Genomic DNA, 144179 nt, shown 5'->3' with positions numbered 1-144179 from the left:
CTACATCTTGTGAACATCTAATAACAAGCAGCAGATTTGCCTATTCATAGAGATGCCTTTGATAAATTCCCTCAAAGAAAATAAAAAAGTCAGGATTCAACATTTTACACCTTTCACAGGAAAGAATGAAATAGGCTTTCTACATTGCACATAAACACTGATTCTATTGATTGCACTATTGCTGAGTGCATCATTCAGGTTTCAAGTTCTGCCAAGCTTTAACACATTCTTAAGATTCTCAGACTACTCACAGGCTGGAAATAAGACACTGCATATTCAGCTATTCAATGTAGAAACCTAAAATATTTTTACTGATGCTTAAGAAAAGTCCATTTTGACAGATGGGGGGGAAAAGTATATATAAGACTTGTTTCAAATTCTCAAATGTAAAAACAAGAATACTGAGGATAGATTTTGTCAATTTTATTTCATATTTCCTTAGAAAAATTCCCTTTCAGATCTGGAAGGGCATGCTTAGGAAAGAAGCCAAGGTACAAGCGCTGAGAGATAAATAAGATAATGATACTTAATTCCCTGTGTTCCATATAGTATTTGTTATTATTCCTCAGTGATGCTAAGTAACAGGACAAGAGATAATGGGCAGAAACTAATGAACAGGAAGTTGCACCTGAACACGAGGAAAAACTTTGTTATTATGAGGTTGATCGAGCACTGGAAGAGTGTTGCATTGTTCACAGGGGTCTTAGGATGAGGGAAGAGACGAGAAAGTTGACTCCATGTTCAGGATGCTTGGTTTATTATTTTATTATATATATTATGTTAAAAACTATACTAAAAGAATAGAAGAAAGGATTTCATCAGAAGGCTCAGCTAAGAATAGAGAAGGAATGAATAACAAAGGCGTGTCTCTGACCAAGACAGTCTGGACACGTGGACTTTGATTGGCTATTAATTAGAAACAACCAGATGAGACCAATCACAAATCCACCTGTTGCATTCCACAGCAGCAGAAAAGAATTGTTTGCATTTTGTTCTTGAGGTCTCTCACCAACTCAGGAGGAAAAAATCCTGAGGAAAGGATTTTTCATAGAACATGTCGGTGACAGAAGAGGTTGCCCTGAGAGGTTGTAGAGTCTCTCTTAGTGGAGATATTCAAGAAGTCTCTGGACACAATCCTGGTCCACGTGTGCTAGGATGACCTTGCCTGAGCAGGGAAGTTGGACCAGATGACCAACTGTGGTCCTTCTCTTCATAGAATACGAAACTGTTACAGTTTAATTATATTCTTTTCTCTATTTTAAGATATAGAAGATAGTATTTAAGTTTTAGAGATACTCAATTCAGTTTTGCTAAACGTGCTGGTGAATTAGAAAAGGTAAATATCCATTTATTAAAGACTTTGACTTCAGCCATGAAAGTTATGTATATGAACATGATATAATGTAATGCATGTCCATAAATCACAATGCACCTTATTTTCTATCTGAATGCTTTAGTGAACTCCAGGGTGAGCATTGATATAAAAGTGCAAACCAATTTAAATGATTTTTTTTTTTGTCATCACTGTTAATATTTATAATATCATTGTTTTCTTGGTCAGACAAATAATTCCCTAAAATATGATGCAAAACTAAATATGTAACATTTCTAGGACTATATTTGCCTTTTCTGTGTAAAGGTCATCCACTCCAAAATTTTGAACACTTCTCTGAGAATTTACCAGATCTACTTTAAATTTATGTCTCTCTATGATCTATTTAAGACAACAGGAATTGATCTTTTTCATAGAATTCAAACCTTCACTGATATTAGTGAATGAAATGCTATTCTCAAAGACTGATGAAATGGAAAAGCTCATAACTAAACACCTAGAGGTTTTTCTTCCTCAGGAAACGCCTAAATGTTTTTCTTCCTCTGAACAGCATGCCCACATCTAATCTACTTCTTGGAGTGGTTGTAATAATTTCTGAATGTTGCATAAGCATTGCTTGGTAGAGTTAGCCTGGGTCAAGAACTTCTTAGACATTTAAAATACAGGCAATTGTTGAATTCACCTGTGTAAAAATACCGGAGTCCCAGCACAATAGAATTAAATTTCTCTGAGCTTTTCAGTAAAACACAGAAAAAATAATTACTGTATTTAAAAATAAAAGGATCTTCATGAAAATTTACAGTTGCCGTAGGGGCTGTAGCTTCAGAAATTAAATATTTGCATGGAGACCTAATTCTCATTGCAAGTAGTTTTTGTTCCCTAAAACAAAACTAATAATAGTGAAGTCTGAAAGTGACTTCTATAGAGGGAGTAACCTATATACATTACTAGGATACATTTAATCCACCAGTACACCCTTCAGCCACTGACTGAAGTTCCCAGCATGACAACTGATTTTTGTTTGTTTGTGACTTTTTTTCAAGTTCAGAATGTTGTTAAAGGGCAAGAATTAAATGCTCTCTCTTCATGTCAGTCTTTGTCCTGTCTCTTGTTATCCCATGCCTGTATTTGGAGCCTCCTAGGTGTCCACTCCTCTAGGCTCTCTTGGGCCATCTTACATCATCCTGGTGTGGTCAAAAATACCTAAGTCTAAACAAAATAACTACTTGAGGCTACTATAAAATTAAACTTGTCCTATAAAAAGGTAAGTCAAAGAAATTATCTGGGGAAGAAAATAATTCTGCGGTAGTTAACCTAGTTAAAAAAAAAAGCTGAGGCTCAAAGTCACACAAACCTCAGTTCTGAGGAACAACAGGTTAATATAAAATCTGAGACCTGCCTCCAGCAATAGCCACAGTATATGATGGGACTGAAAATTACATAATTTTTCTCACAACCCGTATTCTGTACTTTGTTCTTGATACTGAAGTCTTGCAAAATATAGGCAAATTAAATGTGCTGTTATTATTATACACAAGACCAGCTCCCCAGTGCAAGAGACACACAGTGAAAGACCTTTGACTAACACAAAGCATCGTGCAGCAACCTCAGAAAATTTTAAACTTCTGACCCTAAATTTTCATTGAAGGTCAAAAGATGGAGGGTCTTTCAGTAGCATTATGCTAAGTAACATTGTCCTGCAAGTCTTAGACAGACCAAACTGGGAAAAACTTTGAAAGGAGAAATGCAATAGTACAATGCTGAGTTTACCAGGAATTTTGAATGTTGCTTTTCCTGCAGTAATATTCACTGCTGGACTATGTCCTGCGTCATCTTGAGCCATTGATGATGTTTGCCTGCACACACTCAATTCTTCCCTATTATGGGCTTTATTGTCAAAGAAGAATTATGTATTTTGATTAAATTCTTGTTATTTGGAGCTTGATAAGAATTATTAATTTGTTTTGAGTAGTGTATTTTGTACATTTTCGTACCTTTTCACAACAAGTTCTTAAAAGCAATGTGTTTATAGACTGCATGGCTGTCAGTGTTCAACTTCTTCTGTTTTTAAAATGGATATCATAGTTTCTTCTGGATAATGTATAAACATTAAATTTCAGAAGAAAATCCATATGGAGGAAAATTATTTAAATTTCTTTACCTTTTATTATCATTAGTGGCAGTTCAGTAATGTTAGTCAAGAGACTATGCACTGTACAATGCTTACTTACAATACACAGAACAGTCTAAATGATGATTTTAAGTTGAAAATGTGCTTACTGCACAATGAGGACCAAAATGTAATTAGTTTTTGCACAAATAATATCTCTCCCTATGCTTCTGTGAAGTATTTATTGCAATTTGTCATTGAATTAGCCCCTCCGAGTTTTGCCTATGTGCATTGAAAAAACAGATACTCTAAAAGTTTTTTTTGTTGGGGTTTCAAATTCTGGCAAACAGGCCTATCAAAAAGATTTAGCTTTAGCCTGTGAGATTCCTGTCATCCAATATTTAAACTCACAGTATACAAATATATCTATTGAACAATGCAGGCAATAGAAAATGCTCCAGGCACAAAGAGCAAGAGAAGCTGATAAAACAGAGCTAATACTCAGAATTGAGCTCTGTATTATGTCATCAATTTGACGAGGATATATTATTTTTCCATTATATGTCCAGAAAAATTTAGAGGACCTAAATAGAAACTATAAACCAATTTAACTCTTTAAAACAGATTTTATTTCTCTAGCTTGCAGAGAGAAAGCCCAGGGAAATATTACCCTGAATTGCTTACTGATGAAGACAGGGTTTAACATGTGAATACCACAATAGTAGTGAAGCAGAAAAATAATGCACACAGAGTCTCGGTGTATTTCCTAGTACAGGAAATTATGTGTCCTGTTTAGCAGAGAAGGCTCTAAATGACACAGGAGAAACTCATCCTCTCTCATGCTTCATTGAAAGTACTCACTGATTTTTTTACTTCTTGGAGTCATATTCATAATCTTTCTGATTTAAGGCAGTTTAGGTTTTCCTCAAAAGTTCACTGGCAAAAAAAAAACAAAAAACCCAAAACTAAAACAAATAAAAAAACCATAACCAAAACAAAACAAACAAACAGGAAAAAGCCCCAAACAAATGTAACATGCCAGTCATCTTAAAAGTACAACCACCTGCCAAATAGAGTAGAAATTACCTAACAAAGAGGTCAGATGATAATATGTTTCAATATATTTGCAAATATTTCTATTAAATGTACTTAATGCAGAGAAACCTACAAATGTAAGATTGCGAATACATCTAAACCACATCCAGTGACTGCTGTCATTGAACCTGAAACATGGTTAAGAGTAGTGAGAATAAGATTAACAGGATTTTGATTAACAGAATAATTTTCAATCTTAATTAGTCATCATGCATATCTAATGAAAAAAAACCTATTTTTACATAATCAGGAATATTCAGCACAAGATTAACAACTGCCCATCAAGAAAATTGATTGAAGTTTGGTAGAGTTTCTGGGCTGCCTAAATGTCTTTCCAGGATCTTAACCCTGCCCAGTTATGATGGATTTAGATTTTGATGTAAAGAGAAACACAAATGCTTCTTCTTGTGCAGTGAAGGGTAGACTAGCAATTAACCCAAATGAGTAATAGGGAATAAATAAAAAAGTAAGAGCAGTGTAAAATATGTGAAGTTCTCTATTTCTTCCTTGGAGACAAAGAAAATAACTAAACTTGCTTGTATTTGATTTTGAGTCTGTCTCACCAAATTCTGCTCAGATGTCTACACTTTGTCCTCAGAAGGTTAGAATATGTTTCCTTCAAGAGTTCTTGCCTTGACTGAAGAATCATTATATTAATGGGAATTCCTATGTTGTGTGTCCTGATCTGGAGCTGACTTCCCTCATTCTAGGAATTTAGCTGACTGCCACAATAACAAGTAGAAAGAGCTGCTGTGGAGTGCTGGAAGAAGCCTCAGCAGATGTTCCCTTCCACCACCTTTGCTTGGGACTTGCTGCAAGATCTCCTGTAAGCTGCACTGCACTCGCTCTGGCATTTCAGATGCTTTTATACCACTCTAATCCTATTCTGAAGGCTAGATTTACTTTTAAATATGGAGGTTTTCTTCTTACTTGGTCTTACTGAGTGATTGCTGATCATACATATTGTCTCAGAACCATTTTCCTTGCTCGGGCACTGTGGACTGTGTCCATGTTGGTGAGGTCACTGTCCTGTTGGTTGTGAGGGGGTTCTTTGTGTCTGGCTCACCTTGCTTTGCAAATCAGTCCCTTTCTATTGCTCTGAGAGAGACAGTTCATGTGGGAGACAGGAAAAAAGGCATCAGCTTAAAACAGCACCTAAAAAAGCAGAGCTGAACACCCATTTAGGTTTGTTCTGCCTTTTTGCAAGCAATTTTAATCATCAAGCTGACCCTGAGTCCAGCAAGGTAATCTTGTTGAAAGGGAAAGTGCACTTCTGGACCTGGCAGTATGTTACCTAATCTTTTTACAGGAGACAGTAGCAAACAAATACTTTGTTTGCCAGGATTATTTTAAAGTTTCTTTCTTTTTCTTTTTCTTTTTCTTTTTTTTTTTTTTTTTAATATCTTCAGCTTTCATTGCAGTTACAAAGGGCATGTTTTTTGCTGTCTGATTTTTAAATTTCTTTTTCTTCATGGAGACTGGCAAAATGTTTTTTCTGTTCTCCTAGTCAAGATCAAATTAAAGCTATCAAGGTGCCATCCTTGGTAAATATTTTTTGATTTGTTATTTTTGTTTGTTGGGTTTGGGTTTTAGGTTTTACTCCCAAAATGAGAAAAGCAGAAAAGCAAGAAATAAAATTCCTGTAATAGCCCTATCATCTCTTTATTTCCTTCTTCTCCCTCTCCAGCTCTCCAAGGCCCATACTCTGCAGGCAGAGCTGTCCCATCTCTTTCGGCCTCTCATGCAGCCCTTTAATAATTTTTATGGTCCCTTACCAGACACACTCCAGTGTGTCCCTGTTTCATACTGTGAAGTCCAGGAATGGACCCGGAACTCTAGGTGTGACCTTATCAGTAAAGTGGAACGGTCACCTCCCCTTTACCAGCTGACAGTACTCCTGTAGTACAGTCCCAAATGCTGTTGACCTTCTTGCTACTGGAAGCATCACTGGAATGTGTTAAATTTGTAGTCTGCCTAGGTCTTGATCCTTTTTCTTCAAGGCTGATTTCGAGCCTATTGTCCTCCAGCAGGTACTGCTGCAGGGTCTGAATTGCCCATCTGAATGGCAGCACAGCCATGGTGCATGAACAGCTCCCTAAAGTTTTGAGTCATGCACAGACTTGATCATCACCCAAGTAATGAATAAAAATCTTTAACATATTGTCCCCTTTATTAGTCCCTAAGCCACACTGTCTGTTCCAACCTAATCCCTACAAGCTTTGACAATGTCTTTGTATTTATCCTAACTCATGTCCATCTCGTGTATGCTCTATTTTTACATTTGTGTTTTGTTGAGACCCCCTTGTTTGTACATATAGTCATATCATTTACATGATTGTGAAGGTAAAATCTTGCCCTGACAATTGTGTCTTGTGTTTATTTTTTGTGTCTCTTCTGATGGAGATGGTACTTATAGGAAAGGGGCATTTGACAGTGCTGAAATGCATTTTATCCTAGGGTGAAGCAGTTGATCGCTGGGCAAGAGGCAATGTAGTTATTATGAATTCATTGAGAAGGATATAGTGCAAACCATGAATTTACTATTTTGCCTGGAGTTTGGAGATAAAAAGTCAGTGCCTTAACATTAAGAAAGGCTTAGCAAGCTTCAGGGGGAATGAGGAAAAGAGTGCTTGAGGTTCACTTGCAATAACATCTTTTCTAAATTGTGATTCTGCAGAACTGCATAGGAAAGGGCAGTTAAGTCACTCTGACTGATAACCTGGTCTGTTAGGGAGGGAAAGGATGCATCTTTATCAGATATATGCTCAATCTCACAGAATAGTCCCTTTTCTTTATTGCTAATGGCAACTGAATGATTTCCCTTTTTCTTGTCTTACTGTAGGAGACAAAAAACACATTTCTTGCCCTTCTCCCAGCTTTCTACTTAGATTTCAAGATGATACACAAAATGTCTCCTATGTGAGGTCCATGACAGTACATTTCTGTTTTGAAAGGGACATATTTCTTCACAGTATTTTAATAAAATATGAAGCATTACTGAAAGAAAGTAAACAAGATACTTCAAAACTAACTTGTTTCTTCTTTTAGCTAAAGCAGTGATACTCTGCAATGACTTGTATGGTTTAATGCAGATACAGTTGTGAGGTACAGGCATTGGCAGTAGGTCTGCGCTGTGAAAGAATTATCAGTCACAGTATGCCTGATGGCTGCACTGTATTGTTCTCTGATTGTGTCCTGGAGTTCCTTGGACCATTTCTATCAAATGTTTCCCTATGTTGTATCAGGTCATATAATACTGAACATCAACATTAGAGAACACTGTCTCCGTTTAGAAACAAATTTAGGAAAAGACATTCTGGAAGGAATTGTCTCCTCTAAAAGGGTTCTACAATCCCTTTCCACCAATAGGAAATGAATACTAATGGTAAAAGGTTAAAAAAAACACCAACAGTTTATTAACAGAACACCTACAAGGCAAGGGGAGAAAAAGTAATTAAATGCTAGATATAAAACTGTCAGATATTAAACCTTATCCCCAGGCACACTGGAACAAAACCCCAGAATTCCAGGGAAAAAAAACTGGCTCATGCCATGTGGTGGAAGATGGCACCAGTGTCTATCTCAGGGGAAAAAAGCCCGAGGAGTTTCATGCAGCAGTTCGAGCAACAGATGAAAATCTGGTGAGTCTCTGACATCAACTTCCTTTCCACAGCAGATGAAGCAGCTGGACTAGAACCTCTGGGTGTGCTTTTACTCCCTGATTTGGCTTTCTCGAGATTTAGGGGCGGAACAGAGTGGTCCCTCTCCTGCTGATCCTGACCGACTCCTCTCCTGCAGGCCCTGTTTTCTCTGGTCTTGGACAAACAATCTGTCACCTCAAAAAATAGCAGAAGAATTGCTGTTGGAAAGGAAAAAAAAAAAAAAAAAAAAAAAAACAGGTAAGGAAAAAACTTCTTGCCAGGGCTAACAAAACCAAGGAAAACCCAGACCACAACACAACCCTGAAGCTCTGAGTGAGATTTTGGGAAAGCCGCCAAAGAGCTTAATCTCTCCTCTCCCCCAGCCACACCTAAAAGATACAGCAAGCATTTTTGGGCATAAAGCAGAGGATCAGGTAAATAACTAAATATCATAAATAACCCCAAAACAAACACCTAGACAAAGTTGACATCCACAAGTTCATAGGCCTTGAGGGGATGCAAACACGACTGCAGAGAAAGCTGGTGGACATCACAGATGAGTGACAGTGGTCTTGCAATGTCATCAGCCAGCTTCTTCAGCACTTATAGCTGCACCCCATCAGGGCACATGGACTTATATACGTGAAATTTGCCTACATTTTCGGGTTTGGGTGAGAAAGATGTATGAATATCACCATTTTTATATTTAAGTAATTCTGACATCTTGCTTTGGGTTTTTTGGGGTTTTTTTGTTTGTTTTTTTTTTTTTTTTTAATGGATATACTTCAGATAAAGAAATTCTACCTGCAGCTCCTTTTTGTCTAAGTATTGGATGTAATATGCACATGTTCTAACTTTCAAAATTACTGCCAGAATGCTGAGAATTATTGGAAAAATGACAATATTTTAATCTCTTAAGGAAAATACCTTTTTACTTGAGCACCTGTGAAGACCAGGGTGGAAAACTTCAATATTGTAAAATCTACACCACTGTTTCTCTTGGGTGTATCTCTTGAAAGAGAGCTGCATCTTTCAAGATGATTTCTCAAATTATTTCCACTATTTAAATGTATTGAAAAAAAGGTTTTTAGAGAAAGAATTGTGTTGCTGTTTACCATAAATGAAGAGGAACCAAGAGTATTTATTCTATTATTCACAAATTATGGAAGTATTTCTCTATACATTTGACAAAAATAGCATCACAGTACAATTAAAAATCTTTCACTGGCTTTCATGCTCTAGTATTCATACAACTATTTTTATGCCAGTGTCATTAGATCAGCATTTTCTCAGCTCAGTTTAGGCTAGTCAAAACTTGTCTTCCTTATTGTTCTTTACTACAATAATTGCTTTCCCCTTTGGGTCATTTAATTTAGAGTCATGTCATATTGCTGACGACATAAAGCATGCATATAACAACATTCCAAGTGCTGTTTCTTTATTTATTTATTACATTGCATTCATGAACATTGCTCTGCCCTACCATTGTGTTTTAATTACCACACAGTGTATTTTAAAAAATAAATGGGAGGCTTTTTTGCAGGTTCTCTCCGTACGTTGCCACTGCTGTCTGTATTTTGCAAACATATGCAAACACTTCATATGAAAAAAATTACATTCTCCAGTCTACAGTTTAAAACAATCCTATTTCTGAAATCAAAGGAAGCAACAAAAGTATAAAGTGCCAAAATATATCAGAAGAGATGAGAAAAAACTGTGATTTAATTTTTGCTTAGAAAAATCCAAATACTTTATCTCTGAACACTGCCTTTCTAGAATTATTGAAAATATCAAAACTTGTTAGAAATAAAGATTAGATTTTTTTTTTAAAATCTAAAATAACACATAAGGAAGATACAAGCTCTTTACTGGAAAAAGAGACTAAGTGAGGAAGAGGGAGGGAGAGAGCAGTTAATTTAAGAAAAAGAAAAGAATTTTCTGCCTTCAATTTATACAATGAATGGGAAAAATAATCAGAAAGAAAGTAAAAGTTTCTGCTATTGAGATGATGAGAATTTTGTATAGTATTATACTAATGATAGTTTACAATAATTTGATTATGGTTGGGCAGATGTTGCTTCTAGTGCCATGTGAAAGAACCACATGTTGTTCAGGTTGGGAAGGATAGAAATAATAACATACTTGTAAGGATATTTGAAGTATTTCTGTGACAGCATATCTTTGAAATTACTAAGTATTTCCTGTATTCTCAGGAAAAAAAAAAATTCTGTAGAGAGTTCATTTTAAAATTGGATTAGAATTGAAGCCCTAAAGTTGAGCCCTGTTAAATGTTTGCTAAGTTCTTTACACATAAGACAATTATATTGCTCCAGTTTTCAGAGGAGACAGAGATGAGACAGTAGCAACGCACAAACTGAACTGCAGAATTCTATTCTTGTAAAAAAAATATTAATGCATTTTAATGTCTTTCTCTGGTAAATGGCACAAAAGTAGTGAATCTATCCTTTTTTTTCTGAAAAACATGTGACATGGAAATATTGACTCTTGAAAAAATGTGTCTACATAAGTGGTATGAGGAAAGAAAGAAAGGTGGAAAAGAACAGCAGAGAAAGATACTCTGACAATTGAAAACAATTTTGCAGACTCTCCTTAAGGTGTGGTTAGGATAGCAAGAGTTACTAAGGTTTATTTAAGTTTCTTGAGGAGTCAGTGGATGAGCACAGTTCACATGTTTTTATCAGGCAATTTTTTGCACTACCTACTACAGGAAGAGGCAGCAGCAGAGAAGAGACCTTGAGGATATCAAGAATTCACTCTGAAAAGAATAGACATAGAAGGTAGAGTGCTGCTGACATTCCTCATTGGGGTAAGTTGTCAAAGGACCAAGCACTGTAGAAATTGTACATATCCTCAAAGGTAACAGTACTATCAGAATCAACTGGAGAGTTAGAAGTATTCACAGGTGTCATGGTTTCAGCCTGGTGAAATGCCAGTGCTTCCATGAGAATACCTCTTTTCCTGGTATCTGCTGTGAGATGTGATCAGAGACAGAGCAGAGCAGGCTCCAACTTATGATTGAAAGGAAAAAAACTTTATTAACTTAAAACTACAGGGAAAAACACACAGAACACAGGATGCAAACCTTCCAAATTTCCTCCTTCTCCCCCCACCAAATTTCCTAATTCCATTACTACCCTTTAGATAATCAATTCTCAATTCTCAAGAAGTGAGGAGTCCCTCTTGCACCACAGACTTCCCCAGAAAACAGTCGAAACTTCTCGTGTTTCCATGTCACGTGTGGCACCGCCCGGAGAACATTTTGCCATCGTGACCTCTTCCTTCCATTTCCAGTGCTCTCACCACTGCACATGGACCAGAGCTGCTTCTGGGGCTTTTCCCTTTAAGGATGCTTTGTCCAGTTCCAAAAAAGAGCACAGTCCCTCTCTTTTTGGGACACCTGTCCTCCCCATGTTTCACCCCCTGGGGCTGAGGGGTCTCTTGAACAGAGATCATCTTCCTCTTCTTCTTCTTCTTCGAAGACGGAGGGCACCACCACCACCCTCCTCACCCGTGGTCTCTGTTCACACACCTTCACATCACCGCACTCTCCTGGCTCTGAGCCATTGCCTTCCCCTAGATGCAGTCTCTGTGTCACAGGAACTCAAGGGTTCTGCCATGGCTATCTAAGAAAAGTCCAGCCAAAAGCCACTCCATCATCTCCTCCCACCTAGAATTCTTCTCAACTTCTCTCAATCTCACCAACTCCAGGAAGAATCAGCATTTGCAAGGTTTCCATCATCTCAAGAAGGGTTAAAAGTCCCAGGCTCTGCCGGTTTGGTTCATGAACTCCCACGGCTGGCTGCCCTGCTGGGCACCTCCCCCCCCTTCTCCTTCACTCCAGCCGCGCTATCACAGGCACAGGCTGCTCTCTCTCTCTCCCTCTGGGGAGGGGGGGGAATGTGGGATGGCTGCCCGAAGCCCTCGCAGTGCAATGCTCCTCCACCCTTCGGCCCAGGCCTGGCCTACCTCCCTCTGGCCACATGGCTCCCCTCCCCACCTTCCCAGCTTGGAGCTGGACAGGGGAGGTCTCCTCTCGTCCAAGACTGGAACCCAAAAGGAACTTCCCCTGGGAGTTCACAGCTTTTAACCCTCTGTGTTCTCAGAGGCGTATCCATGCCCTCAGTGGACAAACCAGGTGCCAATATTAAAATCTGGACACCGATTGGCGTGACCACACCATCCCAAAAAAACTCATTTCCTCTCAAACCACGACAACAGGTTTTTAAGAAAAAGAACATGAATGGTTTTTGTTGTGGTGGTTGATGTTTAAGAAAAACTTCAGCATGTTGAAGTTTTCCTAATGGCTTCTCTGAGAGAATGATGAACACTAGAGCAATGCTGATGTACTCCAGCCTGAAAAGGAAGAGGCACTTGATATTTGAAAAGAGCATTCTTCTGTATCAAGGAGAATAAAGAAATCACCCTTCATTCTTCCAAGAAAAAAAAAAAAACCTAAAAAATGAATAAAGGAAAAAAAGCACAAATTTTCAGTTCAAAGTGAATGTTTGTAAGAATGACCATATAAGCACATTTACTATTTTGTTGCTATATGGTAACTTTGTGTTTCTGGTGATTCTGGATCCTATGCTAAATTCAAATTCTCCCTCAGAAACATATATAGAATCAAATAACTCCCCAGAAAATGTCAGATAGATGGGTCCAGAATTCTCAGTCTCCTAACAGGGTGGGTATATTTAATTTATCTATTCTGGAGCATATTAGGCTTTCATTTCCTGAACTATCACATCTTCATTAAAATGAGTTTTTTTTTTGTCCAGCTTTTCCTGACCATCAGATTAAATACTAACTGTTAGAAACAAAACACACTTTCATGATTGATCTCCTTGGTATCCTCTCATACACCACCACTCCAGGTAACTGAATTGTGGAAATTGTGGACTGCACAAATTCAGGAGTCATTACTTCATCAAGTTTATTCAGTAAGCAAAAAGAAACTCAGTTATAGAAGTGGGTTTGTTACAGATTGTGCAGCAAAGCCCATTCAATAAAAATCTGACTTAGAAATTTGATTAACACTATGCAACCTGTTCTGAGGGTAGTATTAAATGTAGGCTTATGTGAACTATGCATTATAAATTGCTTTAATGTGGCAGTGGAACTGACCATCTCGCTCTGAATTACAGCTGTTGTTGAACCTTTTTACTTTTAAATTAATTCTCTTAGCGACTCTGAACACAGGAAACATCTTTCACTTCATACTCTCTTGTAGAACTTGCTTCAGGAGCTTAGCAAAATAGAGGGATTTTCAAAGCCTTTTAAATAGATTGGGTAGTTTCTAGATACAGTGTATCCTTTTCCTGTCTCACTTCAGTTGGATTAGACTTCTCACAGTATGCCTTCTCACAGTTCTGTGATGGGACAGTACTGACACAAGAATGTATGGATAAATATTTTGATGTTGATTGATAGAACAGGGGATCTGAAGAGAGAAGCAGTAACCTATTTTCATAAACAGACCCTGGAACAGTTTCTCACGTTCTTTGTTCAAGTGTTGCAGGAAAGGTATATGAAGTAGAAAATGGGTGCAATACAAGTTTTACGTATTCATAACATATTTGTCCTTGAAAGGAGCCAGGCAGAGGTTCTGCAGTATAATGCTGGCTGAACCCCAGGGTACAGCTGCTGCACTGCAGAGAGGAGTGCAGCAACAGCAGAGCCTGTAAAAATAAACACATGTGAAGCCTAAACTGATGAGTGCTCTAAAGATGACAGCAAATTTTATGTGGCAGATATAACCTTTGCCTTGAAGCTGTTCAAAAGAAGAATGTCTAGCAACATCACATGCCTTTGCAAGTTATTTGGAAAGCCAGAGATGGAAATACAGCAATTTAGATAAATTCTTTTCTAGCTCAAATGAATGGTGGTAAAATGCATAATTAGTACATTCTCCTGAGACAAAACATGCTCAGAACCCATTGAGACAACTAAAAGCTCTTTTCCTGTCAAATGAAAAACATTGACTTTGATTACAAGTGTTATTTTCATATTTGTATACTAAGTCATTAGTATTATTTAGCATTTTTTACTATTTGCTTTTGTCTGGATTCCCAAACACAGCAATAAAAGAATGGCCCTGGAACCCCTTTTTTTCAATAAATCCACTGAGTGTGTGTAGTCTCTTCATCTGTTGTGTGATAAAAATTTCTGATAGAACAGTGGAAAGACATATGTATTAAAAATGACAGCAATTAAACAGACACACTTTTTTTTTTTTTTCTAAATAATTATTAATTCCTTGTTTATGTTACTTTGTATTATTGGTGCAGATTTAGTTTGCCATTTATCAGAGTTTTTTACAATACCAGAATAGAAAAGTTGAAAATTAAAATTTCTGTATGTCAATAGTACTTTAATTTTTTTTACTACTTACCTGTCTAGCTGTCTGGATTTCAGATTGCTACATCCCACAAATCAGAGTAGTATGCACTTTAAAGAAAATGTCTTTGAAACAGCAAATAATTTGTACATCAGTAGGCATTCTAAAAGACTAAGTTACTCATACTAATAGATTTTAAAGGGAGTTTTATGCAATTGTTTTTAGGTATTTTATTGAACTGTGAAACAATTTTAAAATTAGCCATAATTCTTCATTTTAATCAGAAAAAGTGGTAGCAATTTGGCATCTCTATGCCTGATATACCCAGATAACTTAAAGATTTTTAGGAATAATAGAAAAGGTATTTAGTTGCATGGATTTAACTCCTGATTATTCTTTTCATCTTCTCGACAGAAGTGAGTTTAAATATTGTTGATCATCTACTTGCCAATAATGGAAAAAGACATGGCTTTAAGAGGAAAAGGCTCAAAAAAAATTTTTACACTTATAGTGAGGAACTTGTGAGTGGTCTATTACAAAATGTGGATCAAAGCAGGAGCATGTAAAATTCAAATAGTCTTTTAGGCTATAACTTGAAAAATCTGAGTTTAGTATCTTCTGTAGTGGTGCAAATATAAGTAGATTATTTACATTTATTAGACTTTCAGTTCAGACTAGAATCCTTCAAGACTCTTATTATCTTTCTCAATGTAAACTTTTTCTGCTTACCAGTGAGCATATGTTGGAATGTTGGAATGATAGCATAAATTCAATGTGAATTTCTCTGTGTTTCTCTGTTTCTGGTAATTGAATGAACATTTTGTGAATTTTAATGAACATCAGAATATCAACACTATAACCAGAGTGATTAATAAAAACAACTTTTAAGTAGATTTTAGAGACATCACAAAACCTGAGTACCTCCAAATTTATGACTATAAAATATAGGAGGTTTTATTTGGAAAAAAATAGTAACAAATATAAAACTTTTTTTAAAAAAACCTACTCATTATCAGACAAGATGAGCATCATAGGATTGGAAATGAGTCAGGTTTTCAACTGAGAGAAAAAAATACCAACCATAACCCATTTTCCCGTTACAATCTGAAACTCTAAAGTAGGTTTTACACAGAGGAAGACACCCTAAAGAGTTAAAAATATGCTTTCAGATTGGAGGGCTATATTTTAAAATTTCAGGCAGTGATTTTTGGTCAATAGCCTTTTCTACCAAAATTGCAATGGATTAAATTACTGTCTAAATTTAAAAGGATAGATGAGCAAGGCCATCTTATTCATTTGTGGAAAATGTTTCTAAGACATCAATTTCACCAACAATAGATAAAAAATCTGGTCATGTAGTGTAGCATCATGCTCTGTGTTCAAGTTCACAGAGTTATTTCATTGTAGATGAATTAGAATTTTTGTTGTTGTTATCAACCATCATAATGAAAAAAATACTTGAACACATGATTATTGAGAAACTCAGGCTCTCTGCTTGCCAATAAACTAAGAAATTTTTGTCCCCATGTCAAAGGCAGCCAGCAGTGCACTGAGCAGCCTCTAGAGTAGTATTTGCCAGGATGGTACAGCAACCACTTCCCTGGGAAGCATGTTCCAGTTCCCTGTCATTCTCTGGGTGAAAAACCTTTTCCTGATATCTGACCTAAACCTCCCCTGATACAACTTCAGGTCCTTCCCTTGGTAACCACAGAGACAAGATTTGTACCTGCCTTTCCTCTTCCCCTCACAAGGAAGTTGTAAGTGCAATGAGGTCTGCCCTCAGTCTCCTCCTCTCCAGGCTGAACAGAACAAGTGATCTCAGTTGCTCCTCATTCAGCTTCTCCTCAAGGCTACTCACCTTTCTCATTGTTTTCCTTTGGACACTCTCTAATACTTTAATGTCATTTTCATATTGTGCAACCCAAAACTGCCCCCAACACTGGAGCTGAGGCTGCCCCAGCTCAGAGCAGAGCAGGACAATCCCCTCCCTTGCCCGGCTTGTGATGCTGTGCCTGATGCCCCCAGGGCAGTGTTGGCCCTCCTGGCTGCCAGGGCTCTGCTGACCCATGTTCAACTTGCCATTGACCAGGATCCTCGGGTCCCTTTCTGCAGCACTGATTTCCCCAGCCTCTCATTTCCCAGTCTGTACGTACATCCAGAGTTGCAGCATCCCAGGTTCAGAATCCAGCACACCAGGATGTTTTTATTCAACTTCCTATAGTTGATGATTGCTCAGCCCTCCAGTTTGCCCAGGTCTCTCTGCACAATCTCTCCACCCTCAAGGGAGTTATTAGAAATTTAGTATCATCAGCAAATTTAGTATAAAACTAGTATAATTACTTATTATATAAATACCTGTTTTCTCTTTTAGTTTCTGTTCCTCTTGAACTGCAGTTATCCTGTTCTTAGTACAGCAGAATAGTGACTAAAGCGTATTTACAAGTTCCATTAAATGATGCTCACACTTTCTCATGGTTTGTTTTGGAGGATAAGTATCTCCAAGTGTTCTTTGTTTTCAGCTCCTTTTTTTATGCCTGCTATTTTGAAGTCATGTTTCTGTTGGGGGATTAAAATACTTTTTTTTTAGTTGCACACCTCATTAAATTTATTTCCTTCTTCTCTCCACAGATCTCTTTCTCTCTACCTACCGTTCAGTTTCTCATGGGTGAAAGCCAATTACCTTACACTGAATACTGGCAAGATAAAAACTGTTTTCATACCCTCTTATTCTTTGTCTTTGTACTGACTTTTGAGTTCAAGAACACATGGTCTTTTTTCATGTTTTAATAGTGTCAGCTGAAGTCCTAACAGCATCAAAATCTATGTCAAATCCCTCTACAATTTAAAAGATGGCAAGATTTCTCCAATATATTGCAGAAGTATATGCCTTGTGAAATGCCACTGCATTATCCTTTATCGTCCTGAGCATTACTCATGATTTCATCTGTTCCCAAAGAGTACTGCAATCTCCTAAATTCTAATCCTGAGTAAAATTCTTATAGTAGGAGATACAGCGTGCTATTGGATTTTAAATGCTTGTTTATGGCATTTGATGACCTTATTTCAGATCAAAATAAATTATTCAAAACAATAATGGTTTGCACAATACTTTAGACATATTCCTGGTTTTATTGGGACTTATCAGATTATTTGTATCCTACAACATTCAGCTGATATCAATGTTTCCAGCAGCAAGAAAATATAGGGGAAAAATTTCAATGACACCACACGTTATTGTTATAAAAATTTGTGGGAGAACCTTCAGGTTTGCAGTGCTGCAGAAGAGTGGCTCTACAGTTGTCCTTGAGTCACTAAAGGGAGGGGCATTCAGCCTCAAAATCTATTAAATTCCTTTATCTTTCTTTACATGGAAACGTTATACATGCTTTTTTTTAAAAGTTTAAAAATCAAAAAAATTGATTCTGCAGTTACTCTTGGGTACTCACTAGTGACTGCAGCCTGATAAAATACATGTTAAATGTCACCTATTAAAATGAAAAGCTGTGTGTTTTTCTTTGGTACAGTGTCTAAATAAAAAAATAAGAAGTTTACATTCAGCTCTGCTTTATGAGGTAACTGTTTTATGTTCTGTGATGATATGTTGAAACATCATGAACACAGAAAACTTAATTAAATACCAAAGTAAAATTAAAAGCAAAAGAAACACTGAGAAAATTTTAAATAAAAGGGAAATTGATTCTAAATAATATCAAGTGATACAAATTTTCTCACAGGTATGTACAGAGCAAGGAGGGATTTGTCTTCTTTCTTTTTTTTTTTTTTCACTTGCCCTCTAAGGGGAGTCAAGAACAAAGGACAAAAACTGAAAGTAGTTGACATCACTTTTCTGCTCTGTACCTTTTGATATTTAAGCTTAATATTTTTAATTGCAGGTGTAATTACAGGCTCTCCTTGCTGCTCATGTAAAAATACGTATTTCCTGTAGATCTAAGTAAAGATGCACATAAGCATTAAATAACCAGCATGTCTCTCAAACCAAATATTAAATATTAGGACTATGTGTAATACATGTTTGCTGCATCTAGTTCCCATCAGACTGTATTTTTGCAGGTGTCACTGCAACAACTGATTATCTACTAGATGGGAAATCATTAATGTCTCATTTTCTAATTCGTTTCCTGATTTGGATAATTTTTTGCATTTTCATCTACCTCCTGCTTATCTTCCTTGTACTCAGAATGTTAATTTCTGTTTTAAATCAACTTCCATTGAAGTCAGCACATTCCTGAGTAAATATAATTCTTTTATCAATTGTGTTCCCTCTAGAATCAATTCTGATTTTTCTGAAATGTTAAGACAGTAAATTTCTTCATCTATGTATTTTCTAATGCAATTTTCTTTGAAGACTTTTACTTCAATATATAGGCCGGGTCATTGCTATCCAAAAACAAGAGAAAATTTTATCTGTATCTACTGACACATCTTTTTCCATTTAGATTTTCAAAGTTCTTCAAGAGAATCTAAACTAGAATGATGTTTTAATTATTATTTTGTGCTTTTTTTCTTTGCTAACATAATACTAATTTCTTTTGACTAAGCCAAAAGTCATAATTCAAACTCCTTTTGTAATGAAGACAGGAAATATGCCTTTATTAACTTTTATTGGTACAAAACTTTTTTTCATTAAATTTCTAAAATACATTCTTAGTTCAATTTAGGATCCCTAAAGCACATGAACATGTCTTTCTTAATGGTATCAGTCAGCAAAATTATATTTATGGAAATCTTGGATTTTGATAAACAGAAATAACTATTGGTGCATATTTCATATTCTAGGCTTGATTCTTATTTCTTGTTTTTCTTTTTCTCACAGTTAATAACGACGTCTTAAATTAAGCCTCATGCAAGGCTTAATTTCAGATGTGTCTGGATGTTTTTCCCTGTTTTCTTTTTGGTGCTTATTTAAAATGCTCATCACACTGCAGAGAAGTTGCAAAAGGAAATGTTTGTTCCTCAAAGCTTTATGTTTTACTAAAAAGAAAAATTAATCTGCTTTTTTTTTCAGCATTCTGATAATGGCATTATGGAAGGAAAACCATGCAAAACCAGATTTTAAGATTAATCCCTATAGATCCACAGTGTTAAAACACCATACCCCATTGTCTTACTCTCTAAAATTAAATGGCAGGCTCTCAGCAAATTCAGATCTGTGTTTTGCCATTTTTGACAATCTAGCATATAACATACCCTTCCAAAATAAGGTTTGCATATACATAAATCTTGTATTTGTTGTCAGCCTCCAATAGATATTTCTCCTCAAATTTACCTTCATCATTTTTGGAATACTGTTAATTTTGTAGTCTTTGAGATGATCAATGTACTGTGTTATTTGAGAAATAATTTCAGTGCCTGTAACTATTTGTACATATGTCAAGTAGGTTTTCATTTCCCAGGTATTTCAGTTTCTATAAATGATAGATGGACACTCACACATGTCCTTCTTAGGACAGACAGCTGTCATTTCCAAAATCTCTTAATGCTACTTTCTCACAGTCTTTGTTTTCATTTTGTGCATTGCGGCTTTGGTCTGGAGTGCCTTGAATTATTTCACAGGGCAAATATAGGCTAACTGGAATAGCTGCAAAGAGTTTGCATTTATAGATTTTGCTTGTGTCTCCTGATAAAAATGCAATCAATATTTTTTTTTTTAACAGAAATTCTTTGTTTTCTTTGTTTTTTTGTAGTAACACAGTATGTCCTTGATTCCTTGTTGCCTTCATGTCTTCCTCCTCAGTGTGCATATAATAAAAACAAAGCAGTCATAGTAATTTTAAAGAGAGTAATATATATATTTAGGATAGATCAAACATGCTTTAAAATAATAACAAGAAAATTGAAATACTAATATATTTTTCCTTTTTCAGATTTTCCAGAATACATTTCAGCTTTACATGAGAAATTTAATCTGTCATAAAACCTTCCCCAAAAGTTTTCTGGACTCAGAAATTTTTTTTCATTTTTTTGGTCAACATGGATATTCATGAAGTCCAAGTCAAATCCTTGAGAAAGTCTTGAAACAACAGCAGTGGGTGAAGATAAATTCTGAGGTTTTTTCATGGTAAAGGAGAGAAAAAAATAGAAAGAGCAACAAAACTAGTAGAAGGGTAAATGCAGAAGATTGTTCTTCATATGTGAAATCAGACATAGGCCTGAACTCTCTGCTTGCATCCAGACTGGAATTATACAAAACAGTGTTGAAAGTTAGCTCTGCTCTAGTACATGAGTTTCTAGTTTTATCATGCTTTTTTCTTAGGTAAGTTATCTTGAGATTTTTAGCATTCAAATAATTTGAACAACAGAAAATATTTAGAAAGTATTTCACTGAATAGATACATTTTCTCTAGTTTAATAAAGATTTTTTTTAAAGAGAACTGCTTACAAGATATCTAAATCCACATCCTCTGGTTGAATTTTTTAGAGAAAAAAAATAGCATGACACATAATTCAGCTTTGAACACTCCCTGCAGATAGTGCCTAATGCTAAAGACGTTTAGCAGAGGAAGACAGTTTCAGGCTTCGTTCCTGAACCCACAGAACTGTCAAAGCCAATCTTGTACATAATAGGATTGCCCTGCAGTATTTTGAGGCACTACTACTTTCTTCTGGTAACTTGACATTGATTTTTAAGGCGCACACTATTATTTTATTACTTAAAGCAGTGGCAGTAATGGGCTACAAACCAAGGCTGTGCTAGTTTAAGAACAAGATTCATTAATGAGTTTGTACTAGTCTCTAATCCTTTTAGATATTTATACTGCTCCCATTTCATTACACTTCCATTTATTTACAGTATTAATGAAATAATTCTCAAAATCTACACAATGTTAAGAAATAAGTTACAGTGATGTGGAGCAAAAGAGGACACAAGATGCAAAGAAATTAAGACTTCCAAAAGCTTTCTTGAGTAAACAAACAGCCAAATCTTTACTTTTTTGGGTTTTTTTGTTTTTTGTTTTTGGTTTTTTTTGGTGGTTTTAGTTTGTTTTGGTAGGGGATTTTTGCTGTTTTTTGTTTTGCTCTGGTTTGGTTTTTTTTTTTTTTGTGTTGGTGGATTTTGTTTTTTCCTTTTCTTTTTTTTCTCTTCAAAGAATCAAAGCTGTCTAGGGACCTAAATGTACTTCAGATCTGATTAGCAGCTTCATGTTCTTCATAACCACAAGACAATTAACACCACTGACTTGAATGCTCACTGCAGACTCACAGTGCATATTTGCTTGGTGTTAATAAGCCTGGTGGTGGAGTCTTTAAAAATTATTCCCTTGACTGCTAAGAAGTAAAGAAATATTTTTCAAACCTGGCTGAGAAATAAAGAAGTGAACAAGAGTTTAGACCTTAAACATCCTCAATTAACACTGAACATTTGTAATCATGCATTATAAATTTATATATAAAAGTAGGTCTGCCATGAAGTACAGAACAATATCTAGATCAGACAGTATTCAAAGCTGGGGAAAATATATCTAAACATGCCTGACCTGAAAGGTACCCATATCATAGGAATTAGTGTAAAAAGGAGGCTAAAGGCATTGATTCTATGATTTTGAGGGCAGAAGAGATGAGCCATTAAAAAAGACAAAAAAAAACCCCAAAACATGACAGGCAGCAATGCTTTCTATTCTGTTTACTGTTACTAAAACCCAAAAGTAACCACCAGTAGCAGCTAGTGATTAGTGGTGATTAGGCAGAGCAGGTAGTGGAGCAGAAGTGGCTGTTCCTCCTGTGGAGTGGAGAGATTTTGCTTCTGGGCAAGATTCTGGACAGGCCACAAAAATATTTAAATATTTTTTAAACAATTCTAAGTAAATTTTGTTGTTGTACATTATGGAATGAGTAATTACATATTGGTCTGCATATATCCATTTTTATCTTTTTCTTTTTTTCAGTGAAGTTCTGATTTAATCATGCCTGGAAAGACCAGTCTTTGTGATTTATGAGTTGAATTAGTAATATTCTAGGTAGCATTACTGTATGCAATGGTGTATTGTAAAGTTTTTCTCATGACTGTGCTACACCTTTTTTGTTAGCTGTCCTGACCAGCTTTGTTCCTAGAACTTAAAGCCTACAGACAGCACAAGCATGTCAAGGTTGATATGGAGCCTTTCCTTAAATTTACCTGCAACCATTGATTTCTCACAGCAAGTGGTCAACACTTAGTATGTCTGCAACACAAAGGAATTCCTGTTGTTCCATCCAGTAAAGTCACTTCTATGGGGCCACAACTCACGTCATCTATGGAAAAGCATGCAGCATAAGGTACAAGTAAAATCAGTTAGAGATGTGCACACACCTACAGGGTTATGATCTTATTGGCATCCCAGTGACATGGTAGGGTGGCTCCTGTTACTGGAATGGTTGAATGGAAGAATACCAGCTTTTCAGGAAGGACAGGCAGGGAAGCTGAGGAAGTAGTATAGCCCTCTCTGTCAATGAATGCATGGAACTTTGCATGGACTTAGTCAAGGAGCAGCCTAGATCTTATGGGTCAGGATTAAAGCAAGAGCAGGGACAGGTGACATTATGGTGGGGAAGCACTACAGGCTCCCTATCAGGATGGCTAAGTGGATGAGGCCTTCTATAGAGTAACAAGAGCAGCCTTGTGTTCACATGGTCCTTCTAGTCCACATGGGGGACTTGCACTACCCAAATTATCTGTTGGAGGTGCAATACTGCAGGGCTTAAGCAATCCACGGTGTTCCTGGAATGAGTTGAGGGTAAATTCCTTCTCCAGATGATAAAGAAAACAATTAGGAGAGGTGCTGGAACACAAGGAGAGACTGCAAACACAAGGTGGAGAATGCAAAGCTCAAGGGCAGCTCAAGGGCTGCAGTGACCATGGAATGGCACTAATATCCTTAGGGAAACAAGGAGGGCTCACAGTAAGCTCATTATGGTGGACTTAGAGACTGTGGCCTCTTCAGGACTCTGCTCGCCAGACAACCATGGGATAGAACCCTGGAGGGAAGATGTGCACACTAAAGGCGTTTAATGTTCAAGGACCACCTCCTCCAAGCTCATGATGAAGAAGTCAAGCAAAGCCACCAGGAGGCCTGCATGGATACGTAAGGAACTCCTTGACAAACTCTCAAGAGGAAAGCCTACAGGGGTGGAAGCAAGGACAGATAGGCTGGCAGGAATATGAGCAGCCAGGATCTAGTTAGGAAAGCTGAAGCCCTGCTAGAATTAAATCTTTTCAGGGACATCAAGTACAACATGAAATACAACTACAGATACATTTGTGACAATAAGAAGACCAGAGAAACATGACCCCTCTCCTGATGAAAGCAGAAAACTTGATTACCTGCGATGTGAAGAAGTCTGAAGTAATCAAGAGCTTTTTTGTCTCCGTCTTCCTTGGCAAGTGCTCCAGCCATGCCATCCAAGCCCCAAAAGGCAAAGGCAAGGACTGAGAGAATGAAGAAGAACCTGCTCTAGGAGATAAGTTTCAGGACCCTCTAAGGAAACAGAAGGTGCACAAGTCCATGGAACCTCATGAGATGCAGCCACAGGACCTGAGGGAACTAGTGGAGAAACTGGCTAAGCTGCTACTCATCATATTTGAGAAGATGTGGCAGTTGAGTGAGGTGCCCACCTTGTGGAAAAGGAAAACATAAACCCAGTTTTTAAAATGGGAAAGGAGCAAGACCCATGGAACTACAGGCCTGTAAGTCTCATCTCTTTTCCTAGCAGGACAATGGAGCAGATCCTCCCACAAATTATGCTCAGACATACTTAAAATAACCAAGTGTATCCTGGGCTGTTCAAAAGAAGTGTCACCAGGAGGTCGAGCGAGGTGATTCTCCCCCTCTACTATTCTCTCATGAGATCCCACCTGGAATACGGCATTGAGGTCTGGTGGTCCCAGCAAAGGGAGGATGTGGACTTTTTTGAGTATATGCAGAGGAGGACCACAAAGATGATCAAAGGGCTGAAGAACCTCTCTTATAAGGAGAGGCTGAGAGAATTGGGGTTTTTCATCCTGGAGAAGAGAAGGCTTCAAGGAGACCTTGTAGCAGCTTTCAATTTCCTGAAGGGGGCCTACAAGAAAGCTGGAGACAGAGTATTTACAAAAGCATGTGGTCTATGACAAGGGGAAATGGCTTTAAACTGAAAGAGGGTCAGTTTATATTAGGTATTAGGAAGAAATTCTTCACTGTGAGGGTGATGAGGCACTGGAAGGAGTTGCCAGTGAAACTGTGGATGACCTACGATGGAAGTTTTCAAGGCCAGGTTGGACGGCCTCTGAACAACCTGGTGTAGTGAAAGGTGTCCCTGTCCATGCCAGAGGTGCTGGAAGTATATAATTTTTAAAGTCCCTTCCAATTCATACCATTCTGTGATTCTATCAAATTTTGATTTGACCTAGGGACAGAGAAGGAATTAATTGACAGCAAATTTAACTGGTTTTGCAACCATAATTTCTGCCCTAGATAATACTGCTTTTCTGCCTGTAATTCATGGAGAAGCAAGCTCTTTCAAATGGCAATCTTGTGTGTCAGCAGCTATAAAGGGAGAAAGCTGCCACACATGTGCAACAAATTGTTTCATTTTCAATTAGCTTTGATCAAAAACTCTGAGATACACTTTTTTTAGTTCACAAGTATAAAGTTTCCATCTGCTTGATAAGAATTTGGAGAAAATGACAGGCATCGGAAAAATCACTATCTAATAAGTGTTTCATCATCATCCCAGTTACTTAATGCACAACAGATTAATTTTAATTCTACCAGTCTTGCAATCAGCAGTTGTTTGTTTTCAGTTTTACAGAAATCTGCGGCTGAATGCAGAGTCATAAGTTAAAGAGTTTCCAGGGGAATAATATTTTGGCTTCATCACATTTTCCTTAACAGTCTGCTAGCAAATGTTAATTTATATTTGCTACTTCTTTATGGCCAACTCCAATCTAAGTTGACATCTGAAGTGCTGGACTTCTTTTGTTTTGTTTTGTTTCCCCCCCTCCATCATCCCAAATTCCATTTCCTATAATGTCAACCCATTGTGGTATTAAGTATAAGGGTTGTAACCTGAAGCTTGAAGTGGCAGTGGCATTGTTAGAAGTACAATACTTAACATCTGAAATGCAGTCTGTTGTGACTGAACATGAGCAACCTGCATGAAAAAGATACCATATCTTAAAACTATGCCTATTCTGGGTCACATGCTTAAATTCTAGTTAAGAAATATAGGAGTCATGTATGCAAGATTAACAGAGTGGTAGATTTTACTGGACAGCTAGGAATACTCCTATGAAGTTTCTTTAAAAAAAAAAAAAATCAAATTATGATATTTCTCAGAAAGCAATGTTATGCAACACTTCCTGGAGATTTTGCCACAGACAGAAAAGTGATTCTCAATTTGCTGAACTATGTGGACATACATTTGCAGGCAATTAATTTTCAGAGGTAACATAGTATATCTCAAGCATATCTCAGCACAAACTGGCAGTGTGAAAACATTTATCACTTAATTTTTTCTAAAAAATCTAAAATACACTATACACTTCCGGTGATTTTTCAGAAACAAATACCAGTGCAGGCATCCTTTGTTTTCTTGCTTTATGTTTTTAGGTCTTGTGGTTCTGTTTGAGGATGATTGACATAACAACTAATGCACAATGAGGTATATATAATCTTTTACATTACAACTATTCCTCATGTCAGTTCTCAGCACTTCCAGTTCAAACACCACACTTATCTGCTGGTCTTCATGGATTTGGGTGTCATAGGTCTTGACAAAACAAAATCCATCATTATATAAAAAGAAAAGTATGGACAGAATGATACAGCTAATAATTTAAGCGTATTGAACCTAAGTATTCTATCAGCCATAGTGGAGCTTTACCAGCATGCACCAATTGCTGGTTTATACAAACATAAATAGTACTCATTTGTGGATATTTTTATTATTATTATTATTATTTTGGATTTGCTAGGAAATAGAAGAAAAAGTGTAGGAAAAAAGACATTGCACTCATAGGCAGAGGAAAGTAAAAAAAGATAACTATCAGGAGCAAGGCCTGTATTAATATTTATCAACAAGATCTAAGCTGGAGGCTTATTTCTTGAACTTGATCTACAATGGATCACTTTCTTGAAAATAGTTACTTACATGGCCTTAAATCTTGTTATAATGCATGCCACATCTTGCTAGTAACATAACAGCTAAACCCATAGAATAATACAAAGCCTTCTGAAGTCATAATGTTTGGCTGTACAGTGAAGCTAAAATACCACAGGAGAAAGATATTAAAGGAAAACTTAATGCAGGCTGGCAAGCACATTCCTCAGCCCTTGAAGGATTTTGGTATTGGCCTTTCAGAATCTTTCCAAGGGCCTTGCCTGCATTATGTACAAAAAAATTCCACTAAACCCAAATAATCTCTGTAGATTACTACTAATTTAGTAATAAAAAAGAGACAAGAGATTTCTTCCTATATTATCTTTACTATGTTTCAGGTAATTACGTCAGGTTTGGTCATGTTAATTGCTTTGGGAGTTAACTATTTAATCATGGAATCAAAGAATGGTTTGGTTTGCAAGTGACCTTAAAGCCATCCATTTGCAACCACCTTGCCATGGACAGGAATATTTTTCACTAGATCGGGTTGCTCAAAGCTCCATCCAGCCTGGCCTCGGACACTTGGGGATGAGGCATCCGCAGCTTCTCTGGGACGACATGTTCCTGTGCCTCACTACCCTTACAGTAAAGAATTCCTTCCTAATAACCAATCTAAACCTACCATCTTTCAGTTTAAAGACATTACCACTTGTTCTAGAACTACACAACCTTTCAAATAGTTCCTCTCTATCTTTCTTGTAGGCCCCATTCAGGAACTGAAGGGCTGCTATAATGTCTCCCTAGAGCATTCTCTTCTTCAGGTTAAAATATCACAACTCTCTCAGCTTTTCCTCATAGGAAAGGTGCTCTAGCACTCTGATCATCTCCATGGCCCTCCTCCAGCAGGCTCCTGCACTTATGTTGAAGGCACCAGTCCTGGATACAGCACTCCATCTGGGGCCCTATTAGAGCAGAACGGCAGAATCACCTCCCCCACCTTTTGGTCACACTTCTTTGTGTGATGCAGTTCTGGATTCAATTAGCTTTCTGAGATGCTGCTCATGTCCATGGCAAGTTAATATTAATTACATTATGCTTAGTAGGTTTCTAGTTCATGGGCTCAAGAGATCAATGAATTCCCTACAATTTACTGACATTATCTCTGTCCTCTCTTCCAAAAACACGAATTATTTTCCTAAAATTCTGATCAGTATATATTTTTCTGGAATACTTCTCTTTAAAGACTTTTCTAATGATCCTAGGAGCTCAGAAAAGCATGTTTTCCTCATGAATAGAAGTTGCAAAATCCAGCTTTTATACACATATATTTAATGGTTTTATGCCTTAATTGCAGCTACTCCCAAAAGTAGCAGTGACTCCAGTACTTAGGATGTCAGTGTCATGATTCTACTAAGGCTCTGAGCACCAATTATCAATTATTGAAATATTTTTAAAAATTAACAGATAATTTTCATAATTATTCTAGAAACTTCAGCAGGTAGTTAATTTTACTGTCATAATCTATTTGTGATAATCCAAGAGATCATCTTACACTTCTAAGAATCAAAAGCACTAGACCAGCCTCCAGCTTGCTTACAATAAGTCAGACTCCGGCCGTATTCACAGAATTCGATTCCCCAAGGGAATCAGACCTGGCTCACCGACTTGGAATTAATAGTGCCGCAGTTCCCTGGTGCTCTTCTGTACAATTTGTGTAAAACTTTTTGTTAATACATAGTTTTTAAACCAGTGATAATGCTAGTTACAGTTTGATGGATTAGGCTTTGAGGACACATTCATTAAATGACTGCTAAGCGCTAATTAAAGTCTAACTAAGGTTTTTTCCCATAACACTAGGGATTTGATGATTTTTTTCCACCTCTCTTGTATATGAATAATTTTTAAAGCAAATAGGTTTATACCACTGGTGTTTGAAGAGTAGCTTACTGAATACTAATTGCTAATTCTGGTACATAGCTAAAATATTTCTTAAAAACTCCAGCAGCAGAGAATATTTCTGAACATCTGGCTTCCTCTCCACTGGCAAATAATTTACTACTAAGACCCTGAGCTTCCCCCAGTAGAAGAAACTACAAGTTGAATGTCTTCTCAAATGTTGGATATTTCAAAGATATTTGTAACAAATTGCTTTCAGAAAGAATATTTACTTTAACCAGCTTAAGGGAAAATTGCAGATGTTCAATTCCACCTTTTCTTAATCTATATGAATGAAAACCTTGCTAGGAAAGGAAAAATTATTTTTTATTTTGTATCTATTTTGCTATAAATATTTGGCTATAAAAGTAGCATGATGACAAAATATACTTTAAAGGATAAAGAATTAATGGAGTATTTCCCTCCTTCATAGCATACACAAGTATAGGCAGAAAAAGAAATGCTAATTATTTTTTGTAGTGGCACAAAATATCCCAAATCAAGTTAAATTCTCCCCGTTTCAGATGTTTATAACTGGGGCAAAAGACAGTCTGGCAAGAAATAGATTTTCATTGTAATTATGCAAGAGAGAGTTTTTCATAGATCTCAGAATGAAGAAAGACATTCTATTCTGAAAAATTGCATAAGTGACTTTATACATTTTTAACCCTGTATAGAGGCATTCTGCAGACAAGAATTTCAGTTGAACATATGAGGTCAGAAGCATTTCGCTATCTTTAGATTGATGAAGACATAGCTTAAATGATTTGTCTAAGTTCACACAGTAACAAATCAATGAATGAGCACAGAACTCTTGAACATTTCATCGCTTAAATATTTTTTTTCTAAATATGTAACTTTTGCCTAACTGTATACTGTTGATGTAAGTTCTGAAATCAAATTCGTTTTGGTGCAAATCAACCAGACATTTATTTTCTTTATTTCCTTCAGCATCTTAGAAATATGTGCAATGCCTTGGACAATGTCCACACAAAAATGAAAGTCTTGGTTTCTTGGTCACAAGCTTCATGAACATGAAATACAAAACTTTTTAGAAGAATGTTTTAAATGTATTATTTTACACCTTTGGGAACAGTTCCTTGTGCAGTATAGGAAGATGTTCGCTGTTGCTAAGATTGATTCTTACTCCTCTTATATGATAATGATTCATCAATGCTTGATGGATTAGAGGGGAGTTAGGTGAATTAATGTAGGGTTCTTTGTGGGGTGATCCTTTATTTCCAGGTTTTTCTTCAGTCGGCTCAATGGCTTCCTAAATTCCACCCAAACCCATAGAAGCTTTGCTGGTGGCTAGGAGGAATGTTAGCCAAGCCTGGCCATCTGCTGCCCTCATAAGACTGTGCCTGCAGAAGACTGTGATTCTATTGAAAATTTTCAGATCTTCTGAGACTTTCATCTTTTTACCAGATATTTGGCCAAGTGCATTTGACTGAACTTGAGACATCTGACTCCCTTAACTGCCAGACCCTGGGACTCCTAGAAATTTCTTTGCTTGGAATAGATAAATTTCAAAGCAGGGGATGATGTATTTTTTCTCTCCTTTCAGGGATACCACATGAGCCAGCATTTTCTTAACAGGAATGACCATTTATGACATATGCAGCTGAGAAACAATACCTAAATATATTTTGTTTACTAAGTGGATGATTTCTTATTTAGAAGTGAAAGAATTGGGTTAATTTATCTTCTGAAAGACAGTGTGCAAAATGTTGTCATTTCAAAGTTCAATTGAAATCTGCACAGTACAAAAGGTGGCAGACAATGAAGCAATACTACACGTTCTTCTTTTGCCTCCAGAAAAGAAATGCACTTTCTGTTTTGAGGTTTGAACTACATGGTAGAGTTAATATGGACAGCATCAATTTCATGCTTGTTCCTTTTTGATTTTGGTGAAGATATTTCTAGTATCATTATGAAAAGCTATTTGTTGAACCAAAATGTTGTGGGTTTTTTGTTTGTTTGGTGGGTTTTTTTTTTTTTTAGTGTTTTTTTTTTTTTTTGGTAGTTGTTCCTGTGTGGATGATTCCAAGAACGACATTCCAGGACTCTGTGTTAGCTCATAGTAGTAACACAAGTTTTGAGGGAACCTACCTGCTTGTGGAAGAGGAATGGGCCCTTGGACTTCCCCAGAATGATTCTGACCAGTACGGGTTACCGAAGGGGTCTGCAGATCTCAGGATAAGTCCAGTTTTTAGAGGTTAAAAATCCTGTGGGATTTTTTGTGGAAAAAATAATGTATTTGTGGTACTGTAGAGACAGAAACCTTCAGAATATCTGGCTAGTACCATCTAAGATGTGCAATCTACTTCTAAATACACTAATTTGGGTGGAAGAAGCAGTACAGCTAAAATGGTTCCTAAATTAAATTTGTTCTTTCAAGAAAAAAGAGAAGAAGGTACATTCCAAGTACAAGAGAGGAAGGTTGCCTGTCTCTCTGATAGTTCTCATCATGAGACTCCTCTGCTGTGATAGATTAACCCCTTAAATACAGGTTTTGCCTCTGATCTTTTCCTGCTGCATTTGTGCAATATTATTTTGAGATTGTAAGGAATAATTTGGAGCCTTGTCCCTGGATTTTATTCCTCTTTGATAGCAGTACAAAAACATCTTATTTGAGACAGAGAGACTTTGTCCTAGAGCTGGTGAGCCTATGAATTTTCCCTTAGTTTCACAGTGCTCGATTTGATATGAGATTAATAAAAACACCTTACGTGTAAGACAAGGAATATTAATTTTTGTTTACTCCAAATCAGTTCCATTTACTCAAGTCTCCTGCATTCCATTGCCTTCATTTTCTTGAACCTTCATGGCTTACCAAAACAAGCATAAATAAAATAACATGAATATTGTTGTATATTATTGTCTGGTAAAGTAATGGTGGTAATCAGGTCTAATATTTGACCCTATTATTATTTTAAGTATTTCTTCCCATATTTTTATCTGAGTTTATGGAGATTTAAACTCATGAAACTTTAAAAATTACATAGCTCTCAGTCTTATTAAGGGTCAACAAGTGGGTTTTGCCTTTTAAACTCATGGCCCAATTATAACTTAAAAACATTACTTTGTTGCTCTGTTTTTGTTTCTTTTTTCCCTTCTGAAAATCAATATTTTATTTTATATTTATGTTTCAATTAGGATATTATTATTTTATCTGGTGAATGATTGGTGATGTATTATTTGCTGATACACTTAATCAGTAACTCTGTTTTATTTATTCAAGATCCTGGTTTTAGCATTTAGAAATTTAATTTCCTTTTTTTCTAATCCCTGCATCTTATTTCCATGAGGGTTTTGAAATACTATATTATTTCCAATTATATCACCAACTTGAGTATTAGATACACTGAAAGGACACATTTCTTCACCTTCATTAGCTCTGAGAAACATTTTTAGAGAATGGTCCTGCTTAATGTGGATTCAGACGCTTCTGTTACTGTCTTCCACAGTATCAAATTTTTCCCTTGATCCCTTCCATCGACAATCTGATAATGAAATTTTCTGTAACATGCAGAAATCTAGGTGGATCATCTTCCATTCTTTTGGGTCTTTTTTTCCATTTTTGCTTTCAGCTTGGATTTCCTAATGTTATCAGGTATGTCTCCTTATACCTGTTGAGATACAGGTCTCAAAGTGTTTCCAGTGACTCATTTATATAATCATATAGCTGCTAGCAAATTTTGAGAACCACAGAGATCTTCAACAACTTTTCAGAAGTTAGAAGGTGTGGATAATCATGTAGATTCTGCAAGTACAGTGTCCAATAACAATATTTTTGGTGGAATTGGGCTGCAGGCTTGATGTAGAAGACATTCTGATTAGAATATAAATTTATTTTTCCCTAAAGATATATCAGTATAAGTAATACAATTGTTTTTTGACATTTGCATTGTTCTTTTTTTTTTTTAGTTTTGTTTTCATTTGGTCTTATTTTTTGTTGAATCAGTCCAAGTAGAATGAGAATTCTTCAAGCTGTTTGACAGCATCGCTCTGGCAAACATATTTCTGTAATCCCGTTAACTGATTTTTGTTTTATTTAGGGGTGAATAAAATTTTTTTAGCAGTTTACTTAGTCACTAGAATGGTTGGTATTTCTCAAATTTTCAAAGCTAATAGATGGATTTATCGGCGTATGATTCAATCCTGATTCCTTGGCAGGCCTGAGAACAGTAGATACCATGAATTTTCATAAAACATTTAAATTTAAATCTGATGTCCAATTACGTTACATGCTTTCTGCTAATGAAAAGGTTTCCATTTACAGCGTCCCAAGTTCTTGAAAATTAGAAGCTTAAATGTTGTAAGATTTCTAGTTTAATAGATAACCTGCCTATTTTTTAATTTGAAAGAATCATCATTCCATAGATTTGCATAATATTTCTTTGTATTATCATTCTTTAGTTACATAATCATCACATATATAAGTTTCCTAAATAGGTCTGTAGAAAAAAAAATGCTGTGTCATATGGGGTTTGCAAAATTCTTTGGGGTTTTTGGTGCCATTTTCCTGTAAAGTAAATTTTTCCTATTCATTATCATGAAATTCTGGTTTGATTGTGTTGGATACCTTGAGTTCCTAGGAATTCCCTACAAAAACATGGGTTCAATAGTGTTCATGCAAGATTAAACACAGTATGTTTTACACAGTCCAGTTCTGTTCATATAGAAGCCACGACATTGCTGAAGAAATGTCTTGATCATCAGAAAAATGCACCAAAATTGTATTCTTCCCAAATTTTGCCATTTTATTCCAGTTCTTTTCATCCCCTGTACTAAAACTCTACACTTTTCTATGGGATATTCTGAGGTTATGCTTCTGTTGATCACAGGTCTTCTGTTCTAAGAAGCTTCTAGTTTGAGCTAGATATTTGAGTTCAAATTTACAACTTTAAATATCATCAGAAAGCAGCATGTTAGTTTAAGCTGTTGCTATAGCTAATATAATTTTTGCTTACAAATGTGTAAATTCACTTCTTTTATCTGATATAAAATGACAGTATTTGTCTTTTATTCCTGAATAATGGTCAAAACAGATAATAAAATAACTGAATATTTAGGTAATATATATGTAATTTCCTGAATTTTTTTACACAGTATTTTGGGAATTTTTTTCTTCTATTAAAAAAAAATCAAAACAACAACAAAAAAAAAAAAAAAAAAAAAACAAAAAAAACAAAAAAAAAAACCCAAACAAACTCAACCCAAAAAACCAACCAAACAAGCAAAAAACCCCTGGGTATGATGGACACGTATGGGGAAAACAAGTGTTACTGAAAAAAAATGAATGACCCAGTCAAAGTTGATTTCAATTAAATCAATGAAGGAGCTGAGTATTTCCCATTTTGTAATGGGAAACACGTGTTCTGAAACACCTACAGCCTAGATATAATGAGTAGGTGTGTGAATTGACACATTCAGGTCGCCAGGACAACCACCAAGCCACAGCTGAAATGCAGAGAGCAGATTTATTTCATTACCTTGCTAGCAACACTGGGCATCAGAGACCCATGGGGTCACAGGCTCCACCAGCTTTAGTTCATCTTAAGGGCTGGGGCAGGGAAATCCACTGCCTGCCCCCAAAGGCATCTGCAGTTAAACATAAGGCTGTGCTCTTGTGATCCCTCTCTCCCAACAGAAGGCTCACACGTCTGTGAGAGTGTTGTCTCTACAGAAGAATTCTACCTCTCAAAATAGCCCGAGGATGAGCAACATTGGGCGCAATACATAGAATTTTCCCACACCAATATTATTAGCATTGCCAGCTGCAAGGTCACTATGAGCTAAAACGATTCCCCCCTCCACAACAAATCTTCTGGTTTTAACCCTTTCCTCCCAACAGCAGAGAAAGAGAGAAAACTGTAGGTTAAAAGTGGTGCTGAAGTGTGGAGGGATCACAGAGGGACAGATGTAATGAAGAAGACTAATGGACCCAGAAAGTAAGAACCACCCGTCATAACTGGGTGAGAGTCTGTAGAAGCAGGCTTTGTTTTTTGAATCAGGGGACATAGGGAAGCCAAAGGGAAAGCCAAAGGGAAAACTGCACCTATGCTTTTCTGCCTTTCCTTTTCCTGCAGAAATACAAGTCAGAGCTCTTAATGGAAGGGTTTAAGGGCACATAAACCTACACAGGGCATATGCTTCCTAATAGCATACAATCTTCTAAACCTTTGGCTTTACTTAAGCTCTGTTGAGTATGAAATTGAAGACCTAAACTGACAACAATGACAAAATATAAGGGATGATGGACTATCAAGCCTAAACAAAGTGAGTGCTCTCTGACACCATTATAAAGAGAAAAAAATCTTTTGTAGGTCTTTGTGTCTTCCAGTGTCCAGGGACTGCAGGGCATCCATAGGTCAAAGCAGCAGGCCGCTGCTTTTCAAAGCACTTTACGTTGAAACCTGTTTTATCTGCACTAGAAAGGGAAGCTGAAGACAACTGACAGGGGTAGTGCTTCCACAGAGAGTACATGTCCACTATAAAATGCACCACTGGTTTAAAATGAAAGCCTATATTGTTCTATATCAATAAATTGATATGTTTATCAGGGACTCCATTCATCACAGATGGGGCAAAAATGATAAAGTGTCTGTCAAACTGTTACAACTCAGGGCTTGAACAAAAGCAAACACAAAAGGTAATGGCAGAAGAGGTGTGAAAATAGAAACTCAGAAAAGAAGCATTAAAGTGACTTAGACAATAGGAAAAAAGACCCAGTTTCTATGACTGTTGGAAGGGTAAAATAAAAAGTGTATACCAATTAATGATTAAAGCATGTGAAATCAGAATACTGTAAGAAAACAACAGGAGTAATTTCTCTGACCACTGATGCCCTGCTTTGTTTTGATAATAGTTTGTACAAGAAAGTAAGTGCGAAGGGTATAGAGCTGATGTAGGCTGAGGGAGAAGATATATTCCTGTCTTTAAAATATTGATCAAACTCATAAATTCAGCTGCTTTACATTCACTGTAAATCTGCTAGTTTTCATAAGTTTTAAGGAAGTTTCATTTAATTTTAATAGACAAAGTTATATACACGCATGAAAAATAATTACATAATTATAATTTAGTAAAAGAGAAAAGTGAAAGTTAATTAAAAAGATTTCCAAAATATGTGTTTTGACAAAAAAGAGAAATAATTATCTTCTTTATAGAAAGAAAAAGAGCTTAAAATGTGGAACAGTGTAGTACATAGAACACATACTAAGAATCTGAAATATCCAGGAATTTTGATACAAGGAATATTACTTGCCTCCATGCACACACATTTTAACCATCAGAACAATGACTGTGATGGAAAAAAGGCCTCACTTGTTCTCTGTTTCAGCAGAAAACAAGCTGCAAGTTTACAGATAAATGAAGTATAACCTATGACATTCTTAAAAATTTACTTTGACTAGAAAGGAGTAATTAGCTGATACAGTCCATACATCAAAGAATGAAAATATGCATTTTACTTTAATAGAGCTTTATGTTTAAAAAAAAAAATAGCAAGAATGTTAGACTCATGTCTAAAAGCAATAAAGCATTCTGTCATGTGTTCTCTCTATTACTCAGGCAAAATAAAAAGAAGAAAATTGTAAGCAATTCATTCATGCCTCTGGGGAAATGAAAGAAACTAACTTAAATAGGGGTTTTAAATGAGTTTATGTCCTGCCTGACCTTTGCAAAAAACTCTTAATAATACCAACAGAGATGATTATCAAATAAATTAGATTTGTCCAAACACAGGTGCACAGTTTTGAGTTCCATGTAATTATAAATATAAGATTCATTGTTACTAGTCACTGGTAGTAGTAATGCTTAGACTGAATCAAATCCTCTACCTTAGGCAAATGTGCACCTTATCAAGAGAGCATTCTTGCCTTGAACTGTTTACAGGCAAAGACCTACATCCCAGAAACACTTATTGGGGAGATTAGCTGCATGTGTCTGTGTGGTCCTCTTGTTCTTCTCATATTGCACGTGATGCCACTGCAATCAGACATACTTAGATTTATAAGATATGGGTTCACATAGGCAAGACAGAAAAAGAACAAGGAGAAAAAGGTATTCTTTTCCTTATGCAAAGAAGTAGCTGAGAAACCACTCAAGGCATTAGGTTATGGTTTGGCTGTAATCATATTTCCAGTAAATTCTTGGAAATAGTAACTGGAAGCCAAATTAAACTAGTGCATGTAATAGCCTGCATCTGTTTTGTGTTTTCAGGTTTCCTTTTTAAGCCTGAAGCAAAAAAAAAAAAAATAGCTCCGTCGTGTCTGTTACAGAAAGGGGACCAAGCACCTGGATTCCAAGGATCTCAGAAAACTTCTAGGTATGATAATTCAAATATATCCTCTAGTAGCTGAGGAAGGAATATGAGTCACAGCCTCACCAAATGTCTCTCTGTATTTTGTGCTCTGGTGTTTAGACCCTGGGAATTCAGAAATTGGATTTAATTACTGAATTCTGCAAACAGTAAAATACACACAGTACAATAATTATGTTTTTCAATTTTTTGGTGTTGGTTTGCAGAGTTTTGTAGTTTTCTGCTGTTTGGTTGCTATTTTTTTTCTTTCTTTCTTTCTTTTTTTTTTTTTCGTCTTCACAAATGCTGCACAAAAAGTACCAATTTAATAAACTCTGGAGGTTAGAGGAATGTTAGGGATCCAGTTCAGCTAGTGGAAGTCAAATGCTGAAAGCTTTGGAAAAGAATGGAATTTTTACCTAAGACAAACTTTATTCTTAGATAGGATTAAATATACTTTCTTTCCTATTACAGACAAAAGGGAAATAGGATGAAATTAAAAAAAAAAAGTAATCTTTATGTCTGTTTTAATTGTCTCTAGTAAAAGTAGAAGACAGACTGAGCTGTATTTTGGAGGGAATTTGGCCTTGAAAATGTCCTCCTCTGAAAACATCCTTTAGAGTAGGAGCTGTGCTTCTGGTGGGCTCAGGTTTCTGGAAATTGCTTCATAGGAACTGTGGGTGCAATGACGTTAACACAGCTTTGAAGGAAATCAAACAGAAATCAAACCTCTAAGCAGAAGTGCACTGAGGTCCAGATTCCACTCCAGCTGCAGTGCCCTTCTATTGACTTGCTCCAGACTTTTAGAAGCACTAAACCAGTAGAAGACTGCTGGAAAAACCCCCAGGTGGAAATTAGGCCATCTGAGTCTGCACCACAGTCTGCAGATGACTGCGTCACAGCTGATGATTTATTCACTGTCAAAGCCCAGCAGCAAAGAGACAAAAAGCAAGAGCTTACTGACAAAGGAGAAAGTGAACTGAGAGAGTACTAAAGATGAAATATTTTCTTTTGTCATATGTGTGCAAGGCATATCACTTGCTGGGGAAGTATTATTGGGGACCTTATTTCAGGGCATTATGTACATAATGAACTTTAATCCTTTCCATCATCACAAATTTATATTTGGCCCTTTTATCTCCATCTGATCAAGTGCTCACTCAGTGAGTAGAAGAAATAAAGAGAAATATTTTTGTGGGGTTTTTTGGGTGCTTGATATTTCTGTGGTGCACTCACTATGAGATCTGAGGAACTCCAGGGAAAGAAGTTGTGACAAATTTAATGCTAAGGACTAAAACATGCACTTGTGACTAATTCATATCATTTGCCTATAACCAAACCTGAATATTATCTTTACCTTTTCAATTTCCTTCCTTCCTTTCTCAAGTCTTTGAAAAAAATGTGAGTCAATTTCGAAATATTCTAAAACAGAAGTGTAAAATCATAGCTCACAGAATTAAGGGTTTGGAAAATGCTTCCAGAAGTCATTTGTTGTGATTAAAGTTGCACCAACACATAGAGGTTTCCTCAGTGTCAGCTGAGCTTTTTTTACCTTTATTTTTCCCCAATATAGCACTTCATGTATTTCTGTCTGTCAGAGAGTTTATGGTCACAGTATACAACAAGAAATGCTAACTGGATATTAATATCAGGAAAACAGAGACAGACAGACTAACTCAAATGGAATACAAACCTGTGCATCATCAATATACAAAGAATTATTACAATTCATATCTGTGTTTCTGAGGCTTGAACAGGGTCTCTGTCCTTTCTGAGATTAAATGTGGGAGGGTAAGAATGGAATACAATAAAGTTTAAACAATAAAACTTGCTAGATTAAACTAGTAATTTTCTTGTAATTACAGGATTATTCTTTCTACTTTAGTGCTTTAAACTAAGAAAATATTTATAATGTACTGGGGAAAGGGTTGTGGGGAAACAATTTTGTTTTATTCATATCACTGACTTGTAGATTCTTAAAAATCTTTAGTGTTGTGGAATATTAATATCAGTTACCTACTTCTTCAGGTGAATTGAAAGCTTCCACATGAGGATGTGTTTGAATGCAGCAATACCATGGCTTTTGCTGACTGCCTGATATGCACATGGAAAAAGAACAGTTTCAAAAGTAAAATATTCTTAGAGAACATCTGCCTTTTGAATGGAAGGTAGCAAGGCTTGTCACCACTAAAATACTGGACATCTTGTTATCCACGTATTTCAGTTCCAGCATCAAGGAGGATATAACAGAGAAGGTATTCCCTTTGCTACGGAGGAGTAGCAGGTAATATGTATAAGGGTATTAGAAAAGAGCTGAATGAATAAGCTGAATAGACTATCTTCAGGCTGTTCCCTTAAATGTAAATTATGACAACTTTCAAGTTTCTTGTGATCCTAGTGAGCAATCATAGCAGCAGGGAAATAATAAGATACTGTACAAGTTTTATGTCCCCTACCTCTCACAGTAGAATAAGCAGTATTTCCCAATCTGCCATAGTCCATGGGCAATCATATTGGAAAAGTATCCCATCGGGTGCAAAACAGTATTTTGGTCACCAGTTGCCTTTGATTTCCTTCTTGTTACTCTTCTTTGGCTCTTGAAACTAGCTTGTTGTATATAGTCTTGGAGACAGGGATCACTTTGGTCTGGAACCTCCTCTTCTTCTCTACCGTTTCAGCTAGATTTGTTGAGATTGGTATTTGTTTTCAGCTAGGTCTGCTGGGGGGCTAATATGAAGTAGTGGTACAGTGCTAAATTGAAGCCTACAGCCAAACAGCAGAGACAAAAAGAAATACCAGATAATAAACTGCCTCTAAATTCTTAAAAAATAATAAAAAACCAAACAAAAACAACAACAACAACAAAAAAAGACTAACAAAAAAAAAACCAAACCAAACAAGCAAAAAAAAAAAAAAAAAAACCAAAAACTATGGAAAAATAAATATATTTGACAAGAAATTAAGGTTTGTTCTCAGCTTCCATAGAAATTTGTCCTTGTTCCCTGCTTGGTGTCACTTCTTTATGCTGATCTCTGAAAAAAAACTGCAAGGGACTACATACTGATTATTTATCTATACATTGGTATATTCTCTATATGCAAATTCTATACAGATAGAAACAGGCTGTTACACAAATATTTATCAATAATTTACAAACCCACTTTAAGGAAAACCTTGAATGGTTGCATGTAATCCTCTGGAGGTAAAATATTTTTTTTAGAAGACTTTTCATCTGGAAAAACAAAATTAACTGTTCACCAACCTACAGTAATAATTTAGATCTCTCAAACACCACAAATTGTTATGGGATCTAATTAAGCTACCATTACCCTACAGAAATCTTCTAAGGATGTCATGGTTTGACCCTGGTTGGATGTCATGTGCCCACCAAAGCCACTCACTCCCCTTTTAAGTTTCACAGGGGAGTGAAAATACAATGAAAAGCTCAGTGGCTGAGATAAAGACAAGGAGAGATCACTCAGCAATTACTGTCATGGGCAAAACAAACGCGAGGAAATTAATTTAGTTTATTACCAAGCAAATCAAAGCAGAACGATAAGGAGTAAAATCAAATATTAAAACAATTTCCTCCCATCTTTCTCTTCTTCCTGGGCACAGCTTCACATTGACTTCTCTACCATTATCCCCCTAGTGGCACATGTGCCTGGGAAACTGAGGTTGTGGTCAGTTCATTACATGCTGTCTCATCCACTCCCCCTTCCTCATACTCTCCCCAAGCTCCAGCACGAGGTCCCTCTTGTGGGAGACATTTCTACCTGAGCTTCCCTCATGCGGGTCCTTCCCACTGGTTGCAGTTCTTCACAAACTGATCCAGCATGGGTTCCTCAGAGGGTCACAACTCCTGACAGCAAACTTGCTCCTGTGTGAGATCCTATCTCTCCACCAGGCCACAGGTCCTGTCAGGAATCTGCTCCATCATGGACTTCCCATGGCTTTCTTCATTCATCCACCTGCTCCAACATGGGGTCCTCCAGGGGCTGCAGTTGGATCCCTGCTCCACTATTAACCTCTATGGGCTGCACAGGACAGCCCTCCTCACCATGGTCTTCACCACATGCTCTTTTTTGTGTTTGGCTGTTTTGTAACTGCTTTTTGTAGTTGCAGCATCTTCTTAATTAAGTCAAGCCAGAAAATGCTTCCTCAAATACCCATGTTTTCTGAGAAGCTACAGCTATTTACAGATGTAAAAGGAATGAAAGACAAATAAAAGACTAGCATTGCCTTTAGTTTGAAAAAAAAAAAAAAAAAGGGGGTATCTAATCTTCTATCCATCTATTCAACTTATTGTGAATTTAGTTGTAAAAAGAATTTAGAAGTGTTCATATTTATGCCATATGGTCAGAACAGGAAAGTACCACTAAAGTGTTTCGAATCACTAAGAAAAATCAAACTAGGTATTTCCCACTATACTGAAGAAAGACTGGAAAGATTCCTTGGAAACTTTCAATTAAGAAAAGAAATATTTAATTATTATGAAAATGTCTGCAGTAGAAAAAGTAGACATTTTTTTGGTACATTCCTGCAAATGACACTACAGTCTATTTCAGTATTTCATATTTGGAATCCTTAATAAAGCTTTTTTCAGTTTTATTGTACCTGATTATGTACTCATCACTAACAGAGTGCCAAGGTAGCTTACTGTGCTTTGCCTTCCAATAGAGAAGACAATCTAATTACTTTAGAATTATTGAATTAGTTCCAAACAGTGTGTATCCCACAGATCCTTTTCTTTCTTCTTCTTTTAGATTTCTAATTCATGCTAATATTTCAGCTTTTAAAATGACAATTTGGAAATTCTTTCCATACATATAGAAGTTTTAAAACATTTATGCCCAGAATTATTTCCATGTTATTTTCATGTTATACTTAGCTTAGAAGAATAAACTTGCCCTTTCATTTAAAAAAAAATATTTATATTGACCAACAATCAATATTAGCTTATATGAGATAGTTAAAGAACTTTTCCTCAATTTTTCAGACAAAATTTCTTCTGAAGTTGTTGGCTTTTGAGCAAAGGTAGGCACACTCATTGCTCCAATTTGCTCACAGAAAAAAAAATTTGGGTGTAAAACATCACTAAATCTGTTAGGACTTTTAGCTTATTGTAGAAGAACTCTAATGATATTTTATTATGAGGGGCTTTTTATCTACATGTATATGAAGCTATCTAGAATTGCTAAACTGTGGCAACATGTGGTAAAATTCTATTATTCCTGAGCTGCCCATTAGGTTTACCAATCAAACACAAATAAAGTTAAGATGTGTTAAAGTACTTTTTCTCAGGAAAAAAAAATAAAATGAAGGCATGGAAGTTAAAAGATGTTAGAATCCTATGGGATAGGTATGTCCAGGTGAGGCCTCAAGCAGGTTGATGCTGACTTGAGCCAGTAGGAGACATTTTGGCTGGTGTGGTTGGGGCAGGGCCAAAGCCACTTTTTGTAGCAGCATTCAAAAACAAAGTTTAAGTATCATCTATTGACACTTTTATGTCTTACAGACACAAATCTGGTGATTCAGTCCCACAGCCAAGAGGAATAAGAGTTCCTTATACTTGGTCTAAGCAAACTTTCAGAAATTGCAGTGGGATACTATGCCTCATACCGTCTTAAAAATACTAAAGTAGAATTACTTTAATATATTTCCATGTATATCTCTTATAAGGCAAAACCTTGCATACACCAGGTGTACACATCACGGTATTTAAGCCTAGTTCAAATTCAAGGAAAGTGGTTTTGGAATTTTTCCTGTTTCACTTAATTCAATATATAGAATGGCCAGAAAAAGAGAATAGCAAACTGAAGAGGTCATAACAGAGCAGAGAAGCTTTAAGAAAGGTGGTGGTCACTGCAGCCCATGATTTGGTCCTTTCAAAGACCTACAACTTTCCATCTGAGTAGCTGAATATGCACTACTTTTTTCCTGAGACTAGACTACAAGACGGCACAAACTGTGATTTTTCTAGAAGCAGATCCAAGTTTTCTAATTTGTAGGCCTGCAGGCATCTGTCACTTTTGAGAGCCCCATAAAGAATTCAAACAACATCACCTCAGGGCTGTTTCATCTTGAGTAATTTGTGTGAATCGGAACTACTTGGCTGTTCTTGCTGGCTCCAACTGTGCTTTTCCTGTTTGCATTCAAGCTGTATAAAACCGTAAAATGAAGTAGAAGCTAAACACCTGTGTGATTCCATGTTAAATATAAAACGTATGAGAAACCTCTCAAAGCAGCTAGCCTTACTAAAACCAGTAAGTAGATGAATACTACTGAAAATTAATTAGATTAACAGTACTGAAAAGGAGATTAACATGAAGAATTAGTGAAAAAAAGGCAAGCTACTTTCACCATATATAACATGGCTGGTAGAATTTTAAATTTTAAGGAGATTCTTCAGTTCAGTTAAGGCACTGAAAATATTGAAAGTGAATTGGTTGTGTATATTAAGTTCAATACATTTGCAAAAGTACTTCCATAATTTCTACCAAGCTAAAGACCTTTTTAGTATGTAAGTTTGCCAGCCTTGCAGCAAGGGAAAGAATTGCAAATGAAAATAAGAGGTTCAGTATCATAAAATAATCCAAGGTGGCCCAAACTGCCCTTCAGACATACCAGCCAAGTACTAAGCATTCCTTAGAGCTAAAGTTCAGCTTTATGAAATAAACAGTCATAAATAAAAATAATTAAATCTTTTTGACTGTCTTATGTTAAAAGTCCCTGGAAGTCAAAATATATATTTGCCTAAAAATGTAAATAATATTCTGATTTTGTTATTAAGGATTTTTTTTTTTGTTTCAAGCATTAATTTTAAATATGATTACTCCCTTTTTATAGCTTAATTGGACTTTGCTTATCCCTACATATTCCCATGCATGAGAGTTTCTCATTTGTTGCCATTGAATTGGTGCCATAGCTCTTAGAGCATTGCTGACTTGAGACGTTAAGCTTTACATGAAACAAACAATACACTTTATTTCCAAAAGTGTAATCATTGTTAAATAGATAAAATAGAATAAATGGTGCTGAAAAAAAATTCTGAGTAATATCAATGCTGGTTCATATTCATGGCATAAAAATAAAATACCTGTGTGATGACCTGATGGAGCATAATAGGTTGTAATAATAAGGATAGATAGCTTCATTCTTTAGAGGTCGTGCTTTTTCAAAAAAAGCTAAATACATGTTAGTGCTAGATAGTTGGAATTCTAAAACAGTTTTCTCTTTGGAAGGAATGCAACAATGCTCTGAAAACACTACCAAACACATAATACTGCACTTGAATTGTGCACGTGGGAAATGGTGCTCAAGTACTACTCAGTGAATATACTGAGATTAATGCCTTTTCATAAACTACCTGTGAATGGTGCTTTCATGTATGATATTTTTTTATAAGCTACCTGTGAATGATAGATAATTATGATATTTTATATGGGTCCATATATTGTATAATTCCAGAGTAAATATAAATGTCCTATTAAAAACTGATCATTGAAATAACCCTCACACTTGTATTCATAATTTGGCCTTTTAACTGCCTTAGTTGTTTTGAGCATCACATGGCATCTTTTATTCCTGTCTCGGAACCTAATTCAGATGTCTGATATCCCATCTAAGTCTATATTGTTTAAGTTATGTTTATCTAAAGGCACTTGTTGCATCTCTTTGATCTTTAGAGCGATTTAAGCAGATACTGGAAGATTAATAGCAAGTATGAGATTAAATTAAATTATCAAGTAGGCTCAACACAAGAAAGACTTGGACCTATTGGAATGAGTCCAGAGGAGGGCCACTAAGTTGATCCTAGGGCTGCAAGCATCTCTCCTACAAAGATAGGCAGAAAACGTTGGGGTGGTTCAGGAAAAGAGAAGGCTTCAGAGTGACTTTATAGCAGCCTTCCCGTATGTGATGGGGGCCTACAAGGAATGTGTAGAGGGAATTTATAAATACAAGGCCATGTAGTCATAGAACAGGGGGCAATGACTTTAAGATGAAGGAAGATAGTTTGAGATTAGATATTATGAATTCATTTTTTCTGTAAGGGTGGTGATGCACTGAAACAGATTGCCCAGGAAGGGTGTGGACTCCTCATCCCTGGAGGCGTTCAAGACCAGGCTGGATGGGGCTCTGAGTAATGTGGTCTAGTGGAAGGCTTTCTGTCTGTGGCAGGGGATTTGGAACAAGATGATTTTTGGTTGCTAGATTTTGGAACTAGATGATTTTTGTCCTGCCTTGGTCCCTTCCAGCACAGGACATTCTATCATTCTATAATTCTATGATACATAATAAAGTTCACATTTAGTCTGTTAGAACACAGATAAATATTAAAGGTCTCTCCAGATTTTTGTATAAGAACTGAAAGATTTAAATAAGAATCTTAAAATTTACAGCATGCTGAGGAGGGTACAGCATGGGGAAGGGGAATATTTCTGAAACACTATTAAAATTTATTATTTACTTTTCAATTATATGTTAATATCTATAATCTGAAAAAACTTGGTTTCCTTGCTCCCATTCGGTTAGAATTTATTGTACAAAAAGACTGACATTCAAAAAGAATACAAGTTGTCTTAATGCAAACTAATTATGGCTTACCAGGTTTAAATGCATTCAGCTCTATTTTGATCACACAGTGCTTTATTATCTCATGTGAATACTGTTCTTGGGTAGAAACCATTTCACCGTGGCATCACTGCTTTCTCTTAATGTAGAAATCAGTCTGCTTCCTACTCACCTGGGAATCATTACCAGCAAACTGGTAGCTGCTTCAGAAAAATAAGCATTCTCCTAATGAATTGTTGTGCTGTAAACAAGTGAAGAAATTTCCCAATTCACCTTTTTAAAGCATATTTTCAACTTTCTCTGAATCTTTTTCATTTTCTCAATAGTTTATTCATTTTTGCTAAAGGACCTCACATAATTGTCCGTAACCTTCCTATGCTTAAGCAGCAGATGTTTGTCATATTTTTACGTTTCCTCCTGAAGAAGGTCCTCTATCATAGAATCATTAAATGGTTTGGGTTGAAAGAGATTACAAAGATTGTCTAGTTCCAACAACCCTGCTATGGGCAGGGACTCCTTCCATTAGACCTGTTTGCTCAAAGCTCCACCTAACATGTCATTTAATGCTTCCATGATTAGGGCATCCACAGCTTCTCTGGGCAACTTCTTCTAGTGCTTCACCATCCTCACAGAGAAGAATTTCTTCATGTGAATCTACCCAATATCCCATGTGAATCTACCCTCTTTCACTTTGAGGCCATTCTCCTTTGGCCTATCACTATAGGACACCTTTGTAAAGTTTCTCTCCATCTGTCTTGTAATGTCTTTTCATTTACTGGAAGGTGATATGAGGGTTCCCCAGAACCTTCTATTCTCCAGGCTGAATAACTCTAATTCTCTCTGCCTGTCTTCAAAGGAGAGGTGACCCAGCCTGTTGGTCATCTTTGTCACCCTCTTTTGGACTCAGTCGAACAGATCTATGTCCCTCCTCTGTTGGGGACCCCAGAGCTGGATGCAGCACTCCAGGCAGGGTCTCACAACTGCAGAGTAGAGGGGCCATTCCCCCTTTGCCCTGCTGGTCACACTGCTTTTGATGCAGCCCAGGATGCAGCTGGCTCTCTGGGCTGCAAGTAAACAATGATGTGTCATGTTGAGTTTCTCATCCATGAATGTTACAAAGTCCTTCTCCACAGGGCTGCTCCCCATCCACTTTCTGCCCAGCCTGTATATTTGTGCTTGGGGTTGTCCTGACCCAGGATCATCCCCTTACACTTGGCCTAGTTGAACATTGTGAGATTTTCACAGGTTGACCTCTCAAACCTGTCAAGGTCCCTCTGGAATTTTGCATCCCTTCATTCCACCATGTGGACTGCACCACACAGCTTGGTGTCATCAGCAAATTTACTTGAGAATGAACTCGATCCCACAGTACGTGTCGCTGACAAAGATGTTAAATGGTGGTGATCCTAATATCAATGCCCAAAGAATGCCACTTATTGCTGGTCTCTACTTGGATATCAAGCCATTGACTGCAAATCTTTGAGGACGACCATGCAGCCAATTTCTTATCTGCTGTGTGTCCCATCTGTCAAATCGACATGTCTTCACTTTAGGGACAAGGATGGCAAGCAGGACAGCATCAAATGCTTTGCACGACACCAGATAAATTAGGTCAATTTCTCTTTTCTCATCCACCAACGCTCCAGTCCCATCGTAGAAAGCCACCAAATTTGTCAGGCATTACTTTTCCTTGATGAAGCTACACTGACTGTCCCCAGTCACTTCCTTATTTTCCACGTGCCTTAATTTTCTGTTGTAATAAGTACAAAGCAGTAACAAATCTTCCAAAATGCCCAAACTCTCTATCTTAAACTTTTTTGAACTGGGGGCACTGCAGAACTCAGCAGAACTTTTCGATACAGTAGAACAGCAGAGACATTGGAAATTTAGAGTTCTGTCACTGGAAACCCATTTCCTTTGGTATTTTCAATTAATAGTGAGTGAACTAATTAAGTTTTTGGACCTTCTATGCTTGCTACAAATCTACTCTGATTTAGTAGCACTGACATGAAAGCTAATTTTCGACTTCATATCACAGAGGAAGAGTTATGTTTGCAACATATTTAATGGGGAAACAGTGGCAGTATACTTTATCACAGCAGTATTACAGATATTTTTCCCCTTTGGGTCTGACAGAATGTTGTTCTTAATCATGGTCTTTTCAAAGGGAATAAGGAAGGATTTCTCATATATTTCAACAAAATTGCATTTGGGTTATTTTTCTGTCCTTCCTGTGCTGCTCTATGCAGGAGCGATTTCATCCCAGCTATATCAACAGTGAGAATTTTTTAGAAGTCTTGAGAGTGGGCTGAGAGTGTGAACTTGTAGTCAATACAATTTATGATATCCCATTTTGACATATTTTTTCAATATGAATGAATTTTTTTAAGGCAATTTATTTTAACCATTTGGGGAAAGGGATTAGAATTTCTCTTTCCAGGCTTTCATACAACATGCTAAACATTTTTGCTTTTATTTTCTTTCTTTTATGTGGATTAGTTAATGGTATGATTCACTGAAAAACATTCCTGTATAAATTATGATACTTTTCATGCTCCTCCAGTAATGAGATAGCCATAATTTTATTCCAATATCAGGTATTTTCATGTACTTTATGAGTACTTTTCTAATTTACTTGACTAAAATCTGTTACTATATGCTTTTCATGGTGTCTAGTTTGCTGAATTAACTGAGTCACTCTCATTGCATGGCTTCTCTGTGTCATCAGAACAGATGACAGAGAATATATAATCAGTATGATTATAGATGTGTGGATGTCTGTTGACTCTCTTGTTTTCTCAATACAACTGTATGGACGAATCTTAGCCTGGGAAGACAACAGAGACAATTCAACACAATAGAGACAAATGGGAAAAGAGTACAGTGTGTATTATAAAACAGTAAACTGGAGTAATTTTGGATATCAGTATTAATGTAAGTGAAAAGCAGCAAGATGTGTGAATGAAGAAACACTGTATTGGTAATTGATAAAGTTTATTCACCAAAGTACGCACCAGTATATTAACATAACTAGGGACGAAAATAGAGGGTTGATATAAAAACATATGTCCTACCCTTCAGCCTTCATTTTCTGCTGTAATATGTACAAAGCAATCAGGGATCAACCTTTCAAAATGCCCACTAAGGAATCAACAATATATCAATAGTTAAGAAGAAGCTGGGTGAAACCCACAGTAATATGGGACGAAGAATTACATTTCAGTCAGAATCATATTCAGAGTAGCTTCTTGGGAATGAAGATATTGCTTAAATGCTGCAAAACATGTTTAGAGTTTCTATTTCTTCTGCTGGTACACCTCACGAGAACAGGCTTCCCGAGATCTATCGAGGTGCTGCTGGAATGTCATTAAATTGCAGCAATTTCCAAACCTGGCAACACTGCTTTGGCTTTCATACCCTATTTGTTACTGGGTTACTCTTCTAGTGTTCTCAGCTTTAAAGAACAATTTTTGTCAAATACAGTATAATTTATAAAGCTGTTTAAGAGTGCTTCTTTACTTTTTATTTCAAAGCTTTTTTCCCTAAGCTTATTTGAATCAATACATATTTTGTTAGCCTTGCTCATCTCTGAATATAGGCTACATTTTCCTTAAGCATCTTCAAATCTATAAATATTTTGTTAGCCTTGTTCATATCTGAATATAGGCTACATTTTTAGTCATTTCATGCCTTCTGTCTACATTCAATACCATGTACTGAAGCTGTATTCAGTATAAATGAAAATATTTGTATTCCTAATGAATATCATGTTTATGAATTCGCGCCATGGAATGGAGAATTGACAATTTTGAATTTATCTCTGAATGGCCAAGGTGCTGTTTTGGAGTTTTCACAAATGGGAATAAGTGGTGTTAAGGAAATGGTCAATGAGTGATGAAGAAGAAAAACAAACAAGCAAAAAACCAAAAACCAAATACCAACACCAACAAAAAAGAGCTACCTGCATGCGTAGGATTTTTCCTTCTCTTGTGAAGTGTCCATTTCTCTGAAAAAATTAGGAAGTGTGCTGAAAGTAAATCACAATAACTCTTCTTGAAGTATTTTAATAATAAATCCGAAGATTTTTGTAACATTACCACCACTCTAAAGATGCATTATATTTTCTTTGCAGGTTTAGCTTTTGGACTCCTTTAAGTATGTGTAAGTTTTATCTTTTCTGAGAAAAAATGCAATCTAAATATCTTTTTGCTAGCAGACAGAGTCATGACCCGAAGCCTTTGATGCAATGGCAACCTTGTGTTCCAGAGTTTCTCTAATAGAAAAAGTTTCTACTAAAAGAACAAATGGTCAGACAGAAAAACTTTGACTGCACATTAAATACGTTTGAATTAATGGATTTTTATAAACCTTTGGATCAAATCTTCATCCAGAGGTGAAATATGGTGCCTGAGAGTGAAAAGCAATAAGCAGGATTAATGCTTTGATTTGTCAAAGTATTTCTGACAGCAATCCAAAAACAGCTATGTTACCAACCCTCTTTTTTGTGGTCCTCTGGCACTGAATGAAAACCTCAGGTACCTTCCTGGGGATATTCACAGGGTTAGTATGGAGCAAGGGTAATTAACTCAGTTTGTAGCATGCAATTTCATTAGTCAGACAGAAGATGAATGGAGTCTGAAGAATGTTGTATTTATTCAGGTAGCAAATATGTTGAAGTAATGAATGCTCTACTTAGAGATTTTCTTCTGAAACATAGTTTAGTCATCCTCTGTTTATCTGCAGACACTTATTTAATTAGCTTGTGGGTTTAGTTTCTTTTTGATGTGTTTAGTGACAGGCTGTGCATCCTCTCCCTGTTTAGAGATCAGTAGGTTATTGCTTCTTGTTTAACAAGCAGACTTTTGTGAATCCTAGGAAGACTCTGAAGGATCATCCTATAGCCTGAATAAATAATAAAAGCCTTAAATATGTTGTGTATTAAGAAAGCCATACCAGTTCTGAGTACAAAGCTCAAAATTAAAGAAATTAAGTGTTCTTTAATGACTTCCCTTTAGCTTCAGTATGCTTTTGAACACATATTGTTAGGTTTTTTCCTTAGAATAATCCATGAACACATCATATATTCTTACAGGATCCTCATTTTACTACCTATTGATAACTGCTGTAAAACATAGGTCTTTAGTTTTGGCCAATTACTCTGCCTGCATTGTGTTTCCTGGGTAACACACCCCTGTCATTTTACTGTTCTAAAAAGTTATTACCACTCCCTAATAAAGCAATTGTCCTGGTTGTAGAAAAAGTAGTATCTTTGAATCTGTCAGAAAGTGACAGTAAACACGGAAAAATAATACCCATTTAATAGCTAAAGAATGAAAGATAGGGTAGGCATGAGCAAAGGATAGGGGGAAGAGGTTCTATATGCCAATTTGCAGAGCAAGTTTATCCTCATCATTTGCTTTGCCAGTTCACAGAGAGTGAAATAAGGAGAGGCATGGAAGAAAGAACATGTATAACAAGGTCCTCTTCTACATTATCACTTTGAGAAATACCAGATGCATGAAACTTGTCACATTCCCTTATAGAGCAAGTTATAATTATTTTAATGTTCTCAGATTACCTTATATTTTAGCCATGGTCTCCTTATAAGTTAACACTGCCACTTTTGACACTGATACTAAACCTCAGAAGGACTTTACTGTTAAATGTGGTAATAATTGCCTGCTGAGGCCACAGAGAGGTGTTTTTGTCAGAGCTGGTACCCGTAATTTAGAATTTAGGGGTTGCAATAAAAATGTTCATTTTCACATAAAAGCTTCCATTAGGGAAACCTAGACCATATACATTTACATGAAATAGACTGGCCTTTGGAAATAACAGACAATTTCATCAATTTTACTATCTTGACATTGGATCAAGTAGTCATACAAACTACATTCCATGGATCATTTTGCTATATGAGAAGGTTTGGTATCTTTCAGTTAAGAATCTTGTAAAGGAACTGTATGGTGTGGGCTTTTATTACTAGGTGATATAAGATCTAGAAGTAGAATCACATTGTGTGATCTTCTGCTCTGCACTGAAATTGCCTTCTGGCTAGTGTGAAACCCAAGAGCACCAGAATTTGAAAGAAATGTCACTGTAATGCAACATTTAGATAACAGTATATTCCTCAGTAGCTGTAGGCATTTTACAGTGAATTGTAGTAACAATAGAGGCAGTAATTTTTAAAGAAAAAAAATCCCCAAATATTTTTAGCAACAGAATGTATTGCTTCTGTTGAAAGTGGTAATGCATTTGAAGTCTGTCCATCCCCATGTGCAAAATAATTTTATTTGCTTGTATATCTCTTTTCATATGGATATCATTCAGTGGAGCAGAACCTGGTATTTATATGTCAGTTATATATCTATATCTGAGTTGAAGGGAGGGAAAAAAAAATAAACCAACACCAAAATCAAAATCTCTTTTACCCATGGGCAGTAGATTGGGAAAATAAGCTTTTTCCTTGCTTATTTGTTTAGTCTGTGATTGTGCTTTCTATAAGATCTCTCTGAGGCATAGAATTCTTATTTTCTTATCGCTCCATGGAGGATGTAAATGCTTGGTAAGGTCATTCGAGTCTTGGGAGGAAAGACATGTTCTAATGATCAGAGTGAACTGTGCATGTGTAACAGATGGTTCCTTTCTTTATAGAATCTTTTAATCTCAGTTTTGTTTTGTTTTTGGATTTTATGTTTTCTGATTTTTTTCTTTGTTTTTATGACAGGGTTAAAATGAAAAAAGAATTGCAAGTTGGGGAGGCAATTAAATGCCATGGTGAAAACTGGGAAAAGAAATGCTATTCATGGAGGGCGTTTTTTGGGTTTTTTTTCTACTTTTGCTTACATTGATTTTGTTTTTCTGAAACACTGAAGGAAAGGAAGTAAATTACTCTTAACAAAGGTGTTGTACAAGGCCAAAACACAGATGTATTTCATGAAGTTGTATGCTAGTTTTGACTGCAATAGAGTTCATTTTCTTTAGAGTGGCTGGTATGGGGCTATGTTTTGCATTTGTGCTGGGAACAGTATTGATAATTCAGGGATGTTTTAGATATTGCTTAACAGTGCTTGCACAACAGCAAGTCCTTTTTTCTTTCCCATGCTGCCACACTGGTGAGGAGGCTGGGGTTGTGTGGAAATGTGGGAGGAGGCATCTAGAGTACTACATGTCGTTCTGGGCTCCAGCTTTTCAGGTGGATGTAAAGGTTGGGCACAAAGGGCAATAAAGCTGGTGAAAGGGCTGGAAGAAATGTCCTGCAGGAAGCAGTTGAGGACTTTGGATTCACACAGATTGGAGAAAAGGAGGCTGAGGTGTCACCTTATTGCTCTCTACATCTTACTGAGGATGGGATGTGGAGATGGATGCTCTGATCTCTTCTCCCTCATATCCAGTGAAAACATGTGTGGGAATGGAAATGGTTCAAAAGTGGACCAGGCACTGTTTTGACTGAACCTTAGAAAGCATTTTTTACTAAGAGGGTGGTCAAACACTGGAGAGGTGCTCAATGCCCCAAGCATGTCAATGTTGAACTGGCATTTGGATAATGGCCTTTAAACAATGCTCTAGGTTTTGGTCAGCCCTAAAATGGTCAGGCAATTGGACTAAATGATCATTTTAGGTCCCTTCCAAATGAAACTATTCTATTCTATTCTATTCTATTCTATTCTATTCTATTCTATTCTATTCTATTCTATTCCATTCCATTCCATTCCACTCCATTCCATTCCATTCCATTCCATTCCACTCCATATTATTCTCTTCTACAGGACTGGAAACAGGTATTGCTTCTATCTTTTATGCTTTTATGCACTTTTCTCAAAATTTTGGGGGAGAAAAAATTGTAGAATTTCAGTCATAAATATTTACTTTTCACCTTACTAATATTTTCTTCACTGATGTAACTTGTTAAAAAGAAGTTGAATGCAAAGCCTGTCCTAGGGGACAACATTAAAATATTTTTTTCAATTGGAACTGGAGAGAGCTTATACTGAATGGTATCCAGGGGAAAACCCAGTGTAGCTAGGAATAAAAACTGATTGACCTCAAAACCAAACTGAACATACAATGGTCAGTTCTGAGAATAAAATCCTTTATAAAAAAAAAAAAAACAGTAATTGAAATAAAAATGTTTCTGCAAAGCAAAATACCAGCTATAAAAATGCAGTATATATTTTTTTCTTTCCTCATAGCAGATAAAAAATGGTGACTCAAACTCTCATAAAATGGCACAAGAATCCATATTTACTACTCAGTGAAACTAATTATAGCTAAATCCCTTCTTTATTTTCCATGGGTGTGAACCAAATAGTTACACAGGAGAAAAAACTGTGTCTATTGAAGTTAGTTACTGTGAAGCCAAAGTAGCTCCGCTGATTTTTTCAAACAAGATAGGAGCATATATTTTCAACTCTTACTTTTGTTCCAGACATAGTCTTATCCCATTGTCACCGCTATAACCTTTGAGTAATTTTATACAGTGCATTAAATGGTAAGACTAAAGCTTTGCCATATATGGTTTGATCTTTTCTGATTTTATGACGTGTTTTTTTCATATGTTCCACTGAAGTCATATAATGTCATCTTTCTCAAATTTTTCAGCATTCTATTTCTCAAGACTCCACAAAAATATAGTAATTTTGAAGTTAAATCCATATTAATTCCATATGGCTATTTTGGATGAAAATGTGATTTCCTTTCTATCTCTCTAAAAACATAATTTAAGAAAGAGTCATTTATTTAAATACTATTGTGTAAAATGTTTCAGAAACTAGTCACTGAAAAAAAATTGTGTTTAGTCTTTTGGTTTTCAGTTGTGTTTGTTTGTTTTGTTTGTTTGTTTTCTGTTTTGTTTTGCTTTGGGTTTTTTTTTTTTTTTGGTTTTTGGCAGCAGGTTGGAGTCACACAGTCACAATGTCATAAACTGTTCTGATTTTTATTTTTTTGTTATGCAAACATGAAGTTTTTGAGCACTGAAGAGTAATTATAATTTTACATTAGAATGGGTAAAAATAGCTTTCTGAAGGTATTGTTAACAACAGTAGTCTAAATAAAATCTTAAAAAAAAAAACCCTGAAACTATGGAATTAGATAAATCTGAGAAATCTGCATCCTGTCAAGGCCATTAGCCTTCTCTGAGGGCAAGGGCTCAGGCCTGTATGAAGTCACCACCTCTATCCTGCATTCCTAGTATGCTATCATCTCCCCAAAGAAGCTTGCAAAATCTTCCCTCCCCTTCAGAAGGTTTGTCCCCAGGTGAGTGCCTGTGAGTGTTTGAGGCATTTTTCTTTTCAAATCATCCCCTTGATCCACAGTACACTAATGACTGTGAGAATTAAACTGGACAGTATAGGGTGCTCTTCATGAAATATTGAGTTATTGTCTGAGCAAACAAATTTTAAAGCTGAGACAAATCATTAACCTGTTTTCTCAGTGTATCACCAGCATTAGATTTTACCCAGCTAGCCCCCTAATAGATTTCTGAGATTAAACATTGATAAAAGGCAAAGAAGCCCCACTGTTCTAGTTGTAAAGATCTTTTTAATACAGATAGTCTCTGCATGGTCCTATTCAATTTCTCATTTAGGAGGACTATTTTTTTCAGCATGGATCGAAGTTCTAGTTCACACAGAGCAGGCATCCATAGATGCTAATTAAAACATGAACAAACATTAATAAGCTGACATCTTCTTTAAACTGTCACTAGTTTTTTTAAAAACAATATATCCTAACTCAATTAGAAGTTGCAATAGTTCAACTATTACTAGTTGAATATTTTCTCTGTTATGTGGAATATCTAATTAAATTAGCATAACAGTTTCTTTGGCTGTAAAAATAGAAGCAGCTGCAACTTCTGTTATCATTACTAGGAGAAATCAAGATGTAGCTTCTGTTCATTTTCCAGGACAAAAATTTAAATATAGTCTAATTAAGCTGTAATCATTTTTATCTCAAATCACTTTGGTAGCAAGCTAGTGGGGCTAAACCATAAACTGTGAACCATATGTTCACAGTTAGGATGTTCAGGAAGGGAGCTGCCTCTATCAGCATTTTGTGCATCAGCTGTACTTGTGCCATGTTTTGCCACCTTGCTGGGTGAAGAGAATGAATGCAAAGAAGAGTCATCTGAAGACAGTGAGCAGCTGACTAAACATCAAGTTTAATGAGAACATTGAGAGCTATCAGGAGCAGTTGGAAGGGGAAAATGGCACAGATGAACTCATCCACTTACCTCCAAAATAACTGTGACAGTAAATCAGAAAGAAAGTTGGAAAATGATTAGACTATATACCTAGAAACAGAGAAAAAGTGAAAAGACTAAATGCTTTAGTCCATAGACCTGAAAGCCAAGGTGAATGATTTTACTTTCTGGTATGCCTTTCACAGTAAATCAAGGCAAAACATATTAGTTTTGGGGTACACTTAATATTGTTCATGGAAACTAATATTAGACTAGGTTGTGAAATTGTGCTGGAAAAAGCATGTATAATACAGAGATGTTTTTGTTGCTGCTGAGCATGGCTTGCATAGAGCCACAGCCTTTTGCTTCTTGTGTTGCCCTCCCAGTGTAGAGGCTGGTGGCGCACAGAAAGATGGGAGAGGATACAGCTGGGACATCTGACTCCAAAGGATCAAAAGGATATTCCACACCATATGAAATCATACTCTGCATATAAGCCTGAGGGAAGAAAGAGCAATAGGGAATCATTTGGCATGATGGTGTTTGTCTTCACAAGTAACTGTTACATGTCACAGAGATTTGGGTGATGGCTGAATACCTGCCTGCCAGCGGGAAGTAGGGAATGAATCCCTTGTTTTACTTTAGTTGTTTGCATGACTTTTGCTTTCCCTATTAAACTATCTTTATCCCAATCCATGAGTTTTTCCACTTTTTTTTTCTGCCATTTCCCTTCTACATTGAACCACTGGAGGGGAAGTGAGTGAGCAGCTGCGTGATGCTTAATTGTTAGCTGGGTTTAAAACATGACACACGGGTCTGTATCTGTGGTTATAAATATAGATTGCATTTAAAAAGTAATGAAATAAGGCTAGAATTCTATTCTTTTTTCATTTATATTAAAGTCTTTAAAAAGCACTTGGTTTCCAGTTTTCCCTTCTTCCTAATGTCCTTCCCTCTATCTTACCTGAAAACTTCATCATGTGAAACCCTACTGCTGAAATAGGGGATTAACTATGCAAAATGCTGCAATCTGTGTTCATGAAGTCGCAGAGACTTTTAGTTTGTTGGGTTTTTTTTTTTTACTTCAAGTGTGAGAAAGAATGTGTGCTGATGAATCTAAGATTCCTCCTATGTTACCTTGATATGGTCTTTTTCCAAATTGCTTCCATCTGGTCTCTTTTCAGCTATAGTTCTTACTCCAGGCTCATGCTCCTTGCCTCAGTAATTTTCAGACTTTGGATATCTCATTTTGCTTCCTCCAACTTCTTGTCTGTTTTTTTACTCACATAGGCTAGCTTGAGCATACTTGACATATTTTCCTTCTCCCTCAATCAAAACTTTCCTTTAAATTTCTCAAGTAATTTTTCATTTATATAGTTTCTATCCTCCTTATTCTGGTCTCATCAAACAAATTTTTTTTTTGCTTTCTGCATGTTTTAATACCCAAGTTTTTTGTATAGGCAGTCCAATCCAGCTCCCAGCACTAACTTCTTTATCCCAGTGACGTGCTCTGATGTAGCCTAAGACCTTTTCATCAATTTACACTTGCCCTCTTTTTATTCACAGTAATTATTCCAGATACCTTCTTTGGCATGTTCCTTAGTCATGAGAGAGGAAAGTCTTCTTAGTCTTTTTTGAGGTATTCAGACTACTCACAAAATGTATCATTTCAGTGCTTTAAAAGGAGATTCTAAGTGGTCGTGTCCTTGAGCATATTCTTGTGCAGCAAATATACAGGAGGGTAGTGTGAAATACAGATAAATTTAGCAAACCATCAGTCTTCCACTTTCTATTGTACTTTCCTGTATTCAGTCTGACATTATGTCTTACAATGGGTAGTGGGAGAAAAAGTTACATCTTGTCTGAATCAAAATTAAGCAAAATGCCATTTCTGTGTAAAACATTTCAGTCGTGTTATGTGGGAGTAAAAATTTAGGTTTTGTTTCAAATGTATTCTAATAATGAAATAATCATTTATTTTAAAAGTTTATTTGAAATTTATTGTGTTCAGAGAACATCTAACTGGGACTTAGTTTTTCTTTTTTGTGTTCCCTGTTAATCTTAGAATTGCAATCTATATATTTATAATATCCTGAAAACTTTGCCTCTGTATGTGTGTGTGTGTGGTAGTGTATACTGGTGCCAGCTTGTAAGTGATAAGACAAATTCTCACTAAATTACTTTCAGCTAAACTTGTATCATATATTCTAAATTAATAGTCTTTTTTTAAATGTTCTTCATTATGTTATAGTTCATAAAAGAAATGGAATGATCTTTGTTAGAAACTACAAATTAAGAACAATATAAGTGATTACCAAGACTGGCTATCTTAGAAGCGGCTAGTGGAAATCACAGGGCAAAATAGGAAAAGGTACAAGTAATCCCTTAAAGTGAACTATGCAAGGCAAGGCAGAAGGATCCTTTCATAAAATCCTTGCCATCCTTGTAGTCTTTGCTTGGCTCTTCTTCCAAAGGTGGTAAACTGTCTTTTATTTTGGAGTTCCAGCCAAACTCTTTGTGGATCCAGGATGGTTTTCTTCCCTGCCAGCTTGTTTTTCAGCACATGGAGAATACCTGCTGCTGCAAATTCAAGATTTCCTCCATGAAGAATATTCAGCTTTTCTGGACTCCTTTGCGCTTCAGAAATGCTTCTGAATGGACATTTTCTCCTAAACATCTTGCCCTCTGGAAGTCCAAGGTAGCAGTTCTATTAACCAACATCTAACCCACCATGTTCCAACTTAGACTTTCATGGTTTTTCTTCTACTGTATTCCATTAATCCATAGAATTGCTTATTTGTTTTAAAAAGAATGTTATTCAACAGCTATTCTGAAACAAGATATATATTTCATATATTTATATATATAAAATTTGTGAGAGAAAGGGATAGATATAAAAATGTGTAAAATTTCCTGATATGAACCTGTATCTTAAAGGTCTGTTAAATACATCAAGTTGACAGTAGCTTCTTCCTGGCAATTTTTTTGTTTAATTCACTCATTGTTCTGTGATGGTTGACTATCACAAGTACATGTTAATTGCTACTGTTATTGTTCAATTATTGTAATTACAAAATCTATTTTTTTATCATCCTTAATATAAATAGGCTATGAAATTAATTCCTTAGATAGAATAAGCTCTACTTTGAATAGAAATGACTTTCACTACTGTAAAAAAGGCTTACTCAGTTTTTATAAAATATGTGTTAAAAGAATGAACATGCCTGCTTAGACTGCCTAATGCTTAGGGACACTATTGTTTCATGTTTTTCTTTAGAGATAATATAGAATAATATATCTAATACTAAAAAATACTTATTTGAAGGAAAAACTGCAAAGACATTTATTAGCTGTAGGCTTAGCCTGCATTTCCTATTAAAAGCAACTTCAAATTATAAATTTATTTTTAGCTAAAAAAAGACCAACCAAAATGTTTCTTTTAACCCGTTTCTTAGAGAGCAAAAACAACACGCCTTATAGCTTACAATATTATATTCTGCTAAAAGTCTGTGGCTGAGATTTCTCCTTCTTTTCTTTCTCCATAATGTTATTGCCTAACATTTAAGTTCTGCTTGCAGATATGAGCAAGGAATGCTCTGTTGTTGGGTGAGGTGATGAGGACAGACTGCCTTAACTGCGCATATGTTCTGTGCAGAGCTGGCTGGAAGATCTGACCACAATGTGAGGAGAGTTTGCTCTGAAGAGTAGGATCTTGGCTTAGTCATGCTACGAAAAGAAAGGAGAATATTAAGAAAATCCAGTGGTCTGTTAGGTTACAAGATAGGATATAGCATATGAGATACCAGCTGGGTGATTTTCAATTCCATGATTTTTTTCTCTCTGATATAACCAGAGATGTACATTTTCAAAAGGGTTGGTTTGTGGTTTTTTTCAGTTATAAGTGATGAACCCAGTTCCACATGCTCTGTCATGATTTTTTCGTGGGTTGGCTCAGTTACAAAGCTCCAGCTTGTTCTAAATTAATTACTAAACCTAAAGTTTTGTAGGGTCTGTGTGTTTTACTTTCATATCATGTCTTGTATTGCTTGCTCCCTAATAGGATGCTGTATTGTCTGTTGATATTTGTTCTCTGTGAGCTGAAAATTTGTTCCCTTTCGTAAAGCAGCATGTATGGTTTTTCAAGCTGAGTTTGACTTTTGGATGCTAACAGGAAAACATTTTCCTCTTTATCCACTTTTCTTCAACAAAAAAAAAAAAAAAAAAAAGGAAAAAAGGAGAGAAAAAAAGAAAATGTTTGGTTAAAAAGAGATGTGAAAATGAAAGGTTAACATCTATAAATAAAAACCATTGATACCTTTTGTATTTACTCACACTAGCAGTGTGCAATTTCTCAATATTGTGTGGCTACTTTTGTTCCCTCTGGCAAAAGGAAAAGACTTCAGCTCTGCATGGATTGGAGGGCTGAGCCTAATCTGTTTTAGAGGGACTTTGTGCAGTACTGAGGATCTGTCTTTATAAAAATGTTTTTTAGAACTGAAATCTCAGTTCAAAGAGAGGGTCCATTCAGCACCCTTCACAGAGATTCTTTTACTGCTATTAGCTGATTTCAAGTCCTCTTAGATATGAATTCAATATTCTGTCACTAATTATATCTAAAAACTGTGTTGCAGTTTAATTTGTTGGTGGACGCGGGTTGCAAGAAATGCCAAGGATAATAAAGTCAAATATAATGTGCCTTACTAATGTCCTATTTGGGATATGGACAGCTTTATTGCAGAATTACAGAATATGCTGACTTGCAAGAGACTTGTAAGTATCATTGAGTCCCACTTCTGGACCTTTACAAGACAACCCAAATGTAACACCATGTGCCTGAGACCATTGCCCAAATGCTCCTTGAACTCTGTCGGGCTTGCTGCTGTGACCACTTCTCTGGGCAGCCTGCCCAAACACCCTCTGGGGTAAAGAACTTCTTAATATCCAACCTAAACCTTCCCTGAAATATCTTCAGGCCATTCCCACAAGTCCTGGTCAACACAGAGAATAGTTCAAAGTCTGCCCCTCCTCTTCCCCTCATAAGGAAATTGTTGACTGCAGTGAGATCTCTCCTTAGTTTCCTCTTCTCCAGGCTGAACAGACCTAGTGACCTCAGCTGCTCCTCATACAGCTTCCCTTCTACACCCTTCACCACCTTTGTTGCCCTCCTTTGGACATTCTCTAACAGCTTAATGTCTTTCTTATATTGTGTCATCCAAAAGTGCACATGGCGCTCAAGGTGAGGCTGTCCTGGCACAGAGCAGAGCAGGACAATCCCCTCCCTTGCCTGGCTGTCCATGCTGTGCCTGATGCCCCCCAGGACAGGGTTAGCCCTCCTGGCTGCCAGGGCACTGCTGACCCATGTTTAACTTTCTGTTGACCAGGAAGCCTAGGTCCCTTTCCACAGCATGACTTCCAGCACCTTATTCCCAATGTTGTGCAATCATTAGTTGTCTCTATCTTCTATGATGGACTTGGCTTGTCCCATGGTATGGATTTACAGTACACATTTACAAACATCCAGAAGTCTGTTAAAATACAACGGAATCTAAAATGAAAATAAAAGTAATATGAACAATTTATTACCAGAAAGCATTAAGACAGATAAAATGTTACCATAAATGCTCATACCACGAAAAACCTCCATCCATTTGATTTCTGCTCAGGGATAAAGATCAGGCTTTAAGAAGATGGATTACTGATCTTTTTTAAAAAAATAAAATCTTATCCATTAAAAGACTCCGTCTCAGTTCAGGTCAGGGTAATCAGGCACGGCCTGAATTATGCTGTCGTTGTGCCAGGGTCTGATCCTGTCTCAAGCCCTCCCTGAGCAGTCACTGAACTTTCATGGATTAACCCCTGTCCTGAATTGTTGACCTTGCCTTTTGTTGAAAATCACAGGACTGTTGTTGGAATCTGCTGGTTTTGCCATCTGACATTGCTGAACCGGCTGAAGGGCTGCAAGATAATGCCTTGGCAGTGAGGGCAGTCAGAGTTGGCTCCTGCCTTGTCATTCTTCAAAGTGCAACCTCACTCTTCCTGCCCTCTAATAGAAGTTTCCAAAATCAGATCCCAAGTACCCACCTCTGCAATGAGATCATTAGCTAAAGCTCATGAAAGTCAATACCAGAAGCAGGAAAAGGCATGGGCAACAATCTGTGTCCTGTTACAGCTTTATGATGCACACACTGCTTCTCCTGTGAATAACTTACCATTAGAGTGGTACAGCACTGCACCTGGCAGATACCCAGAAATTGAAGTGAGAGGGAGTGTAGGAGTCTAATACCCTCTGATCAGGTCCTTTGAGATACTCCATGCATGGAAGATAAAATGCTTAACTTTTTCAAAGTCAATGCTAAACAGTGAATTTTTGAAACTCAGATCAAAAGTGATAGTTAATTTTTCAATGATCACGGAATTTATAGGGTGAAATTTTGGTGAAGAAGAATTTTGAAACAGGAAGGAAAGAAGGTAGAGGCAGGCATTTTCCAGGTTTACTGAAATTAACAAACACAGGATAGATACCTTTCACCTGGTGATCCTCGTTAGAAGTTAATTACAGCAGTGTCTCATGTCTTGGCTTCTTGTCCTGACAACCTTCCAGGCTGAATGACTGATATTTGAAAAATTCTAAAGCCTGCAGTTCTGACGCTACTCTTCAGAGGCAGGGTCTGGCCCCACTCTTTCTTGAGTCCTGCTCACAGAACGGTCTGAAAAGGATGGCCATGAGGAGTTCAGCATCTCTTCCACCTGTGACACCCCTTCTGGTGTGGTCTGTTTGATTTGGACTTCTCAGTGCAAGAAATGCAGTAATGTTCTGGGGCGGGTCAAGAAGAGGGCCACAAATATGGTAGTGGGCTGTAGTATGACATGAAATTAGAGACTGAGGAAAATGGATTTGTCCAATTTAAAGAACTGAAAGTGAGGAGGAAATTTTAAGTCTGACTACAACTCTCTGTTGAGAGACCATGTTGAATACAGGGTCAGATTTTCTGACGATGTTCACAGTAGAAGGACGAGATACCAAAAATACAGGTTGCAAAAAGAGGCTATACATGCTTGATGTAAGAAATTTTTTACCATGAGGATGTTCAAACACTGGAACAAGTACCTCAGGAAGCTGTGAGATCTTTAAAATTCCACTGAACATAGCCCTGAACCACCTGCTCTGACTGGTCTGACTTTTAGCAGTGTCTTGGACAACAGGAATTCTGGAGGTCCCTTCCAATTTGTGAGATTCTAATCCCATTTCATTTCTTGGACAAATGTCACACATCAGAGGTTTAGTTGATGTAAATTACAAACAACAAAGTTCTTCCTTTTATTCCTAAAAGGAAGAACTTTGAAGATTTGACATTAGTAAAGGATTTGCCTATTTGATAAATTGTGTGATTTGTGAAGATTTTTAGCCTCAATAATGGAAAAAGAGAGTTTTAGTGGGGGGTGTTCATCAAAGATGAATGCATTGAATATTTAATATAAATACTTAAAACCTGCAAATTTTAGTTTTAGTAACAGTAGGATGTAATAAAAACAAACTACAGTGTCTGTGTAGGGTAAAAATATTATCGTTTTCCTCAAGAAGCAGCTATTATATTAGTCTCCACAAGCTACTTATAATTTTACATCAACTGAATTTATTCTTCACTTCTCTATTTACAATATAAAAACTTAGTTTACATAGAATGCTTTTACCTGCTTTTTTTGGAAAAAAATTGTGTGAACAGAGCTTTTTTAAGAGCCTTATGCTTCAAGAATGATGATGAAGGTAAAGAACTCTTTGTCAGTTACATGAATAGTAAGAAACAGTCATGTCTTATATCAAGTAAATAATTTACTGCAATATGAATATTCTTTTGATCATGTACTTCTGATAATGTACTCCATTTCTGACTTGCATTATACCAAACACAGCTCTCAGGAAATAATTTGTTTTACTTTTGAGAACATGTGTGTATGCAATAGTAACTAAGACAGAAATACTACATTTTAGTGAAGAAACTCTTGCATGAGATCTTAAGAATTTTGTCTCGAAGTACTTTACAACTTTTTGTGACAGTGCTGAAAAAGGAAACAGCTACTTTTTTGGGAGGGGAAGTGCAGACTAGACAAAACATTAAAAAATAACAGCTTTTGCACAATTATCTCTGCTGCAATGTCTTGAATGTCTCATTATGTCAAGTGCAGTGATTTACTGAACAAATATTTACATTTTTTTCCATCTCTTTGCTAACAACAGCATATTAAGTTCTGATTAGCTATTCTCTATTGTAACAGCTGAGAGATGTTCTATTTCCACTATGTTCGTGTTTCAATGAGAAAGAATTGGTTAGACTATGTAAGTCCAGAAAAAAGAGAAAGAATGATTAATTTATGAGTCTGTATATTTCTCAGAAGGAAAATTTCAGGCACCTTATGCAGAATTTTTAAGTTTGAAAAATACAAAATAATAAACTGTTTGGGTAGCTTTTCAAAGCAAAATTATCAATGGAATTGATATTTTTATAGCTGTATTTAATTTGGAATCATGACTACTTTACTTAAAGCTCCAGTTCTTTACCTCACCTACCTACCGAAACTGTGAGGCACAATGGAGTACTGTAAGCAAAATGTTGATATTTCTCAGTTACTGAATGCTGTCACAGGCCTGAAGAGGCTTAGAATATTTACTTTTAATCTTCAGTCTAGCTCGGAAGACCCTGTCTCTGAATTTTTTTTTGAAAAATAGAGGTGATAAATTATTGTTGTGTTTTCATCTAGCTTTTTTACAACTTCCTTCTGGTATTTTCTCTCAAAAGCAATTATTGCAAGTACCAAAGAGGGAAAATTAGCCATGTAGTAAAATGTGACTGAAACAGGAACAATACTTAGTGAAAATTAGAATAGCAAGCTACCAGTGGGTTTATAATCTACTGTAAACAATATACATTGTACAGTCTTGGATTCTATATATTTATCCCAAAAAAAAAGACTTTATATATGTCTTGGTTTGAAAGACGGGCCTGACAAGGAAGGTGCAAACCTCCCTTGGAATGGACATGTGACTCCCTTCCCTCCACACTATTATAACTTTGAAATTAAGGGGCTTTCAGGCAAACATTCAGGCAAACATTATGGGAAAAGGAATAAGAGTCCTTCACTAGTATCTCTATATGTATAGCACGGCAAACAAACCACAGTGGCAGCAGCAACAAAGAGGACACAAACCCAGTCCCAGCCTTCTCTCGGCCGCAGGTGCTTTCCCTGTCGGAGCAGTTCCAGTCACAGCCGGCAGGGGCACTGGCAGCTCCCTGTGGGCGGGACGGGTGCAATGATTCCTCCGCGGCTGCAGGGGGCGCTGTGGCACGAGTTCAGCCATCTCTCTCACATGGACAATGGTGGGGCACCAGCGGAAGAGATGGAAAAGCGTCTTCTGTTACAAACCCACCAGGGCAGCTGGTCCCGGTGCCCCTCCATATGGTGAAATGGGCTGTAGCAGGACCCCCAGAGCAGTGGCTGGAACAGCTTAGGGGTGCAGATCCTGGGGTGGCACACAAAATATCGCAAAAGCTCTGCAGCCATAGCAGCAGCTGTGAGGGATTGGGCAGACACGGGATATCGGGTTGAAGTGTAGCAAAAAAACTGAAGCAGTGGCAGAAAACAGCCAGGCCGTACAGCAGCAGCCATGCTCCCGCAAACAGCTGGGATGTGGTCCCTGAGAGGAGGTAAGGGCTTGGGGTCTCAGGATCTCCCCTGGGACACCAGAGTAGATGGTGAGGGTCCTTTCCAGTGCAAGCAGGTGATCTATAAGGTCCCAGTCCAACGACCACTCTTATAAGCAAAACCTCACTCACAGTAGAAGAAACAGTAAAAGGGCTGAACTTCACAGTGAAAGAGAATTCTCCCCAGAGCAGCAAGCGCACCGTCTCCTCCTCAGTCCTGAGAGAGAAAGAGAGAGAGGAACCAAGACCAGCCCTCTGACCCACCCAGCCAAAATCTCACAGTATCTCTGCCCTTTCCAAGAGAAAGCCCCCAGCCAAAATAGTGCAGCTAGTTACACCCCTTCCCCTGTCTTGGCCACTTTTGTCTCTTAAATATTGTTTTTTCCCATCTCTTAGGCAACAAATAGAAGAAAATTCCTTGAGAGAAAGAAAAGGGGGAAAAAACCCCAGAAAAAATCCTAACCTCCAACAATATAGTGATATGCACCTTGTGGCAGACATTAGTGTACTTCTCTTTCCTCCTATAGCTGTATAAAGATGATCATTAAAGGTGAGCCATCAGCATCCAGACTCCTTCACCAGGAGCAAAATGGGTGTGTTACATAGATGCTGAGTACTTTTGGGAGGTTTGCTACCCTGAAAGCTGCCAGCTCCCATGATTACATTCCATTAATCAGCAGTGAAAGACCATTGATGGCTTGTTAACAGCCACTGAGTCTCCTGTATTTCTCTGTCTTGCGTTAGATTCTAGGGTCATAATAGAGCTTTCATTCTACACAGTTTAATGAAGCGATTGTCACACCCTGAGCACAACCTCTTCTCTCCACCTTCCATGGCTTTTGCAGTCTGGGCTCAGGGCCAGGTTTTGGTGCAAATGTGTGGTTTAGCACCGGTCTGATGGTGAAGGACTAACTGTGCAAATGTCCTGGGAGAAATTTGTGCTGGGGAACCATGTTGGAGCTGCCTCAACACTTACTATAGTTAGTTGTACCTGCAACAATAGCCACAACATAATTGATAAAGCCGAGAAAAAGCTAGACGTATAGAAGGGTAAATTAATGAAGAAGCGTTTTGATGACTGCTATTACATTTAGAAAAGCAAAGACTTGGCTACAGACAGGCCAAGATTAGTTCAGTTGTGTCTGACACCACCTGAGGGCCCTGAGCCTGACAAAAGCCTTGTGGTCTCTTACTGGCAGTGTCATCGCCATCCCTTGTGGGCTACCCAGCTACACTACTTTGCCATCTTTCAACACCTTCCCATTTATTGATCTTTACTATAGTCTGTGTCTCTTCTGTTAACCAGATAAAACACATAGCAAACTGCTGTGAAGAAAAAAAAGGCTTGTTTTGGGGACTGCTAGAAGTGTGGTTACCTTTTCTTTCTGCATGCTGACTAGAATTATAGTACATTTTGACCTTTAGAAATAATATTCCCTTATTAGAAAAGGAAAAGGAAAGAGTTACACTGTCATGTCTATCCTTAAATTACTAGGCAGACTTCTATTTAGATTGGTCTCAACAGAAGCCTAGGGCTCATTTCATATATTTTATACATTTTCCAATGCTCTGTCCAAATAACTTTGGTTATCTTTCCCTGAAGTTGATATAATTCTTTTACATTTTTTCTCAGTATCAATATTGTTGATGAGTAATTTTTTCTCTACAGCTCCTGCTATACTCATATCCTTCCTTTTTTTTCAGGAATAAATCTAAAAGACAGAAATTCCAGGTAAATACATCTTGTGGCTTCATGGGGATGATTATCTTAATTCTGATTTGCAATACAGCATTTTCCTGATGATGACTATCAAAGTAACAAGAATGGTAAAGATACACTTTAAGTTTTGCATTTTAATTCTCCTATTTCTTACAGGTATTTTAATTCCTTTCAGAAGAATAACTAATGCCCTGACCTACTGAAATTTTTGGTAGGTGAGTAAACATCCCAGCTGATGCACAGCTAAAATTACTTTGGGAATACTAGTTATTATAGGTAGAGTTTTTGGAATATGGATATGGATGCACTCAGGTGGACTATGTCATCCAGTCAGCAAGCCACTTGTATCTTTCAAGACCATTCACCACAACTCTATTGTTACCTGATGTGAAAATCAGTTTGAACTATGGTTTATCAATTTCTAGAGGTCGTTTGATAAAAAGGTTTTGGGTACCAGTACATGCAAGTCTGTATGATCTGTATGATCTGATGATAGTGCAATCTAAATGTGTATTTTTCCATTTCTCTCATCAGCAGCCATGCCCATATCTGAATGTGAATGTGTTTTCTGCTGCATGTCCACCACAGTCTTCCCTGCAAAAGGCTATTTCATTCAGTTTTTCTTCAGTGGGAGATCTGGGAAACATTATTCTATTGATGCTTTTCAAACAGGTTTATCTTACTCAAAATTTAGTTTTCAAAAGTATTCAAAGTAGTATACCTGAGGATTGAATGAGATACAGTACTGTTTATTTTCTAACCATCTATCTTGGTTAGAACACTGGGGTAATACTGATTTCAATTGGTCTCATGTCTTGCTCTCATTCATAGCTTCTCTTCCATGAACAGCTGCATCCTAGGATATTGTTCCTTATCCTATAATCATGCAGTTGATTGTTCCTGTTTCAATACAGTATTTAGCAGTTCAACATAATTTCATATAGATTTTTTTCTCCTCAGAAATCTGAAAAAAAAACCTTCTAGACTCATATTTGTAGTCATATGCAAGGAATTGGACCAAGTTATTTTGTAGTGTGCTGTGTGCCCAGTCATATTCTTGAATTTTCAAGACTACTGAATACATTTAAATTGTGTTCTCTTGGGATTACCTATTCCTGTCACAACTTGATAAGCTTCCCATGAGGTTATCTTCTTTATATTTCTGAAGAATATATTCACCTGATATTGTAGTGATTCCTTAAGTCCCCTTTTGCTTTGGCTGCAAAAATCTGAGGTTCTATAGGTTTGATACACTCTTATGTTGCATAAAGGCAAAACACAGGACAAGCCTGCAATCAGTTCGAAGTTGGTAATTTGTTTTGTTTTCAGTTTGAGATCAAGAATGACGAGTGTTACGTGCAAGTGGGTTTTTGCCTCTTTTCTCTGAATGCAGCTTCTCAGTCTTGCTGAGATCCTATTGGTTTTATTATTCTCAGCTTTTAGGTAGACATAAGAAAAAACCTTTCAGCTTATGCACAGTACCAATTTCCAGAGGTTTAATGTCTTACATATTTTTTCCTTGTCCCGGTCATATAACTGTAAAAAGTTCCAACAGCAATGAATGCAATGTTTTCTCACCACAAACCTGCTAAATTGCAGTTGCCAATCAAGTCTTTGCTATATGAGAATTTTTTGATTGGTTGTAACACAATTTCTTCCACAGTTATCCAGTGTTAATGTTTAACAAGGATACAGGTTTTTTTTTTTTTTTCAAGACTTAATTTCATTTATGTTCAGTGTCTTCTGTTTGTAGCCAGAGGCCGTGACATTTCATTTAAAAAATGTTTCCTACTATACAACCTACTAAAATAGCTAGTTTTATTTTAATTATAGGTTGTTCAGTATCCTTTCCAAACCTAATTCTGTTTTCTGAACAGACTTTTGGGAAGGTACCACACACAAAAGCTTAGATTGATCTAATGCACATCAGTTAATTATGAGACCAATTATAATTATATTTTTAAAACCAAATAATTCCAGTAAGACATGAGCTATTGAAAGCATGATACTATTACCACCCAACCAAAGTCCAGTGTATCTGTGAATGCTAATTCTCTTCTTAATCTTGGTTACTGTACACTTCTTCCAGAACAGTTGATTTATTGTTTCCTCTCTTTCTGCAATGAATTATTTTTTCCTAAAAATATCAACAACTATCTACCCATACATTTTAGCTGAGCCTATTGCTTTATTTATTGCTCAGCTTCATTCATATAAGGCATTGTCAAATCTCTTTAATCTTGGAACTGACCAACTCGATTTCAAAGAGAATATCGAATTGTGGTTATTTTGTGCCTGATTAGCTGCAATTCCTTCAAGAAAGTTGCATAGTATTTCTCCTATTTCTTGAATTGAGTTTTCTCCTTCATAACTTTTGGAAGATTTGTGAACATTTGGCCTGTGAACCTCTGAGGAAGGAGTAATTTGAACGCAACTGATAATTTTATATAATTTTCAGTTTTTCCTTACAGAGCCAAAAAGTTCTCTCCTAGAGAAAAACAAAGGAGTGTCTCAACGAGAAAGTTGCCAAAGTCAGAAGTAGATTTCTACGCCTTTATTTATAGATCACCTCTTTTATTTCAGTCAGTAGTAGGTCACATAGCTGCTTCACCCAGACACGAGATGCAGGTATAATTACATGCACTTGATCAAAATATGTCTAGAAGAGGAATATGGCTATTACTCTCATTTCATTGCTACTCTGCCTGGTTTTGACTAGATCTTGGGGATACACAACTTATTTTTACCTGGACCACTGTGAAAACGTTGGCAAGTAATGTCAGAATCTTGGTTACTCTATTATGTTAGTTGGTACCCTCTGCCATACTTGACTTCTGCAGAAAACCAGGGCATGAGGCCTCAATGAAACTGGGCAACTTCATTATTTTAATAGTTTATGAAAAGGTAGTCCAGTACTACAGTCCTGAAGACAGCTGAGCTAAATATTGAGGAAGTTGAGCCTTCCAAAGAAAACCATGTCCTTCACATGATCTACAATTAGTTGTTCATGTCTGGGAGAATGAAGAACTTCCGCTTTTCTCAAAGACAACTCCCTTGGCAATTTATATATTTCCTTTTGCCATGGAACAATAGTTACTGCTGTTAGTGGAAGTTAAACAAAACACTGTTGTTGGTCTCCCAGGTGTGAAGAAGTGACTATGGAGATAGTATATTCACTAGGTGTCTGACAAGGTCTCTGGTGTCGAGATGACCCCGAGGTGTTAGAAAGTCCCTTTTTCCCAGCCCTGAGACAGAAGAAGACAGAATTCCTTGGCTCTCGTTCTCAAGGTTGTTTATTTGCTTTTATCTAATGCATTGCCTTTCTGACCCACTGAGGTCTGTCTAGCAGGTTGGGTTGGGGCACAATGACTGCCCTCAGGGTGGTGTTATCTTTTTATACTAAAAACTATGTGTACTTTATTTACAATAATTTTCCAATACCTATCACCTATGTTAGACAATCTGTCTCTACTCTAAACCAATCTAAAAGTGCCACCATCACAGCAGAAGATGGAGGCTAAGAAGAAGAAGGAGAAAGAACAAACCCAGATTCCTCCATCTTGCCTTTTGAACCCCCATTCTAAAAACCCCCAAAATTCTACATTTTCACCTGGTGATAAATTCACTATCTTTCTATTCAAACTCTTGTGGCTTATAACTCTTCGTACAAAGTTGGTAACTTTTTCCATGGGTTAAAATTGAAGGCACAGGTGTTTTTGACTCCGTGCCAAGGTCTCTGAGCTCCCTTCCAGGGTCTCGAGTCCTCCAGGGCAGCCAGAGGAATATCCTGGGTTCCAACAGAAGCCAGTCTAGAACTCATGGTGAAGTGCTTGGAATATTTTTGAGAGAGTGTCCTGGTTTAGTGCAAATTTTGTGAGGAAACTTCTGAAATGGTCTTTTCTAGAAAGCAAAGTCAAGCAGCCCTTCTCCCAGTTAGTTTGGGAGGTAAACCTCTTTTGAGACAAGTAGAATAAAACTGTTTATTTAACAATCAAAGTACTCAAAAACATGGGAAAATGAATAATATTAAAAAATAAAATATCTCGCTGTTCTGAAGAGGGCAAATTCAGAAAGTCCTTGTCATGGGCTGTAGCTTGGCTTGCTCATTCTCTCATCGGTCCCTCCTGCGCTGGAAAATGCCGCACCCTGGGCTCTGGTGGGATACAGGTGTGAGGTCCCAGTGTTTTTCTGGATTTTCAGTCCAGAGCGGGACTGATCAGTCTAAGAAGAATAAAAAGCCACAGTCTGGAGAACTTTTCTGCCTCAGCTAGCTAAAAAAAACTAACTAAAAGCAAAGGAGAGCTCACCACACCCAAAGAGAAAAGGAATTCCGAGGGAGTGAAAATAAAGTCTCTGCACACACAAAACTGTGTGCCACCACTTCCCTCCCTTTGCTCTTGGATCTGGTTTTAAAGGTGAAGAACTTATTTCTGGGCTAAACAGACAAATGGGGATACAATTCAGCATCACAGTCACCCTAGGACAGACAGTAAAACAGGAAATCAAGGATCTCCTAAAAGAACAGTGAAGACATAGTTTTAATCAGCCATTGAGGGACAAATGCACAAGTCCTTCATTTTCAGGACTGAAACTGGATGCAGCCTTCCCATAGCTGTGTAGTGTTTTAACGTTCTCAGAATAAGGCGAAATCCCAGTTAACCCAGTCATGTTTGATGAAACAAAATTTTGTAAAAAAAAAAAATTTTTCCTGTATTGTTGAAGTGCATATACATGGTGCAGTGAAACTTAGCAAGTGTTAAGAGAATATTTCTCCATTTGTTTGACATGAGAATACCTTGCTTCGGGTATAAGAGAGGCATTAATAGCAGCTACTTGAATTTGAGCAAGTGGCAGAAAGAATACTTAAGGCTGCATTCTGAATAGAAACACTGAAAGTAGAGACACACTTAGTAACAAACCTGTATGAACTGAAAATAAAGAGGAAAATTCTACTGGCTTCTAATAGCTATATATTGAACTAGTCAGTCCATGTATTAGAATAACTGAGCAGTCTGTGTAGCTTCAGAACTTCTACACAACTAAAATTGGATCCATGGGGTTGTTGAGATTGAAGTGCAGGACCTGACACTTCACCTGACTGAACCTCATACCACTGGCCTTGTCCCATTGATCCAGGCTGTTCACATCCCTCCGTAGTGTCTTCCCACCTTCTAGTAGATTAATACTGTTGCCCAACTTAGTGTTGTCTGCAAACTCATCAAGGGTACACTCGATTCCCTGGTCCTGGTCATTCACAAAGATGTTAAACAGGACTGGAACCAACACTGAGCCTTGGGCAACACCACTGGTGACCAACCACCACCTGGATTCAACCTCTTTCACCAGCACTCTTTGAGCCTGGCCATCCAGCCAGGTTTTTACTCAGCAATGAGTCTGCTAATCCAAGCCATGAGCAGCCAGCTTTTCTAGGAGAATGCTGTGGGAAATGGCTTCAGAGGCTTTACTTAAGTCTGTGTAACCAGTATTCCCAGCCTTTGTCTCCCTGAGGATTTTCTTCTCTCACCTCTTCCTGTGTAATCTTCTTTGCCCTTTCACCTTGTTATGCTTCACTGCGTCTATTTTGTACATATCACCTAGATATAAGCAGGCAGTGTTAGAAGGTCCTTCAGTTTGGAGCCAGCTGGGAGAATTGTGACAGTACTTCCCCTGAGCGTTTTTTATTACCAAAACCAAATAGTTGTGTGCTCTTCTTTTTAGTTCCTGACAATGCTCCTGGTTTTGGGAGAAGGAGAAATGGAGATAAAAACTATGTAGCACATGTTTGCAAAAAAAAAAATAGATATTTAAAAAAAGTAGAGAAAAAGAAAGCCTTCAAAAGAAAATTCAGTTGACTTATGGTGGTTGCCAATGTAATAGATAGCTTAGAGTATATGTAAGATGGTGAAAAGTAGCTAAATAGAGTTCGTGTCTGAAGATTCAGTTAATCAGAATGAAGGTTTTGGAGCTTAGATACACAATATTTTTATTGAAAACCAGGATTTGGTAAAATCCAAAAAATAGGTTTATACAGCATGAAGCAAAATATAAGTTAAAGCTATTCTGTATCTTTATATGTGCAAATGATAATCTCATTTAATATCTTCAAATGCTTTGGATTTACTCCATTCAGTTGCTCTTTTAATACTAATTTTGCTATTCACCTTTCCTAAAGAAGTGAGATTAAAAAATACCCTCTAATAGGACTCTCAGATATATGACCATCGTATCACCTTTGGGAACTTCAGAATCTACAATTTTGCTATTTGTAAGTACATTGCATATACTGTCCTTGTGTGTGTTCCTCTGGGGTTTTCTGAGAGGGAGAATGTGCTCATTGAACTTTATGGTATTTCTTGTTTGCTATTTAAGAAATTTAGTACTGATAATATTAACCTGGTTTTGTAAAGCATAAAAATACAAATACCCATGATTTTTGCCTGCAAAAGAAATTAATCCAAGTCAGGCAGGTAAATTTTAAAATTAGTACTCTTATAGCTGTATTTATCTTTATCTCTAAGGATTAAATGTCAGCATTTTTAATGGGTATTTTCAATAAAATTGTGAGCAAGGTATATCCAGCAGCAGGTTGAAGGAGGTTATTCTCCCCCTTTCTTCAGAACTCATGAGACCACCTGGAGTACTGCATCCAGCTCTGGGGCCCCCAACATAAGGAGGAGATGGACCTGTTGGAGAAAATCAGGAGAAGAGACACTGATCAGACATCTGGAGCATCTCTCCTATGAAGACAGGCTGAGTTGGGGTTGTTCTACATGGAGAAATGAGACCTTATAGCTGTCTTACAGTACCTAAAGGGTCTACAAGAGAGCTGGAGAGAGATTTTCAACAATGGCATGTAGTGATATGGCAAGGGGGAATGTCTTTAAACTGAAATACTGTAGGTTTAGATGAGATATTGGAAAGAAATTATTTACTGTGAGGGTGGTGAGGCACTGAAATGGGTTTCCCAGAGATGTTGGGGATGCTCCATCGCTGGAAGTCTTCAAAGCTAGAATGGATGGATGGAGCTTTGAGCAACCTGATCGATTTGATACCTTGTAAGGTCTCATCTAGACTAAGTTCTGAAAAAAATAGAGCGACTGGCTTTCTTATCTTCCTTCTCCCTCATCTGAAGCTTCTAGCTGAAGAACACAGGAGCACTAGGCTATCAAATTCTTGTTACAGAAGAGATATGTAAGAGGAACAGCCTATTTTCATCAGTAGGAAGTGAAAAAAAAAATAGACAAATAGACATTGTAATTTCACCAGTGCTTCTGTAAGGGCTCTTCTACTGCTGACTCTCTAACAAGGGGTCAGTGAGATATTCCTGGTTTAGTTTTACCCAGCTGCTGCATCTTTTTTGCTGGCTGTTGCTGAACTGCAAAGATCAGAGCTAGGTGATTTCTGTGCATTGTCAGTGCTGGTCCCATTCACAGACGATCTCTGTTGTACGTCCTTCACCTCTTGTTTAATTGAAGTTCCTTGATGTCTGTCTGTTATGTGAACCCTAGATGTCTTCATCACACTAACTCTTTTATTTGTATTACTTTTGTGCTTTTGCATGATTTACATATAAAATCTGTGACATTTTTGTACTTCAACAGCCATAAACCAATGTTACAATAATAGAAAATAAATCTATACTTGCTGAATGCTGATTTAAGCATACTTTAAAAAAATTCATAAACCACTGGGATGCTGATTTGTTGTATCAGGCTGTTGATATATTCAAAGCACACAGAAGATGAAGTGAAGGTGAAAAGAAGAAAGTATTTTTCTTGAACTCAGCATGACAGGCATAATTTTTCTGTTACTCTTTCAGTGAGCTACTGACACAGTTGGTCACTAAAAACTTTGAGCCTGAATCCAAACAATAAAAGCATTGACTTTGAAAAGACCTAAGCATGCAAATAACTTTCATATCATGAATACTACTATTGATTTTGATGAGACTGTAAAAGTTCATAAAGTCCTGTGGCTGCATAAGCTTTAGGATCCAAGCCCCAAGCCAGAGACGATCTCATTATTCTTGTGTTAGAGATTCTATAAGACAACAAAAAACATATCTCACAATTCAGTTCACATTTGTCAATGGTACTTTTTTTTTTTTTTTTTTTCTTTCCATGTATAGAATTTCATTTTTAGCACAGGTACAATGAAAACTGGCAAAGGACCTACTTTTGCCTTTGGCTAAGAAATATAATGAAAATTCAAAAAGCTCTTAGTCATGTCAATACAAATATGCACATGATGAATATGTCAAAATATATTAATGGTGTGCTACCTAGAGAATTGATAATAACATTACTAATGCTATGATCACAACTTGTAGAAAAAAAAGATGTGAATACCTCTTCAAGTACTAGGGATTTCTGAAGTGAAACTAAGCTGTTTTATGCTGTTTCCTAATAATAGAAGTATCTGCGAAAGCAATTGTGTCAAAATCTGGTGAGTCACACCACTTTTTGACCCTGATAGATCATAATCTGACACATCTCCATCTACTGTGTGACTCAGTAATAGCTGTCTGGAGGACTTCATCTTGTTCCTGAATCATAAAATATAAATGAGAGAGGGAAGGCACAGGGTTCCTTGACCTTAGTCAGGTTTTGTAAAAATCCAAGGGACTGTGTATGTATAACAGCCATATGTCACAGTCTTTAAGTCAGACTTAATGGCTGACAGGTCATATTTATTTATAATACCCAAAAATACTGTACTAGATGAAAATAGGCATGCTACCAAAGCATACCTTAAGTCATGAAACCTTGAAATATATTTCTTATTTTTGTCTTTGCTGCATCAATATTGCTGCAGTCTGTACATTTAGACTGTCTAAAATATGGAAAGGGCAAATAGAGGCATTTTTCTTGTACTTCATACGGCTTCCTTCCTTGGTGGTTCATTGTGTCGGTGTCCGGTATAAAATCAGGTAATGTAGAATCTGAAGTGTGTTTGGAAAACACAGCTGGGCAAGTATGCTAGTTGACCATCTGTAAATGTCAGCATGAATTTAAACTGGCCTTGGCCATAACTAAGAGAAGATGATGCAACTTAGGGGACTTGTTTCCACTCCAGAAAGCTAAGAAATGCTTGAAAGGACTGCCACAGAAAATCTCACATCTAATCTTATACCTTCTTGAATGGTAATCAGAAGAGATTGTTTCATCTGAGCTCAACTAAAAGAAAGCTGTCTCCCTACAAACCACTCAAATTCTTTATTTCCTTGCCTTTTTTACTGGAATAACTTGATGCTGTTGATATATAAGCTCTTTATGTGAGTTTGGTTTATCTTTATTTTATTTTTTTCTTATGAATAGTCTTTTAGTAAAAAGAGAACACTATAAAATCTGGCAGAATTATAGGACTGAAAGGCACAATTTTGAATTTTTCAAAACTCTGTTCTTCTGTTTAACTTCCCATTTTATAAAAATGGGTCTACTGCATTCTTAGCAGCAACATGTACTAGTTAGAACACAAATTCTTTATATTTCTTCTACAATCTGACCTCAAAATATTAAAGTAGTTGCCAAAAGCATATACTTATTCTTCTAGTACTGAAACCATGGATTCCAATGTATCTTTGTTTTGCTTAGTTTCTATGATTATCAGAGTTTTCAAGAATCATGGTGGAAATCTTTTAAGAAACTGTTTTGCCCCCCCTTTTTCTACATTGCTTCTATTTTTAAAAACACTAATAATATTTCACTTCTTGAGAATTCCTATTTTCAAGTGCCCTTGAATAAAACCATCAAGCACATTTCAAATTGGTGACTGAAAATTAATACCTTTATCCCATAATTGATAAGTAAATTAAAATGCTACAAAAACGTTGGATACAACAACTACTGCATTTTTCAATTTGAATACTTCTCTTTCTTTGTCACCTAGTGTTGGCAACTTGGTCAGAGCTTTTTCTTTTTTTTCAGTTTGCTTTCAAGCACTTACTGCAGATTTTTACTGACCTGAAAGCTGATTTCAAATTTGATGGGTAGCATTTTGTCAGAATTTTTATCATCACACAGTTTAACTGTGCAATTCAATGGAGACCATATCCTTTTGTCAGATGATCTTTTGCTGTCATGTCATTCAAATAGGTTGCTTCCAGATTGAATTTGAGTCAATGCAACCACCTGGTGTTTAGAAATGTTAGTTTTTATACTGGTTCAGATACACATTCCTAAGAAAATAACTTCTCTGCATCACAGGTCACAGAAAATGATCACTGCAGTCCATGATTTTAATGCCTCAGGTACCTAGAACTGCCAGCAGAATGCATGTTGAGTGTGTACTGAGTACAGGGAGCTAGAGCACAAATGGAATGAGAAAATAACTTCTTTCACAGAAGGAAAATAAGAGAAAATTATCAAGTTTTATCATAACGAATGGAGCAAATGGATTTTCCTACTGAAAATCATAAGGGCTTTGATTAAGGTATTGTAAACCCTAAAAAGGAATCACTAAGATTATTTTCATGAAGTGCAGTATCAAAAGGAATGCTATCAGCAGGCACAGACAGTACACATAGACATGTGTATCTGCATTAATTGACCAACTCTTTCTGCTGAAGTAGGGTCAGGCAATTAAAATATTAATTACAACAGAGAAGGGTAATGTATTCAAAAGTCCTATAATAAGAGTCGCACATGGATGCTGAATTCTATGGATGCAAATTGTTAAGCAGTACACAGAAATAGTTACAATAAGTAAAAGGCATGCTGCTGACCTTGTAGAATATTAAAAATATATCACATTTGACAATGAGCTATTACAATATGAAAAAGAGTGTGCAGGAATTAGTTTGACTTCATGAATTTTTTTTTTAAAGTATTTTGGTGTGTGCTCTTCACCCAGTGTCCCTCTCCTTAATGTGGACTTATCAACTTAGAGATTATTAGCTCCAGTTTTGGACTTCAGTTTAATGTACCTTATGAAGAAATATTCAGTAGCTAGAGAAAAACATTAATTTGTCAGTGTATTTCAGTTAAGATTCAGTTCATATATTTTACATGTTTTATTTTTCTTCATTATTTTAACTGTTTGAGTTTTTTTAATACAACTTATATTTTCTTCATAATATTCATGTTTGGCATTTGTTTTTAGCATTTTTTTATTATCAGTGTAGCATAAATGAAAAAAACTTCTTAAAGTTTTATACTGATGGACTGATTTTAGAACAATGCATAATACATTTTTGATTTCCAAGGCTAACCTTTCACTTCAAGACGTTTAAAATGTCTTACATGTTTCTACCACTATGTTTTTATAAAAATATTTAAATTTGCATGACTTGATGCTAATTATACTCCATTTGTAGTGAAGTTGTCTATTGGTTTTGGCTGGGATGAGAGCTATTTTTCTTCATAGGAGGTACTATGGTGCTCTGTTTTGGATTTATGACCAAAACAGCATTGATAACAAAGGTAAGTTTCAGTCGTTGCTGAGCTGGGCTTACTCAGCATTTCTGCTCTTCACAACACTCACAGTGAGGGGATGGAGGAGCACAAGAGTTTCTGAAGTTAATGTCTCAAAACATTTGCCCATTTGTGAAGGCACCAAGTTGCTTTGCTGTGGCCAGGTTTCAACCTCACAGGGGAGGAGGTGAGAGTTTTGGGTGTGTAATGGCCAATCTGCCTAAAGACTGAGGGGGTGAACTGGCACTGACTGGAGGCTTCAAGCCAGTCTTTGAGGCACATGAGAGGCAAATCCTGCAAGCCAAGATGGTGCCTCTTATCATGCTACCTGCCCTCCTTCATAGAACTCAGTTGTAAAATTCCCCCTTCCTGTCTCCAGGGAAGATCTGATCAGGCATAACTGCCTTAAGTGTGCTGACATGAGAGGCAGCTGCCGTGTTTTAGAAGGTGTCAAAAACCATCAAAGGACCCCAAAGCACCTCCAGACTCATTTCTGAGGTCTTGCACCAGAGGACTGAAAGCTTCTCACTCCTAGAGAAGGTATCAGACTGTTCCCAACTTAGCCTGAGTGTAATTTAACTTGACAGACTTTATTTTGTGGGCTTCTTGCCCCAGTCCTGATGGACCACCACTTTGACCAAGGGAAAGGTAAGCTGCAACAATCAAGTCTCATCAGAAGATCAATGGTGATTGTGTATCTTTCTACTCATATCCTTTCTTTCTCTTCTTTATACATTTTCCTAGGTAATATTTTTATGCTACGTATTGCTATATTGCTATATATAATAGTAACCAAAAGGCTACATGACTACTTTCCTTTACAACCAAATTGTTCTAAAATAAGCCCTACATATATATATGTATGTACAAATACTGATCATTCAGTGTCATTTCAGTTTAATCCACCCCAAGGGATTTATTAATAAAAATCTGGGTTGCTCTCACCATTGTGGGGATGGCTCATAGCAGATGCGTGTTCAAAGTGATGGCATTTATTTCCCAAGTCGTTGTTTTATGTGTAATGGTTCCCTGCTCTCCTGTGGATGGCTGAAGGCCTGCCTGGAGAGTCAATTCCTTGCTCTGCTTTACTTGTGCACTTGGCTTTTACTGTCCCTATCAAATCCCATCCACCAGTTTTCTGCTAGTCTTCTGCTCCATTTCCACATTCCACCAGAGTTGAGTGCATGAGTAGCAATTTGGAGTTGAGCTGCCAGCTGAGGTTAAGACAAGACACGCTCTAAATGAAGGATGAACATTTTTGACTTTGACTCTTGAATAATTCAAGGCTTTGACTCTTGAATAATTACTAAAAATTTATATAAAACCATCCTTCTCTCTGCTACTTCTATTCATAATATCCATTTTTATGGATTCACTGAATTTTGCTTCAAAGAAACAATAGTAATTAAAAAATATCCTAAACCTTTTGTACAATAAAATGGGTTTTTTTCTTATGAATATGCATTTTTTGATATAGGAAAAACGTAAGAGCTTTCACACCACTATTAAGTATGCCTGAGGACACTTAGATTGAATCCAGTCTCTGTAACTTTATTTATAATCATCATCAAATGAAGGCATATAGATGTCCTATATTTAACTTGCAGTGGAAGTCAATAAGTTCATAAACCATGCCTAAAAAAATCCTAAATAACAAAAAAAAACCACCATTAATAAATAGTTCTCTGAGCTATTCAATAACTTACTGCCAATTAATTGTAGAGGTTTCTTCAGCTTCATAGCACATCAACACATGGTTGTTTGCAGCTGTGGAATAGCTAAAACAAAAACATTATTAGCTTTACATGGTAATGTCATTTCTTATTCTCATTTTAACATAACTGCATTAATTGAAGTAGTTCATTTGGTCTATGGGAAGATAAACACTAGGTAGTGCTCATCTCAGGTCATGGCAGCTTTTTAGTTACTTGAAAAATTCATAACAGGGACCTGCACAATTAAGGTCTGCATAAACCTTTTTCCAAATAAGCAGAATAAACCTAACAAATTAAATTTTAACCAATATTTTTTCAAGTTGTTCTGTTGTCTCACATACATGTTCAACATCTCTAATGACCCCTTACCAACATGCAGGTGCCTTGAAAGTTAGACTTATGGATGCAATTATCTTCAGCTCTGTTTATCCTCAGTTCTCCATGTATTTACATCACAACAAAAATAAATAAATTAAGTTGAACACTTTAATGAAAAAAACCCTGGCTTAGTAGCAAACAAAATCTAGAATAATTTTGCTGATGTAATGCAAATATATATATATATATATATATATATATATATATATATATATATATATATATGAGGTAAAACTCCTTTTCTTCAGTGTGCTAGTCAGCCTTGTCACTTCTCTGTGCTGGTTATAGGTGAGGTAAAGTAAACCAAGTAATATTTAGCAAGTGAGAACCCTGGAGTAATGTATGCTTTGTATACACATGTATATGTGACCACTGCATCTCTTGGCTGTGATAACAATATCTCCTGTCAAGTCACTGTGCTGTTGGGAGCAGAATTTCCTCTCTCTGGTAAGATACAATTGGTGAGTTTATGCTTCTGGTCTTTATTTCTTTCAAATTGGTGGCTTTAGTGGTTACTACTCTTCTCCCTGTGATTCCAGAAAACACTTGAAGTGCAGCATATCTTGTATCTCTATTAGATATTTTTAGTGTAAATATTCTTTTTATAATTTTTTTTTTCCTCATACATTTGTCCCTACTACTAGACCCTTAAACTGAATAAATGGCAAGGGATTTTAAGGGCCCAAACATGTTTTCACTAGACTCTCAAAATTTCACATTTGTACTTGGCAGTTCATAACAAATAAAATCATTACCTCTTTTTAAAAACAAACTAAAGGGGAAAATTTCACTGTTTTCTTTCTTATTGTCATGTTCAACGTAGAAAATTAGATATGTATTAAAAGCTATGCCTCTGAAATTCTGATATCATATGCCAAAATCTGATAAATTTAATCATCAAGTCCTTTAGCAGAAGTATACTTTCACATGGCAAACCAAAAAGATGCTCTAGAAATTGTAGAAAAAGGCACATTGAGAAAGATGTCTGTGGCTCACAACTTATATTATTGCAGGAAAAATGTATTGCTTAGGTGCAGCAGTTTAATAACTTCATTTAAAATTCTTTAGCATCTGGAATATAGAGTCACAGGCTCTCCAGATGGAAGACTTATGTTTTTTTCTCTGCAATTTAAACTTTCTGTAGCATTCAGGCTTGAATCCAGCTTGTTTTTACCATGGTATAGACTCTGGTAGTATGTTCTAGAATTCTGTACTGAACAAAAATAAAAATTATGTCTCAGTAGAAAAGTAAATTTTCTATACTGGTACATTGTGCTGAAGCATACTTTATTTCATTTTTTTCCTCTCTGCATCAGCACAGATCCAAGAAAGAGATGGATTCCAAACTCTCACCCCCCAAAAAAAGCTTTCTGCGACCTTCTTAAGATGGTACAGCTTAGCCACATGCTATCTGGAAACCTGTTTATGACTTCTGTATCATACACATTACTGAAAAACAAGACTCTTTTTAAAAATGTTGTTATGAAAGCCAAAGTGATTGTTCTTTTTTACCTCTCAAATTTAAAGGAAACTATGATTGTTCTTCATGCACTACTGTTAAGATTGCTACTTGCTACAGCCTGTCTGTATGATTAGGCAGCCTAACAAATTGCCTTACTAGCTGGAATATGTTGGTATAATTCAAGCCTGACTGAGAAACAATTAGCTGACTTGGGGGTTTATTTGATCTCACCAAGTAACCTGCTTAGAAAATGTGTTAAAATTCAAAGAATTTCTCAACACAAGCAGAACAACCACTCACAATATGTTTGAAGGAGTCAGAGAATCCAGGGATTCAGTTGCCTGCTCTTTTAATTTCATTTGCCTGCTCTCTGGTTTTGTAACTGTGAAGGCAGTTCAGCTTTCAAGAGGACAAATGAATTATGTCTTCATCCTTCAGGATGTTTATCTTCTTATGAGCCAAAATAAAATGCCAAAATAACTGTAAGTAAAATGGTTTGTTGCTGAAATGGCAGACAGAAAGTGAAACCCCAAATATGGTTATTTTGATAAAAGAAACTGCATGAAAATAGAGTACAACTTAATTTTCATACCTTTAAGTTCCTTATCTAATAGATGATAATGACAATATGTTCCTGCTTTTTCAAAATCGTGCATTATATAAAATAATGTAAAATGACTAATATAAATAATTACTTTTAAAGATTAGGAATGAAACATCTAGGGATTTCACTCTCTGCTGGACTATTTGCAAGAAACATTTTGGTATCGTTTTAAGAGAAACTTGACAAGAGGAGCTTGACATAACCAGTCTAGACTATTAGATGTCCAGAATATATACAAATGTAGATCTAAGTAATTATGGAAATTTGTATAAGTTATGAAAAGGTAATTTAGATCAAGAAGTTAACATGTATAAGTTCCTTGGCTTTCTGTGCAGATGGCATTCCTGTCTGTCCCTTAGACCAAGTGCAGGTATATCTTTTCCCAGTTTTCACAATGTTATACTAGAATCTGAAATTTTGCCAAAACTGAATGCAGGGGAGGGTGGAGGTCATGGTATTTGAAGGGAAGAAGCAATTTGACACAAGATCACTACATCAAAACCTTCCTGTTTCTATGTGATGATTACATGCCACTAGTCTAGACTGCACAATATTTTTTTGATATCTGTTCTTAACAGATTTTAGACTGTGCTCGTATAGATAGATGGTTGATTTGGTGGCTGAAATAAAAAGCTTTTTTTTTCCTTTTCTTTAACTCACACAGATTATCTGAATTGACCCAAATGAAATGTATCATTTGCAAATATTATACATCTGTATTTCTTCTGTGAGTAAATCACTCTCTCAGAAACAGTTCAATTGACTTTCATTTTGGACAAAGAAATTATTAATTTGAAAATTTTCTCCCAGTCCTGACTAGCATTGCACAATATTAGACTCCTGAAGTCCAAACGTACTGATTTCTTTGATTCATACCTATTGAATACTATATATTCCTGGGAAACTGGAGTAAAAAGCACCACATCCCTATTTTTTCACAAATAGCGTTATTACATTACTAGTTCTTTTTTCTATGCTTTGATGTCTCTCACTGACCCTGGGGAGAATTCTCCCTTTAATATTCAAAGTCCTTCATAGGACTAGACTGTGCCATTTCAGACTGGATAACATTTTCTTTTCCTCAGGTTAACCCTGATTATTGGTGTGACCTGATGATAGATGGGTAGAAAATTGCAGAAATAATGTAGTGAATGTTAATTTTGGCCTTTCTTCTCTACTGCAATAGTCTGTCTATTTTATCAAGCAGGACTTGTGAAAGTTGAACAGTTTTTAGTGGTTGTACAGAATAAATGCACATTATTTGTTTGATTTTGCATATGATATGCAGGTAGTGCTAACAACATCTCTGACAAGCATTGGATTTTGACAACAATTCGTCACAATATTAGGGGGAAAAATATATCCTAATTTGACTGCTTAGGTATCCTGATGTGTTGTCTGGGAAGCTAAGCAAGAATTCAGTAATTTTTTCTTTCCTTGAAATATCAGATCTATTAGAAAACAATAGGAGTCAGATGCATTCCCTGAGGCTTCTCACGCATCCGATTTCCCTCTCAGTAACCTTTCAAAATCAGTCACAGATGGTCTTATTCTAGATTATACTGGCATCTAACCTTTGTAAACTTGGACACTGGAGAGAATTAAAAAAGCAAAGTGCAAAAAGAGATACAATCTTCCATTTCAAAATGTTATCATTTCTGAAAGCAGCAACAATTTCATGACCTATAAAGTTCAAAGTTGTGCTAGCTTATTTTGCCCTTCACTTCTCTAATCTTTTAACCTTGATCATTGTTTATGCTTGTCCATATTATTTCTTAATTTCTTACTTTTTAAAATATTTTTTTAAACGTGAAATAAATATTTAGATGTAACTTGAGATGTTATGAGTTCATGGACAAAGAATTTCACAATATTAGTTAGGGATATAAAGCCCTGTTGAAATACAATGAACTACTATGTGGCCCCTTACTACAGAGCTCAACTTGAATCTGGTAGATTTGGTCACCATAACAGGGTTCAAACTCTGATTCTAAAATCACTGTCTTCCTTAAGCAAAGGATCATAATAACGTATCATATTTAGCAGATAACCAAAAAGAGAAAAGTTGAGAAAACCTTCTGTGTGTTCTTAAAGATGTTAACCTGTGATAAACTGTGTTTATCTCAAGCTGTGAGTTTTTCTTCTTTCACCCTTTCCATTCTCTTTCCCATCCCACTGAGAGGCAGTGAATGAGCAGCTGGGTGGGGCTGAGCTTGCCTACATTTGGACAGTAGTCCACAGCACAAGACATAACTACCAAAAGGATAGAACAGCCAAAACATTTTCTAGATGTCAAAAAACCCAAACCCTCAAAACCCAAAATGAACAAAAAACCTGCTATAATTGTTAGGTGCTAATATAAGCATCTCAAAGACATAACTACCAAAAGGATAGAACAGCCAAAACATTGTCTAGATGTCAAAAAACCCAAACCCTCAAAACCCAAAATGAACAAAAAACCTGCTATAATTGTTAGGTGCTAATATAAGCATCTCAAAGACAAAGGTCTAATAAAAGAAAATATGCCTTCAGAACCCAGCAGAATTGTAATTTTCCCAGATACTTATCACTTGATATATATTTTAAAAAGTATAACCTTCCACAAAAAAAAAAAAAAAAAACCAACCAAACAACCTCTCTCCAACAAGCAAACAAACAACCCCAAACCACAGGCTCATTTCTGTTTAAAATTTTGCTTGTAAAATGGGAGAGGAACACAGGACAGATGGAAAAAAATTGCTTTTATCTTTTGACTGGTTTCCATTGTGAGCAGATTCATCATCTCTTCCTGGTACCGTGGTCAGCGCATCCAGAGTTAGAAAGTAGAAAGAGCTCACATGAGACTGAGATTATTTCCTTGAGAAGAGACTTTCTGAGCTTCAGAGATTCCTGTTGCAGTGTGTTACCTGACTTTAAAGTTCTCTCTGTCATCGTACAGCTATACTGGTGCTCCATTCTATTTCACACAGTAATAAAATGGGGAAAGAAAATGACTCAATTACTGTCATGATCTCATGAATAAGAGTTGGTCCCTACAGAGGACAAAGATCTACCATGTAGCTATATTTTATCTCTGTTTTCATTCTCCTTTCTATGGTTTTTCTGTAGTTTTCATTCCAAAGTTTAATTCCATAGTGTATGGATCATGATGAGGAGAGGTGGAAAGAACTGGTAGAAGGTAATCTTACACATCTATCATGCATCCACTGCTGCTTCTAAACTTTCACTTGAGAATTCATTTGCAGTATCTTCTGCAATTCCTATAGAAGTGGTAAATGATGTATGAAATGAAATATTTTTGTTGACTGATTGTACTGAGAATTCAGAGAATAATGTTATAGCCACTGCTAAGGCATATTTATCTTATTTGCAATAACACTTGATATTAAGACAAGCTGTCAAGAGCTTACTTGACTAAAAAAATTCTAGAAAATAAGGGCAAGTACGTTTTAAGGCAAATAGACTGTTCTGAGGTAAATCAAGAGAAAAGAAATGCAGTGTTGTCACTGAATAACCCAATTGTTAGGATTCATCTTGGAAGTAGGTCACTTTTTCTGAGGGAAGATGAGATTGCCCAAGAGATGGAGTAATGTAAGGTTAAGGGAATGATTCAGGTATTAAAAATCCTTATTAGAAGTAAAGCTTGTACCTATTATGAGAGGCAGAGATCAGGGACTATAATACCATGTAATAACAATTATGATTACAAGAGGAACAGAATTCAACCAGATAAAGATTCAAATGTTTATTTCTTTTATGTAAATCTGTGTCCTGTGATTGATCTGTTTCTCTTGAATTAGACTCTTAAAAGTTTTTCTTTTGAAGTACTGAGAGAAGAAGCTAGACTATTAGATATAGACTAGCTTGACTTCATCAGCTTGTGTGAACTGGTAGGGCTAGAGTGTGTGAAGAGTAGGTTTAAAATCATTATTTTTCAGTAGTCTGTCTTACTCTTAAATAGTAACTAGAATAGCAAAGTGTTTTCTTTTAAGGTGAGTGAATACACACTCATGCACAAATGCTGACATCTAAATTTTGTGATGCAAACTGCTCACTTGATCTACTCAGATTTGCTTTCATCTTCACAGCTGCTGTGACCTGTGTCATTGCTGTTGAGGTCCTTAACTTACCGGTCTAACTGGTGCTCTCTGGTGCTGTTCTTTTGACCTCTGCACTTGAAACTGTCAGTGCTGAGAACTGACACGTTTCTGCAGAACTAAAGTCAAAGACTTATTTCTCTGCTTTAGAGGTGCCCACCTTGTTTCACCTGTTTTTCTAATCTCTGATTGAGAGATTATAAGAAAAAATAATTACATCAAAAACACTGATGCTGGATTTTTTTATTCCTTTTCCTGAAGATTTTCAGTAGAACTTTGGTGACTTCACTACTGTGTCTTTAAAGCAGTCAATACATCTTACCATGTTCTAATGATACCTTGAATGCTTACTACAATTGCCTACCTAGTTCCTTGAGTTCATGACAAAGATCTAATTACAGGATAACAAATATTGTAAAACAGAGAAATGTGGAAATGTTCCCACATTTATTCCAAACTGTAATTTTTTTATTGGGTTGGCTTTCTGGAAAATGCTCATTGCCCATCCTACATATTTTCTGGAGTCTCAGAGTATAAACTGAAATCTACCATCAAAGACATGGTGTACTACCCAGAATATGGTTTCTAATTTAATTTTTTTTGGTCACTTTTCACAAGAGAGTGAAAAAAATATACAGATACCCACACTTGATTGTTCTTAACCCTACTAGTCAGAACTAAAAGGAAAAATGCCTTATAAATTCCTATTTTATCTTGTGTAAACAAGCAAATTTTTTAAAATACAGTACTCACCTTTCCAAGTAACCAAACCATGACACATAAACTTATATCTTTTTTATCTGTGATGAAGACATAATTATTTAACACCAGAAAAGAAATTTTAAGTAAAATGTTTATAATTTACTTCTTTGTGTTGTCCCACAGTTTCATCTGGTTTTTTTCCCCTCTTTTCATTTTAAGGCCTATTTTTCCTGTTCTTCACTTGGTAATAGCTGATGCTGTACTTTGATAAACTTGGTCTCATTAAGTGTTAGTGTCTGGTACAGCCCCAGTAGCCCTCAACAAGACTCATCGGAGGCACAGAGCAGATCGAAAAGCAATTAGCATTCTGGCTTGTGATAATTACCCACAGTATGGGAGGCTTATCCAAGATGTAGTTTCCACTGTGTCTAATAATAGGATTCTTTAAACACTGATATATTTTCATGGAGACACCAGTGCTCTCATTTCAATTCTGTCACTTATCTCAGATAGGGGAAATAAACATCCCTCACACATTTTTTTTCCTCATAAAGAAAAGTACACTGCTGCTCTGACAAGTTGTAGTGTCACCTAAAAGTCACCTTGAATCATGTTTTAATCAACTGGAACAAGGCAACATCTCATTTATTTCTGCAGTTTCCTTGCTCTGCAATGCACTGATTGCCGAGACAGAGAAATCCAAATTGAGCTCTGATTAAAATGGAATGAGGATGCAGATGCTGCCGTTGGTTCAGAGGGGCACTCTGCTCTGTGCTAGGAAAGGTCAAGGTGATTCGAGTTCCAATTAAAACAGAAAGATTTACTGCAGTTTGTGAATATGTTGCATTGAAGCAACTTTGTGCCGTGACAGGTTGAATAATTTCTGAATCATTTGTCTTTGATCTATTATCTTTTATTATCACAAGAGCTTGCTTAAAAACAAAATCAGTATTTTTTACAATCTTCAGAAAGATCCAATCCTGTTCCCATGAAAGTATTGTTTCAGAAACTTGGAATCATCCCTCACTTTTCATTTGTAATCCGTACTCTAAAGTGGTTTGACACTTTTGTCAATTTTAATTTACTGTTGATTTTTACCATCTGTGCATATAAATAATTAGTTCAAATGCTTTTATTTTTAACCTAATCAAAAGAAACAATATATGAGTTGGTAGTTGGCTAGATGGGCTAGAGATGAGACACCCATGTTGTCTTCAACTCCCAGCTAAATATAGCTAAAGACCAAGTAATTACAATAGTAATTCACGTCATACAGAGATCTTAAAATTAGACATTGATAGTTGAGTTGGAGTATACTGAAATTATAACTCATTTTTACACCTGGGCTGTGTCAGTTACAAGACAATCGATTTATTGGTAACATTTTACAATGGATGAAATTTCCTATTAATTCAAGTGCACTCCAGTAAACTCCATGCCCATAAATATGAAAGAAATAACATGATATTATTCTTAGGTGCAGAAAGCAAGTTTAGAGTTTTGGGAGAGCAGTTCTACCCTACTATTGAGTTAGAAAGTGTATTAATACTGTCTGTAACCTTGCAGGAAAAAGTGACAGGAAAAGACTGAAGAGTAGCTAATTTTAAATACTGATTCTACCTGGACACTGATCTGAACACTCTGGAAGAACATGGTAGTTACTTAATTTTTTTTTTCCTGTTTCTGAGAGTATTGACAATACCGACAATATTGTGATGAAATGCTTTTCTGAATTGGTAACTGATGTGAACAACAACACAATCTCAGTACAACTCCTTACCCTTACACCAGAGGAAACTGCATCTGACAGAGCTGCATAAACTGAGCATTGGAAGTTTGATGACAGAAGTAAAATGTGAGAGTTATTCCATTTGTGAATCTATGCAGAAATACTGTTATGAATTCCATCAAGGCCAGATTTTGAGAAGGAAAAAGGCTCTCATTTATTAAAAGAAACTACAGAGGACAGGGAGTTTGAGATAAGCCCAAACTCCCGCACAACAACCCAAAGATAACAATGTGTCCCAAACACACTGACTTCTCCCCCAAAAAGTAGGTCCCTCAGAAGGAGAAGAACCCTGAACTCACCCAAAACCCTCATTTTATAACCCCTCTCAGGTCCAGGATTGGTGGGGTTTGGATCACTCGTTGATTGGTTGTTTTCCAGAGTTCTCATCGGTCCTTATCAATATTCATTCTGGACCAATCATTTTCTTGGGCCGTCAAATGATTGGTCAAGTTCCCTGTCCAATCACCTCCCACCCCCCTTCAACTATCGTCCCCAGCAAACCCTGGACATGCCCTCCCCAGGACCCACAACAAACACCCATCAACTCACTCCAAAACAACAATTCCCAACCCAGCCCCAATTCAACACAAGCTGAAACCCATTTACAACAGTACTAAGAAGGAAATTGTTGGGACCAAAGAAAGAGTCTTGTGGGAGATACCTGGGGGGGAAGGAATTCTGAATAGGAATACTGAATGAAAATGGCACAGTGACCCAATTACAGCCAGGGACTTCTGAAGGAAGGGGAGTTTGCATGCAGGGGCAGAAAGAACCACAGCATTCAGGCAGCCAAGGAATCCTGGCTTTTTGACAGCCTAGCAGTATAGCCGCAGAGCAGTCATGTGTGCCCCTGTGCTTGGGAGGTACAGGGAGACTGCTTAGTGGAAGGATGAATTGAGGCCCTGTTAGCCTCACTTACTCTAAGGATACATCATAATTTTTTTTTTTCCTCCCACTCTTTATGCTCATTTGCTGTTTTCTTTCTGAGAACGTGGTCGATCAAAGGTGCTTTCTGTATGACTTTGCTTGTTACATAGCATAGCTTTTATAGACTAGGTGTGGAGAGATTGCAGAATTTGGCTGACTGGTAGTTTCAGTCCTTGACCTAGACTGTTATTCAAAGAAAACAGTATTTATGCTGTGTAATAAGATGCAGCTTATCAATCAAGCATTTGTTGAGTGGTCTGTCATTTGCACAAACTGCAGTCCCCAAATAACATAAAAAAGCTTGGATCTCCATAGGCTTGGGAAGATAATATAAGTGGTGGAGGTACACAGAGGTAACAAGTGTTCTAATGTCCATCATGCCTCTGAAAATCTTTCCCTTATACTACCATTTAAAATTTCCTGTTGAAATATCTGAGGATGTTACATTATACCTCATTTTTCTAGAGGTTGATATAGATTAAAATGGATTGCTTGAGTCTATTGACATTAACAAGGGGACGTCCACCCATTTATAAAATAGATGTTTTCTTATGCTCTACTGAAAATTCAAAATATTTCCCAGCCCATTTTTACAAATTCAGTGGAAAATATTTACCATACAGGCATTAGTATAAAATATTTCTATCCATATTTGAATATTAATAATAAAAAATGAGAAATGAAATTTATTGGATATAGTGACTGAATGGTATAATTTAAAAATTGACTAGTATAAGTTCTGACATTTTAATACTATTTAAGGGCTTTCATTTTGGGGCTGACTTCAAAATCTTTGTAATTCATTAGATTAAGATGTTTAGCCAGGTATTTCAATGGTTTTCCACTTTACTGAGGCTACAATTCTGATAGTAAACGAAGTTGTCTAGAATTTATTTTCTGCTCCTGGCAGTAAGGGACGTGCTACCAATTTGGTGTGCTCCCTTTCCATGATGCACTACTTTAGGTTCATATGTGCACCCTCATATCTTATCGCATGCAAAGTCCTTTCCATGTTACAAAAGATGCTGGGGGACATGTCTGCCTCCCTTAGCCCCAGTGGAATCACCTCTTCACCTGTCCTATTCAGCCTAAATTCAGCTACCCTTTGGATGCTTTGAATTATAGGAAGCTCTAGCTCTTTGGGACAGTGAAATATTAGAGTCTTAGTTTGTACATTTGGCATGCCTTTGAGGAAGAAATGTATTGGTACTAACCAGGCATCTTAAATCACTCTTGGACTAACCTAACTCGAAATGTTGTTGACAGCATATAAAACCAGGTAGCAGATACAAATATCTGATATAGGTATAGAAAAAGAAAGAAGAAATTATGCTTGATCTACTTTCAGTTAGAAAGATTTCTCTCCTCCTCCTTCTGATCAATTTCTGTTTCCCTGTCTTCACTGAGACTGACCTTGCTGCTGGTGAGCAGTGGTGGCTTTGAGGAGTCTTTCTAAACAACTTATTTTTCAGGGAAATCATGATGCTGGCTTAAGAATTTAACTCACTTCCCTTAGGAAATCAGGTAATGTCCTCCAGGTAGGCTGCTTCAAGAGCCCTAGCCCATGATATTCCCCTGTTTTTGTACAAGTGTTGTCTGGAAGGTGCTAATTTGGTGTGTTCCATGCCAAGTCACAGAAAAAGAGTAAGACAATTTATAAAAACATATGTCGGCATTCAAAGTGAGGACCTGGCCAAATATACTTTACTAGCAAAAGCAAAGTCTCAGGGGAAAAAAAAATGCAATTATTTTTTTATCATCGTGGAAAAGTAATAGTGTTGCACTTGGAAATTCAAAACTCTTGTGGTTGTTTATGGTTTTTTTCTTAAATGTATTTGAAGTGTTTATTTTATTGAAAGGATTTATAATATTTTGCGTAATAGCCTTGAACAAAATCCATTGTCCCTCAAATACTGTCATTATCATTGGCTATAATCAAGGACCAAAGGCACACTGAGTTTCCTCAATATACTTGTGAACAGTGTATTTAAAAAAGAATATTTCATTCTGAAGTAAACATTTTGTGCTCTATTAGCTAGTGGGAAAAGGAGGACATGAAATGGCTCTCTTCAATTTTATTTGAATTTATTATAATTTATAAATCTGATTAATCTACTTTAATGTTGGTTGTACTAACAATTAGTATTAAGCTTATACACAGATGGTGCAGTCCTCCTCTGCTACAGAAAGGCGCTATAGCTGACAAATTAACAGCAGCACTGTTTACTTATATGCTGAATATTCAAAGTTCCAGTTACTTAAGAAAGTAAAGAAAAAAAAAAAAAATTGCCTACACTAAAAAATTGCCTCATCTACCACTCTGCACTTGCTGCTATTTTATTGGCAAAAGCTGAATTGCGTCTTATAAATTAGGAAGCATGATTTTACTTCCTACAAAAAAGGCATTGAACTAAAAGCTAGATTGAAGTGTTAGCTAGGTTAAAGATTTTGGATATTACAGATTTGGGGTTAGGAAGCACTTCAGTCCAGATTCTCTGGTGATTTTTTGTGAACCTCCACTGGTACAAGTTAAATTTGTTATGCATTTTTTATTATAGGCCTTAGCCTCATCAGATATTTTTAAGATGTTGCTTGAAACGCGTGTGTTGAAACTGAGTACTGGTGTAAGAAATGAAACCCTGAGATGTGCAGGAGTTTTGTTTTTCTTTCCACCCTGCTGGAACAATAGACATGTTTTATTTGAGTTCAGAGTGCCTTTGCTGCAGAGAAGCCCAGATGGGCTTCTGATGCTTGCTTCTGTTGGAGTATATTTTGTGTGCCCTTGGCTGTTGTGCAGGTTCCATGAAAGGTGCAGTCTTACACACTGAGGATGATCATGCTTTTCTATGGTGAAAAAATATGGCTTATGCATATCCCAGTATGTAAATGGATGCTGAGCACTTGTCGTCTCTTAAAATATCTCTAATTTTATTTTGCCAAAGATTCAGGCCCAGATTCTGAATCTCACAGCATACTTGCATTTTGCTGAAGCAGAAGAGCTTCTTCCTCTTTACATTACACATTAGGGTCTATCTTATTTGAAGGGAAAACCTGTATTTCGTGAAAATTAGTGCTGTATAAATGCTATGTTTTTTTTTTTCTTTACAGTAGAAAACTGTTTCATACTGTCTTGGAAATTGTGAACTGATGATTTAATATGTATGATTGCTGCTGTAATTTTTTCTTTCTTCTCTGACACTACTCTAATAAAAGAAAGGGCTAGATACCTGGTTCTTTTATATTTCTTTTAGGCTGTCAGGAGCTTTGAGATACAGCTTCAGTAATTTAGAAAGACTAGATTGATGTAAAGTAAATCTTAACTTTGATTACTTCAGCCTTGCACTGTGTCCACAGTAACTACATATTTCTGTCTTTCCTTTGAACTTTGGTAAAGCACAGAGAATATAGAACAAATTTCTACTTGCAAATATGATTGTTAGCTAATTCAGTGTGTAAATTACATGATGACTGAAATATTTCAGTGGGAAGCTTTGAGTAACATAATAAATCGCTGCCAATAATGTCAAATATCTGCTCTTGTAAGACTCAGACTTTTACTTTATTCTTCTAAAGATTCAGAGAGAATGAAGTACTGTTGCTATGGGTAAACATAAAAAATAACGCTGTAGATCACCAGCTGATGTAAAGTAATAAAGACCCATTTACCTTGAAATTTTAGAATGCATTTAAACTCAGCTGAGACTTTGACCCTGCAATTTTTTCTGCTTTCCAGTATCATGCAGTATGACCTTGCTTAAATCTGTTCTCATGAACCTTCCTTGATTGAATGAAAAAGGAAATCTGATTATGTGTTGAATACACTGAGATGAATGTGTAGAATTTACTTCTTTACTGAAAATCGATGCCTCTTAAAAGTCTCCATCTCCTTTTCATTCTTTCTCTTTCTCTCTTTCTTTCTCTCTTTCTTTCTTCTTCTTTTATTTTCTCCTTTTTTTTTTTTTTTTTTAATGGAACATTCAGTTATAGCATAACCTTACTCCCATCCTATGGTCAGTGGCTTGAGTTGGAACAGAAATAGTTTAGTATTGCATGCTTTGGAAATTTTGTTTAACATAACTGATTATGCTTTCATTATTGCAAAAACTTTTCTGAAATCCCTAAGTTTTAATACCACTTTTATCTAATAGACTTTTTGCTGGGAATATATCTGCATTTCTACTACTCCTACAGAGAAAACAGAATCATCTAGGGTCATTTAAAAAATACAAAATAGGTTTTTCTATGCATGTGTTTCTTTCTTTCAGACACAATCAGTAATGTACCTAATTATTCCCTCACTTTTAAGAAGTCTCAGTTTTAAGATGGACATGACACAGAGAAATGAAAATCATTTTTTTAACTAAAGTTTTAGATAAAATTTAGGGTCACTAGATAGCACAAAATTAAAAAAAAATCAGAAGCAACTAACTTAGACATGCAGAATTACTAAGTTTATAGTGATTGGCTTTGGCAAATCCTTTATATTTTCACACATCAGAAAAGAACAAAGGATGTTTAAACAAATAGACACCTGGGGGAGGGAAAGGAGAAAATTTACTTCTTTGTAGTATATGTATATCAGCCTGTGATGGATAGACTTGATATCTAACATCACAAGTTTAATAAATGAAAGTTCACGCTTCATATCACAAAATGATCACTTTCTAGGGCAAGAAAGCTCTTCCCTTTGTGCAGCCTTGTAAAAATTGGCTAGCTGACTACCTGGGAAGGATTAAATCACTAATTATCCTTTAAGTATAAAAACATGGATTTTCTCCTTATTACGCTGTTCTCAAAGAATGAATACCTTGAATTTTTTAAAAGCTCCAGAACATCTACAGTGAATCATGTTCATGGGTTTAGGAGAACAAGGATGTAAGTGGTGGACATAACCTCAGGTCTAAAAATGATCTTCTTAACAGATCATCTGAGTCTCACAGGATAGCTGAAAATGTGATCTCACATTTGTGACACAGTTCTACTTATTAGAAAATATCTTTGGTCAGAGCTGGGTTTCTCATCTTCTTTGGGGTTTTAGTGATGTTATGGATAAAAAATTTCTGACAAGAAATCTCTGTTTATAAACGGCAGATGTCAAGATCCATTTTTGGCTACAACACTGCGATATTTTCTGGTAACATAGAAATGTGTTTTAAAATGTCTTCAAGCAGTGGTACAGGAATTCAGAATGACATGCCAAAAATAGCTTTTCTGTGAAGAAAATTGGTTTTTAAACCAAAGCATTGCATAGAAATCATTCTGGTCTCCAGATATTTGATAAATTGTATCTGCATATTTGGTGAGTCAGTCAATAAATACTATTGTTGAGAACAGTCATATATTCTACATCTTGTTACTTTGCAGCCTATGTTTTTATTTGATAGCTTTGTTTCTTGAAACTCATTGTAAACCTCTTTTTAAAGAGTCATCTGTTTATCATTTGGAAATTGGAAAACTGCCATCTATTTTTTCATATCCTTTGCTATCAGCATATCGAACTCCCATTAGAAACACTTCCAGCTGTTTATTCATATGTATGAACACTAGAAAAGTAACAGCACAAAAAATCAGTGTTAGTTTTCATGTTCCCAATAGGTATTCAGCTGAGATGCAAATAAGTATGTATATCTAAAGACATGCGTGTCTCTAAATGTGTGTTAATGTGTTTGGGTTGTTTTTTTTTTTCCTTACGAGAAATTATTTCCAAAGCTCTTGGTGTCTTGGGTTTGTCTTCTTCAAAAATTAGCAGCATTGACTAATGCCATTCACAGAGAACTACTTCAGTCACAGAGAACTACTTTTTATTTCTGTATATAAAGCCCTAATTAGGGAGCGAACGCAAGATATTTTTTTCCAATGAGAGAAATCATTACAATTTTTTTTATCTTATCATTTGCAACTATCATATTTTTATACACCAGAAGTAGGGTATGTTTATTTGAGTAGTTGGTTAATTCGACTTGCTCACGTGGTATTGCCTTATGCCAAACCACACCACTGAAAACACCTCTGCAATTTAGAGATGCTTAAAGAAAGCCATATTTAACACCAGGGTGTGATGAGATATTAAAATAATGGTCTTTTAATTTAAAACTGAAATTTCATTTCTTTTCTCAGTGTCAGCATTTTCAACACGGAAATACAAATTTCAGTGTACAAATTTACAAATTTATGTACAAGAGCAAGATAATCCAGTGTTTACTAAATTGAATGGAGATATTCTTCCTGAAATTAGTAGAAATCACTGAGACTAAAACTGTTAAAAAAGTCAGTTTATGGGAGAAAAGTATAAAACCCCTTGTTTAATGGAAAGTGACTGGTGAGCTGGTGATCAGTGCTGCAACATGGAAAGGTTATTTCACCGTAGCTTTCCTTATTGCCACCAACTCAACAATACATGAGTAAGAGAAAAATGTTTAAGAAGAACATTCCATCACCATCTGGCCTATAAATCCCAAACCATATCTCTGAAAATTGTCTAGTTACAGCCTGCACTTTCTTAACAAGGCTTCTTTAAATTGTTATGTTTGCTTCTATTATCTACCTCTGCATAGGTTCCTCTGAGTAAACTACAGGTGAAAGAATTTTCCTGGTTCCAGCTGGAAAAGACACTTTGTAAGAGGCCAACTGATGTAAAGAGCTGCTGGTTACTGAGGCTGTTTGTCTTCTACGCTGAATGCAACTAAGATCAGAAATCAATACAGATAACAAAACCAAGTGAAAAAACTTTATTGGGGTCTATATGCTTCCAGAGGGAGATTCTGGTCCTTCCTTCAGTGATATATTGAGAGTCTTGATGTAAACAGCTTTAAAGAAGCATTTATAAATCCTTCCCCTGCCAAGTAAAAGTAGATTTAAACGCCAGCATATCTAGTTTGCCTTCCTGGAGACAACCTTCTGGTTGTTGTTTTTATTTTGTCTATCATTTCACGAAAATAATTACAAGAAACTAGAAGATAGTTGGGGTCAGGGGCAGAAGCTGAACAGTAAATGGGGATCACTTGGAACAGTATTTCTAAATGAAAGAGAATATAATGCTCTATAAAGAATTACAGAATATTAAAAGTGTCATTGGGATAAATAGGAAAAAAATACTCAAGAACGTGACTTCCTTTTCAATTCATGGAAAATGAGGTCTGAAACATAAATGTTACTAACACAGAAGAATCCTACAAGTGTTGGCTACTTGCTGTAGTAAATACTCTCTACTTTCTCTAAGATTTCTTTTAAAATAGTTGGAATCGGGATCTTAACACTTCTAAATGTCAGTAAAGGAAAATTCTTCCTTTGCCGTTGTTATTCCAGATCTTCACAAGAATTTTCACTTTTCCCTCTGTTGAATTTCAAAAGCAACAGCTTAAATTTTGGCTATGGAGTAAAGCAGTATTAAAATGGCTTGTCTTGATATATGTGTGTACCAGCACATTTAGCAAATATCTTTTCCCTACCAGACTGTTTTTACTGTTACTTTCAACTAGCTTGAATGGAAGGAAAATATTTGGGCATAAGCAGATGGTGTAGGCTAGTGAGAACTGCTTTCAGTGACAACGTAATGTGAACAAGCTGAATGTCTCAGTACATTTACATTGTAAGATAGAAATTGGAGTAAATATTTTTAATATGAACTATTTTTAGTGTAGTGAGCGCTTTATGCTGAAGTAACTGAAGTCGGTGGCTATCCCACTCTTGGCAGTGAAGCAGTGATTCTTTGTAACTGTGGGTGTGCATGCATAATTACTTCCATCAAGATAGTGACTAAGTCTTAACTAATGATGAAAATTCTGTCATTTTATCTAGTTATACTTGGTGACGTGCCTTACCCTGAGAGTTTACAGCTTTAAAGAGACAGACAATCTTATAGATGACAGAGAAGAAAGAGAATTACATAATTACGAACATTTCAGAGATAAAATAGGTTATTTTGAGGTAATCACAGATACAGAGTCATTGTGTGTTTTAAACCCAGCTAGCAATGAAGCCTGGCACAGACACTTGCTTGTTCTACCTCGGTTGAATGCAGAAACGCATCAAAAGGGTAAAAGTGAGAGAACTTGTGAGCTGACATAATGACAATTTAACAAATAAAGGAAAAGCCACACACACAAGAAAAGCAAAACAAGAAAAAACAAGGAATTCCTTCACAGCAGCCCATGGGCAGGGAGGTGTTCAGCCAGGAAAGTTTTCGGAGCTCCATCATGTGTAACGGTGACTTGGGAAGACAAAAGCCATTACTTCAAATGCCCCCTTTCCTTCTTCTTCACCCATATTTATATGCTGAGCACGATACCACATGGTGTGGAATATCCCTTGGGTCACTTGAATTCAGGTGTCCAAGATTAGTCTCCTCCCAATGTCCTGTGCACCCCTGGCCTCCTCAATGTCAGGGCAGTGCAAGAAGCAGAAACAATTCAAGCACTGCTCAACCATATTGGAAAGATGTGCAGTATCAACCTTGTTTCCAGCACAAATCCAAAGCATAGACCCATGCTAGCTAGTGTGAAGAAAGTTATCTCTTCCAAAACCTATCCAATTGGATTTATATCTCAGTTGTGAATGGCACATAAGCTTCATACATTCCAATGTCATCTACAGCTCCATCTAAGAGCTCTCATGAAGTCCTTACAGAGAGAAATGGATTGGATTTCCCGTGGGTCTGCCATAGTAGACCTTTGCTATAAATTCTGATGCATCATTTTTGAATGAATAATCAGAAAGGTCAGAGCTCAACTGAGACCTTAGGCAATGTTCAATATCTTGCCAGTAGTGGACCAAAAATGTTCCTGTGAATGCAGAATGTGTATCTGAACTATTCTGAAGAAAGTAGGTCAAAGAGTAAGCTGTTACTTCAAGACACTTGAATGCAGAAAATTTGATTGAATTCTAACTCACTCAAAGTGCTGACTGAAAGAAAGGCTGACAATTGCTTTAGAAAGGGTAGGATGCTTCCTGTGTGTATGACCAGATTAGTGAGACATGCCTTTGCCTGAATTAAGGTGCAAATGAGACCGCATGCCTAAGTCAATAACATGGATTTTATTTAACAATAAATATGAGGTAGGAGGAGAGATGTGCTTATCTTAAGTTCCCCACTGTGGTAGTTTATCCTATGGCAATTTCCTTCTAGACTGACAGGGCACACTGCTGACTCACACTGAGCTGCTGCTGACCAGCATCCCCAGATCCCTTTCTGCAGGGCTGCCCTCCAGCCACTCCTCTCCCAGTCTGTAAATGTGTACAGTGTTGCTCCATCCTAGGTGCAAATCCATCACCTGGACTTGCAGATTTTTATCCCTTAATGTTATCTCTTTCACATTTTCTTAGATAGCACGAGTTCTAACATCATTATAGTGCAAGGATCTCATGTCCCCAGAGCTTCATACCTCCTCCATGTTTCTCATGAGCAGCTCTTCTACACACTGACTCTTCCTTGTCCTTACAGCAGTCATCTGACTCCTCTCACCGCAAATCCCACCAATCCACTCTTGTGGATACCACTTGTTCTTATTGGCTACAGGTGTGGCCTCTTAAGATCAGGCCTGCTTTTAATCTTTAGTAATTGGTCCAGCTGCAACTCATTGGGGGATACGATTAATTTCTATACCACCTACATTTACCCAGACTGTAGGGGGCTACACTTTCATAATTGGAGAGTCCTTGATTTTTTTTGTCTGTTTTGTGATTGTTGGGTTGCTGTGCAGAAGGGGTCTACAGGTGCATGGCAGGTAGAGGCTCTCAGCCTGCCTGGTATGAACACCCAGAGACAACAGGCAGTAGCATCTGAAGGCTGCTCTAGACTATGTAGGAGGTCAGGTGGTGATGTGTCACTGTCGTATGTTCTGGAAAAATCCTCTTGCCGAGGATTTTCTCCTGGGAAGCTGAGAAGTCTCAGCCTCTCCTGTTTTGCTGCTTTGGAATGTGGTCTGGAGATTGTTTATCCAACATGTGAATTGTTTTAACTTAGTGGCCAATCACAGCCAGCTGTGTCAAGGCTCTGAGGAATCACAAGTTTTTATTAATCATTCTTGTTAAGCCTTCTGTCTGTATCCTTTCTATTTCTTTAGTACAGTTTTACTATAGCATTCTTTATTATAATATAAGTATATAAAATAATAAATCAGCCTTCTGAGAACATGGAGTCAGATTCTCATCTCTCACCTCATCCTGGGGACCTCATAAACTCAACAGTGATGCTCCAGAGAACATGGTCTCCTGTGTGCTGATGATACCTAGGCACATTGGAGGCTCTGACCCAGATGATGATCATGAGAAGATTGCTCTGGATCTGGAGCAGCTAGGACTGCCTGTGGAACACAGTGGTCTCACTTGCAGGAAATGAGTGGTGGTAAAAGCCACTCATTGTTGGGTGGAAGTTTGTCCCCCGCTTGGGTCATGACAACGCCAAGCAATGCTACAGACTTGGGAAAGAGTGGCTGGAAAGCTGACCAGCAATAAAAAGACCTGGAGGTGCTGATAAACAGCCAGCTGAATGTGAGCCAGCATGGCCAGGTGGCCAGCAAGGCCAATGATATCCTGGCTCCTATCAGCAGTAGTGTAGCCAGCAGGACCAGGGCGATGATTTTCCCCCTGTACTTTGTACTCGTAAGGCTGCACTTGAAATCCTGTGTTCAGTTCTGCGCCCCTCACAGCAAGAAAGACAGTGGGGTGCTGGAGTGTGTCCAGAGAAGGACGATGGAGCTTGTGAAGAGTCTAGGGAGTAAGTCTCTTCAGAAACAGCAGACAGAGCTAGGGTTGTTTATCCTAGAGCAAAGGAGCCTCAGGGAAGACCTTATTGTTATCTACTACTACCTGAAAGAGTGAGGGTGAAATGATCATAAAAGACTTTTCTAATCTAAATGATCATATGATTCTGAGAAATATTACAGGGGGCAGATGAGCAGGCTGTGTGCTATTAGAAAGGAAAAAAAACAGAGTTGACTGAGGCTTCATAGAAACTTTACAGGCAGAAGAGCCTAAGTTCTTCCCTCACTGGGGAGGTCTTTTCCTAGAGAGGGAAAGATACATAGAGAGGCTATGTTTGAGTGACTGGATGGAGACCTGTTTGAGCAGCTTTAATGGAGACTTGCAAGATGAGACAGGCTTGAAGCTTTTTGATTTTCTAGAGTAAGAGAAAGGTTTCTCTGATGTCAGATCTGATCTTATAGACATGGACATTGCACCACAGTAGCCATACAGAGGAACAAGCTCTCCTAAGGAGGATCTATGAGAGAGCTGGACCTTAATAGACTATCAGCACCAAGATGAAGATCCTCTTTTGATGGGGGCAGAAGCATTTAGCTGCTCAGCAGACACACTGTCACAGAAAGTTTACTGCTTGCCTTAGATTGAAAGTCCATGTTTTTGGTGTGGCAGAGAGACTGCAGGGGGCCTGAGACTCATATTAATGAGAAAGACACAGAGATAACTCGTGTCATTGTGAGGCTGTTTGCTATCATCTGCAGCTGGTAATGGAACCAGGAGAGACTCTTGATGACTGGAAACAGACAGAGAGATGTTGCATTCATTTTAAAGGGTGAGTGGGAATGTCAGTGCAACTCCAGGTAGGGGCTGATCAACCACACTTCACCCCTTGTAAAATTATTGTATGAATAGAACATATACTCTCCATGTGAAGGTGGTGGGTATGCATGAGTTTACCAAGGGTAAATAAATCTTCACTAACCTGACTACCCTTTAATACAAGTTTAGCATTTGCAATTGAGTTTGTGGATGTCAGAAAGTGGTGGGTTTTTTCTTCCAGGACTGCAAAGGCTTTTAACCCTGTTTATCAGAGCATCAGAGCATCTCTGTTTTTTTGGAGATGGATGTTACAGTGTAGATGGGTAGACTAGTAGCTTAGTAGAGTGCTGGCTGTGTGGATGAATCTGAAGGAAAGGGGTTAACAGTGTGTACTCTACCTGGAGGCTAGTTGCAAGTGGTGTTTCTCTGAGTTTTAACTTGAGGGCTATCCTGTTTCATGTTTTCATCAACAGTCTAGACAAGGGGAGAAAGTTTATCAAGTTTGTGCATGCCATCAAACTGGTTCACGGCTTGTGTACTCCAGGGCTGAACTCTGAATGACATCTCTGTGTGATTGAATGTTGTTACTGGTTAAGGTGTAAGCAGGTTGACTTGGCATGGGGACCAATGCTGTTCTCTGTTATACTTTTTGTTTCTGGGGCACTTAGTTCAAGGAAATTTGCATAAAATCTGGACTGATCTTAAGATAACTTCTGATGAGAAGCTTTTATGATCATGGCTGTGAGTGTCATTCATGGAACATTTGTACTTTGATCTATACTTTAGCTATAGATACACACACAGATATACATTCTGACATAAAATGGTGTGTTACTCTAAATCATAGCAGTTTAGTGATATCTGTTCTAGTTTTTCACTGCATCAGTCAGTATTTCCAGTTAACCAAGCTGTGCTGATCAACCCTCTTTTGATAACCTGGGCTTGTTAAGTGAATTGAATATGGCATAAAGCTGTCTGAACTACTGTTCAGTGCATTGCTTCATCCATAGAGTTCAGGGCAACACTGTGGACGTCATACTAAGTTCCAGAAATAGTGCAAACATGTTGGCATGATTTCTGTATGATAGTCTGGACTTTCAGTGCTGTCCTGAAGTAAATCCATTGCTTTCTGTTCTAACGTGAGTATAGGCATTAATTGCCATTTTGTTGACACTATCAATTTCCCATTATATAGATGTGATGAGCTAAGCATGAAAGAGTAAGGCTGCTAACTCTGTTCAGAGCTTTACAGTGGTGTGACTTACATCAGAACACTGCAAAATCTGGTTGAAGATCTGAAGTTGGTTTTCAATTCCATTACTCTTTTTTCAAATAGCTCTGTATAATTATCTCTGTAGAAAAGAAGCTTTCTACACAATTAAAAACCTAAGCTGATGACTGCTGTAAGGGATTTTTTAAATTGCTTTCATCAAGCTGGGCAAATTTCACATTACATTTTTAAAGTCACTGTTTACAAAAATCTCATAATTAAAAGCACTTGCAAAAATGTTAGTACTCTTTGAACCAAGGAGTAAAGTGCATGCAATTTTTTTAATAAACTGTTGAAGCTGCACTTCCAGTCTGGAAAAGGCTGTTACATTTGTAGGATAGGACTCATGCTGATTTTCATAGGCACTTATGCTAGGCATGTATTCGGTGGTTCTTAAAAATCAAATGTGTGATCTGGATAGAGTGCTGTGCTGTAAACTGTAATGATTAGGTGCCTGTAACTTATGTATTGCCTGGTTACAGATACCTGGCATCGTTTCAGATGCCAAAGTTATCCAGACAGGGTTCTGGAGACTGTTCAAAAAGAGCCTAGGTCTGCTGCAAGTCCTTAAAAATACTAGGTAAAATAACTTGGTTAAATGCTCTGCTGGTTTATGGCTGTGATAAAAGTTTTTCATAGCAGCTCATATGGTGCTGTGTTTTGGATTTGTGACCAAAGCAGTTTTTATAATACAGGGAAGTTTTCGGCATTGCTGAAGTGCTTTCCTCCTTCTTCCCCCATCCCACCAGCAAGTAGTCTGTGGGTGCAAAAGGACTTAGAATGTTTCCCCAGCTGCATGTGCTGCCTATGATGTCATATACCATGGAATATCCCTTGGGTCAGTTGGGGTCAGCTGTTCCAGCTGTGTCCCCTTTTGAGTGATGGTGTTAGACTTCCCAAAAAACTGCTAGGCTTGATGAAGCCTGACGTTCCTCGGGATAGCTGAACACCTACCTGCCAATGGGAAGTGTTTGGTGAACGTCTCATTTTGCTTTGTTTGTGCATGGCTTTTGCTTTCCCTTTTGCTTTGTGTGTCCAAAGACACACAAAGTCTCTTTGTTTCAATCCAGAAATTTTCTCATTGCTATCCTTCCCCTTCTCTCCAATGACACTGTGGGAAATGAGTGAGCGGCTGTGTCGGGCTGAGCTGCACACTGAGCTTAATTCACAAAAAATTATTTTTGTTTAACACCCAAATTAAGTATGCATGTCCATTTACTGTGAAACAGATAGATGGGGGAGGTGATCTGAGCCACAATTTCAAGTAATATTTCCTATCTTCAGGAAAACCCTGGAGAATATTCAAAGTTCACAGGCTAACTTATATCCTCCTTGATAGATGATTCTTAAAATTAACATGAGTACATATTTAAAATCCAAAACACTTACCTTTAATTACAGCTATGAGGCATCTAATCAAATTTGATAAATAAATATTAATTTTCCTTGTTGACTGCATACAAATTGTAAATTATAAGTAGCAATTTATATCACTTTACTAGTATTTATTTGATTCATACTACCATATTTTTGTTGGGTTCCAGTTAAATTGAAAATTAGGAGGGTAACTTACACATACAACAATGCAATGAATGTCATTGTATGTAGAAACAGAAGTGTTAAAAACATCAATATGATTTAATGTTTGTTTGCGTGTGTGATTTATTGAAAACCTGAGGAAAATGTAGAAATATCTTCTGCTTTAGTCTTGTTGTCAGAATGCAAGTCCAGCTGGGCAAACATTGGTATGGAGAGGAGTCAGCAAAGGTACTGACAGTGTTGAAACAAATTGTGGCAAGAGAGACAAGTGGCAGCCCTGAAGTCCACTGTGAAGTGGGAACCATATAAAAGGCCCAGGGTTGCTGCAATAAAGTTTCAGTGTCTGGTCATAGTCTGAAGAGATCAGAGATCTCTGCTTCCAAGTTCTCTTTTGTGACCTTTCTGAGTCCAGGTGTTTGGTCTCTCTGGCAGGTTTTTCTATGACAGGGCAGAAAGCCAGATACAGCTGTAGGGGAGACTAGGAATAAAAAAAAGAAGCAAGGAAGGATGTCTGTTCTGCTGCTCTCAGGACTGAGATGAATAAAGGGATTGTACACTGGGAACCATAGCCCCGAGGCTGGGCTTTCAGCACAGAGGGTCCTGCAGTGTGACTGTCCAGAGCCTCCACTGCAGTTATATAAAGCGAGGGAGAAAGGAGTGTGACATGGTAGAAAGGCTCCATTGTTGCCAGCAAGGGAAGGCTCAGGCAAAGGGTTGAAAGAGAGGATACTAAGTGCCCTTGATACAGTAAATGCTGCTGAGTGCAATGGAACAGAGTTAACTTTGCAAGTCAGGAGACATGGCAAATGTTATTGCCATTGAGTATTGACATCAACCTGTATTAAGGACTGTGAACTCTTGGGCTGTGAGTGAATCAACCATACTAGCAGTAGGTTTTTGGAGTCAGAGGCATCAGAGGTACACTTTGCCTGTACAAGGACTCTACTTTTGGAAGTTAGGGAAGAATGAAGAATAATATTACCAGTGTATTCAGCACAGGAAATCATAATTTCAGTCTGTAATAATCTACCAGCAACACAAATAAATTGTGCTGTTGGTATTCTGCTCTTCCCAATGACCTTACTTCAAACTCTAATCGTTCTGGTGGACATCAAGTTTGTTAGAGAGTTAGTTTTGCCATGTTTCTCTTCCAAGTAGGGTGCAGGAACTTTAGTGAGGTGTAGCATAGATTTTCACATCTGAAAAGTCTGGATTCTGTTTATAGGACCTGCATATAAAAATAATTAAAAGTAATTAATCTGTTTGGGATATTTTCTTGGTTATGCAACTGAATATGTTATGTGACATTTGTCTCAAAAAGTAGTTCGGGCAGCTGTCTACAGTTAGACACTGCAACTAGAATATCAGCCACATTCCTGATGTCTTTGGATTTTTATCTGATATTGCCAGATCAAAAATTCTTCTTTTTTTTTTTTTTTTTTTATGTCCTGTGTAAATTGCAGTATGTCAGTTTAAATCAGGTACCCATGCCGTCTCTTACTGACACCACACTCATTTCATTAAAAAAAGAGAAAAAAGTCAGGATGAAAAGAACATGGTTTTTTGGTTATTTTACAGGCACACTTCAAGAAATGGGTATAGGAGAAAATTTTGCAATCATGCCTGGTATGTCTTCAAAATTATGACCCTAATGTTTATTTGACATGTAATATATTAGCAAAGATCAGCTTGCACAGAGGTCTCAATCTAAGTCCAGAACTATAGCTTTATTCCATAATGTGCATATTCCTGAAATTAGAGTAATTGCTATGTTTTATGAATTTCTAGATTTGCTTCAGTACAAATTTGCTCTGAGCCAGAGGAAAACTCTTCTTCTTGGTGGAATCCAGTGAAGATCTTTAGTTTTGGAGACCAGTAAATATACAAATTTGAGTGTGTATGAATGGGAAGACTGAACCATCTTGTGGGTGGAGGGTTGTGTGATATAGGGATAAGTGGTCAGATGTTGGGTATATCAGGTGCAATGAAGCAGGAGGAAAAAAAGCTAGATGTTGGATAGCTTGTACCCATAGTTTGGTTTCACCAAAGCAAGCGAAATCTTATGCAGGACATGACTAATATCATGAATTAGCTGCTCACAGGAAGTAGTTTGATATCAAAAATATGTGAGAATAGTTATTTCTTAATATGATGGTTTCAGTAGGTCTCAAATAACTTGGAGTTCTGTTCTCATGCAGCAGAGCCCATGAGACAGACTTCAGTGGCAGCAAATTTGTCATGCAGTTACTAAAATAATCTGCTTCCATCCTGATGCAAAAGAGATTTTCCTCTTTACTGGCCATCTGCTTCGCATTTGGAGACAATGCATCTCCATCTATGTATCTTGTAAAAAATGCCCAATCCCATTGTGACTTTGAATATGACCGTAAGCGGACCTTAGAAAAAACAAGAGAAACTTACACACCAAACAAAATGTTTCTTTATAAGATGTTTAATGAAACTTGCTGCAGAATATTCTGAGTAGCAAGAAGTGAGGTCAGGGAAGTGATCAAAATCACAGAAGAAAAAGCATTTAAGTTATAGAATGTAGATGTTTTCTACATCTTACTTATTTCAAAGTTCTTCATGAAAAGATCCAGAATTCTAAACCCTTTTATCCAGGACAGCCCGAATGATGAAGAAATGAGGTGACTTATTTAAATCCATGAACACTTGGAACTAAAAAATTAATCTAGTCCCAGTGGTCTTTGTAGTATATTTTTGTTTTGTCTAAGTTATATTTTATATCATCTAAATCAGACATAATCTAAGTGGTCATTTACATTGTCCTTATTTACATATTGGTCATATGGCACCTCATAATTATTCCCCTTCCCAATATGAGAACTGTTAAGGCCATTGTTTCCAACATTTGTTTACATCACTACACTATGCTCATAAGCAAGTATTCAGTTTATAATTCAAGAACACATATGATGTGCAACCCAAAAAATGGAGTTTGGCCTGTCAAAACTCAGGGGTTTTTAAGCTGAATTTCTGGACCTTGTTTTTCTGTTATCCAATCCAGATTCCTCAGCCAGATGACTGTGGTTCAATTTGAAAGGTGAGATGGAGCCAGCAGTAGTCTTCTGCGTCCAAGTCTTGACATAATTGGAAGCTGGCTGATGATGTTTTAATTTGTCCATTTGCTTGCTAAAACCTCCTGTCTTCATCACCAGGTCTCTTACTAATGGGAAGTCAGTAAGTCCATAAAGAGCTGAGGTTCCCATTTCACAAAATACAGCTTTTACTGTGCACATGTGAAACTTTACACTAAAAATGGCACATTAAGTTCTTAGCTGAGGAAGGATAGAATATCTTATTTAATTCTCTTCATAAGGGTTTCTGCCCTTTGGTGTATTTATTTAGACATACATACATAAGACACATCAAGTTAAAATTTGAATGGACAATCTTATGAAACATAAATGAAATCAGTAAATTACTTTTACTTAAATTCTTCTCTTGCTTAAGGAAGAAACTGAGCTCATTACAATTCAATTGTATATGCATATTGGCAGTCAAAGAAACCCTAGTCTTTCATTCATATTGACCTTGAAAGTCAAAGATTAATTTTTGAAATGCCAACGATTTTGTGGGTTAATAATTTTGATAAAAAAATTGCAACATTTTCATAAATCTCCCAATTAGATAAAGCAACCAACCAGAATCTTCAATTGACTCTATGGTGCCAAGCCAAATCCTCATGGAACTTATTATGAGTGGCCTTGAACAGATGCCAAGAGAGGAGGAAAAGAACGTAGTGATTTTCAAATTCTCTTGACTCGGGCAATAGGAGCATGCAAACCTTTACCGTTGTGAACGCATAAATATTTTTAGTTAGTTAATTTCTAGATTTAGCATTCAGGAGAGAGACTGATGCCATTTGTTTTTTGTATTTTTTTCTTTTTTCTATGTTCTCTGTCTTCTTTACATATATATGTGTACCTCTATAGCCTATTGTATAAGTGGCTAGTTTTCTCAGTAATTTTCCACTGCCTTTCCCTAGGCAGAAAGACCAAGCAAATTCCAGAGCTCCAAGCTCCAGGATGTACAAGGCCCCAGTGCTGTCTTGGTTCTTCCTGGGATAAAAAGGCCAAGAACAACTCATCAAGATATATTTCATAGACAAAGCACTGAGGGGGACCTCCAGAGAAGGAGCTTGACCTGGGGGGGAATTGCATCACCATTTGTCCTCCTAATTGGTACTTTTTATCAATTATGCTAATTTCTTAAAAGTTTTAAAGATATATTCCCTGGAGGGGGTGGGCTTTTGCAGACATCTTTCAATAACAGCTCCTGAAGGCCTTCAAATAGAAGATCCCCTTTTATATTACGTCTTTACTAAAATTATCTTGAGTTTCATTTCCGAGTTAGAAAAAGGCAACAAGATGCTAAAAGAAAAATTGTTTAAAATTTGGATTTACTAACTGAACGTGATATTTTGAAATCACTCAAAATAGAAATGTGAATAGGGAAATAAGAACGCTTTATTTCTCTTAAAATGCTTAAGCTTTCAAATACAGTTTCAAAACTTTCATTTTTCTATTTTAGTTTAAATGACTGGTTTTGTTTCAGGTGGCAAATTGTTTCTGTGAATAGTTATTAATAGTGTAAAAATCCCCTAGTCCTATTGCTTGTGCTGTGTTTGTGCTTAAAGGAACCCACTGAGAATGTTTGCACTACTCTGTGATACCAACAAGGATGGTTCCTGTTCTTCAAATATCTTCTACTTTGACAAGAATTGTTATAAACTGATTAAAATGAATGGACAGAGTATGTGTACTATGACACTTGAAATGCTAGGAATAGTATGTTATAAAGTGTGTGAGCATCTTAGTCCCCAGGTGACTTTTACAGCCTTTGTCAAGTGAATTGACTGGTTTATGTTTGAAGAAAGATATTTTTTATAAGTAAGACTCTAACCACAATTTTAATAAAAAATATCAATAGATTTCAACTTTTTCAAAATTAGGTGTGACCTATTTTCCTAGAAGATTTATGAAACTATTGAATGGACTATATTAGAACAGTTTATTTCACTGCCCCTCCATCCTACTGCTTGCACTCTTAAGACTCATGGAAAGCCTGAGAATGACAGAATTTTAATGTGTCACATTCTTCTGTTAAAGTGACTCATGTAAACTGTGATATCCTCCTGGGATTAATGCTACACTTTCACATCTGGTTTTATTGTCCTTCTGATCAGTTGCATTTTGACAATGATCTCCACAGAAGTGTGGTAGATACCTGATATTAGCTTGTTTTTGGAACACATTACCGTATTGGTGCAGATTCTCAAAAGAACTATAGTTTAGTCTGTGTGCAAACCTTAAGCCTTAGTTCCCATTTGTTGCAGACAGCTTACTTGGAAGCCTCAGTCTTTTTCCAACAGACTGTTTCTACCAGATATCCTGGCTAATAATGCTTCCAATTTGCCCTCATTTAACTTTTCTGATTTCTAGGATTGGCTCAGTTTACCCTTGTTTAATGAAAGATGTTAGTTCATGCAACCAGTCCCCCTGTGGATTCTTTCAGAACTTCAAGAGAACATTTCCTTCTGAAGTTTAATCTTTTCTGTCCTACGGTAAGAGACAGCCTGGTTATTTCAGATTGTTTCTCTTAAGTATGCAGATTCATCTTTGTTACAGAAGAAGCCAGTTACTCAATTTACTAAGCTAACACTGAGCTTCCATCCTGAAAAGCCTTTCTTCTTTCCCACTGGGAGATTACCTCACAGTGGGAAACGTGTCTTAAGCTTGCATGAAGCCTTTCATTCTATATCAGTCTGGTAAGTTTACTTAGTTTATAAATGGGATAAATATGTGTACCTATCACTGGCTCTCGACAGAACACAGACATGGTTATAATTAATCACTCTGGGGTGGCGCTGGATTAAGGAATATTGATCCCTAATGTCTTTAGAAGGATGTTATACATGCATGGCATTGCCTTGTTGACTGTAAGTTTTATAATTAAAGGATTATAAAATAAGATTACAGTTAGAGTTAATAAGAAAAGGTTTGAATGACAATGTACTTATCTCCTAAGGAATAATACTGAATCCTTCTTGCTTGAGACATTTAAAAACAGACAAGGCAGCTGACCTTTTCATCCCTGACTCGTGGTTTGATTTCAAACAGCCTCATCAAGCATTTTTTTTGATATTTTTATTTTGAGAAATTAATTTTTGCTGTTTGGTAGAACTTACTTTGTAGAGAATACACAGAGAAATTTATTAAGAATCTATATTTCATCATGATTGACGGCATTATACATTTAATACACATATCCTGAATTAGAAGGGGCAGTTAATTGAAAAGACTGGTAACTTAGTATCAATATTTTTGTTTTCACACTGTTGCCTTTTCTCCAACCTGGAAATGAAACTCAAGATAATTTTAGTAAGGACGTAATATAAAAGGAGATCTTTAATGATTTGAAGGCCTTCAGGAGCTGTTATTGAAAGATGTCTGCAAAAGCCCATGCCCCTAGGGGTGAGTGAATTTTTAAAACTTTTAAGAAATTAGCATAATTGATAAAAAGTACCAATTAGGAGGACAAATGGTGATGCAATTCCCCCCCAGGTCAAACTTCTTCTCTGGAGGTCCCCCACAGCGCTAGCTGTACTTTGTCCATGAAATGTATCTTGAAGAGTTTTTTGTGGCCTTTTTATCCCAGGAAGAACCAAGACAGCACTGGGGCCTTGTAGCCCTGGGACTTGGAGGTCTGGAATTTGCTTAGTCTTTCTGCTTAGGGAAAGGCCATGGAAAATTACTGAGAAAACTAGCCACTTATACAATAGGCTATAGAGGTACGCATATATATGTAAAGAAGTCAGAGAACATAATAAAATAGGGCCCAACCAAAGTCTACACCTGTTTTTATTTATAGCATCATAAAATTCACAGTTTACAATAGAAAATAGATCTATAACCTTTAATTGCTTTCAGCTTCTGACTGGCTGCAAAATTTATCATGAGAGAACTTCCTCACAGGGAAGTACAAAGAAAAAAATATATATGTTCAAGAATGGGTTCTAGAAGAAGTGCGTCTGAGTAATATCTTTCACAGAACGAGTCGTTCTTCTATTTTGAGGGAGGACTATTAAAAATCCCAGCATTTGCAACATCATGGCATATTATCTTAAGATGCCATGTTTTGTAATCTGATATTAGTGGTTTAAGAAGAGCACTTTTGAGTATGTTAGAAACAGAGGAAAATGTTGCTGTATAGAAGGTAAGAATTTCTGTAAAATGCAGTGAATTAAACTGTTAAGTTACAACTGTAGAAACTGTAGAAATCTTAGAAACACATATAATAAATAAGATTCTTTGTTATCTGTTGAAGAGTAGAGAACAAAAGCATCAGCAAGAAGTGTAGTACTCAGTTTTGCAATTGTTATCCCTCCTGTCTCCTGTGCATTTGTGAAGATCTGCCCAATTAACTCCATGCTTCAATAATGAATAACCCCAAGCCTATGAAATGTCTCAAAGTTCATATTAAACATGTGTGCAGATTAAGAGGTTGATGAGCAAGGATGAGTGTCTGTCAACAGATTCTGCTGAGAATTAAGTATGAATAGCTGAGTAAAGACACATCTTAAGGAGATTACAAGTGGGATCGATGACTGTGCAGTGTAAGGACAGATCGCTTAGGGACCCTTTCTTCCCTGAATAAATTAATCAAAAGCAGGAGTATTCCAGCTTGCCAAATGAATTTAAACTATAAAGTTGGTTACAGCCACAAAGTCAGCAATAAAGCAGAATGAAGTCCTGGAAAGTGTTGTTGTATATTTTGTGAAATAGGAGAACCCCAGACTGGCTTTGCAGCTCCAAGGATCCAGAATCATAACATGTATCACAAAGAGTGCCTCTACAGCCCCTTATTTTGCATGACATCCTGCCATGCAATTTCAAAGTAGAGGATCATTCAGGTCTACCAAGGCTTGAAAGCTTTAGAGTGTGGGCCATCTCATCACTTGTTACACCCTGGCAACTGCATGAATATTCCAGTCATGCTGTTTCAGGATGAAAACCTTAGATGTCTCCTTGTTTGTCTACTCATTCACTTATGAGCAGAGTCTACCCATGAGAAGCTCCTTATTTGGGCAATCGTCTCCCAAGCCCCAAAGTAAAAAAGCTCCAAATCTGTCAACTCACAGAGCTATCAAAGGGAAAGGGTGTCATGTGCTCTAAGATGCACTCAAATTAGGGCCTGGGTGAAATTTATCCTCTTGTAGGAGGTACAAAGGTGGACAAGGGAAAGGAAAAGAAATTCTAAGTGCTCAACAGCCTGAATAGAAGTCTGCAGGCTAACATAAGCTTGCACAGAGACAGAATTTCCAGCAGCAAGAAAAGGATAAAACTTGAAAGAAATATGTTGAAAGAAAATCGACTGCAATGTGCCGAAAATGTAATTGATGCATCTCCAAGGCCCTAGTCCTCCAAAGAAAGAACCTGAGAAGTGTGGCACTTGTTGTGCATTTAGGGTACCTCTGTCACTTTTATCGAGTTAGTCTGCATTGCTCATATGTGTCAGAAATAAGAAGTTAAGCAAATGAAAAAACAAAAAAAGTAGTTTCGAACTTCTCTGGGGTTGAAAAATGTAGAGTAAGTGATAAGGTTATCAAAACACTGAGGACAGGGGATCTTTAAAAGTAATTTATCTTCAGTTTCAAAAGTATTGGTAGGCTTAAATTTTAAGAAACCATTTGTGGTTCCTTCCTTTCCTTCCTTTCTTTCCTTTCCTTCCTTTCCTTCCTTTCCTTCCTTTCCTTCCTTTCCTTCCTTCAATTTGTTAAGTGGTGTGGTGTATTTTTGCTGTTGAAAGCATGAGCAGTGAAGAATACGTCTGTATTTATCTTGCATACAAATGGAGAGCTTATATTCCCAATTACATGGTTAGGATAATATGAATGGGGGGAGTTACCAAAAGGATTTCTTTCATACCTTTTAGTAACTTTCGAGCCTCAGTAGAAATACTGGGTCTGGTTTCATTTTTGTGATTATGTATGTTCACAACTACTGTTATATTTAAAAGTGTTGCATGCCAACCCTGACTCATTCCTAGAGTTAATTACTTGCAGATGAAAGTTCTTCTTACTGTAAAATTAATGACTGGCAAAATAGTCCTTTTCCACTTGTTTTCGATTGAAGGTAACAGAAAATGTAGATAAATAAATGAAGAGAGAGATGAAGCCTCTGGCTAATGTGAACCAGAAAAGTTCTGCTGAATTTGGTGGAATAGTTGCCAAAGGTGGGATTTGGGACCTGTGAGACACAGTCAGACTTATGTTATGTCTGAGCAAGCAGCCTGTAAAGTAGTTTTATCACACTACATTTCCTTCTCAATAATTTTTCATGAAAAATGGAACAATTTTCAGTAATTCTTACAATCCAGGTAAAGTATGAAATTATTCTGCATTTCAATGAAAAAAATCCTGTCTGACTTTATTTCCTAGGTAAATCTTAAAAAAAAATCACAATTAATTTCCATTAGACATATCAGTTATTGCTGAGGAGTCAGATTCATTTATTCTGCTGTAACATGACTGAAGCCAAAAGAGTCATGTAAGAGATTAAATTCACCCACAGTGTTACTATTTTTTCCCTATTGCATGCTGTGTCTTGCCATGCGGCTAAAGAACATAATTTAATAACAGTCTTTGGATATTCCTATGCATTTTTTTTCTGGGTGGAAGTGCACTTTCATGCCTATTTTTGTGGCATTGTTACTCTTAACCTATACACAACCTTGTTCTTTAAAGAGATAAAATAACTTGTTGCCTTTATGTATGAAAAACCTTCATTCTGCCCAAGGGTATCTCTTCTACTTGGTCAGGGTTTATGAGTCAAAAAAAAAATCTCTTCAAACACAAAAAGAAGCCTATGTGAGTGAGCTTGAATTTGTGGAGAGTGAGAGGGAAGAGGAAAAAAGAATGCCCATGATTTCATATTCCCAATGAGACGTGGAAATAAACAGAAAAACCACCTTTATAAGTGCATCACCCCAGCAAGATGAAGGAAAGAAAAATACAGGCAAAAAAAAAAAAAAAAAAAAAAGGCAAAAAAAAGCGTAGCAATCACCACTGTCCCACAGGAGACATATAATCTTGAGTGCCACTTTGGATTTGCTCCTCAAAAGAACTGTGTCCCTGTGGCAGTTCTGAAGCTTGAAAAGCTTTGTTCTCAGCTGGAGTGACAGACTTGGCTTTATTATTGATGTTCAAATACTTCTTTGCAACAGGAGAGAATGATTCCTTAAGAATGTTCATGGGGGCTTGCTCCTTCTGAGAGATGGATCAAAAATGGCAGCCACACAAAAGTCTTCTGTCAAGTTTCTTTTGTCATTTAAAATTTGAGAACTGTATAATTATGAAACTCTCTGTATTTTGAAAATGTAAACAAAGCCTCTGTCAATATAATTGTGGTTGAAATCCTTGAGATGCAATTGCAGAATTTCAGATAAGAGCAAGTTGAAGTGTTTTTTTCCTTAAAGATCTGAAGAGAGATGAAACAATGTTGATATATTTTACTATGCCTTTACAATAACACAAGTACTTTCTTTCTTTATCTCTTGCAATAAGATATATTTATTAAGCCCCTAAAAATCTTGCCATGTAAATAGGCAGCTAGACAACAGGAGAGTTGGGAAAAAGCTCAACATTGTTCCCAGCTCTTTGTGTTTTGAAAGAGTGATTCCTTATGTTTCCTTATTCTTTTTTATGTAAAGAGTTGCAAAAACCAAATATTTACTTTGATGAAGGATTGTGATCTCTATAATGGTTGAAAGTTTAAAATTCACATTCTAACAGTACTGTGTGCTTTAATTTTTACTGAACTCTTTGAAATTATATCTGTTAATATGTTTAAAGGTAATAAAGCTTAATAGGTTTGAAATTTATTTTAAATTTTGCAATCTGTCCCTTCAGAAATGGCTTGAGTTGAAAAAATGCATTTCTATCACCTGAGCACTACGTATGAATAACTTGTACTCAAGTGCTTTAGAATAATACATTGTACCAAACGCAGCAGAAGTTGGCACACTGACCAGAAAAGTGGTGGATGACCCATCCCTTAAATTTCAAGAGTGGGTCAGATGGGGCTCAGAGCAACCTGGTCTAGTGAAAGGGATCCCTGCCCATGGCAGGGGAGTCAGAATTAGATGATCTTTAAGGTCCCTTCCAAGCCAAACCATTCTGTGATTTTATGATTTCAAAAGCTAAGTAGGCAATGCTAGCATAATGCATTACATTGTTGTGCTGGTTTTGGCTGGGATGGAGTTAGTTTTCGTCATAGTAGCTAGAAGGGGGACGTGTTTTAAATTTTTGCTGGAAATAGGGTCGATAACAAAGATATGTTTTCGTTATTGCAAAGCAGGGCTTAGACAGAATCAAGGCCTTTTCTGTTTTCTGCACTACCCTGCCAGTGAGGAAGTTTGGTATGCACAACAATCTGAGAGAGGACACGGGCAGAACACCTGACCACAACTGACCCAAGGGTTATTGCAGACCTGCCATGTTCAGTATATAAAGCTGGGGGAGAGGAAGAAAGTGTGAGATGTATGGAGTGATGATGTCTGCCTTCCCAAGTCACAGCTGTGTGTGAGGGGCCCTGCTCTCTTGGAGATGGCTGAACACGCACCTGCCTATAGGAAAGGGTGAATAAGTTCATCACTTCACAATGCTTGTGAGTGTGACTTTTGCTTTATTTTTTAAACTGTCTTTAACTCAGCTCAAGAGTTTTCTCATCTTTATCATTCTGGTTCTTTCCCTCACACAGGTGGTGGGGAGTGAGTAAACAGCTCCGTGAGGTTTGTTTTCTAGTTGGGGTTAAGCCACAAAAATTGTATAGGTGACATTGTTTTGTTCCAGTAAAGTGGGGTTCATAAGTATCTTTGCTCTTCAGTCATAAATGACATTTAGTGAGACTAACAAAAAGTTCTGGGGGTTTTCTTAATAAATTTTCTGAAATAAGGCTTTGTGTTAAGCTATTTTATGTAGTCTGTTTTCACAGAGATTTCAGTCTTTTCTGTTGTACCTTGTTTTTTCTGTTATAGACTCAAGAAGCAGAGAGAAAAAGAAAAGAATTCTTTCCCTAGGCAGTTACCAGACTTGTGAATATACCTACTTTTATTTTTTTAGCAAAAAAGCAAAAGAATCTAAAGTCTCAAGGGTTTAAAGTCCATATTGTAGGGAAATAATCTCAAGTAACATTCTTAACACAGTGTGTTCTGTTCTTTAATTCAGCTTGTATGTGTCCTTGAGGGACTTTTAAATTATACTTTCATCCAACTTAAGATAATTATGATGAAAATTATACATATATAAAATGAAAAAATCTGACACTTTCAGTGGTGTCCAAAGGGTTATTTTCAGCTATTTCAGGAGGTAAATATTAACATGATAATTTTGAAATAGGGTAGCTGTAAATGCTTGTATTTTTTTTCGCTGTTCAGATTTGTCTTAGAGGGTGCACTTGATGTTCTCATTCATATAATTGATAATTATATTAGATAGAAATGGCCCCAATACTGAGCCCTAGATAATCCCTCTTGTGACTGGCCACCAATGGGTTTAACTCCTTTGACAAGCGTTACACTGGACCTGGTCATCCAGACAGATTTTTTAGCCATTGAAGAACATGCACCTCTAATAAATGGGCAGGCAGTTTCTCCATAAGAGTGCTGTGGGAGTGATGTGGGATCATTTAACTAAATGGCTTTCAAGCAGCATTTTCAGGCTAGCAAAAAAAAAAAAAAAAAATCTTGCGTCACAATCCTGACCATTGTAGGAAACAGCAATAAAATGCTGGTACAAGGGATGGTACCTTAATAAATTAGAGGAAGTTTAAACTTTTCTTCTCTACAGCAGGCAAAATTCAACAAAAGTAGTATACTTTTAATATATAGATAAATTTAAAAAAATAATTGTTAGCCAGACTTCTATAGCACATCAGTTTTCTAAAGCAAGTAATAATTCTGTAAGTATAGCTGACTGCTGTAGAGGATTTGAATCCTGCAACAGGCCATTCAACATCAACATCTCTGCAGCTATAGCAACTGTCATTAACATTCTACTAGAATGAAGTAGACTTGATTTTTTAGTGTGCATAATCTAGAAGCAGTGAGTATTGGACATTCAGTGCTTTCTCAGCATAGCTTGGCACACTTTTCTCTTAAGTCAGGATATTTAAAGAGAGGTTCTTCAAACCAAAATTAAGGAACAGAACCAAAATACATTTCAGATATTTATCGACAATTGCAAAGAACAAAAGCTGAAATTTTCTAAAAGGTTTGTAACTTTTCTCAAGGTAATACTTTAAAATTTAATATTATTGCTTCAAATATTTGTCATACATAAATGGTTTGAAAGAAGAATGGAGATATTTTCTCTACATTTCCGTGTGTCCTTGTTCATAAAACAAGGAGAGGTACATGGACATATACCTGTTCAGTCTTAGAGGGTTCAGGCACATGATAAGTTACCAGAAGTTGCAGAATGGCAAAGTACCAACTCATCCATGGTCACTGCATGATTTGGATGTCAGGTAAGGCATTCAGGATCAAACTTTTTACACAGCAATGATTTGTACTGTATTGGGCTTGCATGGCAAGGTTTTGATAGTGGATGGGTACAGGGGTGGCTTCTATGAGAATACGCCAAAAGCTTCCCCTGTCCAATTCCAGCTGGCTCCATGACAGACCTGGCACATCAGTGATGCTAGTGGCCCCTCTGTGATTTAAGAAGGGCAAAAATAATCTGTACAACTGCAGCTGGAAGAGTGAGAGTATGTGGGAGAAATAGCTCTGGAGACACCCAGACCTGTGGAGAGGGAGGAGAGAAGGTGCTCCAGCCACCAGGGCTGAGATTCTCCTGCAGCCCTTGGTGCAGACCCTGGCAAGGCAGCTGTGCCCCTGCAGCCCATGGAGGTCCATGAGGGATCAGAGATCCACCTGCAGCCCGTGAAGGACTCCACACAGAAGCAGGTAGATGTGTCTGAAAGGCACTGTGACCCTGTGGAAAGCTTGTGCTGCGCCTGGCTCATGTCAGGACCTGTGACCCAGTGGAGAGGAGCCCATGCTGTAACAGGTGTTCCTGCAGGACCTGCGACCCTGTGGGGGACCCACACTGGAGCATTGTATTCCTGAAGGGCTGCACCCTGTGGAAGGGATCTACACTGGAACAGACTGTCTCCCATCAAAGGGAAGTGGGCAAGGCAATGTGTGATGAACTGACTGCAGCCCCCATTCTCTGCCCCCAAACCACTTGGGAAAAGGAGGTAGAGAGATCCAGGAGTGAAGCTAAGCCTGTGTGGGGTGGGGGGAATGTGTTTTAAGATCTGTTTATATTTCTATTACCCTGCTCTGATTTGATTGCTTATAAATTCAATTAATGTCTCCAAGTAGAGTCAGTTTTGCCCATGACAGTAATTGGTGAGTGATCGCTCCCTGTCATCATCTCAATCCACAGGCCTTTAATTATATTTTCCCTTTTCAGTCGAGGAGAAAGAGTTTTTGAATGGTTTAGTGTGCACCTGGCTTCCAGCCAAGTTTAACCCACCTCACATATCCACACTTCTTTCCTGCATGGGAAACATTCTGTCTCACTCTCATAGAAGCAAAACCTGGAAGATAAAGCCCTGGCCGAGTATGCAGTCTGAAGGTTTTCTTGTCTTATAAAAAGTTAGTTATTGTCTTGCTATTTTATGCATTAAAAACCATCAAAAATATTGTGCCAAATTGACAAGTATTTCAATTCAGCATTTTCTGTGGGTATAGAAGACCTGAAGAAGGTCTGAGTGAACCCCATTAGTTTTCTCTGTATAATAAAGTAGAAGAAAACTTTCTGTACTTATTCTATAGAGATTGAAGACAGCAGCATTTCAAAATTGAAAGGGAGCAATAATTGTTCCAGACTGTTGTGAGTACTACAGCATTAAGGTCTCTTTTTCTTAATCATCTTTCTTACTGCAAAAAGCAGTAACTGGGATAATACATGTCTGAAGAATGTGGAAGGAGCATTTTCCTAAACCAACTGTTCAGTAGTCAGTGATTTGGTTTTGCTGTATCTTCAAGACTAAGGAACAAAGGATTTTTTTTAGCTCTTGTCTGCTTTTTCCTTGAATTTACAAAAGCTTAGCAGAATCAGCTCCTTGATCCTTTTTGTTTAATACAATTTTACTATAGGTTTCTTCACTCTGATGAAGGAAAAAATTATGATCTGTTTTTAAGTACTCTAAAAAGCATTTTACAAATGGTTAATGTGGAATTAATAGTTTTCTGCTTTCCTGTGGTGTTGTGTTTATACTTCAACAACTCATGGCACCTCCAAGAAAGAAACAGAATAAGTCCAAGAAATATTTTACAATGTTTAAAGATTATTTCATATTTATACAAAGTTTATTTCTTTTTTCCTTTCATAAAGAAGGCAAGCCTAGTAGGAGAGATTCAGCTGTACCTAGGTGCACCTGTCCACACTCGTGTTTCCAGTGTCTATTCTCTTTTGTTGTTCATTGATAGCCATGCAGTGGGAAAAATCTCATGATAAATGGCATCAGAATCAGCTTTTCAACTTAGCAAGAACAGCAATTCTTTTTTTTTCCAGAAAATATTTATTGATCTATTTATTTATTTCTGAAGACTGTTCATAACATTTATTTCTATTGATAATAGCTTAGCAGTATCTCTTTTGAAAAGTGATGCTCATGTATAAATTGTGCATTAACCATGGAGTACAATAGGGACCATAATAATAATGTCATCCTCCGAACCTACTGTTATTCCTCACAAATATGAAAACATGTTTGTGCATTTGCTATAAAGCCTGGCTGGAGGCCTTCACTCATTTCAGGATGACTGTAATTCTGTTGCTCTATATGGTTCTCTGAAACTTTACTGTGCAAATTTTCTGACTTCTGTTCAACCACTTTGATTTGAAACTTACACTGCTGTGCTTTGCCTACCTCCTTTCCCAAATTTGTGGCAAGAGGCTAGGCAGCAAAAATGGAGCTCCCAGACAGTCATTAGATTTGCTCCAGCATAGCTCCAATACAGCTACCCAGACCTGTGCAAAGACTTGTGCTGTACAGAAAGTATTTCACAGCTGTCTACTCTCCACAGCCATGAAGAATGTGCCATCTCTTGAGATGTTCACAGGCCTACCTGGAGCAATAGCTAAACATAAAGCTCGTCATAATGCTCCTATCAGCAAGCACAATGGGAACACGTTTGGCTGTTAAGGCAGTACAGCCGAGCAACATTTAGGTTTTTTCCTTTAAGAAATGTGTGCCAAACTGCATTCAATGCATGGCCTTCTCATTGGACCTCACCAAGTTCCCATACATTATATCAGTTTCAGTGTGTTTTCATGCTTTAGATCAGTCCTTTAAAATGAAATTTAGACTTTGTTTTCTTGTGTAGACTTCCCAGAAATAATAGTATAATTGAATATATTTTTCATATGAAATATACATGAGATATTTTGCTATTCAGGTGTTGAAGGTACTTGTAATTATCCAGTTGACTTTTGCTATAATAAGGCTTTTTTTTAGCTGATAGATAGTTGAGTTCTGTGAAGAAAAGCATCGCCAGTCCTTGCCTTTCCAACTCTGCATTGTAATTAGGGATACTGAAATAACTCTGCAGTTCCCTGATTTTGTGTATTGTCTTGCAAATCTCTTTCATGGCCTGCTTGTCAAAACCAGCAAAGCAGGAAAACTAGCTTTGAATAGTGTTTCATGGTGCAGAAAGAATAGTTGTTTTATCTGCTACAAATATTATAAAAGCTCTCAGTGTAGAGCCATTTGTGCAGTAGTTTGGAAGCCACTGAAATTGTTTTTAGAATTATATTCACAGTTGTCAAGAAGAATGAGATTTTTACTTGTATTTACTCTTTTTTTATAAACATTCTTATTCAGTGAAAGACTTTTTATTAGGTATTTCATTCAGGAATTATTCATTATGGAAGTATATTCAATGCAAAAGTACCAATTAATGGGTTATGCTCTAAATTTTTTATTGATTATGCTCTAAATTTTTTATTGATTGAAGCCTAAATGCAAATTCATTTCTTTTCTTCAGAACAATGCAGATGTTTTTGTGTTATATATATAAATATGGATGTGTACACAGCTTTCTGAACTTTGGCTGCTGTTTGTGTGAGGGAAGAGCTGGAATGAACAGGGCTCTCCCTGGCAACCTGTGATGAGTCAGACAAGAACTGGTAGGTCAGGATTAAAGGGTAGACTAATGTTTAAGGCTGTAAAACCACCAGATTAGGAAGTGATGTATGAGACTTCCTTCAGAAAAAAAAAAAAAAAAAAAAAAAAAAAAAAAAAAAAAAAAAAAAGGGAAGTAACCTTTTGTTTGTAAGCCTTTGGGCCTTATGAGGATTTTCCTGACATAGGTGATAAAGGAGTTCATGGGGCAGATGCTCTGTTGTAGCTGACACCTTCTGAACAGAGAATGGATTGAGAGCAGCCCTGTGCAGAAGGACTTGAGCAATCCCATGGATGAAAAGCTGCACATGAGCAGGCAATATTCGCTTGCAGCCCAGAAAGCCAACTGTATTCTAGGTTGCATTAAAGAAAGCATGGCCAGCAGGTTGATAGAGGTGATTCTGCCCCAGTACTCTGCTCCTATGAAACCTGGAGTGCTGCATCCAGCTCTGGGGGCCAAAATAGGTGGCTACGGACCTGTTGGAGTGCATCCAGAGGAGGGCACAAAGATGATGAAAGGGCTGAAGCGCCTCTCCTATGAGCACAGCCTTAGACAGCTGGGGTTTAGAGCCTGGAGAGCTGAAGGCTCTGGAGAGGTCTTATAGAACCTTCCAGCACCAAAAGGCAGCCTACAAGAAAGGTGGAGCAGGACATTTTACAGGAGCATGTAGTGATGGGACAAGGGGGAATGGTTTTTATCTGAACGATAAAAAGGGGTAGGTTTGTGTTTGGTATTAGTAAGAAATTCTTTCCTCTCAGGGTGGTGACATTAGAACATGTTGCCCACAGAGATTGTGGATGCCTCATTCCTGGAAATGTTCAAAGTCAGGCTGGGGAGGTTTTTGAGCAACCTGGCCCAGTGAAAACTGTCCTTGCTCATGACAAGTGCTTTGGAACTTGTTCATCTTTAAGGTCCCTCCCAACCAAATCCTGTCTATGATTCTATGATTTTGTGTAGTCCCACATTTAGAGACTTTTGTACATAATTGTTTCTCAGAAGTTCTGCTACTGTAACCTCAGTATGTACGGGGTTTATCTCCCTATATTTTTATTCCTCTCTGGAAATGGTGTGTCTTCCATCCTATATGGACTTTGAGGCCAAAAATTCCTTGTCTACAGACTTTTTCAAAGTTTACTAGCACTGTGTATAGAACTTGAGATTTCAAGAGTTTCAATTTTCTCCGTTAAACTACTCAGTCTTTTAAAGTGGACACACAGAAAAGTTTTGTTTGAGGCCTACAAAACAACAGTGGAGGAGTGTTCTTACTTGACAGAAGACTGCACTTCAGGTGAGACACTCAGTCTGGTGAAGGCTTACCAGTTGCCATGGCATAAAAACCAGGTTGTTTCAAGGAGGAAAGTTTGAAGAGATGTTGCACTTAAGTGACAATATTAAATAGACAGTCCATTGCAGAAAATCAGGCATTGCACTGAAGCATATTTCAAGTGTATTGAATGAAAGTAATTTAATATGTAACTTTTAAAAGAAGGTCTGTTTTTAAGACTTTACAGACTTTGGGGTTTTTTGTGTGTTTGTTTCTTTCTAAAAAAAATACGCAAACACTGGTATGGAGGAGTGAGCAGAATCTGACTTTTGTTTTTGTTACTGTATTTATTTTGACAACTAATTAGTAGACTCTGAGTAGTCAGTGAAATGTGGCTTTCAGTGATTTGGAGGTTGCAGGAGATAATGAGATGTGAAGGAAATTGTCCATGACAATCAGTTAAGTTATGTGTGCCGGTGTTGAAAACTAATACAAAGAAAACCTTCTGGTTTTCATCCAGGACACACTAGTTTGATTGGGCACATATAACAGCATACTCCTTCGCTGTACTGATCAAAAAACAGACACAGACATGGGTTACAGACCACAGGATGTATATTCTTTACACAGGTTGGTATGACTCTTGAAAGTCGTCCAGTGTTCTGTATTGTTGCCATGTTAATCTACTGGTTCAAAGGAGCTCTTCTGGGAACAGATACAAGAGAATATCTGTTAGATGGGAAGCTGTCAAACTAATGACTCCATGGGCTCTCTTATAAAGGCTAAGTCTAAATTTCAAAGCAGGTGCCCTCTGTGCTGTGCTCTGCATATCTTGTGTGAGTCGGATGTGGAAGTTCCCTTTTGCATGCCTTGATTCTCTGATTATTTAAAACCGCTGTTGTTACATTTCCAGGCCTTAAAATGTATTTTGTGTGAACAAGTTTAACCTGTCATTATTTAGTATGGGTCCACAAGTCAATCCATACCCACTGAAGTTCTCCTTCATCAATGCCAATATGTAATGCTATTGGCACATTTTTAAACAAGAGTAAATATTTGTTGTCATGCTTACCGAAAGGAACACATCAATATGCTGTTCTGTCTGAAAAGCAGCTCATTTCAAATGCCTAAAAGTACTTTCATTCTTTTGTCTTACTGTTGTATTTTCTTTTCCAGTTTGGATCGCTGTTTTGGTGCCCAACAAGTGAGAGGTTTCTATTGTTCCCTGGCTTCTTTCTGTAGTCTTGCAGACAGGTTTCTTCCCAGCTGTAAAAACATGTATATCAAGTATCTAGGTAGGGCCAATTTGGTGTGTTAAAAAAGGATTTATAGGCTGCATTTTTTAAATACATCAGGTCCTTAACGAGTTTGCATAAGGCTCGGAAGAGAGGTAGCTCTTGCTGCAGTCTACCTCAAGATGTGTTTTAGCAGAGACATATTTGCCTTCACAAATCTGCCTTATTCTCTGTAAGCAAACCGATATCATGCGTAAAGTTGTAGTGTAACAGAGCAGTCTAGAAAAATAAAAAACTGCTAAAAATAGGACTTGTTAATAGCCATCATAAAGTGGCCTGATCTCAGTAAAATAAAGGGAAAGTAATTGTGCTGTATAGGATGTGACTGATTTATCAAATAAGTTTTTGTGTTCTGGATTTGAAGTACACCTTTCCTTATCTGACAATATTAATATAAGAAGGGACAGTTGTGATATAAAACAAATAAGTCCTGTTTCTTTGCCATGTATATTTCCCATGTAAACTGATTTAATTTCACCTCAAATTCTGACATCATGAGACCACTTATATGCCTGGGGACAATAGTGTGTGCAAATGAGTTAGAGATTGATGAATAGGACTTCAAATAGGGGTTTTGTAAGACTTGCTGAGTACCGAGAGTAAGTGAAATACCTTATGGAAACAGGAAATGTAATGTTTGAATAATAAATCAAATATAGCATTAGTGATTCTTTGCAATGCTGGAAAAGAAGTAAGAAACTAGAGGAATCAAAAAATAAATGGAAGGCTTAACCAAAGTAAAAAGGAATGAATTGTGTAGGTAAGGTAAAATCTTGAGTAAAGAGAGGGTGTGGAAATGCACAAACTAAATTACACCAAATTATACTTTGAAAAGGCTAAGTGAAATGTTTTCTCAGTAATAGTGTGTTCAGTGTGGCCTATATTAGGTTTCAAAAAAGGGGAACTGAATCTCTGTTTTTATGTCCTACTTCAAGACAGTCCCTTTTCTGGGTAATGGTAATTTATTGATTTGTTTTATTCTTCAAAACTGTTTAAATAAATGGAATTTTGAGGTTTTGATAGATTACCTAGTCCCTTTTCTGGGTAATGTTAATTTATTGATTTGTTTTATTCTTCAAAACTGTTTAAAAGAATGGAATTTTGAGGTTTTGATAGATTACATCAGTAAAGTAGCTGATTTTTTTACCCCATTACATATATTAAGATGTGCCAAAATGCTTACAGATATTTGAAGTTCTTTTCTGTAGTTACTCCTTTTTCAGGATATTACTGAAATCATAAAAATTTTTGAAATTCTTTGGAAAAGAACCAAGATCAAGGGAATGAAGTTTTCTTACTAAGAGTTTATATTTATTTATTCATTCAATTAAAATTACACCTCACAGTATATTAATTTTCAGTGTGTGTATTTCATTATACTTCAAAGATATAATATAATAATACTTGATATGTAGCAATGGGACACAATTAACACTATTGGCTCCTGTTACCATGAAAATGAGACTACTTCAGATAATAGACCTTTTCTTAAATAGCCTAGAAATAATTCAATTTTATGTTGCCTTTTAGCTGCCTTTGGCAAATAGCAGGATTCAGATGTTATTCTTTACAAATGAATGCAAACCAAAAATAATATATTTTAAATGTAACATAAACGGTGATGGGCAACTTTAAAATTTATAAATGAGAACATTGAAAAATTGCACGTGTTTCTAAGGCCAGTAGATTTAGGTCAAATGCCATTATCATACGAATTATCTTATTTACCTATGTCTACCTTCATATCTACTAAGGCAGATGTTTGAGTGACAAAGAGGAGTTAAAACCATGTACTTCAAATGAAATACTGTTTACATAGTTAATCTTTTATTTAGTTATCTGGTGAGACTCTAGTAGTGTTTTACTGAAGGTGATATAGTGATTTTGTTTTCAAAAAATAACAATTTGCCTGTATCTAGTAATGTTAAATGGTACTTGAAAGTTACCTAATCTGAAAATAAACTGAACTTCTACCTATCCAAGATGTGCTTTTCTGCCCATTCTGTGATGACTGTGTACTTGCTTAGAAAAACATTAACAGAATATTTTCCATCAACAGGCAAAAAAGCCAGTGACATAGTGAGCATTGTTAAGAGACTTATTCAACTACTGGAAGTGGACTTCACACAGTAACACTAATATCTTTTGTATTTATTTGGTATAGTTTGGCATCACTGAAAAATTACAAGGGACTGAAACAAAAAAAAAAAAACCAAATCCAGGTCTGTTAAAAATTTTAGGATTGCAGATATCATATATTTCTGTACGCATGTTTAAGTAACTTTGATTGAAACTCCTTTTAATAAGTATGATGGGGATTTTAATTTCTAGCCTCAGTGCAATTTTCTCATCAGTTTTCCAGAAGTCAGCTTCACCTAATACACCACTTTGGCTTTCAACAGCATTAAAGGGGCAAATAGCTCCTGGTAATCTTTTCCAGTTTATATTTCTGTGCTTATATGTTCAAACTGTGCTCATTTAGATTTTTATGTTCCTTAGACCTCTGGGTATCCTGCATGAGGATCCATCTTCAGATTGCAAAGCAGTCTTCGTCTCTTGGGCAATCTACAGACTGAACATTGAATTAAAAAGTATCTAGAGATTTTATCTTCTGTATTGCTTTCATTTATGGAATATCACATACATTGTGACATATAGCTAAATTCGGTTATCTCAGCAGAGATTAATGACTTCCTCACTGCTGTAAGAAATGCAAAAAAGGTGAAAACCACATTTTCTCCCTTTATCATTTAAGTGGTTTTATGACCAAACCTCTCTCTGTTAGAATAAGAGAACATTTAGTGCAATTTTGTGGTGAAACAAAGCTGTAGGGGAATTTTTCATCTCTCAGCACCTTACTGTGACTAAATTACAGTCTGTTACCTCAGATGTGGGGCAGGGGAGAGAGCAAATCCATCAAATGGAGGGCAACATTCCTCCTGTGGAAATATCCAACCTAAATAAATCTGATATAATCTCTTTCAGAGTTTTCTGTATGAGAATGATAGAACACTGAAATAACTGAAGATCTATTCTGAAAAATTTGAAGTAGGTCAATGTTTGTAATATATAGGCTCTTTTAGTTTTTTTCTAACAGAAAGTTAATACTATAGCTATGCTCATGTTTCTATCATTTCAAAAGTAGCCTTCTAGAAACTCAATATTTTGTGTTATTAACATTTTACATTATAATGTTTTTCCTATTCAGCATGTTAAAAATTACTTCCTACTAACTGAAAATTAACTATTAATTAACTATTTCAGTTTGAAAATGTTTGCAATTTTAAAATGTGTGAGGTTTTAAATGAGCTTTTAATTATGGTTTTGAAAGTTTGTTGGGTCTTTTAATAGATTTTGCAATATTCTATTTTGAAAATCTGTCATGGTTTCAACCCAGCCATCACCTAAGTATTGCACAGACTCTTATTCTCCCTACTCTCACACTGGTGGGAAGGAAAATAAAAGGAAAAAAGTATATCTCATGGGTTGAGATAAAACCAGTTTAATAATTGAAACTTAATAAAATATAAAAACAACAACAATAATAATGAAAATAATATTAATAATAAAAAGAACAGCAATAATAACAATAAAAGAAACAAAAATTATAATGAAATCGGGAGAGAGAGAGAGAAAGAGAAAGCAAGAAAGAGAGAAATATACCACAAAGAAATAAGAAATTCACAGTACAATTGCTCACTACCTATTGAACAATGCCCAGCCCATCTCCAAGCAGAAATCAGCAGATTCTGGCCAACTCTCCCCAGTTTATGTACTGTGCATGATGTTCTGATGTATGGAATATCCCTTTGGCCAGTTACTTCAGCTGTCCTGGCCATGCTCCCTCCTGGCCTCCTGTGCACCTGCTCACTGGCAGAGCCTGAGACGCGGAGAAGTCCTTGAATTAGGTAAGGAGTACTCAGCAACAACTGAAACATCAGTGTCTTATCAGCATTGCTTTCGTACTAAATCCAGAACAAAACACTGCATCAGCTACTAAGAAGAAAATTAACTCTATCCAATGGAAACCAAGACAAAATCATTTCAAAACAATTACAGACATTCATTGAAGCTTGTTGGCTGGTTCATGTCTCTTCTACATGACTAGAGTTCATTAAACCATAAATATTGTTGGTCACAGAAGCTCAGTCATCCCATTTGTAGCTCAAGTCTATGTGAACCAGGTTTTGCCCCTAAACCAGCTTAGTGTAGGTAATTTAGGCTTTCTGGACAACTCCATCACTTCCATTGTGCAACTTTTCCTAACTAAAAAAAAAAAAAAAAAAAAAATTAAAAAAAAATTAAAGGAAGATAATTGCCTTGGGATAAGGAAGAGAGAACCTACAAATATGTACATGAAGTTTAAAGTAGGAGTACAATGTAAAAAGAGGTCGACAATATACTCTTTTATAATTACTCAAATTTGTTTTATCCAAAGAGAACCTCTGTGAACCGTCTGGTGAAATATATAAGCTTCCTACACTCTGCAATTTAATGCAGTACTAAGCTAATGCTTCTTGCTGAGAGACAAACTATAGCAGTTACAAGTATAGAACCTGGAAGGGCTTGTTTATACACCTAGGAAGAAATGTTTGTTGAAATTATTTCAGAATTTAGAGTTTTTCTGGCTCTGCAATTTTGTGAAATAATGAAAGATCAAGAATTGAGCTATACTACATTTCTCAGATCCCTTGTAACATGCTTTGAATTAAATTACAAAAGAATAGAAATGGTAAAGGAAATAACCATTATGCCTAGTTACAAGTGAAGGTTATCAACAGTAATACAGTCAAAAGTTAACTAGAGTCTAATGGATTTTTTTTAGTTATTATTTTAAAATAAATTGCTTACAATAAACCCTCTTGCAGGCAGTGTTAATGGATTGCATTTACAAAGAAGTCTATTCAGAGCAATTTTTATACCATAATATGTGTGTTTCTGTAGTTCATACAGAATACAGAATGAGTCCCAGCCAAGCTACAATTCAACAACACTGTATTTAATAGCTCTGTTCATTATTCTACTTTGACATTTGCTGTAATGCACTACCTGCCTGAGCTGTAGTTGCTTTATCATTCAACCAGCAATCTTTAGGGAGGAATCAAGCATCCTGAAATGTGTGCAGTAACATGTATTACAGCAAGAGATTTACAACTTTCTGTTTCATTAGAAGCCATTCAAGCAGCAGAACCCTTTTGCCTACTGGAGATGAGTGCTCATGCCACTAACAAATGCAGAAGTTAGTCTAACCATTTAATACCTCAAAATGCTTCCTTTATGATTTCTGCACAAAAATTGTCTAAAGTGAAAATCCTCAGCAACCTTGTGCTGCTGGTTTATGGAGCTCATGCCATAATGCATGGATCCTAGGACACTAAAGACTGTATTTGTTCTAAGTATAAGGATTGGCTTTTAACAGAATTGTAGGACTTGGCATTTTAACTCACTTGCACTTGGGGGCTCCTTTTGTGGTCATATAATCCCACTATGGCTGCACAGATCTCTCTGACAAGTTCAAAAAGCCAAAAGGAAATACACATATACATTTTCACTGGTTTCTTAAAGATAGGCTCAATCACTGCTGACATTCATGTCAGTCATGTTATCGGCTCATGTTGTTATTTCTGTTGTGAATTTTTATGAGTTCAAAATTTTACGTGTAGTAGGATGCTCCAGGAAGGTTTTAGAAACTATTTACAACATGGTTAGCTTCAGTGCACTGCCTATTTCATAATGTACATTTAGGCTTTTTTGTCATAGGTGCAGTCTCTTAGTTTCATAGATTCTGTGTAGTAGCATAACCACCAAATACTCTTTTCAACTCAAATGATCACACAGTTTGTTCAATTTATGTGTCAGTCTATATAATCTGGCTAGCACTCTTTTGGTCATGTATTTTTATGATTCCATTATGAACTATATGACAGTCTAATTGCATTTAATCTTTTAATGGCAATGCTTAGGACTGCCTATCAGAAGCACGAGCTTTTTATAAGTGTGTGTATTCTCAATCAAAAAATAAAATAATATTTTTAAATTTTTAGTGATTCTGAAAAAACAGGTCAGGCCATCAGCTGTACAGAACACAAAATTCTGAGAACATCTATGTTCTTAAGTGAGATTGAGCAACTGTCAGAATAATGTGGATTTCATGCTATGGTAGTTGGGTTCCTGATAAGCATACCATAATTCTAAAATATCAGGCATCACTGTTATTAGAAGAGATTTGTAATAGAAGATAAAGAGAAATTTATTAAATTGGTATGAATGGAGAAAGAAGGGGTATGTCTAGTTGTACAATCATCAGAGAAACAAAATTTCAGGAATGTTTGGATTTTGATGGTACCACGATAAGCAGAAGTGGATAGCTCTCGTCACTTGTTATTACTGTAATTTTTAATCTTTACTAGACCACAGGATAAATGTTTTAGTGCTTCAAGCCAGACTACTTGGACTCAATTGTTTTGGTGATTGATGGTGATGTGACAGTATGAGTGTAAGTGAATAAAACACTTTTGTGTTAAAACAAACTCATCTTTCCCTCTTGTTGGATCTTACATAGAGTTTTGCTACATCTGTTAGTTTCACAGTATTTCTATGTGTATCAAATTACTTCTTAGATTTTCTGCACTTACATTTCTTTTCAAATGAGAAGGTCTCCATATCTGCAGAAATCTCTTATGAGCAACTGGATAGGTGTGTGAACTGCTCCCTTCCTTAGGAACTGTTAAAAAACCTAGAGTTCTAAGTTATTAGAATTGTTGGGAATTAAACTAATTTTAATCTGTAATAATCCCAAACCTGTTGAGGCTGTAGTTTATCACAAGCCTGCACTTGATGGAGCTGGATGCAGACTCCACATGAAATGCTTCACCATGACCTGGGTGCTGAGTTTTTGGCTTGTCTTTGTACACATCCATCTGCTAGACTGTCTGTATGCTTGGTCACCAGGTGATAAAGAAATTAAAGTGTTGTGATGTGTTCATGAGGATCCCCTTGGTGGCAAGCAGTCTTAAACGAGGAGAACATTTGTGACTAATGAAGGCATTCTGCTGCCAAAATCTTGTTGTACCTCCCAGCTCATACTCTCTCACTGATGTATCATTTCTGAGAAAAGACCACAAAGGAGAAATATATTTTAAATACTCCCTTTGAGATAATAATATGATTTCTAAACTCTTTTGAGTCTTTGCAGTTTCCTACAACTTCCCTAGTAGAAGTTTTAGATTCAGTTGTGCTTAAATCACAGGGCCTTGTCACTTTGATCTGATTTAGAGTTTAAAATGGTCATTTCTGTTAACTGTGTATTTATGTTGCAAAGTTAATATGCAGGTGAAGAGTTGAGAGTACATGTTATTAGGTGAAGCAGAAAGTGATTTTTTTCTTTTTTTTTCACCAGTCTTGTGCTTGTAAGTCATAGAGGAGTGTATTATTCTACAGACAGTTTCATGAAATGAATCAGTTTAGTAGGAAGGTAACATAGGTCCATGCAAAGCAGCAGAAATTGAGCTATTTTATGGAATTTTAATGTTAGAAATAATAATTTCTGGATGAGATGCAATTGAATTATACAGTGGTACATCATTATTTACGAAATAATACCCTTTTAAATTTAATTTATTTGTCCATGTCCCTTTGTTTCTGTTTTCATAGAGATGGTATATGACAGCTCTTCAATATTATCAAAGACTTCATATTTGGGGCATTTGACTGAAAAAAAAGAAGCTTATTCATTTAAATTAAAGACTAAGGGTTTTATTGGACCAATATTATTCAAGGTTGTGAATGGGTGTAAGTTAGCAAAAGAACGACTCCTAGCTGGTCACAGAACTCTGGTAATGGTGTGAGTATGCCAGATGTATGCTCTTATTTCCCCTTTCTTAAATATATTTTTAAGATACTATACTTAAAAATTTTGCTCCCACATGAAGTGTTACTTCATGTACTTAAGTACAGAAGTCTCCTTGTTTTCCCCAGTGTTTGCACAGAATTGTGCAGCTGAGGGAGGTAACTAGCTAAGAGTCCTTGAAAAGTCTTTGTTTAGGCAAGTAGGTATGCAGAGATTATATGCCTAATAATAAACTATCTCTTTAGAAAAAAATACTTTCCAGATGCCTCATTCCCATCTACACCTATCTAGAAATGATGACACAGGATGGCTTGGAAGCTGTGTAGAGACAAAGATACACAGCTACTTGATCCTGTGATCCTTGCCTCCTGATATTTACAGTAATCTGAAAAGCTGGTAATCAAAATAATTTCTACACTGTTTCCATTGTGACATTTTTATTCAGATAGATCTCAGGAGAAGAATTTAAATGAGCAGCTCTAAAAATAAAACAGTTACATCAATCAAATAAATACCACTTGTAGATATTTTCAAAATGCTAGTTTTTAAAGCTATGTCAAATTACTTCTTTTATACAAAAGTATGCCTGCATTTTTTCCAGGGAAAAGGGGGATGGAGAGAGCGGGAAGAGAGGAAAAAAGAGAACATAGCAAAACAAACAAGTAAACCGAAATACAAATCTCTTATAATGACTTTCTAGACTGCATGCAAAGTCCCAAGTGATACAAAACTTACAAGATGAATGTATTTTAAAAAATGAACAGCTAAGACCACAAAAAACCAGTCAGAATGGTTGTTGCATAACTTGAATAAAATTTTGGATAATTCTCTGATGGGTAAAAAAGAAATTAAGAAAAAGAGAAAGTATAATCGTAAGATGAAAGAGAAGACTTCTAGTGGAGAAAAAAAATGTTCAAGTTGTAAAGACAATTGAAATGGCATTACGAAAGCTCAGCTTGATACTGGCATAAATTAATGTCATTACATTCTATTTGTTGGCTAAGAATTTCAGTAGCTGAGAATGTATTAGAAGGCTACATGAAAACTTGCAGTTCAGAACCCTTTGGTGAATGAGATCAAGAGAAACCTTTGTACTTGCATGTCTATATTTTATTTGCATTTATATTTCCAAAATCTTGTTCTATCATCTAAGATTTATTATGTTTAAGCTTTTCTTGAATGTAAATCTTAACTGAACCCAGAATAGTAGAACATTTAGGTCACAGTACCAAAAATAGATACAGAAAATTGAAAAAGTCTCTTAGTTAAGTGTCAGAACCCAGAGTGCACCATGCCATATTAACTGTCCTGAGTAATGTCCCTTGGATTCTGTCTGAGGTCCAGGACCACATTTCATGGCAGGCCTGGTGCCCCCTCCTTGTCAGAACCGTGCTGGAGGTGTGCTTTCTCAAGTTCTGTTTCCGGATGAATAGTTTCCAATTATGTTTCCAATCGTGTTTCTGGCCCCAACTCCTGACTAGATTCACCAGGTAGGCTCTGAACCCAGTCAAATGTTTCAATTTGTCTGGGACAGACAGTGCAGCCTGTCACCCTTGCTCTGCCCACAGCTTTCAGGTGTTGTGCTATTGTGTTCTGGCTGGTGAGCTGGGATCACCCATGGCTTCCACCTCATCCTCCCTCCCATGTGAATGGGTCTCACTCACTGACATTTAAAGTCTAAATGATATTTCAGTATTTTAGCATTAAAATGTGCAATATTTTAAGTATGTCGCTTAGTTATTAAAGATTTTAATATAATGTACCACACAGCAATTTCCGGGGTTTTAAAACTATAACTTACTGGGAGTTCTATTTGGGGGAAAAAAATAAGGTGAAATGTAAAAGGTTTTTCTTTTTAATTATGGGATGAGGACTTCAATATCAGAGAAGACTTACAATCTATATGATACTAAGACCAGGTATTTGAAGAAGAATTGGGAATGATATCATCAGCTGCCAACATGGGTTTGCAAAGAGAAAATCTTGTCAAAGTCTCTGGAAATGTTTTTGGAAAAAATTTTCAGAAACAAATCTCAGGGAGAGAGAAGAATGTAGTCTATATTTTATAGAATAGTCATTAAAGTATCACTTGGCCTAATCTAAACCTTCAAAAGAAGGAGTATTATTTTTAGCACAGAGTCCTTGGTCAAATATTTACTAGAAGAAAGAATCTAGATTATTATAATTAGCCAAATCAAGCTGTCTTGTGCAAATGTGAGCATTGGTAGCAGCTTTACTGAACACATATGTTCAAATAATGATTTTTGAGCCTGGTGGAAGGTGTTATGAACATACAGAAAGCATTAAAAAATGAACAGACTGCAAAGTAACATACATAAAAGTTCTGTAAAGAAGCAAATATAGAATAAAACTATTTCAAAATATAAAGCTATTCATGTTGGCAGTAGCAAACAGCAAGTGAAAAGAGTAAATTAAAAGGAAGTAAAAAGATTTTCTGAGAAATTATATACATGTCGAACATAATGTGCTATGTGAAGGATAGTTTGTGTCAAGTGCAGAAAATACAGCTAAAGGAATTGAGTTGAACCTTAGTCAACAGCAGTAATCAAGACTGTTATTTATGGATTTTTTTGCTCATCTAGGTTTATGGCCTCTGGAACAAGAGGCAGAAGAAATGGAAAAATGTGTAGATTTAGAGAAGACAGAGTTATAGTAATTTAATTTGGAGCTGAAAATAAAGAGAGAAATTTATTTAACATTAAGTGTCTGTACATTGTCAGATCTAAAAAATTATTTTCAATGTGACATCCATAAAATTATATTCTGAAAATTATTTTGTTTGACTAAGCATCAGGGATAGCAGACTGAAAGCTAACCTGCACCCTTGCTCTGTCCAGATTGCAAAGGAGAGTAGACTGATGCCAAAAGGCCTTTGTCTTCCTTATGATCTGTTTCAGGACTAATGTGAAGGTACAAGTGATGTAGATTTTTTCCCAGAGAAAACTGATGGAAGTATTTTGGGCATGCTACGTATATTTAAATTTTCACTAAGTGAAATGAGCAGTTTATGAAGGTTTGGCATTCTTTCTGCTTGGAGTTCTTAGTTGTGGTGGTTTCAGTTTGAAACAGGGCAGAAACACCAATTATTTTTAGTGGTTCTGGTTTGCCAATCTGAGATTTCCCAGCCAATGGACCAATTTATATAGTGGGTTTATTAAGATGGCTAAACACCAGTGCACCCAATAAACTATATTTACTTATTTTCTGCTGTGAGATCAGATGAGGAGAAGAGCAAAGCAGGCTCAAAACTTCAAAGGGTATAAAGAGAATTTCATGAACAGAACTAAAAGAAAGAATAGTAAGAATCAGAGTAAAACCTTCAGAACACTTCTCATTCTGCCAAACCTTTTCTCTCACTGACAAGGTAAAGAGACAAAATTTGGGATTTTCAGTCAGTTGACCACCTTTAAAATAGTCTTTTTTCACTTCACTTAAGGAGAGGAGTTTCTCTTGCAATTCCATGGAGACTTCTCCACAGGAAACATTCCTCTCATGGCTTCAATGACACAGCCAATCCACTGCCTGGGAGATGGAAATCTGTTCTATATGGGAACGTCCCTCCCTTGACTTATAGCCTTCCCCACAACTGTTTGTGAGGGCTCAACCTTTTCCTAATAAGGTAGACTCTTTAGGATAAGCTTTTCAGAAGCAAGGTTTCTCATCATCTATCTCTGAGATCATCTTCATCTCTGGGAACAGAGGTCATCTTCCTTCCCTGGGGGCAAAGGATCTTCATCACTCTTATCTCTATCTCTCTGTTCGAACTTCTCATTTGGATCACAACTACTTCAACATCTGCTTTGCTTCAGAATAAATGCCTTTGCTCATGTCTGCAGTTTGAACACAACCCCATGTTTCTTTTTTGTTAACTACAGGGATATTCCATTTTGTCATAGTCCATCACCATGGTCTTCCCAAAGATTTTTAGCCCAAGACTAAGGCATCTCGTCATTCTCCTGTCTGGGATTTTACTCCTTCTTATTGACCTCGGTGTCTTCATAAAGTCTTCTACGTGTCTTCACTGTCCTTTTCTCTCACTAGAGAGAGGATTGAAGGGCTGCAAGTCTCATCTATGCAGTGAGAGTTAATATCTCACCCAGGCCTGTGCATGGCTGTGTGATCCCTGCCAGGCAGACAGAGATGTTTACAGTGGAGGATTCTTCAGTGGCCGTGCTGGGGGAGGAGGAAGAAGTGGCCAGGGTCTCAGCAGTCCGCACTGTGACCCTGCCCAGCCCAGAGCTGCTCCCGGGGACCAGCAGACCACAATTTGGCCTGGGCTGGCAGCAGGGCAGGGCTCAGTGTTGGCAAGATGTTAATGGCCACGGCCTCAGCCGGGGCCCTGCAGCCTCCCCTCCCCCACCCGCCACCAGGCTGGGAGAGCTTTCCTGGGCTTCTTCGTTTTACAACGTGAATGGCACAGAGGCGTGTTCAGCTCTTTAACTGGCTTATCAGCATGCCTATTCTCTGAGCCAGTCAGCTATTGGTTTTATCAGGCACGAGGGAAGCTCTCAGCAGTTTCTCTTAGAACATCACTTCCGTGGCTGGCTCCTTCCCTCCTCACCAAAAATCAATTAATGCAAAACCAGCACATCAGTTTACCTACAGGTCAAACTTACCCACATGCAACTTCACCATTTTTATTGCATGTTTTTGTGACTGTAGAGCTGCTCTTGAAGAGTGAACTCCAACTGTAAGAATCAACAAGTTTTTTCAAAAAGTTAATACATGAAAACTTGGTAAAAATAGCAGTGGCAATGATTAAGTGCATCAATATCAGTTTTGTTTGTTGGTGCATTAAGCTGAAATGGATTACATAAAAGGTTAAATTGTGAATATTCAATATCTCTTCACTGCCTCCTGAAGTGAAAATAAGAAAATGAATCTTATGCATTTTGCTGGCATAGATTAATACTGACAAAAATGATAACATGGAAAGAAATTGAACTGTGTTACCTGCAGAATTTTTTTCAGTCAGGGCCGTGACTCACTTTTATGCATCCTTTGCTCAATTACACAACACTAAGAAGATCCTAAAAGGGACAAAGCATCAAAGGATAACAAAATTCATACAGACGTCTGTTTTAAAAACTTGGATCAACTAAAATAGAAACAACTTCTTTTTCCATTAGAAAGAGGAATTAATGCTTTAAGGTGGTATTTTTTTAATCTTGTGTTTAGTGTAGATACAGGATGCATTCATAATGAAGTAGGATAAGGAATTATGGATTTTACAATGCTGCACGTTAGGATGCTAGTGGATTGGCTGAAGCATATAAATTTAACCTCAAATCTTAAAGGATTTGGAAGGAAATGGTACAAATCAAATATACCAAAGACATAATTTCAGATTCTCCCCTTCTACCGCTTCTTCTGGTTTTGACCAAGCTACATTAAACACATGCAATCCCATAATTTATAAAATATCTGATATAGTGTCAAATGAAATGTACTGGATTAAAGTGAGGGATTATTACTTACTCAATTGCTGTGTGAATCCCAGTTTGAAGAACTGCCTATATGAGACAACAAGAGTTTGCACCTAAATGGAAAAAAATAGGGAAATGTCTTACTAAATGTGTTTTTTTTTTTTTTTTTTTTTTTTAACTTACTCCTTGGGAAATGTATTTTATGTTTAAAATCATCACAGTAGGAAAAGTAAAAGTGGGCTAAAGATACCTGCAGGCAGGAAGGTAAGAAGTTTTAAGGAAGCAGGGAAATAATACTATCAGCTAGGAAGAACTAAGGAGCCTGAATGTTTATGACAGTACAAGTGGCATAACACTGAATATTATAGCACTTAGCAAGGAATAGCAATAATATTGACTGCACACTGGGACCCTGAGATGTGTATTAAGGAGGATAACATCTGGGTGCTTGTGTACCACATCATGGGTCTAGGTCATTAATATGATTATGAAGAGAGTAAGATTCAACAAGTTGTATCCTGATTTAGAAGGACCCACGAGGATCATTGAGTCCAACTCGTGGCCCTGCATCTCCCCAGGCATCACACTATGTGCCTGAGAGCATTGTCCAAACACTTGAACTCTGTCATGTTTGGTGCTGTGAATACTTCCCTGAGGAGCCTGTTTCATGTGTTTGACCACCCTTTGAGTGAAGAACTTTTTCCTAGTATTCCACCTAGACCTTCCCTAAAGGCTTCATGCAATTCCTATCACAGGTGATCAGAGAGAACAGCTCTCAGCCTTCTGCTTCCCCTTGTAAGGCAGCTGTGACAACAATGAGCTCCTTTGCAAGAATGAAGTCTTAGTCTGTGTAAAATGTTTACATAGAACACAAGGAAGTATTAATACAAGAAGGCACTCGAATATCTTGGTGTGAAATAGCATGAAGGATTCCTGCGACATGAACTCTTAAAATAAGACAGAACATAAGTGTGTGTCCGTATATGCATATATGTATGAACAAAAATGCTACTGGGTAATGCCAGTGATCTTGTTGCCCCATTTTTTTACTTATGTCAGCAGAATGAGATTAAAAACACATGTTTACTTAACACACCAGACTGTGACATATCATACCAGTAATGCATCAGACTATGAGAACAGCTCCATCATTAAATCCCTGGTGAAAGGTAAGGGAGTGGAATGTCAGAGAGAAAAACTGTTTAACCAGAGGAAAAGCATATCACTCAAACTAGCATGGATACTCCAGAGAAACTTCAAATGTATTTGCCTAACAGTTTGCTTCCCTTCTAATGGAATTTTCTGCTCAGAACTTTGAGGTACATAGTGCATGCATAAGGACTATGCAATGAATGAATTTGGTAGATTGATTCAGTGTGTTTTCTTTTGCCACAGAGTCAATGCATATATGCAAATGTTTAGGGAAGAGCAGACAGAATTTAAATAAAGGTTTGGATCGAAAATTCTAGTTCACACAACCATCCAGCCCCCCCTAGACAAAATGAAGGAGCAGGGAGAGTCTGTTGAATGGGGTTTTTTGACTTGTGTCTGGACAAATTGAAATAGGCAATGTAATAAAAACTAAATAAAACAAAAACCCAAAGACAGATTGTCTGAGATGGAATATGAATGTTTTGAAAACAGTAGAAGTACAATTGATATGCAAGTGAAGAAAAGAGGATATATAAGCATAGATTGTGCTAGAAGAAAAAACAGACCACATAAATAATGCTTGTACCATTCATTTCTATGTGAACAACACATAGCTTCAACTGTGCTCTTTTTCTTAGAATATAACACAAAACAGTGGCTTTATTCAGCATATGAACCTCACTTAAAATCTTTAGTTTAGAGTCCTCCTAAAAAGAACAGGATGGGTTATACCATAAGACAAAAGTGTGTCGGTTCTTTTGAATGGGAGGTTTTAAACCTATTTCTGCTTGAAAGTCTTGTGTCTTACATTTTTAATCACTCCATCCTTCTGTGAACTAAAATTCTGCCTCCTTTCCTTATTATATTCTAAACCCCAAAATTACACAGAAGTGCAATTTGCAGGCAAAGAAATTGAGCTAGTTGCTTCAGGCCTTTGTTTTGCATTAGCTGAGAGATCATAAATTGTCAGTGTGACAGCTGCCTCTGCCTACCTTGCCACACTTAACTCCTTGTCTCTCCCAGAAGCTGCCTGTCCTTGTTGTTGCCTTATACTTGATGCCTGATGATATATGGCTCCTTATATTTCAAGCTAAGGAAAAGTACATATGAGCTTATTTAGAATGATTCCTTTATGATCCAGAGAAGGAAATGAGCCTTCCTTATGTCGGGTAGAATATAAGACTAAGAAAGTTACTAGTAAATTCAAAACACCCTAATTTTGTTTAAGACTAGAATTCTTCAGGCTCAAGAAACTCTGAGCTTACATAATACAGAAGTGTAAGGAGATACATTTTCAGAAGATCTTATCAGAGTTGAGTTACCACCATAAAATCATTCATGCACCTTATGGTTCAAGAGAGTAAGGCCAATGTGTTGTACTGCTGGGATCACAGAACCAGCCCTAGGCAGGACTTGGATTTCTGATACATCACCAGAGGGGATTCCAGAGCGATGGGTAGGAGACTCTGAGTCTCTCTAAAAGAAGCAAACAGGAACTCCTTAGGTTTTTTCCTTCCTAGGAAGTTGCTTTGCAGCTTTACATGAAATATGGGAAAATATCAGGCAAATTAATGTAATTCTCCAGTGTGGCATTTACAGATGTTGGAAGGGAAACAAAAGAGCCAAGTGACATCTGAAAGGCTTAGGGGAGTTAGTAAGATAAAGTAGCCTGATAGATAAAAGTGGAATCAAACTGGTGATATTTAGGAAGAAAGAAAGGAAAAAAAGACTGCTTTCTGTTAACTATATTTCAACAACTATTGGCAGTTGATACCGTTGATTTTAATAACAGAACAATTTGATAAAATCTTGAAAATTACTTTTAGAACCTTTCATGAATAAAAGGAATCTCACATAACTATTTGAATACAGAAGGCTTAATGATGATGGAAAAAAATTGCTTAGTATAAACCCGAATAATCTAAATTAAAGATATCGAGGAAAAAAAAAATAGGTTAGACATGCATACGGACAACTACTATGACCAGGGAAGCAAATACAGTTACTTGATATTTACTTCCTTGTCTTAATATCCAGTCTCTTGAAATAACCAAAATTGTGCAAAATGACAGTTAATTTATAATCAAAATAAATTAATCATTAAGTTTCTGCAATCATTCTTCTATAAATTAATTGTAAATATATTTGTTTCAATTTAAAAAGTTCACTATTTTCATTAAAATGTCTTCTATATATAATAGGAACAAGAAATTCTTCCAAAATCCAGTTTTTTTGACAAAACACTGGGAGATCTGTTCAGTTTGGGACTTTTAAATACTTAATTTAATATTTTGGTCCTTCAGCAGTAAGAATAAACAAGATGTTAATGCAATTCAGAAACCAAACTAAATTTATGGTGCTGAAATTACAGTAAATAGTATTAAAAATGAAAAGAAAAAAATCTAAACCATGTTTTTTTAAAAGTCTGTGATAATATAAACAACAGATTGAACATGAGATTCAATGAAACAATACAATGACCAGTATCATTGACTCTGTTTACTACTCAGCTGAAACATCACTCATGGTCCCATTTAGCATAGGAATTGTTGTCTGAGATTAATATTTATTGAGTAGTTCATTAGATACTATGCAAAATAATATAATTCTGCTAAGGTCTTTGATATGCTAAGTTGATGTAATCATTAATAAACACTATATCAAAACCAAAAAATTATTACCTACTCCAAATTTCTTGAAAACTAAGCTTACCCTTTCAAGTTTTACATATTCTGCAGTTGCTTGAGTCACAATCAGAACCCTCATGAGACAGCTTAGATTGCAAATTTCAAGAAGTGTAGGGTAGGTACACAGTTGGTGGTAATTGGTAATGGGGTTGAGGCAGAACCTCATCCTTAATGGCCTACAGCTGGGAAAGGCAGGTGAGCCGCATTGGAAGCAATGAGACATGGAGTGCCCAGGTGCACTGGCCAATCATGAAAAGGAGCAGAAGGCCCACAGGTGTAAGGCATGCAGATGGAGGATATAAAAGCTTGGGCTAAGGAACAAGGAGGGCTGGCACTTGACGCCTTCTGAAGTTGTGTGGTGTTGCTCTGTATGGGGATATTTTGTGTATTGTGGGCGTCTTGACTGCAACGTGTGCTGTGACATGTGTTGTGGCAATATAGTGTTTATAATACTCCAGAGGTTAAGCAATGAAAAAATATTAGGAATAGCTTTAATTGGAAGGTTTAAATAATGCAGCAATGTAATTTAATAAAATGGTTCTATCTCATCTACAGAAACATCCACAATGGTCTTCTTCGGGAAACATTTCTTCTCCTTTTCTTATAGAGGTTTATGTATCTGATATCAACAGTGTTAACTTTTTGTAGAAAAATCATACTTCCAGTAAAAATATTGGTGATACAGTGTATTTAGATGGCTAATTGATTCTATCAGAAGGAACTCTTCTCAACATATTTAATGGCTCTTTTTACACAGAACTTTCCATAATTAAGTGAACACAGCCTTTCTTCCAGTTTAAGCATCACCCAGAAATGTTCTTGTGTGTTAAGAGCTTGGATAAGGTCATATAGGCCAGAATAACTCTTCATACTACGTGAGATCCAGATCTCCTACCTAGGCCCTGAGACCAAAAAATTACATGGAATCCAGGGAAAAATCCTTCTGAACTCTTTTGTAGGTTTTCCAGATAACTACTTCTTATTGTAAGAAGCTTAATTTCAGGAACTTTTCTCCCATTTTTAGAATCCTTCTGTTTGCAGTTCAGCAAATGGTTAGAGGTTGAGTGAAAAAGTAATTTCAACATTCACACACACCCCACCCCCTCCTCCCCATGCAAGTTAGTTGTCTGGAGGTGAACAAGATCCTGGCGGGGACAGAACCAGGCCAGCTGACTCAGATTAATAAAATGGATATTCCATACCCTGTGACATCTACTCAGACCTAAAAAGTTAAGGAAAAGAGGGCATTTGCTATTTACAATGTTTGCCTTCTAGAGCAAACACTATGCTTTCTGGAGCCCTGCTTTCCAGCAAGTAGCTGGGCATCATTTTCTTGGTGGGAAGTGGAAAACAAAATCTTTGCATTTTTTCTTTGCTCGTTCTTTGGTAAACTGCCTTTTCGGAAATTAGGAGACTTTTTCATTTTATTTTCTCTCCCCTGTCCAGCTGAGAAGGAGGAGTGATTGAGCTGCTTGGTTGGCACCTGGCCTCCAGCTAAGGTCAACCAACCACAAGTGTGCAGTTAGTTACTCAAGATTAGAATTGCAGTCATAAAGTTAGATTTTATGCTCTTCCATTACGATGTACATGTTTCTAAAATTAATCTGTCCATGTAGATTAGCTAAAAGCATTGGAGGTCAAAGTAATTTCACAGAGATTACATCCTCCGAGATTTTGTTTTACCCAAATCAACATGAATAAGTGTTTTTAGCTTCTTTTATTATTCTTTTATTAATAGTGTTGTATGATAATTCACTTTATAAATCAGCATTAATTTTCCACTTATTTTTTCCCAGAAGTATGCTCATTTTAAAAGCTTTGCTTTTTGCTTTTTGCTTTTTTTTTTTTTTTTTTTTTTTTTTTTTTTTAATGAAAGGGCACTTCCATGTTTGGGGAATAGTATTTACACAAAGATACAATTTTTTTTCCCCCATAAGTTTTAATGATAAAATTTTAAATTTCCGATTCCATATCCTTTGACATAACAATTATCTAAAAGTTATTTTCCTGCCAGAATTGTCTTCTGTTGTACAGCAAATTGTTTAAATTGAAGTTTTCCATTCCATTTCATTGAGGATAAAGTTCTCATATGTCAGTTCTCATATGTCAGTTCAGGTTTTTTCTGACAGCATTTTAAATTTTGAAATAATGTCTCTTGATGCCTAAAGAACTACTTTTTATATTGTTTTGTAATTTTCTAGATATTGTGTGTTACAGTAACTATGGTCATCAAATCTATAATGTAGGTAAAACATTGTCCAATACAATAATTAATAACCAAAACCTCTTTACCTTCATGACATAAATATGCAATTGATGTGAGCAACAACTATTTTATTATCTATTCTGTCCAAATTACTGACAAATAGCTCTTTATAACAGTTTTGGTTTCAGCTTAGATTTGGGTTTATGCTTGCATGTAAATTTTTGACACAACAGATAAATGCTTTTTTTGTGATTTCAAATTCAGATGGAAACTTCTATATTTGTGGTAATCAACATTTCGCTGAATATGCAGTTCTGCATCTTCTTTCTGCCCTTTTCATGTTCTTATCAAATGTTGCATGAATTGGTTGAAAGTATTTTGAAGTTTGCACCAAATATTCTAGGTTTTTTGATATATGTAGCTTTGTCTTAACCGTTAATGTGACCATTCAGAAGGTCAAAATTATATATTCTTATCTGCAAAGGTACTAATGCAATTAAACAGATGTGCTTGACATTTTAAAATGTTAACTGGTGTACATTATTATCCAGTGTAATAAATTATCCTGCCAAGAAATATAAGTAGATTTTATTTTTGTTTGTTTAAGTGTGACTAGGACTG

Source organism: Haemorhous mexicanus, chromosome 1, assembly GCF_027477595.1.
Source record: "Haemorhous mexicanus isolate bHaeMex1 chromosome 1, bHaeMex1.pri, whole genome shotgun sequence".
NCBI lineage: Eukaryota > Metazoa > Chordata > Aves > Passeriformes > Fringillidae > Haemorhous > Haemorhous mexicanus.
This window is presented reverse-complemented; position numbering follows the sequence as displayed.